This window comes from Manis pentadactyla, chromosome X (assembly GCF_030020395.1).
Source record: "Manis pentadactyla isolate mManPen7 chromosome X, mManPen7.hap1, whole genome shotgun sequence".
In the NCBI taxonomy this organism is placed as follows: domain Eukaryota; kingdom Metazoa; phylum Chordata; class Mammalia; order Pholidota; family Manidae; genus Manis; species Manis pentadactyla.
The window spans coordinates 130424373-130555950 of NC_080038.1; the positions used below are offsets into that span (position 1 = coordinate 130424373).

The 131578-nt window shown below is 41.6% G+C and overlaps 2 protein-coding genes across 11 annotated transcripts; one reads left to right on the forward strand and one right to left on the reverse strand.

Moving 5' to 3' along the window:
• Positions 1 to 21774: 21774 nt before the first annotated feature.
• Positions 21775 to 79600, forward strand: FHL1 (four and a half LIM domains 1). Of its 6 annotated transcripts, none has more exons than XM_036919151.2 (8): positions 21775 to 21792; positions 43459 to 43529; positions 74640 to 74821; positions 75328 to 75502; positions 76119 to 76288; positions 76755 to 76941; positions 77497 to 77696; positions 78074 to 79600. In XM_036919151.2, the coding sequence occupies exons 3-8, from the start codon at positions 74666 to 74668 to the stop codon at positions 78155 to 78157; spliced, it is 972 nt and encodes a 323-aa protein (XP_036775046.1). In that variant the 5' UTR covers positions 21775 to 21792; positions 43459 to 43529; positions 74640 to 74665; the 3' UTR covers positions 78158 to 79600. The 6 variants fall into 6 exon arrangements, with proteins under 6 accessions (XP_036775046.1, XP_036775045.1, XP_036775044.1 ...); XM_036919150.2 differs by lacking the exon at positions 21775 to 21792 and adding an exon at positions 22223 to 22356; XM_036919149.2 differs by lacking the exons at positions 21775 to 21792; positions 43459 to 43529 and adding an exon at positions 67400 to 67554.
• A 5144-nt stretch (positions 79601 to 84744) lies between these two features.
• Positions 84745 to 114440, reverse strand: MAP7D3 (MAP7 domain containing 3). Of its 5 annotated transcripts, none has more exons than XM_057495901.1 (20): positions 114305 to 114440; positions 107941 to 108039; positions 107760 to 107843; positions 106513 to 106676; positions 103781 to 103895; positions 103118 to 103222; positions 100187 to 100279; positions 98986 to 99111; positions 96348 to 96475; positions 95772 to 96275; positions 95093 to 95223; positions 94613 to 94821; positions 93298 to 93427; positions 91977 to 92115; positions 90653 to 90757; positions 89596 to 89649; positions 88215 to 88317; positions 86904 to 87099; positions 85706 to 85980; positions 84745 to 84984 (listed from the first exon to the last, which is right to left on the reverse strand). In XM_057495901.1, exons 1-20 carry the CDS (start codon positions 114363 to 114365, stop codon positions 84977 to 84979), a joined length of 2829 nt encoding a protein of 942 aa, XP_057351884.1. In that variant the 5' UTR covers positions 114366 to 114440; the 3' UTR covers positions 84745 to 84976. The 5 variants fall into 5 exon arrangements, with proteins under 5 accessions (XP_057351884.1, XP_057351885.1, XP_057351883.1 ...); XM_057495902.1 differs by having other exon boundaries at positions 95772 to 96239; positions 96312 to 96475; XM_057495900.1 differs by having other exon boundaries at positions 94613 to 94818; positions 95772 to 96475.
• Positions 114441 to 131578: the final 17138 nt, after the last annotated feature.

Genomic DNA, 131578 nt, shown 5'->3' on the forward strand with positions numbered 1-131578 from the left:
GCCTATCCTCCAGTAGTTTCTAGGAAAACTGCATGAGAGATACAGTTTCTGGCTTCTTGCACTGAATTCTCACTTGAACGTTATTCTCCTCACATTTTTTATGGCAATGGCTCAATGATCTTCGAGCACCTAGTGTTTCTCCTGAGAAGCCTGATACTGTTCTGAGTCTCCTTTGTGTCATATGTGACTGATTTTCTGAAAGGTTAAGATCTTTTTGTCATCGCTGTTGTTCTGACATGTCATCCTCTTCTGCACTGTGCCTGGTGCCTTGAAGCCATGAGCCTCTCCAGTTCATTTTGTCCACATCTCTCACTTGAGGTCACGATGTGTAGTTGGCACCGTGTGATTCACGGTAAGGGTGAGGGTGGGGGTGGAGGTAGGGTGGGGGCCAGGCTGTCTGTCCAACACAGTCTGACCATGTACCTCCCCTGCTCAAATGCCTTCATGTTTCTCTCTTGCCTGGTGCGGCAAGTTCAAACTCTTCAGCATGGCATTCGATGCCCTCCAGGTTCTGGCCTGACTTACCTGTCCTGGTTCACAGGGCCATTAACACCCCAGTTTTTACCTCCAGGCTCACTGGGTTAATTGATGTTTCCTAAACTTCCATTGCTTCTGCCTTGTCTTGCTACCCAGTCTCACCCCCACACAGCTGGAAAGCCTTTCTCACTGAACTCTACCTGTCCAGATTCCACCACTCCTCAGTGCTCCAAAGGGTACCTCCTGCCTTAAGAAGTGATGTTCCCCTCATCACAGTGTTTGGTGCTTCTTCAGATTCAGTGTTCACTTCCGGCCACGTTTGACGCTCACTGAGCACAGGCACCGTACTGCAAGCTCTTGGAGACAGTACTGCTGTAATATTTCGTTTTTTGGCTCCAGAGGCACCTCGTGCAGTGCATGGCATATAGGAGGTGCTTTAGCAATGTCTGTGAAGTAAATAAACCTGTGATGTCTGTAAATGTGGAAGAATGCTATCACATGTTAACAGCTTCATTAATGTATAATTCACATACAACTCACCCATTTAAACTGTACAGTTCAATGGTTTTTAGTATATTGGTAGAAGTGTGCACCATCACCACGAAGGAAACCTTGTAGCCATTAGCAGATACTCCCCATTTCCCCCCAAATCCCCAGCTGTAGGCAAGCATTTATCTATTTTCTGTCACTATAGATCAGCCTATTCTGGACAGTTCAAATGAATGGAACCACAAATATGTGGGTTTTTCAACTTGTTTCTTTCCCTTAGCATGTTTTCAAGGTTCATCTATATTGTAGCATGCATCAGTAGATCATTCCTTTTTATTAACAAATACTGTCTATTGTATGGATTATCACATTTTTTAAATTTATTCATCAGTTGAATGACATTTAGTTTGTTTCCACTTTTTGGCTATTCTGAATAACGTTGCTGTGAATATTTTTTTTGGTAGATGTAGGGGTGAAATAGTAGGGACGTAGGATAAAATTCCATGTTTAACTTTTTGAGGAACCACCAAACTGTTTTCCAAAGTGCCTGCACCATATTACAATTCCACTAGTAATACACCAAGGTTCCAATTCCTCCATATCCTTGCAAATACTAGCTACTGTCTTTTTTATTATAGCCATCCTAGTAGGTGTGAAGTGGTATTTCAATGTGGTTTTGATCTTCATTTCCATAGTGGCTAACGATGTCAACCATCTTTTCACATGCTTATTGGCCTTATTGGCCATTTTTGTATTTTCCTTGGGAAAATATCTATTCAGACCCTTTGCCAATTAAAAAGAAATATTTCCGGGTGAAATACACATAAAAAGACCACCTCAACCATTTTTAAGTATACAGTTCAGTGGCATTAAATTCACTCACATGTTGTGCAACTATCATCCCTAACCCCAAACTCTTTTCATCTTGCAAAGCTAAAACTCTGTATTCATTAAACAATAACTCCCCATTCTTCCCTTCCCCCAACCCCTAGCAACCACCATTCTACTTTCTGTCTCTGCAAATTTAACTACTCCAGGTACTTCATAAAAGTGGGATCATACAGTATTTGTTTTCTGGGTCTGGCTTATCTCCCTTAGCATAATGTCCTAAAGGTTCATCTATGTAGTAGCATGTATCAGAATTTCTTTTTTAAGGCCAAAAGATATTCCACTGTATGGATATACTACATTTTGTTCATACATTCATCTATTGATGGACACTGGATTGCTTCCACCTCTTAGCTATTGTGAATAACACTGCTATGAACATGTGTATACAAATATCTCTTTGAGACCCTGTTTTTAATTCTTTTGAGTATCTACCCAGAAGTGGAATTGCTGGATCATATGATAATTCTGTGTTTAACGTTTTGAGAAACTGCCATATTGTTTTCCATAGTGGCTATAACATTTTACATTCCCACCAACAGTGTACAAGGGCCCCAATTTCTCAACATCCTTTTCTAACATCTGTGAATTTCTTTTTTAAGTGGTTTTTCATTTTATTTTTTCCAGTTTTATTGGGATATATTTGACATATAGCATTGTATTAGTTTAATGATTTGATATGTGTGTGTACACATTTAAAAATGATTAGCACAATAAGTTTACTTGACATCCATTACCTCACAGAGTCACAGTTTGTTTTTCCTTGTGGTTTTGATTTGCATTTCCCTAATAATTAGTGATTTTGAGCATCTTTTTATGTGCTTATTGCCCATTTGTACATCTTCTTTGGAGAAATGTCTATTCAAGTCCTTTGTCCATTTTTTAATTGGGTTGTCTTTTTGTTACTGAGTTGTAAGTGCTCTTTATATATTCTGTATACAAGGACCTTCCTGAATAAATGTTTTGCAAATGTTTTCTCACATAATGTGGGGTGTTTTTTCACTTCGTTCATGGTGCCCTTTCAAAGCACCAAAGTCGTTAATTTTGAAGAAGTCCAATGTATCTATTTTTTTCCTCTTTCATCACTTGTGTCTTTGGTGTCATATCTAAAAAGGTTTTGCCTAATCTAAAGTCACCAGTTTATTCCTATATTTTCTTCCAAGAGTGTTGTAGTTTGGCTCTTACACTTAGGTCTTCGATCCTTTGAGTTAGTATTTGTATGTGGTGTGACGTGGGGTCCAACTTTATTTTTCTGCATGTGGATATCCAGTTTTCTCAGCACCATTTGTTGCAGAGACTTTTCTTTCCCCATTGAATGGTCTTGGCACCTTTGTTGAAAAATTAATTGATCATAGACGTATGGATTAATTTATTGACTCTCAATTCCATTCTGTTGTTCTAAATATCTACCCCTACACCAGTTCCACACTGTTTTGATTGCTGTAGCTTCATACTAAGTTTTCATATTGTGAAGTGTGAGTCTTCCAACTTTATTCTTTCTCAGTATTGTTTTGGCTATTGGGTACCGCTTGTGATTCCATACAAATCTGAGGATGAGCTTTGCCATTTCTGCAAAATATGTTGTTGGAATTTTGATAGGGATTGCAATAAATTTGTAGAATAATTTACTATTGCTATTGCTAAGGAGTTGCTATCTTAGTATTAAATCTTCTGCTCCAAGAATGTGGAATGTCTTTTCATGTATTTAGGTCTTCTTTAATTTCTTTGTACAGTGTTTTGTACTTTCCAGAGTATAAATTTACATGCCTTTTGTTAAGTTAATTCCTAAGTATTAATTGTTTTTGATGTTATAGTAAATGGAATTTTTCTTAATTTTTTTTGCAGACTGTTACTGTAACATTTTGAATAAGAGGTAAAAAATAATCACCACAATCAACCTTTAAGTTTAAAATCAAAGTTTATTAACATGTTTATGTTGTTGTTTTCAGGGATCCCAATGTTTTACAATAGTCTACACAGTAATAAAGCCTTAAAAATCATCCCATTAGTATGTTTTGGTAATGTGGAGACAATTGACTTCACTGATGGATTTAGTCTTGTCAGGATTCAAAGCCACCCCATCATGTCTGAGCAAAGTCAAGGTGAAGCTGCTGACTTTTGCTCTTCCAGAAACTTGTCTGCTAATAGTTAAAGCATTTCATACACTTCTTGGATGAGTGAGCCTTTCTATATAGTCCTTTTTCTAGAGTACATGGAAAATTCTTGGGTGTCAGTATTAATCTCCTCCTTTCTTTAAGGAACTGAGAATCTGATCCACTGAGATGACAATTTTTCAAAGATCAAGACCAGGACTCTGCCATTAAATTTCGGTATGAATTTTGATATTACACTAGACAGAAGTTCACACCACCCCCTCATCTACAGAGCTTAATCTCTCCATCTCTTCTCCATCCTGGCCTTCAGACATGACAGCTAGCACACTCTCTTCTTCACTTGGTGGCTCCCCTTGCTCTATGCCTAATTAAATAGTGAACGACTTTATCAAAACATCTGGCATACTGGTCAGAACGCGGTGAATATGAATTTATTTACTTGAAACCATGTCTTCTTTTGATAAAGAAAGGTTTCTATGCAAATCAGGGTTTTAAAATGTTTACCCAGATTTTGTGTCCACTTTTAAAAAGCAATTTCATAGACTGAAGGCATTTGAGAAGTTGGAAGGAACCTTAGAAAGTCAGGGCAGGGGTCCGTGAGCCAAGTTCAGCCTGTAGACATGTTTTATTTGGCCCCTGTGGCATTTTAAAACTATTTAGATTGGTTGCCAACATTGAAAAATCAAGCAGTTTCACATAAAAACCTGTATTTCTGGCTTTTCTTGAAAAAAAAATGGGTAAAGCTGGCCGTGTCAGGCTCACACTGTCACATGGCACATATGTGTCCCAAGTTCATCAAGGCCCCCTCTGCACAATCTGCCTGTCCCCTTTAAGTCTGTGACTCCTGAGCTAGTTCTACCCCTTCCTGAGGTTTGGAGAAATCATTACTGCTCAACATTAGTCAGCAGCTAATTAGTTATCAATTGCTGAAGTTGTTTTGACTCAAATGCCAAGAGTATTATTTATAAAACAGATAAAATTAGGGAAGGGCCAACTACTTTAAATTTTTGAAGGATTTTCTTTCTTCAATGGTATTATCCCAACTAATGTTTTTAGGCTTTTAAATATAATTAACTGACAGAGGGGCTAAAGGAACCACGGCTAATCAAAGATGGATCATATCTAAAAACAACATGATGTGCTCAGAATCATCATTTTGAAAATTCATCTCCCAGTTGAAAACCCTGACGTCCTCTTTAAAATTTGCTTTCATTTCTCTCCTCTTCTTTTGAACCCCTCTGATTTACTTGCATTTCCGAATAAGAAGTTGGTACTCAATCATTCATTCATTCAAGAAATATTTATTTGAGCACTTGCTAGATGGTAGGTGCTGTTCTAGGATACCACAGAGAAGAAGAGAGACAAGAATCCCTCGTGCAGCTTACATTCTAGCAGGAGACAGAGACAACAAGTAACCAAGACCAGTTCTGATAGTTGAAGGCACCGGGAAGGTATGAACACAGGATAATGTGACAGTGACGTGGGGGTGGGCACTTCTTGGATAGGGTGGGTAGAGGAGACTGGATGACAAGGAAGCAGCCATAGGAGGGAGTGGGGAAGATTGATTGGGAGCAAAGTAAGCACAAAGGCTGGAGGGTAGAAGAAAGCTTAGTGTGTTCACTGAGGGGAAGCTCAAGGAAAGATGGGGAGACGGGAGGAGCTGAGACGGCGCAGGGAGGCAAGGATCAGGCAGGCCCGCACTTGGAGATCACGCCAAGAGGTTTAGATTTTATTCTGCTTTAGAAGCCGCTGGAGGGGTTTCCATTACATTGGCCATACCTTGTATTTCTTGAGTTTTCCACAGCAGACTCTACAGTGCTAGGCGCATAGTAGTAGGTGAATAGACGCTGACTTATCGAACAATGGATTGTTGAGTCAGGGATCCCCATCTTCCAAAAGCAAGCTCTCACTGGGAGGACCTGGCATGGCAGGACTTAGGAACATCCCATCTGCAAGGAGATGATTTCCATAGGGTACAAAGTGTGTGGCACTAAGTGTGAGGGGTTCTTTAGTCTTTCCATCTTGTATGGTGCCTGAGAACTCTGTAATGCCTCTGTGGAGAAGGGAGCAAGCCCTCAACTCGGTGCCTCAAATGAGACAGGAGAAGTTGCAATTGGATGTCATCAGTGTCCATCCTTTTGTGTTAGAAACCATAGAAACATACTGCCTCAAAGACGAGGAGCAGGGATCAGTTGGGGCTCCAGGGTTTGGCTGTGGACGAGCCTCTGTTGTCTGACTCTTGAAGGACTGAAAGTAGCAGTAAGAGTGTGAGTGTGTGTGTGTGTGTGTGTGTGTGTGAGAGAGAGAGAGAGAGAGAGAGAGAGAGAGAGAGAAAGACAAAGAGAAAGAGAAAGAGAGAGAGAGACAGAAGAAGGTCAGCTTCTGGAATCTGCTCAGATCTTTGAAATAGTTCAGAAGTTAAGACAGAAACCTCCCAATAGAGGTCAGAGAAACCAGTGCTGGTCATATCTGATTATTAAACAGTATCTTGAGTAAAAATGAAAGGGGTTCCACTGAGAGCTCTTTCTGGCTGCAGTCTCAGAGCTGTGAACCTTCCATTCCCCAATTTATTAAAAGTGACAGGGAGAAGGGAATCATGCTGATCTATGATCAAAAATTCCCCTCCAAACTACTATCTAAGTCAATAGCAAATCATGATCCAACATCTCTAAAAAAAAATACATGCAGTGGTGAGGAACACACGTATGAAAAGAAGTCTATCTACACAAGAATATGGAGGCAGAGTGCCTCTGCTTGGATACTGGTAACCCCTAGTAGTAACTGTGTGGCCTTTGGCAAGATGCTTAATCTCTCTGAACCTTCAGTTTCCTCATCTATAAAATAGGATAACAGACTACCTCTTTCATAGGGTTACCGTAAGGATTCAACAAAACTATACACGAAAGGCTCTTAAAACAATGCCAGGCATGGAGTGGTCAACAAACATTAACTATTTTTATGTACTTATTCACTCCTGACTTGTTTTTAAAGACACAGAATTAAGGCAGTTTACATTGGTTTGAATTTGCAGAAATTAACAACATGCTTCTGAGTTAAGAAGTTTTGGAAGGGGACAGAGAAGGAACGGGGGCTCCTTCAACTCCTTAACACAGTTTCTGTCTTCTGCTTTGTGGCTGTCTTCATAGTGAGCTTGAGAGAGAAGCATCTCTTACCCAATTTCCAAATATAGGCCTAATCCTGACTGAGAGTGGCTCTCACTCCTAAATCACTCCCGTCCAGAAAACAAGTCAAGAATTCATTTGCCTCCATTTGTGTTCAATTTTGCCAAAACCATTAATCAATAACCTACATAAATTATCTAGCTCTTCAGAATTCAGCTGTTGTTCATATTCAGCTGACTCCAAGCTCGATTTAAATCCAAGAGGAGTGGAGCTGTGCATATGAGTACCATAAGCATATATGGTAGAATCCTGCATGTGGCCGTCCGGACTATGAAAACAATCACATTCACATGATTTAACCCCAAACAGAACCAACCTCCCATGCCTAATCTGGCTCTTCCTCAGTGTGTCTGTCTGGCTTCACTCAGCTCTCATAACTCTAAAAGGGGAATATCAGCCTGTGATGTGTATGACCACATTTCAAAACCTTTCTGTACTTACGGGTGGCTTATAGTTCTAAAGCAACAGAAGAATGGTTGAATATTACATTTAACTATTCTGAATATGCATGTACTTTTGCTTGGAATTGCTTTTTCTACAGTGATATTGTTTGTGCTTAAACAGTGAAGAACTGAAATATTAATAGGTGAAAAGTAATGTTTAATTAACTTGCTTTTATCAGGTACCCTGTCCACTGCTATATTTAGCCACTGAACTAATAGAGAAAGCTGCTGCCGAATTAGTCAACACATCAGCCTGTTAAATATCAAAGAGCAGAGGAGGCCTTTTGTCTGAGCACTGAACCAGAGACCGAAAATGCATCCAATTTTAGCATTTCCAGAGGAGGATGAAAAGATGTGAAACACAATAATCAAGAAAAATGTCACGCACAGCCTAAGCACACATTCGTCAGAGGAGAAATGCTGGGAGGGCGGCAGCATAAGTAAGAGGTCTGCCCAGCAGCCAGAATTCATCATCACAAGTGAATTCTTTAAAATAATTTACCGTTAAAAAGCAAAGAATCCCATCCACACAAGAGGTCATAGGGAATAATGCAGAGTATTGAGTAGGTGGCAGGGTCTTTTGCTAGAACAGTTTCATGTGGTCTGCTTTAGCATGTTAGGGCTCCAGGGTATCATCAGTGCAATTGAAGGGAAGGCTTAAAGGAGTAAAGGAAAAGCTTCTTTTCAGGGTGACTTTTTATTTTCTACAGAAAAGCTTTTATTTTGAGTGTGTTTATCAGGTATAGGCAGAGGGAGGAGGAAATGAGGGAGATGGACCTCCTTCAAGACAGCCTAGCAATCCTAATATATTTGAAAGGTTTTATTGCATCATGTAGGCAGAGTGCATATTTTTAATAAAGCATAAGAAAGAAATGTTAGCCTTGATTACCTATGATAATTTATTTCTCTATCCCAAGACTCTGGACCAGTGCTTAATGCATAGTAGGTCTCAATAAATGTTTATTGAATAAGTGAATGAATGGTTTCATGTCAAGTTGGTGAAGTGAGCATATGCACAATTCTCCCCACTATTTCAAACACATAGGAATGATCTATAAGGTCTTTAAAGATATATTTAAAAGTACATAATAATCTAACGTGAGAGGAAAATCATCAGACAGAGAAACTGGAGTGGTAAGCCATGAGCAGTTTAGGGCAGCTTGTGCTCTATGTGGTATGGGACTTGAGCCAAGATCCCTGTGTGAAGCCGAGGCCTACGACCATGCTGTCTCTCTGGAAGCAGAGGCTGAAAAAGCTCTGCCTACCCACCAGGACTAGGCCATGATCTCCTGCTTGCCTTAGGCAGCTGCTGAAGCAGAAAGCTCTACCTATCTGGATTTGTGCCATGTGGGTATGGGCATTAGAACTGCTAAATCTTGCAGGAAGAAGACGTGAGCTGAGCTGTTGGTAACGTGAGGAGCCAGACTTGAGGCAACTGAGAAACCACCCCCACAGGAGTGGGCAAGCAGAAGAAAATCACCATAGAAGATTAGCTCCTAAACAAAACTGTAAAACTTACGGAAGTTGGGCACCATGAAAAGTGGTCAACAGACCCAATCAAAATCTGAGGAAATGGAGATAATAGAATGTTCTAGAAAGGACTTTCAAGCAAGCTTGTATGAAGTCTTCATAGACTATACTGTATTTGCAAGATGTGAAATACTATATATAGTATGCTACCTTTTGTACAAGAAAGAAAGGGAATTATGTATGTATCTGCTAATATCTACAAAATATATTTTGCAGGAAGGATAAACCAGAAATTAAGGAAATTGATTACCTAAAGGGAGTGGATATGAAAGAAATGCAAGGAAAGGCAATGGGACTTCTCTGGGCGTATTTTTGTATATTTTGTCTGTTGATTACATTAATACTTTACATACCTAAAAATGAAATTTAACTAATATGAAAAAAACTAAAATTCAAAATAAACAAATAACTTAACCTAACTGTATATCACATTAAAAGTATAACTACACAGCAGAATAAAAAAAAGGATTAGTCCAATAACTTTTCATATAGTACTCTCACTGTACACCCTTAGTGGAATATGTTATACAGTTTTTTTAAAATAGCTACAAAGCTATCATGAACATTTTTAGTAGGTTTATTATTGGTAATATATTGCTGTAGAAATTCTGAAGCTATTTTTTATTGATAGGTGATAGGACTATAAGTTTTTATTTCTGGTATTTTTTCAATTGAAGTAAGTTGATATACAGTCTTGTATTAATTTCAAGTACACAATATAGTGGTTCACCAGTTACCCACATTATTAAATTCACACCCCCACTAGTGCAGTTACTATCTGTCAACATAGGAAGATGTTACAGAATCATGGGATATATTCTCCATGTTGTACTACCATCCCTGTGACCAGCTTGCATTATGATTGAGAATTTCTGTGCCCTTTCATACCCCTCACCACCCCCTATGGTAACCACCTGTCAGTTCTCAGTGTCTATGAGTCTACTGCTATTTTGTTCATTTTGTTTTGTTTTGTTTTTAGATTCCACAAATAAGTGAAATCATATGGTATTTGTCTTTCTCCGTCTGGCTTATTTAAATTAGCATAATACCCTCTAGGTTCATCCATATTGTCACAAATGGCAGGATTTCTTTTCTTGTTATGGCTGAATAATATTCCATTGTGTATATGTACCACATCTTCTTTATCCATTCATCTATTGATGGACATTTTGATTGCTTCCATATCTTGGCTGTTGTAAATAATACAGAGATAAACATAGGGGTGCATATATCTTTTTGAATCAGGGATCTTGTTTTCTTCGGGTAAGTTCCTAGAAGTAGAATTGCTGGGTCACATGATATTTCTATTTTTGATTTTTTGAGGAACCTCCATACTGCTTCCCACAGTGGCTGCACCAATTTACATTCCCACCAACAGTGTAGCAGAGTTTCCTTTCCTCCACATCCTCATCAACCCTTGCTATTTCTTGTCTTTTGGATGGTGTCCATTCTAACTGATGTGAGGTGATATTTTGTTGTGGTTTTAATTTGCATTTCCCTGATCAGCGATGTGGAGCATTTTTTCATGTGCCTGTTGGCCATCTTTGGAGAAAGGTCTGTTCAGGTCCTCTGCCTAGTTTTTAATTGGATTATTTGCTTTTTGTTTGGTATTGAGATGTATGAGTTCTTTATATATTTTTGATGTTAACCCCTTCTCAGATAAATAATTTACAAATACATTCTCCAATACTTAAGGAGGACTTTTTGTTCTGTTGGTGATGTCTTTTGCTGCACAGAAGCTTTTTATTTTGATGTAGTCCCATGTGTTCACTTTTTATTTTGTTTCCCTTGCCTGTGAAGATGTGTCCAGAAAAATTGCTCATGCTTATGTTCAAGAGATTTTTGTCTATGTTTTCTTCTAAGAGTTTTATAGTTTGATAGGCTCATAGACATTCAGAAGGGACTAGTGGTTACCAAGGGTTGGGGCGGGTTGTGAGGAGGGCGAAGGGGATCAAGGGACACAATAATTTGTAATCACAATATAAGTTGGTCATGGGGACGGTAGTACAGCATGGAAAATACAGTCAATTATTCTGTAACATCTTACTATGCTGATAAATAGTAACTGCACTGGAGGGGGTGAGGATTTAATAATATGGTAACTGTTGAACCACTGTGGTGTATATCTGAAACCAACATGATTGTATATGAATGATACTTTAATTTTAAAAAGTGAAAGGAGAAGAGGAAGCTCTTATTTACAGGAGAATTCCAACAAATAAATGTAGACTAAATGACAGAAATAGAAAATCACTATTTTACATCACCATTGTAATAACTGATTCAGGTAAAAATTATCAATGGACACTAAAACTATCAGGTTAGAGCATGTTGAGGAATAGGATATTCCAGTCTCAAAATACCACTTCACAGATCCTAACTGCAAGTGGAAAAGGAACCCTTACAATGGAGAAGTCTGGTGAAAACCACCTAAACCAAGTGATCAAACCTCACATTACAATAATGTGACAAACTGACATCGTGTGCCTTCTGACGGGATGCACAAAGACTCATCGTTTATGTTGTATTCCTGCCAAAATACAAACCGTCAGACAAATCCAAATTGAAGGACATACTAGAAGAAAAACTGCTCTAGACTCTTCAAAACGTCTATCATGAAAGCAAGAAGAGACTAGGAAATTATTCTGGATCAAATCAGACTTAAAAAACATGAGGCAATGCTTGATTCCTGATTGGATTCTGGATTAAAAACAGCTACAAAGGGTATTATTTGATCATGGATGAAAATTCAATGATAAATCAGTGTTAATTTCTCAAGTGTGATAATTGTATTATGGTTATGTGAGCATGTGCCCTATTTTTTAGGAAATGCATGTTGAAGTATTTCAGGGTATCATGTCATGAAATTTCATGTCATTGGCAACTACAACTATCAAATAGCTAAATAGAGACATCCACATCCAGAAAAAGCAAATGAGGAAAAATATTAACAATAGATGAATCTAGGTATAGGGTATATGAGTTTTCATTATACTGTCCCTTCAACTTTTCTAAAGGTTTGAAATATTTCAAAATAAAAGTTGAGAAAAAAAACTCACAAAATTTCCAAAGATTAAAAAAGTGAAATTAGCATACATAAAATTGAAATAATAGATTATAAAATAGGAGCATACAATAAGAAATCAACAGAAAAAAAAGAAGAAACCAACTGGATAAAGAATAGAAAAGTAAAACATTAAAACAAACAGTTGTTTCTTTGAAAATATCAACAAAATTGACAAGCCTTTAGTTAGACTGACCAAGGGAAAAACAAAGAAGACTCAAATTACTAAAATCTGAATAATTACAAGTTACTAAAATCACTAATAATGACAGAAGGTACATTATTACTTACCTGACAGAAATTAAAAGAAATATAAGTGAATACTGTGAACAAATACATGCCAACAAATTAGATAACCTAGGTCAAATAGAAAAATTCCTAGGAAGACACAAACTGAAAGTGACTGAAGAAAAAATAAGAAAGTTGAATGCAGTTATCATAAGCAAGGAGACTGAAGTAGTAATTTTTAAATTTCTCACAAAGAAAAACCCAGAACCAGATGGCTTTCTTGGATAATTTGATCAATTATTTAAAGAAGAATTAATATCAGTTTTTCAAAAACGCTTACAAAAAAAATAAAAGAGGCAAAACCCTTCTTAACTCATTCTATTAGGCTAATATTACCCTGATACCAAAGCAAATGAAGACATCACAAGAAAAGAAAACTATAGCCAATTTCTCTTATTAATATAGATGCAAAAATCCTCAACAAAGTGCTAGTAAACTTAATCCAGCAACATATAAACATATAAAATGTATTATACACCTGACCAGGAATTTATCCCCAGAATGCAAGGGTAATTTAACATCAGAATACCAATTAATGTAATACAGCATATTAATAGAATCAATAGAATTGATATAGAATATTTACATCAATAAGATAAAGGATAGAGGGCACTTTATATCATCTCAATACACTCAGAAGAAGCATTTGACAAAATCCAACACCCCTTCATGACAAACACATTCAACAAACTGGGAATAGAGAGACCCGCTGCAAATCCACAGCTAACAATATACTTAATGGTAAAATCCTGAAAGCTTTACCTCTGAGGGCAGGTATAGGACAAAGATGTACATTCTTACCACTTTTATAAACATTCTACTGTAGGTTCTAGTCACTGTAATCAGACAAGAAAAAGAAATAAAAGGCATCCAGATCAGAAAGAAAGAAGTAAAAATATCTCTGCATTCAGATTACATGATCTCGTATGTAAAAGATCCTACAGAACTCACAAACAAACCTATTGGAACAAATAAATGAGTTCAACAAAGTTGCAGGGTACAAGATCAATATGTAAAAAATCTATTGTAATTCTACACACTAACAATGAACAATCCAAGAGTGAAATTAAGAAAACATTTCAATTCATAACAGCATCAAAATAAAAAAATACTTAGGAATAAGTCTAAGAACAAAAAAGTATAAAACCTGTACTCTGTAAACATTGTTTAAAGAAGGCCTAAATAGATCAAAAGACATCCCATGTTTCTGGATTAGATTTCATTTGTGAAGATGGTAAACTTCCCAGGTTGATCTACAAATTCAAAGCAATCCCTGTCAAAATCCCAGCTGGCTTTTTTGCAGAAATTGACAGACATCACTAGTCATCAGGGAAAAGCAATTCAAAACAAGGAAGTGCCACTTCATACATACTAACATGGCTATACTAAAAAACAGACAAGAACAAGTGCTGACAAGAATGTGGCAAAATCAGAATCGTCCTCCAGTTATATTGGTAGTGCAGCCACTTTGGAAAACAGTTTGGAATTCCCAAAAAGCTTAAACATAAAATTACCAATTCCACTCCTAGGTATACATCCAAGAGAGCTGAAAAAATACATCCATACAAAAACTTGCACACAAATATTCATAGCACCATTATTGATAATAGCCAAGAAGTGGAAACAACTCAAATGTCCTTCAACTGATGAATTGGTAAACAAAATGGAATGGACAAAATATCCATGCAGTGACTTATATTCAGCAATATAAAAGATGAACCTTGAAAACATTATGCCAGACACAAAAGGCCCCAGATGGTATAATTTCATTCTTTTGAAAGATCCAGAATAGGCAAATAGATTAGTGGCTGCTGGAGCCGGGGAGAAGGGGGAGTTGGAAATGACTGAGGGAGGAACTTCTAGTGGGTTTTCTGGGGGTGATGAAAATATTCTGGAATTAGTGGTGATGGTTTCACAACTCTGGGTAAGCTAAAAACCAATGAATTACACACTTTAAAAAGGTGAATTTCATGCTGGTGAATTATATTTCAATTTAAAAACAGATGTTAGCCAAGCTACAATGGCAATCATATTGCAATATATCAACGTATCACATCAAAATGTTGTGTAAGAACAAAACAAAAACCTGGAGCTAAAAATCCCAAACAGCAAAAGCACCAGAGTTGGGAGTGGGGCTAGGAAAAAAATAAAGGATAGAGGTACTCTTTACATTGGACTAAATGATATAAATAGAATGTATAACTTCTAAAATGATGGTGGTGCAGAGAGGAGGGGAATAAATAAAGCCATGATGTTGAGTCAAACAGATAAAGAAAAGTTGAGTCACACAATGATAATATACTAATGATACTACTAATGTGCATTAAACATAAAATCATAAAACAAAAATCAATAGTAGCAGACAAGAGGGAGAAGGGGGCAGTGGCTAATATTAAATATTTATCTGTAATATTTAGTTCTTTCTTTTCCCAAAAAAAGAGACTTAAAGTAAATATGAATTGTTAAAGGCTGTTAATTTTGGGTGGTCAGAACATGAGTGTTTGTTATGGTTTGTACTTTTTTTATAATGTCTGAAAATTAAAAATAATACACAGGGAAATTGGACATTTTTATTGGTTTCATGTTTAACCTTGTCCAAGTCACATAACCTTTTGTAAACATGCTTTTAAGATAAAAAAAAGATTATCAATCATATTCTTATAGAAATGGGCATGTGGAGATAGAAACTTGGGGAAGAAACCTAATATTTGCTGAATACCATATGTCTGACACTGTGCTATGAACTTTTTTTATGGTATGTAATTTAATTCCATTCTTGTATCAATCCTGTGATTTAGATAATGCCAGTCCCAAACTGCTGATGTGGAAACTGGGATGAGGTAAATTAAGTCAAACTAGGCTACGTATATCATTGGAGATACATAAAGAATTACCAGGAATCCATGGGCACATTCAGTTGTAAAGAAATCAATTTCTAGACTCCTAACTTCCTAAAATAGATCTCCTGAGATCACTGAGTCTCTGGCAGGTGGGTTCTCCTTTCCCACCTCCTCTTTCTCAACAGACCTTCTCTCGTTTTACAAAAGAAAAACAATCCTCTTCCCCCACCAGCCTCTGTCACTAATCTGACTTCTGTGCGTTACCCTGGGGCAGGGGCAGAAACCTCCAGCTGCAAAACAAAGGGACCAGCCAAATAAGGGTGTTGGTGTGGAAAAAAGAATGACCCTAATTACTGCTTAACAAGACCTTTTGCAACACAGGTGGTTTCTAATTCTTTGCTTTCAACAAAATCGTTGAAGAATCTAACGGAATTGTCAGCTAGTAAATCATTAACATTAATTTTTGATGATAGATCACCATGTGATTTTTGGTACATGACTCAGAAGAAATACAAAGAATTGTGTGATGGTGCTGTGAGAAAAAAAATTTCATTTCCTTCTACCTATTTCTGTGAACAAAGCTTCTTAGCATTTACATTTTTAAATGGTAAAATATATATACATAAAATCAATATCAAACCTCATCTCAGGTAGCAATAAGTAATATTTATCCATAAACGCCTGAACTAATTGAAAACATCACATCCATCTCTAAGAGATGTATTTGCAAAACAATTTTTACATTGTATACTTAAATTATTTTTAAAATTTTATAAATTATTTAAGGTCTCTTGATCAATTGTGTACTGATAACTCTATTCAAAACACTTTTTTTAAAAACACATAAAGCCTTATGGTGATAGGAAATTGAAAAAATTAATTTTAATTGCCCTGGCTCTTGGTGGTAATGTAAATTGGAGCAGCCACTATGGAAAATAGTACGGCAGTTCCTCAGTCATAGATACCATATGATCCTGCAATTCCACCGCTAGGTATTTATTCAAAAAAATGAAAACACTAACTCAAATATATATCTGCACCACCATGTTCATTGCAACATTATTTACAATAGCCAAGACATGAAAGTAACCTAAATGTCCATTGACAAATAAATGTATAAAGAAGATGTGGTATATAATGGAATATTACTCAGCCATAAAAAAGAATGAAATTTTGCTATTTAGGACATGGATAGACCTTGAGGGCATTATGCTAAGTGAAATGAATCAGAGAATGACAAATATTGTATGATCTCTCCTATATGTAGAATCTAAAACAAGAAAAAAAAAACCAAGCTCATAGACCCAGAGAACATATCGGTGGTTAGGTTGGGGGGGGGGAGGGGAGAGAAATGCATGCAGGGGACCAAAAGGTTAAAAAATAATAATTTTAATTTATGTTGATATTTTTGTTGCAGAGAAGTAAAGAGTGACCAAAAACAGACTTACAAGCATCAAATATGTTACATTAGGACAAAATTCTGTGGGAGAGGCGGAATGGAGGTAAGAGTTTAAGAAGTAAAAAGGAGTGATATAAAATTTCCTTCTGATAAAGAGATTAATCACATATTTTTTCAATAACTAGTTGTGAGTATGAAATGGCTATTATATTCAGATTCAATTAGACAGACTCAAAAAGTGATGTAAGCATTTTATTTTAGAATGTCCATATTACTGTACATTAAATATAACTTCCCTTAGATAACTAAACATGAGATGCAAATGTTTAGATATCAATTTAAAATATGTGAGGGGGTGAACAGGTTTTCAAACTTATTTTAGAGAGCATGTGAGCAAAAAATGTTTTTAGTTTTTTTGTTGTTTTTAATCTTCTTTTTTCCTTTTTCCTTTAGTCACCAGCAAAAATGTTTGAGGACAACTAAGTTATAACTTGCCCTGGGCCACACAATCAACAGGTGGCCGAGCTCAGACTTGAACTGGTCTTCAAGATTCCAAAGCTCATGGCCCTTTAACTACACCCTAGAGAGACAAAGGAGTGTATAAATAGGGATCTTCATTAAATTTCATTCAGTTTGGAAATTATTCATTTGAGTGTCTAATATGAACAAGGCAGCACTGTGCTTGGTGCCACTAGATACCCTATAGTGATGAAGTCATCTTACTTCAAGGAGCTGAAAACTTTATAGGAGAGAAAAGCTGTCTTCACAGAATCTTTAATGTAGGACTAAATGCAAAAAGACACATTTGTGAAGTGCTATGAGACAAGCGAGAGATAACTTTTAGGTGGGGTATCAGAGAGGAGTTCAAGCAGGTCATAGCATCAGATAGATGGGTCTTTGTAAAATGGGTAGCATTTAGACTGGGGGAGATGTGGGTGAGAGAAGGTAGGCATGATTCATCCATTCAACCATCCAACCACCCATCCATCCATCCAAGAACGCTTAACTGAAGATATGAATCAAATATAATAAACAAGACTTTTAAAATATCCTGGTTGGAATAAACAAACCATAAAAAAACATTTTGGAGACATCTGGGGAATTCTGAATCCTTATTGGTTATTTGTTGATATTAAAGATTTTTAGTTAATTGCTTAGAGGTGTGATAATGATATTGCACTTATTTTTTAAAAAAAGAAAAGAAAAGAAGAAAGTCTTTATATTTTATCTTTTACACTGAACTATTTCTGGATGAATGATCCGACATGTTGCATTTGTTTTAAAATAGTCCAGTGTGTGTGTGCAGTGGACGGAATGGTGGAGGAATGTAATTGAAACAAAATATCATGTGCTGAAAACTGTTGAAGCTGAGTGTCGGGTACATGAAAGTTCATTATATTATTTTCTCTATTTTGAATGTTTATATTTCATCATAATGAAATAGGGGGGAAATTGAACCCTGAAATCATCAGGTTTGTAAACGATTATGTACTGTACTAATGGTACAAACCAAGTGCCATGGGAGCAACTAACTGTGCCTGAGCTGGTCAGAGATGACCTGGAAGAAATGAGGTTTGACTATTTCACAAGTAGAATTTACAGGACTTGACATCCTATCGGAGGTGAAGGAGTTGAAGGTAATGGCAGCTTTCACTTGGACACCTGGATGGTGGCGTGCCATTAATGCCATTACTGGACACAGGGAATTCAGGAAGAGAAACAGGTCAGCAGTGAGATGCCAGTGAATTGCAGAGATGTCCAGGAAGTCACTGAAACTGTGTTCTATGCAGAAGGAACTGTAGTATCAAAGGTTTCCAGAGGGGAATGCTCAGGATGTATTACGAGATCCTCCTAGATGCCAGGCTGATAGCCCATAGGAGCTGAAAGGGAAGAGAGGGGAGGTAAGGCTAACCAGGGAGGTGGATGCTTTCACTGGGAGTTGCACCATTGCCACCATGTGTGATGATCATAAAATGGAGCAACCTCTGTAGGCTTGAGGGCCCTTGCGGAAAGAGATACTTGAACTCCGTGGGTTCCATTGATAGGGAAAAGTCATCGAGGTGAAGGACTCAGCACCACTTTGGAAAAAAAACTCACTCACCAGAAAGAAGCAACCCCTTTGAATAACCACAGTAAAAGTGATGAACTCTTTTTCAGTTCGTTTTGGAAGTAAGTAGATTATGAGCTCTGGAGACACACTGCTTGATTTTAAATCCTGGCTCCAAAGTTGCTTAAGCTCTGCGAGTCTCAGTTTTCTTGTCAGTACAGTAGGGATAATAGTATCTAACATGAAGAGTAAATAAAATGATGCATGTAAAGTGTCTGGTATGAAATTCACTTTTAATAACTTAGAATCATTAGTCATAACGGTACCTTTTGCAGTTATTTTGCATGCCGACAAAAGCTTTATATTTCCTTCCAAGGGTGCTTTAAATTCTGTTGACATCTAAGACCCTTCTCTTATGCCTATTTCCTTGTTCGAACAGAAGTGAAAAAGATCAGATCTGAGATCATACCATGTGATTTTAGTCTGGTTATTTCATTTATTTTATTTATTTATTTTGCTTTTTCATGCTGAAAACATGACCAAAATGTAGCACGCAAGTTGACAGTTTGGGCAGCCTTTTGTCTTTTATCCGTTCTGCTTATTCTGCAACACAGTCCCCCACATATTTTAAGTGGAACAATGTGTTCCCTTCACCCACAAAAATTGAGTTCAAATCCAAAGGAGATGAAGCGTTAAGAGGCTGACAGGACTGGCCTTAAGGGGCTGCAGACCCAAGTGGGGTCAGCGTAGGAGATGCGTGCCTTGTGCCCAGTAGGTGAATATTTGCAGACAGGAGGAATGGAGGGGAAAAGTGGGGGAGGGAGAAAGAAGAGGCAAGGGAAAAAGGGGAGGTAGAGAAGGAAAGTGGGGCGGAATAAGGCCATTGTGGGAGGAATGAGCCACAACTAAGGCTGACCAAGTGCCAAAGGACAGCCCGAAGGTTCCCTGGGAGAGGGCCCTTCATCCAGAGCTCTCTTATCCTGGGTGTCTCTTGGCTATTTGGGGGCTGCGACCTGGGCTGGTACTCTATTCGGGTAGTTGCCTGCGGTGCAGCTGATTTTTCAGAGCCTTCTCAGGAGCGGGGTGAGGCAGATCAGCTTACTTTCCTAGCAGTGTGAAGCCAGAGTCTCTCTCACCATCCAGAAAGACCAAACTTCAGTGCTTCTGAGGGCTTGGAATGGGAAAAGGGAAGGTCCAGGCCCCTGGTGCCAGGGAGACAGAAAACATTGCAAGAGCCTATGCTCTCTCCTAAGGGAGGCCAGAGCCCTGTTTGTTCACCACAGGGAAAGTTGGAGTCATCAGACTGGATCCGCATCATCAATACATGTGGCCAGCTGCCCCCACCCACCCCCTCCCCCATCAGCTTAAATCTTCATGGTCTTTACGCAGAGAATACCTTTCAGTAGGTGGAGCACCCGTACTCTGCGTGGGACCCAGCTGTCATTCCATCTAGCCTCGGCAGGGACATGCCTCCTCTAGTAAGTCCTTCTCTCTCATCAGCAATCCTCCCTACTGATTATTCCTAAACATGCCCTCATCACTCAGATTAAAAAGAGAGAGAGGAACCTTCTCTTGTCCTTACTTGTCCCTCCTGTTCCACTCCACTTCTGTTCCCCTTTACAGTGAAATGTCTCAAAACAATTGTCTACACTATCCTGTTTCTACTTCAACTCCACTCTCTCTTCAAACCCATTCCATCAAATCCAAGACCAAGGTGGTCTCTTAAAGATATAATTCAGATCTGGAATACTACTCAGCAATATAAAAGAATGGACTATGGCTATACGCAACACCTTGCGTGAATCAAGGGAATTAGGCAGAGTGAAAAAAGCCAGTCTCAAAAGGTTACAGGCTGTATGATTCATTTACATAACATTCTTAAAATGACAAAATTATGGAAATGGAGGGCCTTCCCCCCAATGACAAGGGACTAGGGGGTCAGGGGAGGTGGCAGTGGCTATAAAAGCAACAGGACGGATGCTTGTAATGATGGAACAACTTTGTATCTTGACTGTGGTGGTGGATACATGAGCCTATATATGCAATAAAATTGTACAGAATTAAATACACACACATACACACACATGAGAACATGTGAAACCAGGGAAATCTGAGTAAGACTGGTAGATTGTACTAATGTCAATATTGTGGTCATGATCTTGTACTATAGTTTTGCATTGGGGAAACTGGGTAAGAGGGGCACAGGATCTCTCTGTATTATTTTTTTAAAATGCATGTGAATTTATAATTATCCCAAAAGAGAAAGGAATATAAATCAGACCATGTCATGCCCCAGAGGAAAGCCATTCATTCAATGGCCTCCCATTGATTTTGGAGTAAAACGGTCTGCCTGCTGACTAGGATGCAGTCCACAATCTGGTCCCTGTCAACCTGTCCCGCCTTATATTATGCTGCTCCCCCCTGCTCTCTTGGTACTAGTCACAATCACTGCCTCCTAGCTCCAAGGCATCAAGATTTGCCCCCTCCTTCTGGCTTTCATACATCTGCTTCCTCTTTCTGGAAGGCTTTTTCCCTGGCTCTTTCTCTGATTGCTTCTTTCCTTACATTCAGGGCTCAGCTTAAATGCCACCTCCTCCTTTCTTAACCACGCAATTTGCACCTTCTTCTTTTCCTGCACAGGACTTAGCCCACATTTCACTATTTACTCAGTTTTTTGTCTCTCTCCCCCACTAGATCCCAAGCTCCTGGGGCAGGTTGCATAGTGTCCTGCATGACTCTACGCTCTATTCCCAGCGCCCAGAACAGGGCTTGCATAAGTAAACTGAACGTTGAGGCAAGGAAGGAGTAGCCACGTGCCGTTTTGCCATCAATGCTTTTCTGAGCCATGTAAAGCCCTCTGGATGGTGGCATTGCGCTCATGGAAGGGGCTCCTTTCGCTGCCTCCAGCTTGTTACTAAGGGGAATGGTGGCCGGTGGGTCCCTGACCGCCGCTCCGAACCATGGCCTTCCGCTGTCGGGGGCCGAACCAGGTGCGCTACGGACCCGGGGCCGCCGTGCAGGGAGTGCACAGGTAAGCTGAGGGCCCTGGTGAGGCCACCTTCGCTCGACCCTCTTTGTTGCTCCCACCTTCCCTGCTCTGGCCGCGGCGGCCTGCAGTGGCTCGTGACTCCCCGCCCGCCTCGAAGGCTGCGGCGCAAGGGAGGCCGCCCTGCGCGCCCCCGGCTCGCTGTCCTCTCGGCCTCCAGGCCCCAGCCGTCCCTCCGGGGCAGCGCTCGTCACCGCGGCGCGCAGCCACCTTCCCGCGCGCCGCACAGTGCGGGCCGCCGGGCCGCTCCCGAGGCGGGGCACGTGGCCGCGCGGGGTGCTTGGCGCCCCCTCCCCGGCCGGCTCCCGCGCGCGCACCGCGTCCCGCAGCCCCGCGGGCAGAGCCCCGGCAGGCGCGCGCACCGCCCCGCCCCCGCGCGCGCGCCCTCCACCCCGCCTCCCCTCGCGCCCCTCCCCTGCGCTCCTCCCGCGCCCTACATCCATCGCCCGTCCCGGGGGGCTCAGTCCACCGCCGCCGCCGCCGCGCCTCGGCTTCCGTGCAGGCAGCGGCCGCCGCCGGGACAGCTGCGCGGGCGAGCATCCCCAGGCAGTAAGCCCGCTTTGGGTCCGCGGGTGCGTGCGTGTGCCTCTCCCGCCCGGCCGGCCCGCGTCCCGGGGTAGCGACCGCGGCCGCTCCGGGCGGGCCCGTGGCCCCGGGTTCCCGGCCGGGGACCTGCGGCCTCGGCCTCGGCCTCCCGGGCGGGGATGGGGGCGGAGGGGCGCACCGGGCTGCGGGCTGCGGGGTCCCCTCTGGTGCGTGCCGATGCCGCCCCTGGGCTTCCGTCACTAGGGTGGCGGGGATGGGGGCGACTGGCGAGGGCGTGGGGGCGGTGGGGAGAGCGGGTGTGGAAAGGGGGCTCTTCACGTTCGCCTCGGCAGAGTGGTGGGGAGTGGGGAGGGAGCTAAGGGGGCCCCTTAGATTTCTCTCCGGGGATGGCGGGCAGCGGGGGTGGGGCGAGGTGGGAGCACCTCTGGGTTTTCTCAACTAGGCTGGCTGGTAAGAATTGTGGGGGGCGGGTAAGGATGAGGTGGGGGGCTCCCCTCGGTTTTCTCATCAAGGATGGTGGGGATTGGGGAGGAGGGAGGGAGGGAGGGAGGACCCACCTCCGTTCGCACAACGGGGATGGCGGGGCTGGGGAAGGAGAGGGAGTGGAGGTGAGGGGGCTCGCCGCGGTTTTCTCGACGGGGTTGTTGAGGAGGCTTGGTTACAGCAGTTGGTGGGGTGCAGAGAGAATGAGGGAGGGCCCCCTGTGGTTCTCTCTAGGGGATGGAGGGCGGTTGGCGAATGGGGGTGGGGACAGTGGGCGATTTCAGCTCCAGCGTGGAACCTAGAGAAGCAAGAGGAAGGTTTTATCACGTGGATTGAGCCTTAGAAGGTGGATTTTCAAAACTGCAGGGTGTGACCTTTCCGTCTCAAAGAGCGTGAAATCCTTATAAGGTGCTATCTTGTTCTAGGCTCTGGGATAGAGCTTTCTGCTTTCGAAGTTTCTCTTTCTCTTCCATTCCTCGCGGCCTCTTCTCAGTCGTCCAGGATTAGGTAGAGGTTTGAAAATCAGTAAGGGAAACTGCGTGTGGTTTGTGTTCCGTGCTCTATCATTTTCTGCATTTGGGATTACGCGAGTTTCTCACGTTTGTTTGGATGGCCCTTTACAATAAAAATCCTGTGCCAGAGAGACCCCTTGGGAAAAGACGAGAACAAGGTTTATTAACGGGACTCCAGGTTTGGTTTTTGAATTTCCTGAAGGGCAAGAGATGCGTCGTCGTAGCCCTTTGCTTGGCTTTCAGAAGAGGTAGAAATGGAATTAACGTATGTCTTTGCTGGAAGTCCCCTATATTCATTTAAATTATTCCATCGGGATGATCTGAGCCCCCTTTGATTTGAATTTGGAATAGATCCAGTTTTCCTAATTGGAGCCATCATTTTGTAATTGCATGTAATTCTTCCCTGGGTTATCAAGTCTATGGCAAGCTTATAGAGCAGCAGGAATAATTTTTTTTCGTTATCTTGATTAAGACAGTTTTAATGTAAATTTTATGTTGTTCCTTGGAAATGTGAACATTTGCAGAATAGCATAAGTTTAAATTATGGGCCCCTTGGAATTTGCAAAGCCTCTCCCTCCCCAGCTCCTTTTCCTCAGGAACAGAACCCTCCCCATTCTTTACACTGAAGAAGCAATGGCTTCTGGGATGGGAGCTTTGCCTTTGGAAACATGCTCATATTTGCTTAAGAAGAATACGTATGAAAAAGGCATAGCCTTTAATGTGGTGAGGCTATACAGTGCTTTCCCATTTTGGTTACATAAGGTTCCAATCGAGTCTTTACCTTCCGCCTTTTAAAAAGCTTATTGAACATTTTTAAGAGCAAATATAATCTTTATGTAACAGGAAATTGGTCAGATAGGCCATGATTTGTGCAAACCACCTCCCTGTAAGTAGAGTCTAAGTCTAAGACTACGTGTAGGTTCTGTAACCATATATGGGTTTTGAAATTCTGAGTTACCATTCCCATATTGAATTTTTGGAGGAGGAAAGCATGTTTTTTTTTCAACCAAGTCTAGAGAGTGAGTGAAGCTTTAAGAAAATTTGAATAAGATTTAAATTGGTAAAATTCCTCTTGTAGGATATACCGGCGCAGTGGAGCTAATTTTATATGTATTAAACTAATAGACCACTTAAATAAGATAATTATTTGTTTACTGGAAATCCTAAACTGGAAATGTTTTAAGTGGAAATAGACTTATTAAAATAAATATTTAGCTGCCAAAACAAAACATATCCCCCATGTGGAAAACACTAGTATGAATTTAATGAAGTTTATTTTAAAAACAACTTCCATAGCAAAAACAAGTGTTTAAATTGTGTAAAAAGAAGACGAAATGCATTTAAATAACCACTATTATATGTACCATTTCTAATGTTAATGTGATACACATTCTGTACATGGGCAGCAATCTAAAAACAGTACAGTTAAACATACAATTTAAATCTGATTGTTTCTTCTCTTATGAACAGAATTTATAAAAGGTAAAATCTTTTATAGGGAGAAGCATGTTGAGGGGTGATGGGCTCTAAGTTTCAAAATTGACCCCCACCCCTGAAGTTTTGACACTTGAAAAAATAAGTTTTTCGAAGGAATGGAAGCCAGCCTCTGAGACTGATCTCTGTTTTCTTGCTCTCCGCCTCTGGGTTCCCTTCATCCCACACCCCTCCCTCTTTTCCCCCTCTGGTGCCGGCAACATTGGCTTTTATAACCTCCTGGGGGGTGAACCAATGTTTGTGCTTGCCTTAACTCTAGGCCTTATCTATGGGCTGCTTTCCCCAACTTTTGCCTACAAATTTTTTCTTGGTTAATTGAAGTTTCCAGTTGTTTGGATTTGAGGTAAAAGGGAGTGGACTGTAATTATTTTCTCTTAAAAGATCTTTTCGTTCAGCTCCTGTTGGATGAGAGCAAAGAAAGGTTCTTTTTTTGTCAGTGGAGTACTTAATTAAGCAGAATATATGACCATTCATTTATTCGACAAACGTCTACTGAGTTAGTGCCTCTGTTGGAGGCTCTGTTCTCGGTGCAGGGATAAGAAATGGCTCCTGCTTTCTGGTGCCATTATTAAAATGAAAAATAGACAATGAATTTGTTGAGAATAATCAAGAGTTGTCCAGAGTCTTTTGGCACTAGCATAACACTTTATATACATTAAACATGCTTCAATCATGCAAGCATTGAGGTCATTTCTTTCCAGGGAATTACTGCTTAAATTCTGTCTTCCCTTCCCAACTAATAGAACCTTTTTCATTTGTGATAAATAATATGGTTTATAAGTCATCTTAAGGTCTGTGGCCTTTTTTAAAAAGGTAAGTTTTGTGTAAATAGGACATAGCAGATGTCTTGATATTTAATTTCAGAGTTTGTTTCACTATATAAAATAGTCAGAAGAAGATGGCAAGGTCAGCATCCTTTCCTGTAACTTAAGCATCTTCTGACAGCAAATTAAGTCCCCCAAAATTGTTTTTTTTTCTGTGGTTAGCGTTGAATTATGGATAATAATGAATATTGAGCCCAGAAGAGTGGATAGTATTAAGTAGTCGCTTGAGTAAAACTTTGCCCTCCTGCAGGGTTGCCTCCTGAGATCTTTGAGAATTCCCCTGTTTATGGATAATGCTAGATCAGTAGTTTTTAACTGGGGCAGTTTTGCCCCCCAGGGGACACTGAACAATGCCTGGAGACCTTTTTTGGCTGTCACAACTTGGGTGGCATGGTACCAGTGTCTAGTAGGTAGAGGCCAGGGATGCTACTTAAATATTCAATGGCCTAATGGGGCAGGACCCTGCAACAAAAAATTATCTGACCTGAAATATCAGTAGTGCTGAGGTTAATGTAATATCCTCTACAAAATACAGTTTAAAAAAAGTAACTTCAGGAGAGTAGAGAATAATAACAGTGTCTTGGTGTGACTGACTAGTTGGCCAAGCTCACTTTACTAGTCTTAAAAGTGATTAGTTCCCGTACAGCCACCTGAATATTTATAAGACCAGTAATAGCTACCATTTATGGTACTTACTCTGTACCAGGCACTTGTATTCAGTAGATATTCTGTCTCCTCATTTTATAAGTGGGGAACCCAATTCAGAGGTAAAGTAACTTGCCATAGGTCTCATAGCTGGTCAAGGTTGGAAGTACACATCAAAATTAAGATGGTCTTAGTGCCTCAGAAGTTCATGGCTTTAAGCACAATGTCATACATCCTGTGGCATGGTCCATTCAAAATATTAGCAAAATTAAAGTCACTTATGCTATATACCATTGAACTTTCTTGAGCATAATTAAAACCATGAATGTTAAATTTGATCACACTTGAAGTGGCCAGAAGTAGAGGGAGAAAGGGAATGGATACCACTTGAAGGCCTATTACAGTTCTAGAAAATACGCTAGTTGAATTTACACCCATTATGTAATTTGATCCTCACAGCAACTCTGCAAAATAGTTATGATGCACATTTCACCAATGAGGTTAGCTAAGTAACTCGTCTAAGATTGCACAACTAAGCAGAAGGCAGAGTTAGGATTTGAACTTAAGTCCCACGAGTAACCCTCTGTCCTTTGCTGCTTGCTCTAAAGCTGGGGGTTAATTGGTAAATGAAGGGTGTGGGTTGAGGAGCATGCTACAGAGAGGTGAGTAACTGGTTCTGGATAAAAAGTTATTTTAGAGGTAACATCTAGACAATGGGTTATATTCTGGTAGTGAATGGTGAGGTCAATTTCTTTACCTTCTCTCACTGATGAGAATTGAGTTTAAGATGGAATTTGGTCTGGAGATCTACCCAAACTAAGCCTGTAATTGTAATGTTGGAAAACTTCGTTTCCTGTCTTACTTGAATTTTTCAGTTTTGATAACTGTGAAACTAGAAACTACCTAATTGTGTTAATATCCTTTCAGCCCACCTTCTACCTTTCCTAGGACTGTTGTATAGACCTTAGTAATGACAACATTTGGTTCTGTCATCTTTTTACACAATTTAAACACTTGTTTTAGCCATGGAAGTTGTTTTCATAATAAACATCATCGAATTCATACTAGTGTTTTCCATATGGGGGTGTGTTTTGTTTTGACAGCTAAATACTTATTTTAACTTTTGATGTGTTGCATTTTAGAGCAAAACCAGAGGAAGAATGAAAGAACAGCCCAATAGCAATCATATTTTGTCTGGCAAGCATTTTTTTGTGGGTAGAAGGACCTCCTGTTTCATTTCATTTACTTTAAACTGGGAAGGAATTTTAACCATGATTCTCAAGCACCGGGATGCTGAGGGAAAAAAAGAAATGTTATTTAGATAAAATGCCTGTTTTGATTTCCACATAGGACTGTGAGCCATAGATTCTGATTATAATAATCATGTCCTAATTCTGACTACAGCAATCAGCCACTTGGGTAATCAGCCACTGTGTATGGACATGCATTGTGATACTGCCTGATTTTGTACCCTGCCTTTGAAGATTTTAGAGTGGGCTTGAGAGATCTGATAAAACTTGCAAGAACGCACTAGTCTCTTAGAAAATCTAACTTTTTAATGGTAAGAGTAGTACCTTTCCTTTTTTTTATTTACAGGCTTTATTTAATACAGATGTGTACTTCGTGCAGCTGTGGGTTTACATTTATATGTCAAGAGACCTGACAGTGACTAGTTTTTGAATCATAGGAGCAAGTTCCAAAGAGATGCTGGCCACCGCAAACTTGGAAGAGTCCACAGCCCTAAGCTGAGATCCCATCCTACCCTTTAAGTCAATTTCACCTGTGGGAGCTTCGGTTGGTTATCTGTGCATAATAAATGACCAACAAATATTAGTTCCCCACCTCCTCCTTGGAAACAGAGCTGAAAGAGACTGAATCAAGACAAAAGTAACAGTCTTCTATAATCACACGTGAGCACAGACACAAACATCTGAACACAGTCCAAACCACAGAAAATGACCAAACAACCCCCTCTCCCAGCTGATACGTGTGACCACTGCTGCTTTACCTCCACCCCAGCTTTAGCCCTGCTTCCTTCTGCCCACCTTGTAGACAAGAATTACTATGATGCCCACTGTAGAATTACCCCACTTCCTGAGAGCAAACCCCCACTTCCTAGGACCCTCCCCCAAAGCACCCAAAACAAGGCCAAATCTTGGAAGTCCTCCCTTACACCCTTCAATTGAGCAGCCTTGCCAGTCCCCACAGCACGGTGCCTCCATAGTTGCAATGACTAAGTAAATGCAACTTTGTTCAGGTCCAGGTGCGCCCAGGGTGTAGCAGCCTTGGCTACAGGGCATCCACACAACTCATCGGCTCCCTGCTGGGGGAGTACCTTCTTCTAGTAGCCTCTATACTCAAAGTATATTCAGTTGACCAGCATTATTTAGCTCACCCCTGATTCTTCCAAATCTGCTGAATTGGTCTGCAGAGCAATAAGGTCCCCAGGTGATTCACATGCCTGTTAAAGTGTGAGAAACCTTGCTGGGCTGCTGAATCTCAACCTTGCCATAGAAGTTTGAAAGAAATGTTGATGCTTGAGTCCTACCTCCAGAAATTCTGATTTAATTAGCCAGGGTGTAGCCTGGGCCTTGGGAGCTTATATGAAGCTCCTAGTTCTTTGTAATGGGTTTTATTTTTATTTTTATTATTTTTTACTAGGCTCCCCACTTCACCAAGTCCCCCCAACAAACCCCATTACAGTCACTGTCCATCACTGTAGTAAGATGCTGTAGAATCACTACTTGTCTTCTCTGTGCTGCACAGCCCTCCCTATGCCCCCCCCGCCCACATTATACATGCTAATTGTAATGCCCCCTTTCTTTCTCCCCCCCCCGCCCTTATCCCTCCCTTCCCACCCATCCTCCCCAGTCCCTTTCCCTTTGGTAACTGTTAGTCCATTCTTGGGTTCTGTGATTCTGCTGCTGTTTTGTTCCTTCAGTTTTTCTTTGTTCTTTTTTTTTTTAATTTTATTTTGGTATCATTAATCTACAATTACATGAAGGACATTATGTTCACTAGGCTTCCCCCCTCACCAAGTCCCCCCCACATACCCATTCACAGTCACTGTCCATCAATGTAGTAAGATGCTGTAAAATCACTACTTGTCTTCTCTGTGTTGCACAGCCCTCCCCATGGCCCCCCCCAACACTATACATGTTAATCATAATGCCCCCTTTCTTTTTTCCCACCCTTATCCCTCCCTTCCCACCCGTCCTCCCCAGTCCCTTTCCCTTTGGTAACTGTTAGTCCATTCTTGGGTTCTGTGCTTCTGCTGCTGTTTTGTTCCTTCAGTTTTCTTTGTTCTTATACTCCACAGATGAGTGAAATCATTTGGTACTTCTCTTTCTCTGACTGGCTTATTTCACTGAGCATAATACCCTCTAGCTCCATCCATGTTGTTGCAAATGGTAGGATTTGTTTTCTTCTTATGGCTGAGTATTATTCCATTGTGTATATGTACCACATCTTCTTTATCCATTCATCTACTGATGGACACTTAGGTTGCTTCCAGTTCTTGGCTATTGTAAATAGTGCTGCGATGAACATAGGGGTGCATCTGTCTTTTTCAAACTGGGCTGCTGTATTCTTAGGGTAAATTCCTAGGAGTGGAATTCCTGGGTCAAAGAGTAGTACCTTTTTGTTGTAGGGAAATTGAGAAAATACAGAAAAGCCTAAAGAGGAAAATAAAAATCAGTTATAATCCACTGCCCGAAAATTAATGACAGTGTTTTGTATTTCTTTTTAAAATGCAGTGATTTTTTTAAATTGGTAGACCCAAGTCCATTGTAAAAATCTCCAATTTATAAGTAATAGTCTTTTTTTTTTACTTTATCAAGAGATTTTCTGAATAATTGTTGCATCTCTAAGATAGAAGTCATCACCATAAAGAGTGAAATGGAAACAGTGCCAGGGAGTTAGCAGACTAACTCCTATAGCTTCCTCATGTGTGTAAGCTCCTTAAAATTTCTCCTCCTTCAACGTGAGTAATAGAATTTCAGTGCTAGAAGGGGTGGCAGTACCCATCCCCCTTCATTTTTCAGTTGAGGAAACTGAGGCTCCGAGAGGTCAAGCACCTGATTCAAGGTCATAATGTGTTGATGTCAGAGTTTCAGTTAGAAGCTGTAAGTCCTACATACATAGGTAAGTTCTTGTTTTGTACTTAAAAACTCTTGACAGTCAAGAACTTTTTGCTGGCCTGTCCCTCAAAAGAACAAGCTTTTATGGTGGAAGTATGTACTAAAGGATATCAAAAAAGCCAAGTATTTCCTAATTTCAGAAAATGATCAAAACAGTTGTGAGCAGTACCGGAATTTTTCATCTTACTTGCTTTGTTGAAATTGAACATCAGTGTTTGGGGACCTCTTTCATGCATCTGGCGCTCAGTTTGATTTCCCCTGGGCTATGGAGCAAGTCCCAGGGACCAGGGCGTATGGAATGTGCCTGTAGTCACAGAAATGAAAAACCGCTTTACGAGTCTTTACACATGATAGCCTGCAAGACCACAGTTAGAGCTGTTGCTGTGTGAAAGTGTTTTTCCATTATAAGGTGAGATACCTGTTAAAATTGTGGAAAAGAAATTTCAAAGGTTGCATCTGCTTCCAAATTTAGGTAGGAAGTTAACAAATTGTAGTAAATGCTGGCAGTATCATGGTGTCAACACACACACACACACACACACACACACACACACACACACACACACACCTGTTTGAATCAGGCACTATTAAAAGCTGAGTTCATAAGCTTTCCTCCCTGTCTTTCCCTGCCCCTTGTTTCTTTGTATGGCTGTGTGGGTCACTCTCTCTTTGGGTCTCCTTTGCCTGTGTGTCTATTTCCCTTTCAGGGTGACTCTTTGCGGCCCAGCTGGCTCTGCCCACTTTGCTTTTTCGGGGCTCTCGGTGTATCCATGTGGTCATGTCCATCTGCCCCCACAGCCCCCCTCACCCCACTTGCTGGTTATTATAGTTTCCCCAACCTGCACTGGGCCAGAGCAGTTGTGGGGTGAGAATAGCTTAGTATTGAAAAGCAAATATAAAACCTTGCAGATAGTACAAATTCTTGGGATTAGAATGTCTATGGAACATTTTATGTCGTGGCATATATATAAGATCCAGAGTGTTTTTATGTGGGTAAATAGAACATAAATTCTACAAGCAGTGAAGTGCTGACAACAAAGACTTACTTTAGTCATTCTTTTCTTTTTCCAGGTTTCACTGCATTTAAAAAAAGCAGTACACATTGTATCTTCTATGTATTTTAGACCTATAGCAGTTCAAAAATGAAGTATAAGCAAATCTCATTGGTTTCAATACAGAGACAAACCACTTTTCAGAAGAGAAATCCAGTGTACTGCAGGAAGCTGGGACGAGCTGGTCGCTCAGTGACAGTGCACACAGTCATTAGCAGGCAATAATGAAGAACAGGAGCAAAAACTGCTTAAGAACACACCTCCAGGCAGGGTTACAATTTTCTCACTTGTTCATATAGTAAGCCCTTGGCACTGAGTATCCATCTTCACTGTTGCACGTAGCTTTAGCATTTTCTGAGGCCCTGGCTGCAGAGAAGAGTCTGTGTTCAGAGGTTTACGTGTATATGCAGCCTGTACGTATTTTGGTTCGTTCTATTCTGCCACTAACATTTCTGCATCAGGTGACACCAGCTGGGAACACAGAGTTTTTGTCATCAAGGTGCTTTGATGAGGATGGTACGAAACTAAATTTTTATCCTCAATTAATTCAGAAGTCTTGTCATTCAGTTCCAGTTTTAGAGTATGGAGTGAGGCGTCTTGACTCCTGTCAAATTTAAAATGTGTGATTAGGAAAACATAAAAGACTGGTTTCTCAGCGAATCGCTGCCAGCTTTAGTTTTACACACCATTCTTGTTTGTGAAGCTGGTTACTTGTCTGCCTGTATACATAGTCAGTTATCTGCACTTTCACGTGGCCAGGTGAACTGGAGTAATAGGTGTCTCCCCAGGCTTCCTAGAAACACACACACACACACACACACACACACACGCATACACACAAATTATAAAGTCCAAAAATATTTCTATCAGTAAGCCATAGTAGTAGATTTAGACATTTATATTAACAAAATTTTGTTTGCCAACACTTTTTAAGAAACACCCTGTAAATAATTGTAGTTTCAGATGTTTTCAATGATAAAGTCCTCATCCAGATAGCTTCTGGAAGCTAAGGAGACACTTTATGTTCCTTGTTAAGATTCTGCATCTCCAAATGCCAGGGTCAATTCAAATTTTCAAATCCTAGACCCTTCCCTTCTAGGCCATAAGAAACTCTGCCTGTTTTAAGGAAAGAACTGAGAAGGGACTTTCCAATATAGTGAGTACATCTACCCAAGCTGAGGAGACACCTCACAGCCAGATGAAGGAGGTGAGAGTTTACACTTGCATACACAGGTAAAGCAGTCAGCCTGGCTGAGAGCCATTGTTGAATGTCAACTCTCCCCCCACGTTATGAAGAAATAACTAACAAATATAATTGTATATATTTAAAGAGTCCAACACGATATACATTATGGAATGATTGTCAATAAAATAGAATATCCACTTTATTGAGTATCGTTTACATACAGCCAACCGCATCCGCTTACGATATTCAATTTGATGAGTTTCGGCAGATGTGTACAGCACAGCTGTGCAACCACTGCAACAGTCAGGAAGTAGAATATTATTGTCGCTCTCCCAAAGTTGCGTCATACTCCTTTTTGCAGTACATTCTTACTCTGCCCCCGTCCCCAGGCAACCACTGATCTGCCTTTATGCAAGAACCACTTTGTAAGCTTAGATTTGAGAATTTGTGGTTCCTTCTCTATATCCCAAGACCAGATTTGTATCCAAAACACAATTTTCTTCTCTATGTTCAAGTGTTCAAGATAAAATAGTATTACAGGGAGGTTCCAGGCTTGATTTCCTAGACCATTTTCCTGATTGCCTAAAGATAACTACTTAAGAATTTTCCCTGCAAGTGAACTACAACATCCTTATTTCATAGTCATACTACATGTTTGGACCAAAGGAAAGTGACAGCCAACAGAGAAACAATTCTGATAAAATGAAAAAGCAGGTGTATGTTCTTCTGAAGTGGTTACAGTGACACGTCAAATCCCCCAAGAATAGGACAAATAAAATAATTTGAATTTTGCTTCACTTATTCACAAAGAAAAAAGGAGAATAGATATTTACATCTCTATACACCTATATGTCTAGCTAGTATACAGTGTATGCATATAATTATTCTACAGGAAAAACCCTATCCCTTGAGCCTTCCAAAAGATTTCTCATGGGTTTCAGAGGGAGTTTTCTGTGGATGGAAGGTGTACCATCTTTGCATATGTACGTGCAAAGCAAGCTTTTAATGTGCTGTTACTTTCCTGATGATAGGTTCAATTGAATGAATGTTTCAGCAGTTTAAGGCTGTCACTCTGTGCTGCATCTGGTCTCCATCTGCCACTGCCGATTTCAACTGTTTCTGTCCTCGTGTCTCCTTTCCCAATTTTCTGCTTCCCCATCTTTTCTGTCTCCTGATGCTCCTCTTCTGCTGCTCCACTTTCCCATGACAAAGCTGTTTTTATAAACATCTCCAGACCAAGGTGTCAGCAGAAGGACTCATTCCAACATGTCAGATATCATCTTGGAGGCTGTTTTTCTTACTTTTTTTTTTTGGTGTGGTCCAATTTCTTGAGGCTCCTTTCAAGTTTGGAACCGTGCTAGAAGTTTGCGAGTTGTGAACAGTTGGTTTTCAGGAAATCAAAGTTGACTGTGTTTTCAGGGTTATGTTGAAGTGAGGGATCTGTGTTACAAAATTCCTATGAAGCTTCCTTTTACAAAACTAAAGCCACTAAAATTATCTGCAGGTAAGGAGATTTATTGCTTCTCAAAATGTACAGTAAAGGAAAAAAACCTTTCAACATTTGTCAAAATCCATAGAGTGAATGCACAGCACAGAGTGAGCCCTAATGGAAACTATGGACTTTAGTAACTAATAATACTGGTTCATCAATGGTAACGCATGTACAGCAGCAAGGCAAGACGTTCATAGAGGAAGCTGGGAGAAGGTATTGAGGTTCATAGAAACTGTACTTTCCACTCAATTTTTCTGTAAACCTAAAACTGCTAAAAAGAAATCTACTCATTAAAAAAAAAACCTTCATACCTTTGGAATTCAGAAAGCCAAAGAATCTGTCAGGTGCTTTTTATTATCCACTTGTAGGTGAACGTAGTGTTTGTTTTTAAGTACTAGTATAGTGAAAGAAGTGCCTCTGCTTGAGTGACGTAACTTCTGTCATGGGCCCCTGAAAATTTGAAGTGTGTGCTTCCAAGCGAGTGGCTAATCTTGCTAACCACCATCTGGCTGCACAATAGTTACTGGACAGGTCGATGTGGGCATTGTGGTGAGACTGCCTTTCTCTGCCACCACTGGAGCCTCATGCCATCTTTGCAGTGGAGTGGAGCCCCAGACTTGATGAATTCCCTGCCCTATAACCCACTGAGCTTTTTTTTTTACCCTTGCATTTGTGGTGTTCTTAGCAACAGTGGCAGTTCATGAGCTCATGCCAGATCTTAAAGCCAATATCCAGGTCAGAGTTTGACTGCTTTGGGCCAAAGGCTATTGTGGCTTGTAGTAGCCTAGACCTAACACCGGAACCTCCGTGTGAAATCCTTGTGAGATTAGGTTTTTTAAGGTCGTATTGTAATTGGTTTCTATATATTGGAACTGCGTGATCATTATGAGTATCTGCAAGTATGTGTTACTTCCTTGAATTGGCTGTGTAAACAGAACATTCTCTGGTAGCTGGTAGTAAGCAGAGAGGGGGGCATGGGGTCTGAGGGACACTGAGGGGGACAAGCAAATGTTGCAGTGGTGTTAAAATCACTAGAAGAGAAAAACCCTGACAAGTCATCAAGGATTAGAACATAAATGAGGGCGCTCACTCAGGGAAATGGGTATCTTGGGGATGTGGGGATGTGGTGGTTCATGGACGGTGTCCATCAGGTCTGTGATTAGTCCCAGAGTGAGAAACTTCATGCAGTGCCCTGAAAAAGTACTAATAAAGGGGGAGCTAGTTAGAAGTTTTACTTTGTATATCAGAAGAAATTTTTATGTGTGGATTCTGTTATATACTTGCTGTTACTCATTTTTTCTGGATATCACTGCTTGCCTAACTGACTGTACATGTGGTCCTACCTTTGTTAGAAGCAGCAGATTTTAATGAGGAAGGGGAAAAAGGGGACGGAAGTAACCTCTCCCTTGAGTCACCATCCATATGGAGGCTGGGGATTCCTGTTCAGTTGCCAAGATCACAGGTTAATCTGTGCCAGTAGTGAGCCAAATGGTGGCACAGATTCCTTCATACTTGATACCAGGTTCTGCAGCTGACTTGATTATACAGCAATTCCTGTCCATTGTGGAGATGGCAAAAGTAACAGTCTGACCAAATTCCTAAGGTATTATTAGCATCACAGGTATAGACAGGCTTAATCAGGCTGGAAATAGCTGGAGGGCCTGGGGAGGTGTAGTGGCAGCAGCATGCAGAACAGGTATGTGACAACATCCTCTGTCCCTGCTGCTCACCCAACAGCTTCTCGCCGCCCTTTGGTTCCTCTTCGTCTCCCTTCCCCTCAATCTCCTCTCTACCCTTAATTCAGTTATTTGTGAATTTTCTGTTAAGGAACAAGGAAGGCCTCAGCACAAAAGAGTTGGGGGACCGTCGGCCTAAGTTTCTAAACTAGCAGAGCAGTGGGCTTGAGACATCCCCAACTGCCAGGTCTTTACTGCCACGCTGCTTTGTTAGGTATACAGTGGAACTTAGGGTACTTTGTAAACAGTTTATGACACACAACTTGGAAGCTGAATTGTGTCACCTTATAAACTTATCATCCCTTCCTCTTTTAAAACCCCTGTAATTTTTCTTGATGTGTTTATTCTTGTCCCTGTGGCAGATACCGGCAGCATGCATGCTAACGTGACGGATTTACTCTATGGCTAATTGACTAGAGCAGGGCTGCCCAATTGCCAGGGCACAAGGAAACAGTTCATGGAGTGCCAAACCCAGCTTGTAAACTGTGAGTCTGAGTACTCCATAAAATGAAATCAGCAAATGTTTATTGAGTGCTTACTCTATGTGTAAGGCACTCTGCTAGGCCCCCTGGATGCTGTGGGGAATACTAAAAACAAAAGTGACTTCTTCAAGCAAGGAATGCCCATTCTAATTGGAGAAGCTCTTAGAGACACATGAAGTATGTAGCGGAAAGAGTATTGAGCTGAGGGGGAGGAGGAGAGAAACAGGAGTTTTGAAGCCCAGCCCAAATTCTGCCAATAACCATCTGATCCCTTGGGCAAATCACTTCCCCTCTCGGGGTCTCGGTTTATGAAAAGGGAATTGGACTAGATAACCTCTTAAGACATTCTGCAGGTTGGTCCATGTGTTAAAAAGTTAAACAACAGTACAAGGCAGTACTAGAAGAGATTCCAGAAGATGATGCATTCAAGATCTTTCGCCAAAAGAAGTATACATGTAATAAATGCTATTATATATATATATATATACACACACACACACACACACATACATACACACACACACACAGATTCATACTGTATAATTATTCTAGACAACTATATACCAGTATTTCTCAAAGTGGGGTCTTTGGACCAACAGCATCAGCCATCACCTGGGAGCTTGTTCGAAATGCAAATTTCTGGGTCCACCCTAGACCTACTGAATCAGAAACACTGGGAATGGGGCCCAGCACTTTGTGTTTTAACACCCCTCTGCCCCACCCAGGAGATTTTGATGTCCACTAAACTTTGACAACTATATAGGGCTATAGGAATTTGGGGCAGTGGTTCTCAAACTTGGCTGCATATTAGATTCATCTAGGGGAACTTGGTGGGCGGGGCACCTGCTCCCAGATGCAGCCACTTTGAGAATCATGGTTTAGGGGAGGATGGTGTAGCCAAAGCACCTGTTATTTTCCAGTGGTGATAAACCTCAGAAGCACCGGAGTCAGCCAAACTCAGAGTTCAGCATGAGGGAAGGTAAAAAGTCGGTCCTAGTCTGATTGGAAGGCCTTGAATTTCATGCTAGAAATTTGGCCTTTGGATAACAATGGAGGAAAGCTTGGGGGAAAGGGAGTGAGTGGTACATTCAAGGTGGTAGGTTTTAGGAAGTCTGATAAAGTAGTCTAGATGTGAAGTTATAATGGGCCAAATTAGAATTGTAGAAATGAGATTGTAAGGAAAGAATGCAAGCTCTTTGGCAGGACCAGTAGACAGGGTTTGGTGATGGTTGTGGGAGCAAGGGCAATGGTAGAATGTCCTTGGCTCAGGATTTCCTTTCAGACTTCTGGGACAGCCAGTGCTCTCTAGATGCATCTACCAGAATTGTCACATTTTATGGATCTGTACTCATCCTCTCTGCCTCATTGCTTTCATTTAGGAGTTCTAATCTGGGGAGTGTGTATTCCCCAGTGAGTTTATATAAAAATACAGAATTGTAGTCACCCAGAAAGCTACCCATGGTCATCATGGCAGGGGAAAAAAGTCCTGTTTCTCTTACCAAAAGAATGCTTGGAGTTGTGGGAAAGTTGTAAACTTGGCAATGACTAATTCAAGCCTATCAGTCAATTAAGTGAGTTTTTATTTTATCATTTGTTTTATTTGGGAGCTGTTGTAATAGTCACTGAAAGGACATCAGTCTCCATATTTTTAAAACAAAACAAAAATACCATTGAACATTAGGGCAAAGGACAACAATTTCAAGGTTTTACCTTTTGACTTCAGCAAATATTTGCCATTCCATTTTTCTTGCTGGATTTCACCATTTGATGTGTGTGTGTGTGTGTGTGTGTGTGTGTGTGTGTGTGTGTGTGTGTTCCCATTTATTCCTAATGCCGGATGATTTTTTTAGTTTCTTCTATTCTGTTGACAGCTCTTTTATTCTTAAGTATTCTTAATCTTTTATTTTTTTCATCTTCTACTTTTCTTTATTGTCATAAAGCTCATTAGCCAGCAATTAGGCAATGGTATACAGAGAAAAATAGCTATAGTCTTTGTTTTTTGTTCTTGTTTTTTAACCTTTTGACCCCCTTCACCCACTTCTTCCACTCCTTAGCCCCTCCTCTGACAACCACCAATCTGTTCTCTTTATCTATGAGCTTGTTTTCTTTTTCTTAGACGCCACATGTGAGAACATATGGTATTTGTTTTTCTGTGTCTGACTTATTTCACTTAGAATAATGTCCTCAAGGTCCATCCGTGTTGTTGCAAATAGCAAGATTTCATTCTTTTTGTAGCTTAATAATATCCCATTGTATATATGTGTCACATCTCCTTTATCCATTCATCTGTTGATGGACACTTAGGTTGCTTCCATATCTTGGCTATTGTAAATAATGCTGAAGTGAACATGGAAGTGCATATCTTTTTGGGTTAGTGTTTTCATTTTCTTTGGATATATACCCAGAAATGGGATTGCTGGATACTATGGTATTTGTATTTTTCATTTTTTGAGGAGCTCCAGACTGTTTTCCATAATAGCTACACCAATTTAAATTCCCATCAACAGTGTGCAAGGATTCCCTTTTCCCCACATCCTCACCAACATTTGCTTTTTCTTGTCTTCTGGATGGTGACCATTCTAACAGGTGTGAGGTAATACCTTATTGTGGTTTTGATTTGGCATTTTCATGATGGTTAGTGATGTTGACCATTTTTTCATGTACCTGTTGGCCATCTGTAGGTCTCCTTTGGAAAATTGTCTGTTCAGATCCTCAACTCATTTTTTAATTCGATTCCTTGTGGGGTTTTTACCACCATTGAGTTGTGTTAGTTCTTTATATATTTTAGCTATTAGCCCCATATCATATATATGATATGCAACTATTTCCTCCAGTTTATTAGGTTGCCTTTTCGTCTTGATGGATCCTTTGCTGTGCAGAAGCTTTTTAGTTTAATGTGGTCCCACTTGTTTATTTTTGCTTTTGTTGCAGAAGTATCCTTAATGCTTTAAATACTCCAGTCAAAAAATAAACAAATATATTTTTGTTTCTTATCTCCCTCACCTTTATGACCAAAACATTCTTTAAATTTGCATCCAGAAATGGCCCATGGAAAGAGCTTCTAGGTGTTTATTTGGGACTTGGTGGGGGCATTTCTCACCTTCCCACCTTTTGTTAGTTTATAGGTCATGCCGCATCCAAAGGAAAGACATCTTGGACTTACTAGTTTAGAACTCAAAAAGCAACTTCAGTATTTTAAAGGGTTACATATATTCCAATGCAAGGTTTGAAAATGGCTCATCACTCTAACTTTGGTAAAGTTGTGCACTTTTTAGTTTTCTGAAGGAACTGTAAAACTCTAGGGAAAAATCTAGACTGCTCACAACTTTAAATGTGTAGTATATCTAAGTAGATACCTTTTAAAAATATAACCTATCTTTTTGGAAACTGGTTAAAGGTAAAACCTTTCTCTTTCCAAATTGTGAAGAATATTATGATTATATCATATAAAATAAGTGTAGAAACGTGTGGAATCAATAAAGGATCTTCCAGAGCATATCTGGCGATATGCTCTATACTAAATCATACATACATACATATATAGACATAAATTTAAATTTTATTATATTTCTATAATGCAATATCCTTTCAGTTTTTGTTGATTTGTTAGGTTAATATATTATTAAAGATGTCATTATGTTGCAGATCTTGATTATGTTGAAATTATAAAAAATGAGACGTCTTTCATCTGAACAGTTTATGTATATATGTAAACAATAAGTCATTTTGCTGAATGAGAGCCAGTTTTATCAGTTCTTCTGTTAAAGGAAGTGAGCCACTGGCCATCTCATCTGTATTACTGTGTTTTATGGTAACATTTAAAATGTGTTTTGAGTGGTGCCTATGCCAATGTTTCTGCCTACCATAGTTACATCAGCATTTGAATAAAAGTAGGAAAAATGAGAAGTCTAAGCCGCCTGTTACCCTCACAAGTGTGCCTAATTAGGAAGATATGTGGGTTTCACTGCTCTGGTTTCTTAGGTGGGAGAGAATATTCTGAAGGACATGATTAAGGAATGGTTACCATGACAATCATATTCAAAGAATTTAGAGAAGATCATGAATCTATGGGGCTCATCCATGTTTATTGATTCAACTGGTCTTTTAGATTCTTTCAAACAGCTGCTGTCTCTGGATTTTATTTTTACACATAATTTGCCCAATTGGTGATTTGGAGATCATTTAAGCTTGGCTGTCAGTAGTGATAGGGTTACCAGTGTCTGTGACCATAATACTATTGTTAAACCTGAAGGAGAAGGCTCATGTATATTAAATGTGTTCAGAACATAGCTACTGGCTTCTTCTGGAATAATATAAATGGCTTGTCTAATTTCACTTATTTATTCTGTCAGGGTGGGATAAGAGTAACATGATTTATTTTAAAGCACAACTGACCCTAAAGTGTGTGGGTTTTATTTTGGATTACTTTGCTGTCATCACATTTTACCCAGTGTTTGGCTGCTGTTCTGTTTTTATTCTTTAACTTGCGCAATATTGTCAACACAGTTTGTATTATGTCTGGTCGCAGCCAGTTACACACTGCACATTGAAAAGCGTATACAACTCTACCTGCCGTGAGTGTCTTCAGCCCCCCAACCCCAACTAAATGTGAAGTGGGACACACTAGCACAGACAGTAAAGTGAAACACAGACACCACTGCTGTTAAAAATCTCGCTGCACATTTTCATCATTCTTGGTGGGCCTGTGCTTGATGATGAAACCATAAACGTGGAACCACAGTCCTCTGGCAGGGGCCCAAGGCGGACCCCAGTGCAGGAGTTTGGCCTGCTCAGCCCTTGGGCCCTCCTCCCTGCCTTCTGGAGGGTGCCAGGGAACATGGCCAGCAAGGTCTGCCTCTGAAAGGGAGAGCCAAGGCCCTTGGTGTGGTTACTAGAAGACAGGTTCTCTGCCCTCCCTCCCTCCGCCTGGGGCCCCTCAAAGCCTGAACGTGTAGAGGTGGGGAGCAGACAGAAGGCAGGGCTGGTACCGGCAAGTTCGGGGTCTTAAGGAGGAAGCTATTCTGGTCCTTTGAAGGGGAGAACAGGACTTTTTCAAGTAGAGTCCAGCGGGTATCAAATCCGTGTCCAGGAAAAACCAATTCTGGAAGAGCGAGTAAAACAAAATAGTATATTAAGGCTACATACGGTGTGATGGATGAAGGTTTGAAGTTTAAGTTGGATTGGATCTAAAGGAGGGGTATATTTGGTGCCTAGCGTTTGTGGCAATATATGAAATCGTTATCCAAGTTCGGTAACATTTTGTCTGCACCTATTATATGGTAGTGATTATCTAGTATTCAGTGAGTACCTTTTATATGTGAGCCACTGCTGCTTTAAATGCACTACCCTCTTGTCACCTTATGACCTCTTTGTGAGGTAGGTTACCATTGTGAGGTAGGGCTGATATGAGGCAGGGCCAGTATTAGAACCCAAGGCAGTCAGACTCAGGCACCCATGCTGTGAACAGGTGTGGGTGGTACATTCTCCCTGCAGCTGCGTGGAAGGGTGTGGCACCTTCTAGAAACAGTGAGTTCCATATGAGTGGGGAGTGGGTGGTGGGAGATGTGTCTGAGTAAAGCCTTTTATATATACATGCCATGCTAAGTACTGGAGATAGAAAAGAAGGGAGGAATTTCTGTTCCTGCCACCAAGAAACTAAAGTCCTGTAGTCCAAATGAGACATATAACATGAAATAAATAATACATACTCATATGATAGAATAAAAAAATGTGATGTCTTCTTCAGTGTAAGTGGGAAGAGGACTAGGTGTTCTGTTGGTCAGCTACTGTCAGACATTCTCTTTGGAAAGTTAAACTCTTCACTGTGGGCACAGTTTCCCCTTCCTCTGGGCTTTTGACCTGGCTGACAGAACCCTGCTTCTAGAGTTGGCAGACTCGCCCGTTTGGAATTCGTAAGAATTGTCTTCAACTATGACAGTTGTCATTAAGATCTCTAAATAAATGAACCCCTCAGCCTGTTGAACTAACGGACCAGCTATTTATTTTTCAGGATGTTAACATTTTAACAAATCTCTAACCGCTGCTTGTGTGCCGGTCAGCCTGGAAACGATCAGCTGTCTGGTGGGGGCGGGCAGGGGTGGGGAGCTAGATCCTGGCAACAATCCTTGGTTTCTGTTTGCCCTGTTTTGTGCGACAGGCCCTCCTTGGGAGCCTCCTGTGTGCCAGGCTCTGTTCTGGGCATGGTATTAGAACAGTGAATGGAACAGACGGGGCACCTCCTCTCAGGGAGCTGTCTTGCTCAGATTTCCTTTGCTTGCGTACGTTTCAGTTGATAGAAGAGTGCTTTTGGTTTGAGTTGCAGGGTTTCACACGGTGCTGCCAGTACTCAGCCCTTTCTGAATAATAGGAGGCGGGGAGGGCGGGGACGGGGGCGGGGCGCGCTGCTTTGTGTCGGCGGCGACGGGAACGCCCGGGGCACACCTCACACCTGTTTCCTAGTGAGGCCGGCCACACCCGCACCCCCGCGCCCGGCCTGCCCACCCGCCCGCATCCCAGCGCGCTGTTGATCGGAGATAACTTAGCGGTCACACGGCCCCCGTTTCCATGGCAACACCTCTAAATATTCCTCTGGTGACTTGTGCTCCACATTTTGTCTGGATCTGAGCCCTCCTGTGGCAAAATACTCTAAAGATGTTAAATGAGAGGAAAAAAGGCTCAACTAATAAATCTATTCTAAACGACTGAGTCATTTGTTTTGATTACCCGGATGATTGCCAAACGTTAATTTAAAACTGAAATAGGCCATGAGCTCACCCCGCTAACAATGCTGAGTGTTTGAGCTAATACAGCTTGATAATGAGGGGGCCAGACCCACTGCCTGTGCGAATATGTTGTATGATAAACAGACATTTGGGGAACTCTGTGGAACATCTTGGCAGTTTTCCTTAAACTTTAAGGGTTGTAAATACAAAGTAGAATGTGTTACCATGAGCCATTTCAAAGGAAGTTGACTTTGGGGGTTTCTTTTTTTCTAGAATTTCTAGCTTTTTTTCTGAAAAGGGTAACTTTGCCTCTTGATTCTCCTTTTTTCCTAATTTAGGCACGCTGGAAGTTGTCAGCTGTACCCAGCCCTTGCCGAATACATCCCATTCTCCACATACCCAGAGTGAGGTAAGTTTTACTAATTGCCACACATTCTTACACTGATCTCCAGCCTTCCAGTCTGTGGCGTTTGGGTTGACATTGTTTGAAGAGCATACTAAATATTAGCTCTCTGGGGAATGCCTTTTCAAGCAAAAAAAAAAAAATCTCTCATTTGCTTTTAATTTGGGGGCATGAAAAGTGAATGTGCCAAGACAACAGAACTGTTAAAAGTCTGCTTGAAAATAAAGAGCTGCTCATGTCACAGCACGAACAGTAGGGAGCAGGATAGGGAGCGGGAAAGCTGTGTGGAGCAAATACGGGGATGGAGGGAGGAGGCTCCGCTGACAGCCGTGAGAAGGCTGGGCCGACCCAATCAACTGTCAGGAGTCTTTATGCCTCAGGGTGAAGGGAGCCAAGATGTGGGGCTGCCACTGCGAAATCTGGAGATAGGGACGCTGAAGAGCGCCTCCAGTAACAGGGCCAGCACGTTTTTTTATGATTAGCACTGAAGCTCAGGGCATCGCTGCATGGGTGTGAGCGGCCAGATTGACCTTTTGTCTGGCATACACAGCGCAGACATCCTCTGTCGTCTTCTCCTAGCCACGGAGACTTACGTAGAGTCCATGATGATCCAGGGTTGGTCATTCCTCTCTTTGGGAGACGGGACATTCACCTTTGAAAATAACGAAAGGAGGGAATCTCAAAGACGGTTTGTCCAGGCACAGGGTAATGGGCCCCGGGCTTGCTTTCTGTGCCCCTGTCTCTATGCACCAACAAGAGAGGTTATCCCAGACCAGTCAGGATTTTCAGTTGCATCCATCAAAAGGTTGCTGCTTTTTTGCCTTCCCCTCCACCCTGCCTTGACCTCCACAGTCCGCCCCCCCCCCCCGTTCGACCTAGGTCCTTTTACTTCAGTTAGGGTAGATGCTCACTAGGGGGCGATAGTTGCCTTTGCTACATCTGCTTGCGGCAGAATTCTTCACAGATTTTAGAAAATACATTCTCAAATACCTAAATATATTAAACTTAGAAAAAAAAGTCGGACAGATGTTTAGAAGTGTTTAATCTGAACGTTGTCAGTTTCATCAGTTATGATAGTGTGGTCAGGTCCTTCCCAGGGCCTAGGGCATTCAACGGGCCCTACGGCAAACGCTTCAGTGGTTTTTCTCAGCTGCCAGAGGTGGGCAACCCCATCTTCGGGTCTAAGCCTTGGCATAGCCACCATCCACAGCCTTTAACTAAAATGGTTGCTTTCAAAGTTTGTCTCCAGTGATAGAAACCTGTCTTCCAATAAAAACTTACATCTGCCCCCAGCAGAGAACACCGAGGCCAACCTGCTCTTCGACTCAAGTGGGAGGCTGTGACTCTGTCACCCTCTGAGGAAAAGCAGTCTCTCTTTGTAGGAAAGGACAGTCTCCGTCCAAATAGCAGATAAGTTAGCTCTGTGCTCTTTCCCAGTTCTTTTATTTTCCCAAAGGAACAGAGACTAGATTGTTCAAGGAGATGCACAGAAGGGTAAACCAATCTCCCCCATCAACTCAGTGGGAAGTACAGGCTAGGTGAAACTTGCACTGGCTCTTAGTGATCCCACAGCAACCTGCAACTCTGATGAACTCCATCAGTAGACACCTGTGATGGAAACTGTGGACACAACTGTATTTTTTAAATGGAACATTTCACTTGAAGTTTTTTGGATACATATTTGTAGAAGTTTTGTGATATTAAAATGACCCTAATGACATCTTTAATTTGACCAAAACTTAGCATCTTTGGGTTTTCTTTCACAGCACTGAGTTTCTTGGGTGAGTTAATTAAATAGAATCTGTTAAATTCTGGCTCATGGTGACAGAAATGTATAGGACTGACGTTGAACAGTTCAACAGTCACAATGCGATTGTGTCTTGTGACCTTTCTTCCTTTCTTTTATTCACTCATTCATTCATTTGGGCCTACTGTGTGCTATGCCAAAGATGTAGGAGTGAACAAAACAAAAAGAATAATACCTTTGGTCTGATATTCTTCAAGTGTAGGACATCTCTAGATCCTTTTCCCCTATGCAGATGAGGAAACTGAAAGTTGATTTTCCTTTTTTATTTTAATTGCCCAATATTGAGTAGACCAGTACGGATGGGTTCGGGAGTGCAATTCATAGTCACTGTCTTCAGTCTCCTCTTTGAGCCTGTGATTTATGCCACCTTGCTATAAGCATGTGCAAATAATAAAGTGTGTGATAATCACTGGGGATGCAGCTACACCTGGTACCCAAATGCCCCCAAAATGAAAACAAACGTAAACTGGGTATGTCACACTCTGTTTTTTAAAAGTTTGCTTAGAATAATTGAACAGTTTAGGAAAATGGACTTTGCAGTTTCCACATGAGGATATTTTGTGTTTTTTAATGATAATGTGTTCCACTTTATGTTTCATAGAGTACTGAGCACAGGTAAACTTTATAATTCAATAACTTGAAATTAGTCCATTTGGCCACCTTCTAGTTATGGAATTATTTGGAACCAAAAGTAGAACACAATGTAATTCTTGATGCATACATGAGCTGGGGGTGGTCTATGTATTTGTTTCTGTAGTAGTGACAATTTTGTTAATTAACGAAATGTATTTCAGATCTAGGAAATATTTTTATCATTGACATATGGTCACTTTCATTATTGATTTGGCGATTTTTAGTATTCACGAAACACAACATTTTTAAATACAGTAGTCATAGTGATTTGATTTGTACCATTTATATTGATGTGACCTCTCAGTGTACTACCAGTAAGCATGAAAATCAGCACAGATGGGTTACAGAAGCTTAAAGAGTTTGGAAATCATTGGTGTAGAGCCAAGGTCTCAGACTGGTGGGCTGGATCTGGCACACAGAGGTGTTCTTTTAAAATTTCAAGTGAGTTGCCAGCCTTTACGAATTAGGAGATTTCACATTTTTTAAAAAACATCCATATTTTCAGCTTCTCTTGAAATATCAGATCTGGCAACATTGAGCCTGCCTGCATTCCTGTCAGGGCACCACCAGGCTGGAGCCAAATAGCTGCTGTATCCTTTAGATAGAACATGAACTCTGAAATTTGCCAGTCTCTACCACTCTCTTTCTCCTTGACATTAGCTAAAGACAAGGATCGGTTGCCATTATCTGAATGTTTTATTAGTCATTTATAAAACCCACTTGGCTCTTACAGGCATGTGAGTTTGCAGCCCCAGATCTAAATGAAATGGAGTCTGCAAACTTAGAGCCATCCTTTCTCTTAAAGCATCAGCTTGTTCATTTTCAGATGCGGGATGTTAGTTGGTGTTCATTATAAGGTGTGTGTCGGGAGATGTTCAAGGGGTTGAGGGTCCCTGTGAGGAGAGGGATACCTTCTGATGGTGCCTGATTAAGAGAAGGAGCATCAGCAGAGTTTGGGGGATTCCTGTGGTCTACTCCAGTGTGTCTCAAACTTGAACATGTAGATTCTGATGCAGCAGGTCTGGGTTGGGGCCTGAGATTCTGCAATTCCAACAAGCACCAGGTTATACCACTGCTGGTCTGAGGACTCAGCTCTCTTTGAGTAGCAAGGAGTCTCTGTCCTAAAACAATTCCAAATAAAAAGCAGTCATGCAGTGATGGTTCCAAATATCTTTTCCTTTGGCCTAAAAAAGAGATCTTAGGCTATTTTGGATTGAATCTTCATAAATAAATCTGAGTTCACTTCTGGTTGCAACAGGGTAAATTAAAAAAGATCAATTGTTTTTATGTATTCATTTTTATTGAAGTATAGTTGATAAAAATCAATTATTTTCTATGCCACATAGCCCATGTAAAAGATTTAACTTTTATTTTAAAACTTGTTTTAAATTAAGTGCTTCTAGTAAAAAAGCTAGATATGTTAAAGTTCAAGTATCATGAAGTAGGGATTAGAGTTTTTAATCTTATAATTAAAGGAGAATATATTTATGAGACTCTTAGAAAACATTTTAAAAACACCCACACAGAGAATAAGATCATTACCAATCCCTGGATATGTGATAAACTTGTAAGCTATAAAATGATAGAAGATATCAGGAAGGAAGAGATCAGCAGATTCAAACATACAAAGATTTGCTAAGAAAGTAGACCTTAAGTGTTCTCACCACACTTACGAAAAATGGAAACCTTGAGATGATGGATGTGTTAATTGACTTCTTATGCTAATCATTTCACGGTGTGTGCATAAAATCATCACATTGCATACCTGAAAGGTATGCAATTTTTGTTAGTTATACCTCAGTAAAGCTGGATAAAATAGTGAAAAGGAAAACACTCCAGGAAACGTTTGTGGTGAATTTTACAAGGTAATTCATTTCCATACAGTCACAGAGTTCATATAAATTGTAAGGCCTGGCACAGGCCCGTCATATGGTAGTTGCTCCATAACTGTTAGCTGAATGCATTCTCCAGTAGTTAGACAGGCAAAAGATGTTCATGTTATATCACAGAGTAAATAAAGGCATAGGAAAGTGTTCAGTTCCCTCTGGAGTGCAAAGACAAGCATATTCAAATAGCCACAAGTACATTTTGCATTTATTAAATCAACAAAAACAAAAGGGAAACCTGATGCTAATATGGCTACCTTAAAACTGATAAACTCTTACTTATTGCTGGTAGCACTGTAAGTTGGTAAAAAGTCTTTTGGAATATTATTTGGCAATATCTGGCAAAAGTCACAAAGATTCATAATACCCCTTGATCCAGCAATCCCATTTTGGGAAACGTGTTCTAAGAAACAAATTGTTCTGCAAGAAGAAGAAAAAGGCTCTATGTTACAGGTATTCCTCACAGTGTTTTTTGTAAGGACACGAACTAGAAAGAATTTAAATGTCCAACATTAGAGAAATTGTTCATTTATTCAAAAAATATTTCTGGTTAAATATGATACATCTATGCAGTGGAATTCCATGAATCTGTTCAAAATTAAAATTTTGATGCTTGCAGAGCAATATGAGAGACTTTGTGTAATACAGCCTTACTAAAAAATGCAGGATGCAAAATTGTGTATGTGCTGTGGGTATAGCCTTGTAAAGTGATATGTACGTATGGACAAGAACTAGAAGGCACAAGGACACATGTAAGTAACACTTTGAGGTTTTATTCATGTTATTGTCCTATCATTTGTACATTTTGCCATAAGTATGTGCTCACTTAGCAGCTGAGAATCTTCAGCTTTTACCTTCTTAAATTAACTCCCTTTGCAAGCAGAGATATTCCCACTGATCACACAGTAGGTGTTTAATAAGTAACTAAACACGTGAGGACTCGTGCCCAGAGCCTGAACATGGAGTTCCAATGATAGAATTCCTACTTGCTGCTTTGCTCCATCATCCTGAGCTCCCGTTTTCTTTCTTTTTCTGTTTTCTGTGGTTGGCAGAGAGGCATCCTGGTGTCCCACATGACAAAGTATAAATATTTGTCTCAGAGGTTATCATTAATGTGCAGCAGTGCAAGGGAATGAATCTTCATGTCTAAATGTCCAGTATACACTTCAGTGGAGCTTTAATGGAGCTGTAATTCCAGTGCAATGCCAAATTCATCTTCTGGTTTCATTTAGATAAGCAACCAAAAGTCACTTTACTGTCATAAGCCTTCTTACCCTGTCCCCTCTCCTCCAGTTGTTTTCCCTGTTTGAGATAGACTTGTTTTCCTGTCGTCAGTATACTTTTGGCCTTTAATTAGGTCAGTCACTTCATGTCTGTTTGTCTTTTTTGACATGGTTTCCTCTGGCTTTAGCACCGCATATTTTCCCCATATGTCATTGCCTCTGGAGCTTCATGTTGCAATCATTTTTCAAGGGGAACAGAGAGCACATTGCTCAGAGGGGTAGTTCTTGACTCTCTGCCTGCCCTTTGCCTGCATGAGCATTCCTATTTCTTTTGGGCCTCGTTCTGTTTGGTTTTATGGTCTTCTTCGTCAGTTATGTTTGGACTGAAAGATACTTAAGTAAAAATAATGGTAAGTCAGAGATATGTCTGGCAAAGGTGCAGCACATTTGTTAAGGTTACTGGTTTATTTATCTCCCCTGTCTCTATGGTGACTAAATCTGGGGCTGGGATTTAACGGACTTAATTTTGACCTCATGTACATCTCCTAACTTTCCCAGCCTCTGATACAGAAGGAATTCATTTTCACTTTAGGAGAGAATACTGCCTCGCTTAGAGAAAGGGTCCTAACTGGACTCTTGAAAAGTGAAATCTTCAGAGCCTTCGGTTCACAAGCCATCTTCGATCAGAGTTCATACAGCACTTGCAGGGAAAGCTGAAACTCTTAGATACACACACACAACATTACTAGTAACCCCAGGAGATGATTTTCTTTTCAGTAACATGTTGTTTAGTTAATGTGAATGAACTGTCAGTAAGAACTTAGAGACCTTTTGTAAGAATATTAAATCAATGGGAACATTGATTGGATATCATAAGTTTTTAAAAAGTATTTCTCTTACCTATTATAGGATAATAAATTTGCATGCCTGTAAATGTTCAAAAATTAAGAGTTCAAATGCATTAAACTGTGCCAATTGGGTTGGATTTGACTAGGATTCTCATGGATGAAGTCAGATTTGGACATTGGAATTCAGATCTAGTGTTCTGTCTATACCCAGTTGATGTGAAGTGAAGGCATGGGTATCTGACCTCTAAGGTAGCTAGAGTCAAACCATTTTGGACTTCACCTGGTTCAAATGGCCTTTTAAAAGTTTTAATTCTCTATTCTATGATGCTTTGAGACTTACCAGGGTACTCCTGGTTTTGGGAAATTTAATAACTTACATAAAATCGAATCAGAATGCTTTATTTAAGTCTAATGTACACCACGTTAGTTTACTCATGGATAATTTCTCTATTTGCAAGTCCTTTCATCTTCTGTAGGAACAAACTCATGTATGTGAATTTTCTTTAAAACCAAAACAAAGGAGTCAGTAAATGATTAATAAGGATTGCACTAAGCAACATAAGTGCCCTTATATTCTTATTACCCAATACAATATTAGGGTTCAGATCTATCATCAAGTTCAGTTCAAGTGCACCAGGAACTTGTGAATACTTAAGTTTTTATTAACATTTTTTAGCATCATAAAACTCAGTGGATATGGAAATTGTTTTAAGATTTTCTCCATCATCAACTCTTCTATTAATAGGGCAAAGACTTGAGTAGCCAACAACAGATGCTTACTTGTAAATAAAAGAGATCCATGCTTGTGAGATGAGTGTTGCATACTCATTAAGTTCCTGGTTTGGAGCCTTAATTCCTGCATCTTATAACCATGAACTTAGGAAATTTATTAGATTAAGGTCATAGCTAACTCATACAAATTTTATTATGGTCAGTATAGTAAGCATAGCTGAAGTCAAAGCTTTTACAGAAATCAGAACATTAAGGCCTGAAGCCCTTAATAATGCTTGAGGAAGAATAACACTTTGATTATCATATTTATCATTGCATCACCATGATCATATCCACCTTATGTGTTGAAAGCTTAGTGTGGAGAACTGTGCTAATAATAGTTATGCGTTATTTCATTGTTTCTTTAATCGTTACTATTTCAGTTTTGTTTAAACACCTCTAGTGATCAAGTCAATTTAAATAAAAAGGGACAAAATATATAAAAATGTATTTAGAATTGTAGCCACCTTTCCTTTCCTATAAGCCACATAAACTTCACACTTTGTATAGCATCTCTCACCAAAGGCTGTCCATTTATTGGATGAGCAGTTTCTGTAACAGTTGCTCACCTGAGTAGTAAAGCAATGGTCCTTAGGTAGTTTGGTGAGAATTGTGGTCTTTCTGAGTCTGTGGACATCTCTTAAACTATGTGATATGTGTATGTGATATGACCATCTTTATATGTTCTTCAGGGCTCTGAACAAATAATTTACTTAAAGTACTCCAAGTGTTTCTTTCCCAGAACCAGTGGAGCTTTTTCTGTGAATTCTGGTGAGGGGTTTTGCATTTGTAGTTGTCTGAGCATGGACCAGGGAATTCATGATCCATAGTGCCTTTCGCTCACTAAAGTGGTTCAAATGCTGACTCACTGGAGAGGATGAGTTCCACCCTTGGCATTGGGCTCACGCGTGACAGAATTGAACCTGGAAACAATACATCTCCAGTATTTTTAGCCCATCCTTTATGTTCCCAGCTATGTCCTCTGTGTTGTTGATCCTCATAGACTTTACACAAGATCTTGACCCAACGCCTTTGGTCCTCTCCAAAGGTTTGTGGTTTGGGCATTTTCCATTTTTATTACTGGGACGGTCTAAGGCACAAAAAGAGTCAAGGATTTGTTTGGAGTTACCATCTAAAATTGAACAGTAGTCCCCACTTATCAAGGGTTTCACTTTCCACAGTTTTAGTTACCTCTGGTCAACCACAGTCCGGAAGCAGATGCTCCTCCTTCTAAAGTGTCAGTAGTAGCCTAACGCTGTGTCCCCATGCCTACGTCATTCACCTCTCTTCCTCTCATCACATAGGCATTTTATCCTCTTACATCATCCCAAGAAGAAGGGTGAGGACAGTTTAATAAGATATCTTGAGAGAGAGAGAGGGAACACATTCACATAACTTGTATTGCAGTTTATTGTTTTAATTGTTCTATTTTATCATTAGTTATTGCTGTTCATCCCTTACTGTGCCTACTATATAAATTAAACTTTATCATGGGTATGTATGTAAAGGAAAAAACAATATATGTAGGACTTAGTACTATCCAAGATTTCAGGCATCCACTGGGATGTATCCCTCACGGATAAGGGGGAGCTGCTGTACTCTGCTTTCCCCAGGAATCCGGAAGCTCTTTGGGAGCAAGAATGCTGGTGTTTTCTCTGGTGTCCTCCATATCATTTAGCATTTAGTGCCAGAGGTTTAGTAGGCATTTACTAGAGATACAATTAATTGAATGAAAGGCATCTTACCAGTTACAAACCATTGCCTATGGTGGTATTATTACACAAGATAAATAAGCTCAGGATCTTTGACTCCCTATTCCTTTAATATCAGTATTCCTGATGTTACTGGTGCATATTCTCAAAGAGAACAGTGACTCCTACCTCATCATAGCATCACATCATTTTTTCCAACACTTCATTATGAAGTGTTTCAATCAGATAGAAAAGTTGAAGTTATATGCTGAACACTCATATTCTGCCACTCAGATTCTACAGTTAAACATTTTACCCTATTTGTGCTATCACACATCTACCCATCCATTTCATTGGTTTCTAACCAGCAAGTATACAAACATACATATCACTGCCCCACCCCCACCCAGTCACATTATTTGTGTTGTTGAAACTTGGAAGACCAGCCTAGGAAATAGAATTGAGAGTCATGTTTATGTGAATAAACTGGAGAATTAGGGTTGAGGACAGTGGTGCAAAAGGTTAGCGTTAGATACCATAAGGGATTAGGAAAGAGGTCAGGATCAGGAAGTTTCCAGCATGCTACCACTTAGACAAAGTCCTGAGAGGGTTTAGTTACATTGCCTAAGGGTCATAGATTTCATAAACACTAGCAGAACAAAAAGAGGGTCCTGCTTAGTCTAGTGATTTTCACAGTATATTCCCTGGAACTCTAGGATTCACAGAAACATTTCAGAGCTTTCACCAATGTTTGAGTTGGATTTTTCAAAGTGTATTGAACTGTTTTTAAAAACTAAAAAAACAAAACAAAACAAAAAAAAAACCTAATAAAAAAAGCAGGAGACATACTCAACTGTGTTGTAATAAATTTTACCATGCTGGAGAACACCTACTGATTGACTTGAAAATAAGTAAAGGTTATTAATGTCAACTTAAAATAAAGTTTTGAATAACACCTATCTGTCATCCATCAAAGGCAGGGTAATATTTCTGTTGTGGGAATAAAGACAAAGGTCTTCTGCGAGACCATTTCACTAAAGCCCTGGTGTTAAGGCACTGCTCTGCGAAGGCTGAAGTTACATTCTGGTTTCCAGTTACCATGAGCACTTACCACCTGTTATATTTAGCTTTTTTTTTTCTCCTCGTACCTTTAGGAATCTGGAAACAGATGAGTCTATGATTTCAACTTGAAGCGACCATAAAAGGGGAAAGGTAGTGACGAGGCTGGAGGCTGGCTCCAGTGTCATCCCTCAGATGGGGCTGAGTGAGTGGATTAGGGACCCTTTGAAAAAGGTCTCTCTCTCTCTCTCGGCCAATAGCTCAGACTGCTCAACTGAAGTCTGCAAATGTATGTGCAGTATTGCAGCTCGTTGTGCGATCGCCAGGGCTCCTTTGGTTTTGCTTGAAAAGCTTCCCAACGCCTTTGGCAGATTTCTTTCTCTGGGAGGCTGTGGTTACTCACTTTGGTGCCTTCGCTCTGGATTGTACCACATCCTGGGCCCGTAGTCTCTGATGCCTTTTGGAAACGGTATCTGTGTATAGCTGCAGTCGATTTTTTAAAAATGTTTGCTTATCTAAATTTTATTTCCCCCAAACATTGTATTATGAAGACTTTCAAATTTGAAATGATCTTGCAGTGACCACCTGTCTACCCATCAGCTAGAGTCTGCCATTTATGTTGCACCAGGTTGATCCTGTAGCTGTCAGTCCCTCTGTCCACCAACCCATATTGTTTTCAGATGGATTTCCAAGTAAATGTAGTCGATTTCACCAGTCATATGACTTCACTGATTTTCTCACAAGTGGAATCTGGCTTTTGGAGCACTACACAAATGTACCTAAGTTGGCATAGAGTCCTGTGAAGAAAGATGTAAAATAAATGCCCAGTTCTACTGGGAAAAAATTAGGAGCTTTGTTTTAAGAGTAACTGGTTTTCTGGAGTTCTGGCATGGAGTTGGAAAAGAATACTGGTTTATTTTAAAATCTGAACTTTTTCATGACTCAGACGTTGCTGCCCCCTAATAAAGATGAGGATACACTTGTAAATTTTGTTTTATCATTGAGACAGGAGCCAAATAACTTCCAATTCTTATAGAGAGGCAGGATTATCTTTAAAAGTTTTGTAAATATCAAGTGTTGGTCATTCCAACAAAAGCTATTTTATTTGGAAAGCAGGGGAGCAGTTAACTGAGGACTAAATTGGTCTCTGCTAGATCTGATCCCAAACCCTGGTGTCAAGGTGTTAAGTGCAAATTATTAAAAAACACCCTTGTTACAATTGGAACAGTGAGACCAGGATGGAGATGAACGATGTTAGGCATACGGCTTTTGCCCCTCTTTATATGGAAAGCACTCCCTGCATTCTTGCAAAACTGTGTTGTTTGTTCCCTTTATTCTCAATCCCCAGAATTGTGTCCAAACACTCTCCCTTGACCCAGGGGGTTGGCTGGGTATGTTTTCTTCTGGAACTCTTCACTTGCACTCTTGAATTAACTGGCAGGAGGTCCCTTAAAAGCATTTCCAAGCAGCTTTTCCCACACTCCCTTTCGGGGCTAATCCTGTAGTTTCCACTTCAGTTCTAGCTGCTTTGCTTGGGTAGAAACAGATCTTTGGTATGTTCCCAATCTCTGGACCTTCTAAGAAAATTTAGTGTGTAAGAACAAAAAGTTAGGATAGACCATCTTTTGGGCAGGATTTAGGTCAGGAATGTGGGTGGGAAACTGGGTAATTAGATATATTTTTAATGTGTCAGTGGAACATGAATTTTTAAAACCATTATATATAGGGAGTTGTAAAAAAGCTACCAACTCCCAACTCCCTCAGACAGACACAATACCCTTTAAATCCACAAAAACTGCAGCTTGGCACCGAGGAATATGTATTGTGGTCTTGGTTGCAAGGAATATGTATTGGTGGCTCTTAGGTTGCAAAGGTTTTGATTTTCCTCTACCATTGACTTGCTTTTTGGTCGCAGAATGCGACTGACTTGTTCTGTGATGGTTTAATAAGCACCAATAATGAAACTGGTGCTTATTAGAAATAATAAAACAATATCTAATTTCTATTATAGTTCAAGGTTTTGAATTGTCTTATTAGAATTTAGATATTAACATTAATCAGGTTTAATTTTATTTGAAAAAGTTTTGTGTATGAATACTTTATCTGTAGTTCATATGTACAGTCTCACTATTAATTAAATGATATTTCCACAAATCAGTTTAGAAGATCCATGTTCTTACTGCAAAATGTTTGGTTAAAACACGTAGAAATTGATTAGACTTTGTACTTAAACTGCTAGCGGGAAGGTGGAAAGTTTTCTAGATTTATGATTAGGACAGGTGACAGTACTTGAGCTTCTATTCTTAGTTTGACCTCGCCCCCCTCTCTTAAGGCAAGACACTTAATCTTTCTAATGTCTCAGTTTATCCATGTATAACACCTTGTAGTCTTATTTCATGAAAACAGTACCTGGTTTATATTTGATAGCATTTAAGTACTTGATACAGAAGGTGGCATGGAGGTTCAAATTACTGTGTAAAAATTATTTGTATGTTGAATGATAATCTTGACAAATTACTAATTACTGCATTTAGAAACTAACAACTCTGGAGGGAATTGACATTTGATATTGTTGTCCTGTGTGTTCTAAGTTACCATCATAACAGTAGGAAAATAAACCCTGGCTTGGCTGTGTTACAAAGGGATTAACTCACTTCTTCAAGTTGTTACTAAATCTCCGGCCCATTCTGCAACAAAAATAAAAAATGCTCCTCATTTTATTTAATTTTTCTGGAATAAAAATCTTCAAACTAACTTTGGCTTAATTATTCCTTTTGTTAAGAGCTTTCCAAGTAATTCTCTTTGTAAAGAATGATGGGTAAACCACGTCAGTTACTTAAAACCACTAAAATTATCTTCTACAAATATGTAGAGGGAATATGCTTTTGATTTTTAGATCAAAGCAAAGAGTCAAGCTCATGTGGAGCTTGCTCACTATACATTTGTTCCCAGCTACTCATGTCTTTGCAGAGAATTGAATATTAACTAAATATCCAGAGGATTACATAGCTAGACCCTAAGTAAAACTGAGATACCCATGTGATTATTTCCTAGATTCTCTATCCTTGCAAATTTGGACTAACATGAGAGAATCCCTATCATGGAGATTGTCAGTCTTTTCACAATGATATGTTAACTGGATTTTGTGGTGCATGACGAATGTGTGTGTGTTTATTGGGAAAATTGTGTGAGTCATGTGAAAAATTAAATCCCTTGAAAGATTCAAAGACATTACCTAGTTAGGTACAAAGCCTGGTAATGATTTTTTTTCTTTCACAAACATATTATTTTGATATTACTTTTCAGTTCATACAATACTTGGACACATAAGATTTAATTTGGTTCCTAAAACAGTTCTATAGGAAGAGCAGAACAGGTATTAATGTCCCTTAATGTCCCCATTTTACTGATAAGGAAGAAAAATTAACGTGGCTAGTGAGCAGCTCAGCAACCAGGGACTCTCTCTGGACTTTTTCATTCCACACCTATTGCTCATTCCTGAGTTAGAAAATGGTAAAGTCAACAAAACCCTCATTGTTCTTTTCATTAAATGAAAGCTTAAACTTCATTTAACTTCTATACCATTGTCCCAACCTGTTTTTACAAAGTTAACTTGTAATTCGTTTTGAACTTGCTAAAACTGTTTTAAAATTAAATGTCCTGTTTCACAGTCCTGAAATGAAGCACCTCTCTGTGCACTTTCTTGTCCATATGAGCATTTTTACAGGCTTTAGCATTTTTGACATTACATGAGTAGACAGCTTGAGGAGATTAAAATTGTTCCTTTTTGTGATTTTTATAATGTTCCTGGTTCACCATACTGAGCTGCCACAACACCATAACTGTGGATCCCTCATTTAATATCTAACAAAAATAGGTGGTAGAGACATATTTCTAAAATGACTTGCATGTGTTACACTAACGTATAAACATCAACTCCTTTTCCTGAAATTTTAAATGTTTGCTGTGAGATTAGAGTGGGCTATTGGTGACATCTCTTTCTCTTGTTTGTCCATGGAAACAGGGAGGTCAGTGACAGATAGGACAGTCACTTGGCTTCAGTTAGTTATGTGACCTTTAAAAGCACAAGCGCCCATTTCAGAAAAGACTGACTTTTGAGACGACAGACCTTGAGCTCCTTTTCTGCTTTAAAGAAGAAGGAACACTTACCGGGTTAATTTAAAACTCTGATACAGATAGAGTTGGAAAGTCCCTAAGAGGTTTTTCTAACGAACGAGTATGGTCTTTCGTTTTCCCAGCATGCAGTTTTAATGTCAGACCTGTGACTCAGAGCCGTGTACTTTGCTGGCAGTATGCATCAATGACAGGATGCCAGTCTAATCGTCCAGAAGGGCTTGTCCCCAGCTCAGGTTGATCTATTATAATCCCCAGCTGAGAAGCCACCTTTAATTTTTCAAAATCAATAAAGAAGAGAACATGAACATTTGAAAATCAAATACCATATATACTTTACAACTTTTCAGTCTAAAGACTTGATGAACACAAAGTGCCTCCTTAATTTTGAAAAGTCAATCCTCCATTGCCGCTAATCTCTCGTGGTGCAGCACCACAGGGAGCATATGTGTGTGCCGTCAGGATAAGTGTGTTACTCAGTTTATTGTTTTGTAATTCATTGGCAAGGCATTGTGGTTTGGTGCAAAGAGCACTAGACTTGGAATCAAAAGCCACTCCTCCTGTCTAGGTGGCTTATTAACTGAGAGTAACCTTAGCCCAGTTGGCGTGGGATTCCCAGACAGCATCTTTGCTGCGTAAACAAAAGTAACCTGCCATTTCAGGAAGCTCTGGTGGGCACTGCATGACCCACTTGAGATCCTTTCACCGTTTTCCTTTCTCTCTCTCCTTTCCCTTGTAAATCACAACTCTCCTTGTTTTAGTGCAGTTGACTCCTGTGTTACAGGAAGGCAATCTGATCAAAAACTAACTTACTACTTTTTTAGTTGGCTCGTTCCATCATATTAAGCTTTGTATATCTCTGACAGGATTGTTTGTAAGAACATTCTGGAAACAACTTGAATGTCTGTCAATAAAGGACTGATTAAGTAGGCTGTTGTGTATCTACACAATTGAATACTGTGTTCATGTTCCGAAGTGGAAGCTCTTTACTAACATGGAAAATTCTCTAAAATATATTTAGTAGAAAAGGCAAGTTATAGTATATCACTATTATGTTTTTTCAAAAGGAAAAAGGAAAAGAATATAGCTACCTATTTTTCCTTTGTCCAGTATCTCTGGGAACATAAGAAGACCGTGGCATCATTGGTTACTGATGAAGAGGGAGAAGTGGGCATCTGGGGGACAGGCAGGGGAGAAGACTTCACTGTTATACCTTTTCAACAGTACATATTTTAAAAATAAATCTGCACACAAAAAAGAATGTTCACAGCAGCATTATTCAAATAGGTAAAAAGTAGAAACAACTCACATCCATCAGCTGATAGATGAATTACCAGGGTGTGGTGTATCCGTAAGATGGAATATTATTCAGCAGCAAAGCAGAATGTAGTGTTGATACATACTACATTTTGAAGCTTGCAAACATCAGGCTTAATGAAAGGAGCCAGGCACAAAAGATCACACTGTATGATCCCGTTTATGTGAAGTGTCCAGAATGGGCAAATCCACGGAGACAGAAAGTAGATCAATGGCTGCCAGGGGTTGAGGGGAAGAGGGAATAGGGAGTGACTGTTAATGGCTGGAGGGATTTTTGTTCTTTTTCTTTTTCTTTTTTGTTGGTGGTGAAAATGTGCTGAAATTAGATCAGGGTAATTGTTTATAAGTACACTAAAAATCACTGAAGTGTACACTTGAAAAGGCTGAATTTTATGCTGTGTCAATTACATCCCAATAAATAAGGTAAAATAGAAAACAACTTGCTGAAGTCATGGACGTGGAAACTTTAAGAATCACTGTGAGCATATAAAACAATGAACAACCCTATCAAGTTTCCACCTGAGAAATACTTGCATCGTAGCACAGTTCGCAGGGCACTGCTATAATGCCAGACGATTTCAGATCCTTTAGGTGCTTTCGCTAACACTCAGCACTCTTTTCATTTTATTGGGAAAAAATGTTTACCCAAATGACACCCTGGTGGATAGAACTTAGGCAAAATAACCAAATAAAGGATCTTCAATTATATGGGACTGAGTATTGTGGCTGCAGGCCTGCCCCAGGCCTTGCCACTAGGACCAGCCCGCCCTTCCTCCCCTCACAGCTGATCCCACAGCTATCTGTGCCCTTCCTTGGGTTCTCGCGGGGCGAGCTGTGTCACAGGGCTTAAGGAGCCCTTCCTAAGAGAAGCGGATTTGCTTCAGGACTCTGGGGTGAGGTGGGTGGATCTAAGAATATAGCTTCTCACTGTTCATAGGTGCTGCGTCACTGGGGATTGTTGTCCAGCAGGACAGCTGCCATCACAGCATCTGGCCTGTCCATGGGTTGGTCAGATAATGGTCTGTCAGTCTTCCCAACTCCAGGTGCTTTAACACATTCATTTTGGGGTTTGGGTGGCTGCAATGTATCTTTGGTCAGGAGTAGAGCAGACAATGCATATTTCAGTTATGCCACCCCCGAGACCTCAGGTACTGCTGTGCACGCTCCAGGCAAGTTTTCCTGCAAGCAGCCTTACTTCAGCTGAGCTGCTGAGCCCTTCCTGTAAGTGGCCTAATAAGTTAGGGTCTTTCAGATCCATGTCCTTGGCATTCACTCAGAATTAACTCTGTATTCTGTAGAAACCTACCCTATGTTGCGGCCGGAGCTGCAGTTCCTGACGGTACAGGTGTCCTCTCTTTGTTGTTGATCTTCATAGGGCAGCTTAAGATCAGAGACGTGAACCATGGGTAGCCTGCTATCATTAATTAGTCTCATCAGAGTGAGCCCGTGTGCATCACGTTGGAAAGTCTGATCATCCATTGGGCTCACTGGACCCTTACTTGGTAGGAGGGATATAGGGAAGATCCTTCCCCACCTGAAGATTGAACTGGTGACCCAGACCTAATGGGGCTTTTATTTTCAGTAGAGGATCAAGGGGGCAGAATTTCGTTCTCTCTAGGTCTCCATCATCTCTTCATAAACCCTCCTCGTCCATGTGGGATATACAGTTCTCTCCTCTGGGCTGCCCTGCTGCCAGAGGCTGATTCCTCTGAGGTCCTAGGACTTTTAGAATTGTTCTCTTGGTGCCCCAGTCTCAGGCTCATAATCCTTAGAGCTGGGCTCTTGCCCAAGATCCTGTGCTCTTATCTCTCTTCCGCATATTCCATGTGAACTGGTAAACTTGGAAGATAAACTCCTCTTTTGCAGGAACCTCCTGCTTGGGGCTTCCTCATTTTTAGAGCCCATTGAATAAATAATATAGTGTCCTTACTGTGTGCTAGCCACTGTTCTAAATAGTGCAAATATATACTACTTTATTTCTCACAAGCCTTGTTAACAAAGGTAGTCTTGTTATCCCCATTGTACAGATAAGCAAATTAAGTCACAGAAAACTTAAGTAAACCTTGCTTGTACACAACCAGTATGCTGGAGGCAGGATTCGATTTTAGACATTCTGGTTCCAGAATCCATGCCCTTAGCCACTACACTTGTTCCCTTGAAACTTTATAAAATAGATATGCCCATATTAAACTCAGGGCAAATTCCAGTATTATTTGCCTTACAACCATATTAGTTGTTCAAACAGTCTCATATAAAGTTAAGACTTCCATTTTTTTCATGGAAGCCTTCGAAACCATGATGGTCCAGTCTAACGCATTCTATCTGCATTCCATTGAATGCAACAGGATAATCACCATCACTCTTTGTTTACTTTTCCATGCCTTAGACAGTCTATTCTTATGTGTACAAGGTACATATTCACCTATTTGTTCTCTCTGATTATCACACTATTTGAAAATGAACAGGAAGGGTTGGGATTTGAGGTAAATGTGATGTAACCTTTCCGAGGGCATGACCTTTGGTGCTTTCTGCCACTCTAGCTGCATACTCCTTCTCGTGTTCTATTTGCTGGACTTCATGTTCCTGTCATTCTATTCATGTCCTCGCAGCCTGGCACGGTCAACTTATTGCTTGACTTCAAGAGCTTTGACACTACTCACTCGTGCTCCTTGAGTGTCAGCTGTTCCAGGTGGACCCTCTTCTCCTCCATCGCCCTGCTCCTCAGGTCTCCTGGCCCTATGTCAACTGCCCCCTCCCAGTTATCTCAGCTGAAGTTTATAGTCCCTTTGATTAGACTATCAAAAGTCAAGGGCCCGTGAACCCCCTTTACCATAAACTGAATTCCTACATTTTACACTATTACAAGTAAAGCCTCTCACGGGCAACAGCGTGGTACTGTGCGAGGAGGACTGCCCCTGTTGTCTGGGCACTCAGGTCCTAGACCTGGAGCTGCTGTTAACGCAGTGAAGCAAGTCATCTCCCATCTCTAGTCCTTAGTTTTCCCATCTGTCAAGTGAGGTTGTTGGACTAGGTGGTGTCGAAGATCATTTCCAACTCTGTCATGATGCAGTCTTTATGAAGGTGGAATACCCAGAGGCCCTACCCTTTGTACTCTGTGCTCACCACGCACAGACTGACAGACAAAACCAGCTGCCTTTTGGGATAGTAACTTCACAGCAGTGCCCATCCTTGCAAACAATAGCTCCTTCCACAGAAAGGTATTCACGTTCGCTCTCTCAGAGATGAATCACCATGGACTGCCAGCCTCCTGAGTCTTCCTGTGAATACCTGCTTCAAATCTGGACAGAGGTACTACTCAGGCAGACAAATAATGGCCCTCGGGGAAACTTGGCAGATGGGAACCAAGTAAGGTTTTCACCCTAGGTACGTTCAGTCGTCCAGGAATCTGGATTGCCCCTGCTATCAGTCAACTCTGTCGCCTAACAAAATCTAGACTTGCTGAGTGGCACACTGATCACTGCTTGAGGCCTCTCCTCCTCTGGTGTCCCCACTCACACTTCTGTGCACTGTGACCAGAGTGCACAGAACCACTCATGAGTGTTACCAGCCTTTACACTGAATTCTAGGGCTATCCATGATTGGGAATCGAAAACACTGCATAATTAAGACAGATTGCATGATACTGGTTGAGATCTCACAACAGGAAAAAGGTAATCAATCTCAGTTAGCAGCATTGAAAATAAAGAGATGGAAGCTTATTTGATTTGCTGTTCTTTCCTGTTATGGATCAGCTGGGTACATTACAGATGAGGGTCATGGATTGTTTAGCCCTCAAGCATCTATCAGAGTCTTGAAATGTCCATAACAGGTGGGCTTGGTGAATGCCAGGACTTAGCATGATTGAAAGGGTGTTTTGAGTCATGGCACATGGCAACATAGAAATAAAACAGATATATCACAAGTGGGTAGTAGAAATAGACTGGAAGAGAATTTTAACACCTAAAATATGACAATGATTTATCCCCGTGGGCATCTCAGTTTCATGCAACACTCATTTTCCTCTGATCTAAGACTGTGTTTGCATTATATATTTCCTTTTAAAACTATTTCTGGTTTTGTTTCTTTGCTTCTATCATTTTTCTTTTTATTTTCTCTTTTAAGTACCACCTCTATTTGTTTGTTTCTTTTTAATCTAAATCAGCATGGTGGCTTACTTGGAAAGCCATTTGTTCAGTGTCGTCCTGATGGTGATTTCTGGTGAGAGGCCCACACAAACATCTAGAGAATGTGGTTGGGATGGCTCCTACACCTTGGTGAGAGTCTCCTAGCAGTATAGAAAGGGGAAGACTTTGGAGACAGGGGACATTTAAAACTGTTACTAATCATGGAATAACATTTTCAAACTCAAATGGCATGGCTCTTGTTTAAATTCTTAATCTCTGAGTGAGTGTTACAAGGAAACCTTCTCAGCCCTCATTAATTGTGAACTGAAAAGGTCTTCACTGTTCAGTTGAACAGCATTTTCAAAATGCTTTGCTACTTAGAGGGTCTTCTGTTTCATGTATCTTAACTCATTTGTAACAGTTCCTCCTCTTTCTTAGCCATTCTTTCCTTTGCTCTGAAATCCAGAGACCCTTCGGGGAGCAAGAATTCCAGGCTTGCTTTCTTTGGGGTCTGACGTGATGAAATTGCCCTTCATGTGGTTCTGGGAGGTGCTCCTTCGTTCTACTCTTTGACAGGTATGCCCTGAATTGTGACATTTAAGCAGTGACTTTGCAAAATTTGACTTGTCCATAAGAAAATGTACCCTTCCCACCCCAAAGATTGACAGGAACATGAGATGGCTGAAGCCGGGCTGGGCTTTTCTGGCAAAAGCACCTGGGACAAGGAATACTCCGGAGAGCTCAGCATTGAATCACATCGTATCATAGGGCATGACTAGATGCCTCAATCTCGCAGTTGGAATCAGTCAGTAAAACTGTTGGCGAAGGGACAAAGTTATGTTGGGAAAAAAAAAACTTGCTGTGTATAAATTTATTAGTAGTGGACATGAGGAGAAGAAGAAATGTGAAAAAACATTAACATGAAACCACTGACAAATCTACAGACTCCCTTTCCAGGTTGTTACCAGCCTCTTGCCTCTGGCCATGACTAACGGCCAGTAATTGTCTGAATAAGTTTTCAACCATTTGGAAATTTCTTTGGTCAGAGAAAAATAAACCAAAGGGGGAAGGGTGACCGCAGCCGAGCTGTGAGCGGGGAACTCCCGAATTTGCCGCGTTTGACCCTTAGGTTGCGCCACTTTGAGCTTCAGAAGTTTGATCCTCCCAGTGGTGGTTCTGAGGTGGCGAGTCTGGGATTAGGTTACAGTGTGAGAATCCCCACAAACATGATTCTACTGTAACCTCACAGTAGCCCTTATTTCTCTCTTGACAACTGGGATCATCCCATTAAATGGGGTTAGCATCTCAGGAGAACCTCACAATGAAGCCCCAAATAAAGTACCCTTTTGCCCCACACCCATCCTGCCGCCCAAGTCTCTCATTAGTTACTTGATCACCCAGAATCACAACCCTAGAGGGATGGCCAGCTCCTTGCCCTCCAATATATTCCCCAGTCCTTTGTGTCCTGCCCCATGGTGTCCTCTGTGTGTCGTCTTGGTTGTCTACACTGAGTGTCCCCTCTGGACACTGCAGTCCCCTTGCAGACTTACTCCTGGCCTTCGGACTCCCTTCCTCTGATCCACCCTCCTCAGCACTGCCAGCCTTGGATCCCACCCTTCCCTTGCACCAAGTGCAGAAAGGCCCTTGGGCTCTGGCTTTCTGTCTCTTGCCCACTTTCTGCACTGCTGTTCCCTTGTCCTGGGCTCCTGCCCGCACTGGACTGCCTCTGGAGCAGGCCCTGTGTTTTTCCCATGCCTTTGTTCACACCACACCTTTGCTTGGAATGCCCCCTTCTCTGTGTGCTGAAGTCATACCCATTCTCCAGGGACCAGGTGAGTCACCATCACATCCATCAAGTCTTGTCTGATCCCCCAAACCTGATGTAATCTCTGCCTGTGATAAATCTCAGTGCCACGTGCTCCATCTTGCACGGTAATCGTTTGTGTATTGATCTTGGTACACTTGGGAGGAAGGACTCTATCTTATTTGTGACCACTAGGATATCTTGCACCTCATAGTAGGATATCTGTTCAATAAGTGCTCGTCTTATGAAATAAATAAGTAGATGGCTGGGTGGTATGTACAGGAGGAGCTCAAAGGCAGGTTAAAATGCAAGTGCAGAGTAGTTGGAAAACAGGAATGTGTAGAGAAGCTCAAAAATAAATAGTTCTTAGAGGATCACATGCCGGGGGGACTAGGGGTTTTGATGCCTCACACTCCCTGAAAACTCATCCCACTGGCCACTAGAGAAGCTTGAGAGACTGGGAGGCCTGACACGTGGCAGACACCGCAGAGAGGTGCTCCTCAGACACCACCCAGCTCCACCACTAATTGGATGTAAAGGTGCTGTGAGAACAGTATGGTGATTATTAAGGATATTATTAAGCATCATACTGCTAATGTGTCATGAAGTTGGCTCAGAAGCCAACGAAACCAGTAATGGTCCCCATGTCTGCTACCTAACTGTTAAGGGTCCTGAACCACTGATCCAAGACTGCAGACTTACCAGCTCTTCCCATGAGAAGCTGGTTTTCACCTTGCAAAGGGCCTTTCCTGGTCTGGTTTTGTGAAAGTTTTGTGACTTGAGCACAGGGGCAATAGGGACAAATGTCAGAGCAGGCAGTGGTCACACTTCATGAAGTTTTTAGGAAGGCAGAGGGAATCTGGTTGATGCAAGCTGCAGATGGAATACATGCTGTTGTCGTACGGCCAGGCTCCCAGCTCACAGTGGCTTTTCATATAGTTGACTAATTAATAAAAAGTAACACTCTTGTTTTTGTATTTTCTCCCATGTTTCAGGCAAAATAGGTTTATGTTTATTTGCACATTTTGTGAGGCTATGAGCCTGTCCATATTCTGTTTTCACTTTGACCAGACGACTAAATGGACTATGATACTTGCTAAAGGAATACACCTCCTGGCGCGTGGCTGGAACCCAGGCCTGACTTCCTAGAGGAAAGCATTTGGCACACTGAGCAATTGTTCACAGCACTAAGAGAGGCATTTAAAAATACCTTAGCTCTACCTAAAAATATACCTTACCAAAACCTAAAATTTAGGGTTCATAAAGGTTAATCATCTCATAAAATAAGCACATTTCCTCTAGGTGAAAAGTTTAAGTTTATTTTAGGGGTGTGATACTGTTCAAACGGGCCAATCTCCCTGCCATAATTTAATCAGGCTGGATAAGAAACAGGTAGAGAGGCGTGGGTGAGAGCTCAATGTCACTTCCCTTCTTTTCCCAGGCTGATTTTTTTTACCTGAACATGTGACAAATTTGCCTGTAACGTCCTGGCTTTTATTGTTCTATCATTTTCGAGCTAACTAGGAGTAACTGACCATGTCAGCTATCTTTTCGAGTAACTTTTTTCATTAAACGTTTGAAGAGCATAAGAATTGTAAAAAATCATGCGTTTATTTATCCACAAAGCATTTATTGATTTCCTGCTATAGACGTGGCATGGAAAGACAAGTAAAGCATGCCCCTGGCCCCCAGTTCAATGGCCAAAGCCACTTTTGGGGTTCCAGGTGGGACTATGTTTTAGTTTTATATGAGGCTTGATTAACACTTTTTTTGTTAGTCCATTTTTTTCAACAAAATAATTATTGTGGGGAACAAATTGTGGAAGCAGACAGGGAGAGCTGGGGCAGGGAGCCCGGCTGCATTTTTAATTTCAAAGATAATGTCACTGAAGAGGTGACTTGCAAAAAAGCAATGGGGAGAAGCTCTGTGCTGAGGGGAATCAGCGCTGGAAGCCTGAGGCAGGGGTGTGTCGAGGGTGAGGAGGTCAGGAGGCCTGCTGTGAGGCTGGAGCAAAGGGAGAGAGGGCAGCAGGGATGAGGTCGGGAACGAATGGGGCAGGGGGTCTTGGAGGGCCTTGTCAGCCAGCCGCAGGACCTCGGCTTCTCCTGTCCTGCTCCGTTTGACCCTGGAGAGATATGTGGCTAGAATTGCTCTTTTCAGTGTTCTGCAGAACTCTGATGCATACCAAAGAGGACATCGATAATGTCCTCGGTGTCAAATCCTTTTTAATTTCACTGCTAACATACATCTCTCTCTTATAGTTACTTTTATCATGAACAGCACAAAAACAAATTCTTCATAGAGCCAAATGCAAGCTCTTTAGGCACATAAAGTAGATTAATAAGGGTGGCTCAGCGTTCAGCTATGCCAGAGCCGAGTCCAAATTTTATTCCAGTACAGGGATGACTTTCTATGTGGCCTCTCTGGCTCTGGAGCTAATTTGGATGCTGAGTAGCCCCACAGGTATTTATATGTAGTGTTTGGTATTTTTACTGGGTCCTATTCTTCTCCCTTGGATCACCTAAAATGGTTAAGAATTTTCTAGTGGGATTAAGGTTGTGATCTCTGGGGAGGGGTGGGCCATCTGCTCTCGGTTATTTTTGTGTTAGCCGCTTCCCCTTAAATGTATGTTCACAAATGAGCCACAGCCTTATCAGCTGCGATTGAGGGAAGACTCGTCTAGGTACTGCTCCTGAACTTGGTCTCTGAGCCATGGCTTCCCACAGACACTCAGGTAAAAGCTTCACATTCTTTATCGTCTGTTAAGCACAGTTTTGTTACTTAACTAAAGGTACTTCTCGAAATGATTTTAGTCTTATCTGAATAGTAAATAAGTCATAGCTCATCTCTGTTCTGTCCTTGCCTTCCTCAAGTGCTGAGTCTAAGAGAAAAGCTGATTCTTATTCAAGTAAAACTAGCAGTTTGAGCGGCTTATTTTTAAAAATATAAATGTATTGCTGTATTTCACATTTTATGAAACTCTTAAGAGATTGTGGAAGGAAAGAATTGTTTTTGATTAGGAATTTTTTGTTATTTATAAGATAGGCATCTTCTTCTTGACTGCTTTAAATCAAATTTAAGGTGTTGAGAAAAGGTCAAATGAATATGGAGCTGCAAGGAGGCGTATTTATAACTCAGAAGTCCATAATGACTTACCACATCTTCCCTTTGTCTGAACAATGTCTTTAGTCTTCCTGAAGAAACAGAAAGGGACAAAGTTGTGGAACCCCTAGACCATCATTGCCATGAGAGTCTTCCTCTTGTTTGGTAACCTGACATTGAGGAAGCCCTTGGCCACAGACAGACGTCCGTGGAATAGGGGCCGAAGGATGGAAGGAAGGACACTTTCCCCAGAAAGCCCAGTTCTCTGAAGTCAGCCTGCTGCCTGTCTCTCCTCTGAAGCCAGGAATGTCGCTGTGGCTCGTTTGCCCTCTGCCTAATCAACCACCCCCTTTCTTAGAATCCAGGCACTTTGTCCTGTCTCCCAGCTGTCAGATTAGGGGACAAAGGAATTATCAGTGGAAGTCTTTCAGAAAAATTATTTTTGAAAACTTGTCATTGCCTGTCAATATTGAAATAATGGGAATACCCTCGGAAACTTCTCTTTTTAAAACAAATACACTGCAATGAAGTTCCCTGCTTCAAGGAATTAACATGCAATGTCTTCCTTGTCCCCAAGTGTTCAAGCGCTATATCTGTTTTCCCCCCACACCCATTTTACAAACACCACACCACATGCCCGAGATTGTGCTAACCAGCCAACACACACATTCTGTGGGTGAAAGCAAACTATTCGGCTGTACCACTTGTTCCAGTGGACGTTGAACACGTTACCTAGTAGAGTAACTCCCCATTTTATTTACCAGTTAAGTGACACAATAGCGAAGTAGACTTAAAAGGTGGCATATTTACCGTACACCCAACCTTGAGTTTTAAATTGCACCAAATTCTGACATTATTCTTACTTTCATAAATCTGGAGGCTGTAACTGTGATTCAGTTAGACAAACTGGTGACACCTTTTAGGTGATTGTAAAACCAGGAACGATCATTTTGTATTTGGCCTAGGTCCATGAAAGGTGATGAAAGAGAAGTCCCCACCGAAAGGAGATCCACATTGCCCTGAAATGGGCTTTTGTGTGGATGAAACAGAGGCCCTGATAATTGGGTCGGAGTCCATTTTGCATGAGCACCCACATACCAAGAGGACTGTTCAGGGACAAGAATGTATACTTTTGTCACTGAACCCTTTCCGTCTGCAAAATTATGTAGATTCATTTCCTTTCCCCTTGGCCTTTCAAATAAGGCCAGGATGGAAAATGAAACGGTGGGGTGAGAGGGAGTAATCAAACTGGCCTGGCTTCTTAAAATAACTGAAAAATGGTAGTCAGAAGACTTGGTCAAGGGTGAAACGGAATGTTTTGTACTTTTAATGGCCACCAAACGACCACCTACTGCTTTACCACAGCTAGAGAAGCTAAAACACATGTACTGGTGCTGCCAGCCCAAGAGCACTTTTTTTCCATGTGAAAGATGGAGCGTGCTGCGCGTCACATGTGCAACAGTGAGAAAAGCTTCCTGTATGGGCAAAATAGTGCTGGAACAGAATCTGGTCTGGTGGAAGTTCAGTGGCACATAGTTTTTTATTCAGTAGTCTCTATCCAACCCCCTGATGCCAGATACAAGCTAAAACTGTGTTACCTTTATACCAGTGACCCAAAAAGAGATTTATGGGTTTTTTTTCCAAAATGCAGCATACAAGTGAAGTTACTAATAGCATTGAATCATTCTGTACATGTTCTGCTTTTACGGGAAAAAACACTTTCTGATTTTCTATGAAATTCTATGAAAGACTAAGTTTCAGCCATGACTCAAGAGCTCCGTCTCATTGCAGCTATTTAGGTATTTATTCCCAAATGTCTGACGACACCTTCAGGTGCCTTAGCATGTCTGCTACACAAGTCCTATTCATCAGCTGAGGCTTCGTTCTATTTGTTGAATGTTCTCAGGAAAGCAATATAACCTTTCTTTAGAAGCCAACATTTATACATGGAGTGACTAACATACTGGTATGTTGGACTTAGCAATTAACAGACTAGAAATAACCTGAATTTGTTTTTTCTATTTGGTTGCTGGTCATTGTTTATGCTGTGTATTATATCACTCAGGGAAAGCACATAGTTACAAAAATGCTACCCAGCTATAATCACTTTTTCCTTAAATATTCTTATTTTGAGCCACTTGGGCATGAGGGGAAAAAATGAACATTAGCAAGAAATAGGTGAGAAAATACATATAAAAATACAAGCAAGATTATGTAATACAAGGTGAATCTTTGCCAGTGAGAGGTTTATAGTAAAAAACAAATGTTGCAATGTTACATTTTTCATATATGTACATGATTAAATAGGAAGCCAAAAGTTTTTATTAAGATACTAAAGTTTATGTAGGCGCTTCTTAGCATGTTGCCTGTAGTTCAGGAATTTTCTGGAAGAGGAAGCTTATTTATTAAGTGAAGAATGATGTGTCTTTTGAAGCAGGCATAGCAAGAAAGTCAAACTAACATCTTGGAATGAATATCTAAAATTTGATCACCCAATCACATTTCCAACTGCATTCTAACCTACTAGGTCTATAAGGGACTGTCAGTTGGACATCAGCTCCTTGGGTCACAGGAGCTGCCCCCTGATTTTCTAGAACAGAAATCTTTGTTATAAAATGCTTTTAATAAAAAGAGGTTAGAGAAGAAGCTTAATGGTAGGGACTTACCTCCATCTGTCAGTCAGTAGGCGTGAACTGTGTGTCTAGTGAACACAACGCCCTGGATTTAAGTCCCTGAGGCTCTTAGTGTATTTGCAAACTTTCCTGTGATAGAGAAGCCTTGTTACTAGGACCGCTGAGGGCCACACTATCAGGTTAGCATTCAGCAAAGAGCTACCCTAGGGCACACATGTCCTGGACAGAGACAGGCGGAAAGGGAAATAGAATTATAATTACATGTATCCAGTGTCTCATGTAATGGTCAATGACATGCCCTTTCCCAGATAACAGAAATAGGGCAAAGCAAACAGATCTGGAAGTTTTAGACGGTTAAGTCTTCATCTTTCATGTACTTAGAAATTGCGAAGGGGATAACAAATGATAAATGCCTAAATATACATAATTTAGCAAGATTAAAGAGAACCCCACAGAAGAGGTAAAGTTCCATCTTCATTTTTCTCTATTTTTCTTATTTCTAACAAAGGGAAAGAAAGGACAGCACAAAGCTTTTCCCTCCTTGTGAAGCCAGAGCTTAACTGTGGCTCGTACCAGTGGGGCCTACAGATCAGGGTATTTGCTGCCTTATAAGAATGTCTGTCTCTCGCAGCATTGTCATTTATAAACTGTTTTCTTAGTCATTAACCTCTTGGAAGATCAGTCTTAACAAAATATTTTGTTCTTGTATGCATCGTCCATATTTTATGCGAAGGTTTGACATGGTACCTATCTCCTCAGCAGGAATACTTTGCTCCCTCCAACTTCCTCCTAGGCATACTTTGTGAAGGTCTGAGATACTTTTGGACCAAATAATCCTAAACTTAAGAAAACACGAGGTAAGCTAATTCAGGTTGCCCAAAGTTCCACTTAATTGGATTTATTGCAAAAAGTACTAAAGTTCATGGATTTGACATCAACATTGTTAACATGCTTGAAGTATTTCCAGCCTGTTTACTTATTAGGCAAAAAGGCAACATTCCTAGAAGTGCCTATTTTATCTTGACAAATAAGTGTTTCCACACATGAGAAAGTCTTGAGTCAACTGCGGAAATCGGTTCTGAAAGGATGTGCCCTTTGAAATCTGTCTCTCCATCTGGAAACAGATTCTTTGGGTTTAAGTGTATAGTGGTGGGGAATATAAAATGACCTGGGATTTTTCTTACTACAGAAAGGAAGAATAATGCCTAAAACTAGTTCTCACAAACACCAAGGGGCAGGACTCTCCTGAGTGGTACCATGAACTTGGGGTTGATTCACTGCATTTTCCTTTTGCTTGGTTAAAAACCCTGTACTATAGGGATGCTAAAGTGTTGAGCAACTCCATGACTGACTCCATTTTCAACACACTCTGGTACTTCATGTTCATTGGTGAGCCATGGATTATTTCATCATCTGGATGCCTAGAAACTTTGAGTGAGTTGTGTTCTAGAACTATGAGAGTAACCAGTGAAGAACTTGGCATTGGTAAAATAACAGTTTGAAAGTATGTGGTTTTAAAGTGGGAAAGACCTGGCAGGTAAGAGCTCTCTGGTATGGTGGACCGCAGTGGTTTTCTTTCTCTCTAAAACCTCTGAATACCTCCAGGTAGAATTCACTGTGTTTTCTAGTGGTTTGTTTTATGTATGACACTAATACCTATATTTTTACCATAAAACGAAGACTCACAAGATGGGCTCCCCTTAGGTGGGACTCTATATGGTACTTTAATGGAGAAATATTCAGGTGCTATTTCTTCTTTGAAAGACATCAAAAAAGAGTGTTATGAAAGTGAATAGGGTTCAATTTTGAAGTTTTATTCTAAATAGAGACTTTGGTAAGGGAGAAGGAGGGATTTTCAAATATGGTCCAAGAAGAGAGTCTCTGAAGATCTAAACCAGCCATAGTTACTGGCCATGCAGGAAGCCAGTGCTGTCTAATCTAACAAATTCTGATTTCCTGCCAAATGGCAATTAGAAGTCACTGATAATTTAATTTCCTGGCATGTACTGTTACTGGAGATTTATTTGGTTTCTCTACTCAGCTCTTAACGAGAAAGTAAATCTTTGTTGAGTGTACAATTTTGGTGTGGAAAAGCTAGTAAGCTAGGAAGACCAGGGTTCTATGTGATATGTGAAAGGCCATCAAGAATGAATTAAGGGGAGTGATTTTCACCGTGCTATCCCTGTAACAGGCACTTTTTCTATACACACAGAGACTAAAAGCAGTTTAAAAGCTGTTTTACTTAAACCATGTGTGTAGTTCAAGGAGATAGGCCCTGGTTTCATTGTATCTCTACTTTTCGCTTCTAACCCAATTATATAAGGGAACATCCCAGTTTTTCTTTCCAGGGAAAAGTGCCTGTAAGAACCATTCTCTCATCTCAGTAAATCTCTGAACTCTGACACAACTGTCCCAAACAACTGCCTTTGCCCAGGAATGTGTCACTCACTCACTTCAACTGTCAGTTCTCTGGCGATGAAGGGGTCTGTCTGTCTGGAGACTGGCTTCAGAGGCTGACCCAGTTCTGAGTTGAGAGTTCACCCGCCTTCGCGGAGGCAGGGTTGAGACACAGGGTGTGGTTTCCTGAGCTCACTCTCTGGTGTTTGGTTGCCTATGGCAACAGTACCCAAACAACTTGGACATGTGTTCGTATAAAAAAAAAAAAACTGGTAACAGGACCCAGAGTGGGAGTTTGGGGCCATTCAGTTACTGGAAGAGCAGCGGTGAGTACTGGGCAACTGCTCATTCCTTTTCCTTCACTCTGTCTCTTTAAGTGATGCGGGGGGGATGGCCAGAGCACAACAATCATATTTGTGGGCACTTAGAGAAAATAGTCTCCATTTTTGCATTTCCTGTACTTAGTAAATAATTGCTATTTGCCCATGGAAGTGTCTTTTTCAGGGAGAGGAATGAATTAGCATACGCTTAAAGAAGTTGAGAGCTCATAGAAATCCACTTGCGGTGCCATTGTGGTGGCAGGGTGGACAGTGCCTCAGCAATGCTTGTGACTGTAGGCGCGGGGGCACGGGGCAAGCGGGAGTTGTTCGTAGGAAGGCAGTGGGAGGGCTTCTTGCAATAATCAGCTTCACACTTTTTAGAAGTCATTTTTTTCCCAAATGATACTTTAAAATTGCGGTTTTTTAAAAACAGCAAGTGTCCGTAAATAGTAGGCTTCATTGTCTCTACCAATCCTCTCTTGCTTGAACGAATAACGCAGTTGCAAAACTTGCCGGCACCCAGGGAGAATGCCATTTTTATCTTGCTTGATTGCTCAGGCCTCAAAAGTCAGTAAACTGTCTTGGACAAAACTCTTTAGGATCCATTCAGGAATTTTAAAGCGTTCTGTCAGATTTAAAGTACATGCAGACATCTTAAATCAGTAAGGACTGCATATGCGCTAAGCGCAGGCTAGAATCAGCAGGAAGTTTTGTTGAAATGAACTGAATTTCACTGATAGGAGGCAAGTGAGGCCTCCGGAGGATGCCGGCCCCCCTAAGAAGTTACGGAGGAAGAGCCAGAAGCCGGCAGGGAGGTTTCTGGCTCACAGTCTAGAAAGCAGCCCTTACAGCAGAGCGTCTGGGCCTCGCCTTCCTCCCAGAGGCCTCCCGCAGCAGCCCACCTGTCACCAGGCTGAGGAGCTTTCCTCCAAGGACCTGCCCTGTGCACACTGTGCTCAGAGCTGTGTGCCTTGGGGTGACATAACTTCTTCTCTCCTGGCTACACTTGCTCACCCCACTGCTCAAAGCCACGGTGCCTCCCAGAACCCTGTCTCACCAACAAGCTCTGATCCGCTTGTCTCCCTGTGTGTTCTCTGAAGCAGCATGGTGCGATTTCTCTCATGACTCCAGGGACTTACTGGCCATTGGCCTAATGGCCCTCTGGAAGCTATACTCCAGGGCTCTGTCTTCCCCGCCGTCATGGTGAAATGTCTGTTGCCTTGGCACCTGTGCCAGCCAGGCTCAGGTGGCAGCGGGGCGCTGGCCCCAAGGCCCCGCATGGCATCGCGCAGCTGCCCCCGTGAGCCACCGCGGCAGAGTGCTCTGGCCTTCCCTTTGGTCATTTGTTCTGCCTGCTTGCCTCACAGGTCCTTCCAGCTACAAGGTGGGCACCATGACTGAGAAGTTTGACTGCCACTACTGCAGGGACAACCTGCAGGGAAAGAAGTATGTGCAGAAGGACGGCCACCACTGCTGCCTGAAATGCTTTGACAAGTTCTGTGCCAACACCTGTGTGGAATGCCGCAAGCCCATCAGCGCGGACTCCAAGGTCACGGTGGTCCCCGCGCGGGGACGGGCAGGCTGGCCTCGGGGGTGTGCTTTCCCTGTGGCCCAGACAACAACAGCCCGCCCTCCCCTTCTCTGTCCTCACTGCGGCCTCTGGCAGGCAGGGGCCACACAGAGGTGAGGGAGCAGAGGCCCTGGCCCAGGAGCAGGGTGCCCTGGCTTCTAGCATCAGTTTCCTTAGCACGGCCCAAGTCAGTGTCCCCAGGTGTCCAATGTGGGACTTGGCCTGGGTGGGCGCTGAGGCCCTTGCCAGCCGTGTCAGTTGTACTCCTCCTGTTGTTTCAGGAATTGTGAGTCTTTCATGCTCACTTCAGTGCCCCTCATGTTAATCCTAAGAACATTCACCTTGGGGCATCTGCAGGTGTAAGGGGCTGTGCTGTGGCAGCAGTCTGCCCCAGGGAAGTCAACCTTGATGGGAGAGGCACTGGCCCCACGCCCCGGGCCCCCAGCCGCACTGACAGCAGCCGTGCCCTTCTGCTTGCTTCCCAGGAGGTGCACTATAAGAACCGTTACTGGCATGACACCTGCTTCCGCTGTGCCAAGTGCTTCCACCCCTTGGCCAATGAGACCTTTGTGGCCAAGGACAACAAGATCCTGTGCAACAAGTGCACCACTCGGGAGGATTCCCCCAAGTGCAAGGGGTGCCTGAAGCCAATTGTGGCAGGTATTGCCCATGCTCCCCCTGCCCTGGGCAGCCAGAGAGGGGACCCCGAGGGAAGAGACGAGGTGGGCGGGCTTGCTGGTGATGGATGATGGGGCTAATGTTGCTGTGGGCTGCTTTTAGATTTGAGCATATATTTGCACGCATATATATACACGTATATATGCGTACACATCTATGCTCGCACACACGCACACACTCGGAAACTAAAGAACACTGGCGAGAACTGTCTGTGGCAAGAGAAAGAAGTGAAAAGTATGTAGCGCTTTCTCATTTGGGTATAGTAAGTGATCAAAGCATGCTTCTTCCTTAGGGTATATAATTTGGGGTCAGGTAGCCCCCTGTTGACCCTCTAAGTCCATGAAGGGTACAGGGGTGGGGATTCAGGCATCCAGTCCTCAGGCACTATGGCTGGGGTCCCCTCCCCAGCAGAATCTGGGTTGGCACAAGTACAGCAGAGCCATTAGAGAGAGCCTCCCCGGGTAGCTGAATGGGAAGCGTGAGGCCAGTAACTGCAGGGCCTGCATCCCCTCACCTCTGGAGAGCTCAGGGTGGGAGCTGAGAGGATGCAGCCCCTGCAGAGCGTTGTCAGTGGGGCCATCCGATCGCTTCCCCGCAGGAGATCAAAATGTGGAGTACAAGAAGACCGTCTGGCACAAAGACTGCTTCACCTGCAGCAACTGCAAGCAAGTCATCGGGACCGGAAGCTTCTTCCCTAAAGGGGAGGACTTCTACTGCGTGACTTGCCACGAGACCAAATTTGCCAAGCATTGTGTGAAGTGCAACAAGGTACGTAGTCAACGGAGTTCTGCACTGACTTGTTTCTAGGAGCGAATGACAGTTTGCAGAGCACTTGCACACACACTATCCCATTCCATCCTCACGACAGCCCTGTGACATAGGAATTATTATTCTCACTTTACAGATGAGGAGACTGTGGGAGTAGAAAGCCGTGCCCAGGCCAAGTCAGGCTGTCTGTGGGTGCGCTCACTCTGGAGGCATGGGCAGCCTTGGTTCTAGAGGCCTGCCTCCATCACCTAGTTGCTGTGTAACCTCAAACAGGGGCTCGCATTCTCTGAGCCTCGGTGTCTTCATCTGTAACTCGGGGATAATAATGGCACCTGCCTCCCATGGCTGTTGTGGCGATTAAATGAGATATTGTATACCAAAGCGCCCAGCACAGTGCCTGGCATGTAGTAGGCATTCAACAAAATGGTTGTTGAATCTGAATCCGGTGCTACACTCCCTGGTCTAGGCCATCACATCTGGAGGAATCACTTACCAGGATCAGCCCTGGCATGCCGAGTGCTTTGTGTGTGTTACCTGCTCTAAGAAGCTGGCTGGGCAGCGTTTCACCGCTGTGGAGGACCAGTATTACTGCGTGGATTGCTACAAGAACTTTGTGGCCAAGAAGTGTGCTGGATGCAAGAACCCCATCACTGGTAGGCTAAAGAGTCCTTGCTAAGTCTGCCAGGCTAGGTTTTGCGCATGGTAACCATCTCTCATTTTCCTACGTCGTCGGTTTCATCCACAAAGGCCCCACAGAATGCCCTCTCCCCCTGCCACTGTGGTCCCAAAGGCCCCCAAATAGTTTGGATTCTCCCTCAGGTCAGGTTAGCCTTTGCACTACAGAACACTTCCTGACTACTGCTGATTAACTAACGAATGCTGCCGGAGTTCAAGAGCCCAAGAGCCACTGCCACGGCCATGGCAGGCACTGCGCGGGAAGCGGGGCTCTGGGAATAGGGCGGAGGGCGGGGAGGAGGGAGGGGGAGGGGGGCTGAGAGCGACGAGCTGGGATCAGAACACCCCATAGCAGAAGGCTAGCTCAGAGGTGCCTGTGGGCCGGTGTTTGCGATCAGAAGCGAAGCGATCACTTCATTCCTCATCTTGCGGCCGCGATCCACGTGCCCTGGGCCCTCCCCTCACCTCCAATTTTCCCATCTCCCCCGGGGAGCCTTGAAATGTACATTTGAGAAGACTTTTGCCATCCTCAGGGAAAAGGACTGTGTCAAGAGTGAGCCACCCAGTCTCTAAAGCTAGGAAGCCCCCAGTGTGCCACGGGAAACGCTTGCCTCTCACCCTGTTTCCCAGCGCCAACCTCCGGGGCAGGCATCCGGGTGGAGAGAGGACTTGTCCCTCGTGGGTGGTGGTTCTTTATAGAAAAAATCGAAGCTTAGCCGCTCCTCGAGGCCCGGTAAGTGCACACCCCACCAACAGCCCAAGTTTGCCTCCTGGTGGCCACTTTGATGCCATGGCCCTGACCCAAATGAAAGAAACTGGTTATGCTGGGAGGTCGGTGCGCGGCACAGAGCGATAGCAGTGGCATGGGAATGTGGGTTCTGTAAATGAGGGCAGCCCTCGGCTGAGTTCTGGCATCTTCTCAGGTCCTTGAGAGCTGTAGCAGGGTCGCAGCAGCACGGGGGCCAGTGCGCGGTGGAGAGGGGCGGCGCGGGGAGCCAGGCAAACGCTGCCCCGCGTGCTTGTCGGCGCCGTGACCGGGCGTGGCGGTGGCCTGTCTCTCACCTGTATTCACTCAGCTGTCTCTCTTGTTTTCTTTTGTTGTTTCCTCAGGGTTTGGTAAAGGCTCCAGTGTGGTGGCCTATGAAGGACAATCCTGGCACGACTACTGCTTCCACTGCAAAAAATGCTCCGTGAATCTGGCCAACAAGCGCTTTGTTTTCCATGCGGAGCAAGTATATTGCCCCGACTGTGCCAAAAAGCTGTAAAGTGACAGGGGCTCCTGTCCTGTAAAATGGAATTGAGTCTTGTTCTTTGTGTCCTCGCCCTCTGCCCTGCACCACCCATAGGGAAAGAGTGGCCTTTCACCTCTTTACAGTTGCTCCTTCTCTCTTTCTCCCATTTTACAGTATTACTCAAATAAGGGCACACAGTGATCATATTAGGATTTAGCAAAAAACAACTTGCGGCAAAGTTGATTTCTTGATAGCTGCCGTTAAAAATTTACTCGTAGATAGATTGACTCTTCTGCATGTTTATCATAGAGCAGAAAAGTGCTAACCATTTAGCCGCTTAGTGATGTAAGCAAGAAGCATAAGTGATAAAGCCCCCACTGAGATGCCTCCCGTGGCTCAGCTGGGACCCACTGTGTCTGTCATCAGGACACACAAGAGTTGCAGCGGCTGCTCCAACTCGGCTGCTCACCCTGTTTCGTGAGCAGAGAAAACTTACCGAAATGCATGGTTTAACTTCCTCATCCAAGCCTGCCTTCTGTTCTGTTGTGCTTTCAAACAACTAATAAGAATTTCCAGAAAATTTACATTTGAACGTAGCTGTAATTCTAAACTGACCTTTCCCTTGTACTAACATTTGATTTCCCTGTGTGGCATGTTTTCTGAGCGTTCCTACTTTCAAGCATGGAACATGCAGGTGATTTGGAAAAGTCTAGGCAGATCTGTGAAAACAAGCCTGTTTCAGAGGAACATGGTCACAGCGAATCCTTCTGGAGACTTAAAATAACTAACCCAGCTGTCCTTTCTCTTTTTTTTTAATTAATAGTTTTGTTTTAATTAATAGCAACATGGTTTATGGGTTTGGAGACTTGCATGAAAATATTTTAGCCCCCTCAAACGTTCCTGCAGTTTTGAAAGTCATCCTACAGAAGTAACCATAAAACTCTAGAGGGGTAGCTAGCTGAGCAGACGCCGGGACTGTCATTTACTCTGATACGGCATTTCCCCACAGTGACAAGTTGGATCCCTTGTAACACAGTAGTTGTCTGCTCTTTGTCCCTGTGCTAAAGAGGCCTGCCAAGTCCCTTCTCTTGTGATTCTTAGGACTGTCCCTCAAGAGCTTAGCTAGATCTCTGGGGGAGTGGCCACTGTCCTCACAGGCAGAACCAGATTTCCATGTAGTGCTCACCTGAGATGCAGGATCACCTACTTACTGTACTCTACTGACTTTGTTCTATGACATAGTATAACAAGACACTATCAAAAGTAAATATGTAATGACAGTACATACTAACATTCTCGTAGGAGTGGTTAGAGAAGCTAATGCCTCATTTCTGCATTTTGTCATTATCTATGATCATCTAACGTCTCAGTGTATCCTTATCGAAATAAAGCGGCATATAAATAACTGGCCTCCTGTCTTTTAGTTCTGCTGTGGGGAATTGCTATAATGTGAAACTGAGCCAGAGACCTAAATGACACTTTTCCTTCCTTCAAGGATGTGCACATAACAGAGGAATTATGAACAAGATAGCACAAGCCTGTAACAACACTTAGATTCCAGTTAAAAGCAACAGAAACCCGCTCTGACCCAAAGCAGCATTTCCCAGATGTTCATATCCCTTTAAAAGGGCAAATTGATTTTCTTTGCCCAGCAGGAAGGGGGTGGGGGGCGTGGGAAGCGAGTGACACTGAAGCGTGTCTTCCGGAAATCATGGTTCCCCTTTGTTGGCTGCCCTGGATCCAGGTCAGACACTGTTACATCCTCAAGGGCTGTTCCCTCCACCATTGGGCCTTCAGGAGAACCTTGCTCCCCCTTGTGGACAGTGCCTATATGGGAGGCTGCGCATTTGGGCCCAAGTACTTCCATCAAATGAGTGGGGGGCACAGGGATAGTGAGGGCACAGGTAGAGGTTGAAGCTTCTAGGTCACCACACACCTCCGAGGCTCATGCTGTTGGGCCACCCACCGGCCCACACCACATGGTGGTTTCAGGACAGCCCTGGAGGGCCTGTGACATCAGCGCCTGCAGCACTCTGCCCCGTGGAATTGTCACCAGGCCATGAAGCCACCTAGTCAAACTACATTACAGCTAAAGGCAGAGCGGGAAGGAGAGGGTGTTAGCCCTTCGTGAGTAAAGGGCACAACCCCTTCAGTGCTAATGTTCACTGTACTAGAAGGGAATCAAACCCTGTCAGCAAGAGACCATAAACATTTTTATGAATGGGGAACAGCCCCTCGTGTATGTTTCCCTAGTGGAATTAGCAGTTAAAACCATTAAAGCCATGAAGAGTCTATCTAGTGAACTTCTGGAGCCCCAGGGAAGCAGGAGTTGGGGAAGGATCAGGATGGCCCCCTCTTCCTGCTTCCCCAGGGAGCAGGCAGGTTGAGTCACTGAGACTGCCACAAGCGACCCAGCTCAGGGGGGGCCACCCTGCCTTCACTCAGGACTCCTCCCTGGGGAGAGACCACAGCATAGCTCCAGCATCCTCCACCTCTGCTTGTGTGGCTTCAGCAAACCCTGCACCTTTTCAGCATCCTGACTCACCTCTCCTCTATCTGCCACTCCCTTCCCTCCTGGTCCTCCTCCTCCTCACGGAGCTAGTTCTGTGCCGCCCAGTCCGCTGACTGCTTCAGCTTCCCTCCAGCCCCTTCTCAGCTCCACCCTGCCCTAACTTTCCTCATCGCCTGCCCTAGAGTCTGTGCCCTGTCTCATCAACCATTCATGTGCCCCATCAATCCTTTTACCCTTTTGCCTTCCTATCCCACTTGGCCTGCAGAACCCCAGCCCAAGCCAGGGCCGAAGAGCTCTGCTAAGAAGAAGCCACACAACCACAGACTTCAGCCACCAGCATGGCAGGAACTCCTATGGGCCCTCAACTCTGCCTGATGTTCCTTGTCCCACCACTCCGCCACTTCCTCCATATTCCCAGCAGATTGCCTCCACCACCTTCCTCACTCAGAAACAACCCTTGCTTGCCATGCAATGCCCATCCTTAGCACTGAAGCATACTGAGAAGTGCCTTATACACGTTATATCCAATCCTCACAGTGAATACTGTGATCACCCCCATTTTCCAGATGAGAAAACTCAACTTCAGAGAGGTTAAGAGGCTTGCCTAAGGTCACACAGCTAAACAGGGTCAAAACACCACCCTGGGCACACCTCTAGCCCATCAGTTATGCCACTGCTTTGCCATAGAAATGGTGAGCCCCCTTGAGGGCAGGGACACTGTGACACATCACAATGAGAAAACCATCATGCACACTGCTCAGTACTTACTTTTGAGATAACAATTGTAAGACTCAGAGGACAGGAGGGGAAATTTCTAGTTATCATGTTTTCAGCAGAGAATGCTTTCTCCCTCATAATTAAGGGGATCAGAATGTCAAGAGCATATCCAGTTGTGGTTAACAGGGTGGGCTCTGGAGCCTGCCTGGGCTCAAATCCTGGCTACTCTGTCACTTTCTAGTTATGAGACCTTGGGCAAGTTACCGAATCTCTCTCAGCTTGTTTCCTTGCCCGTAAAACAAGACAGAATTCCTACCTTGCAGAATCACATGCAGATTACATGCTAATACAAGTGCTTATTAGGGCAACTGACACCCATTAAAAGTGCTCAGCAAACATCAGCAATTATTTTTAGCTCCAGCACCAAAGACACTATATTACCTACAATGCAAGCCACAGGACACTGTTCCCATTCCCAAATCAGTGTGGGGTGCTGGCTTTAAAATCAGACAGACTTGAATTTTGAATTCTGCCTCTTTCTAGTTGTACAACCTTGAACAAATGCCAATCTCCACAAATCTGTGTCCCCCTAGGTAAAAACGAATACCCACACCTCACACAGTCGTTGGGAAGTTTTAAATGATGCCTATAAAGTACCTGGCATATAGTGTGTGTAACAGTAACTAGTTATTACAACATAGTTGGGGAAATTATTACACACACCCATGTAGAAGTGCTGGAACTGGATTGGTGGGAGAGGGCAAGGGCAAGGCAGCCTTTCTGGGACCTGCTTCCATAAACCGGGCCATGGGGTGCAGGATGCACTGTGTGTGATGCAGGGAATGGGCCTGTACATTGTGGCACAGTCTGCCCCCAGGCTTTTGCTTCTTGGCACTAGCTGCTGCTGCTGTTCTGCCTCGCCTCCTGGTCCTCTGGCTCTTGCCACAATGAGTTTGTGATTCCTCAGAACTGAAAGGGCCCTGGGATTGTAGCGTGGACCCCTTGCCGACCAGATGAGGGCTCAGAGGGGCAGTAGTGTATGCAGTCACGTGGCAAGCTCACAGCTGCCTCAGCTATGATTCAGGTTTTCAGATCCCTGTCTAGCACCCTTCACAGTATTCCATACTGTGCTTTTGTGGCTGGTGGGGACTGGAGTTGTTAAAAGGTGTCAATCCACACGCGATCGGCAAGTCATGACACAGGTGTAGGAAATGTGCTGATCTACAGAATCCGCTGGTAAAGGCCAGGGACCTGTTCTCAAGGAAGAGGACACCAAGAGGCTATCCAGAGAGGAAGGGAAACTTGAGGCGACCAATGTGTACCCTATCAGGTTCAAGGGCACCAGCCCAGGACAAGACAGAGAAGCTAGGCCAGTGTCCCTCACCTTGGAGCTGTAAACAGGGTGGGCTGACTGCATTTCAGGTTGTGTGCATGCCAAGGAGGCAATATCCTGGCTCAAGAGCAACAAGGAGACCAAAGAGTACAGAATGTTGGGTGGGGAATGGCTGCCACTGTTCTCAGGAGCACCCGACCCCAAAGACGGGATAACAAAACCTAGTGGACTAGAACGTGTTTTCAGATTGAAAACTAACCATTTATAAGCAGGTGAGAACATTTGTTTGGCCACACACACAGTGTTAACAGTGATGCCATGACGACGTGTATGTAACAGCACAATTACTGCCTGAGCACACGCTCAGACTTTAAAAAACCAAGTACTTCCCTCATCCACGGCAAGCACCAAACATGAGGTTTGAAAGGGCTGGAGGAGAATGGGCAGTAACTGCTTAAAGGGCATGGGGTATATTTAAGGTGACGAAAATGGCTGCAAACCCTGTGAATGCGCTCAGTGCCATGGAATGCGAACAATGTGAATTTTACCACAGCGAAAAGATACTTTAATCACTGGCCTCAAGTATATAGTCAGAGCCATCAGGGGGGAAGAGTTCAAGCATCGAAATAGGTACAGGAAGAGCACAGAGTCTGACACTTCACATCTTAAATGACCCCCAAGTGAACTCTGCCAAATCACCAAACCAGCTAAGAGGCATCAGAGGATTTGATTACTATTTATTGAGCTCACTGGCTGCCTGTGTTCATAGCTTGGTAACAGTTGGTGTCACCTTTATACCACACCACCAGCACATTTTTTTGGTATACAAAAAGAAAGCTTGCTTTACCTGCAAAGTTTATTTCATAGAACACACATTTATACAGAGGTGTAAGAGAGTTGCAACATGTGACATTTGTGCAGAATATCAGACACCCACTTGCTAGGATGATTGTCTCTGCCTTCTATAGAAAAAAACTAGTATATAAACATATTTGTGAAGTCTAAGGCACCGAGTTCTCTACAATAAAGGTACGTTACTCTGAATAGGAAAGAACCAGGGAATCAGAAAGAATCACCACTTCCTCATACTAATCCAAGGCTGGCGAGCAGAAAGGAACCTGGGCCTACTCCAAAATGTTGATTCACTAGAAAACTCTAGCATTAGGACAACTAATATGCATTCAAGTTTTTGTCAACAGTTTAAAGCAGGATTTGCTGGATTTCAGGAAACCGTGTGTGTGTGCATACATGTGTGGATGTGTGTACATCTATGTGCCTATCATAGGGAGCAAAGATAACACTGCTCCTATACTCACTTGCTGCCAACGGCTAGGAGGAAAGGCAAGCAAATTTTGGTTCCACATCCCAAGGCTGAGTGTATACGGAAGGGCGGAGCTAGAGAACACAGCAGAAGATTACACACAGTAAACGCTTAGAGGAACTAAACATACCCCGCCAGACAACAGCCAAGCGCTGCTATATGTATACAATAAAAATCATACGTTTCTGTAGATAAACCCTAATACGTACTTCATCAGGGAACACTGACAAGAGCACAAAAGATGCTAACTGCTCCCAGATCACACGTCTGGGACTCTCAACATTGGGGGGTAGCAGCACCTGTGCATGTGGCTGGCAGATTGCTAAGGCAGAGTTCAAAATGTACGTACATAATGGTAAAATGTGGTTTACTGTATTTTGCAACCTTTTGTATTTGTGTAATTGGAAATGATACAACAAAGCTCTTGTGAGCAATCCGGAATCCCTCTATGTTCTCTACAAAATTGAATGTGAGTTTTAATTGCTAAATTAATGTAATTATTAAAGAGAACAAACACCATTTTAAGATTTTAAATAGGTACTGAGAGACAATTATTCCTTGGGTAGAGGTTTTTTTAGAAACCAAGGGTTACCATTTTATAAAGGCAGCCCTGACGCACAATCACACACGTGTGGCAGGGACACACAAGAATGAGAGACAATGGCGTTCTTTACAGGAAAACAAAAATGACTCTTTACTAAGGACTCTTGCTTGTGGGCAAGATTCAGGATGATAAGAGCATCTTCTGAGATGCATTAAGGTGACTTTTGATGTTTTCCCATTTTTTGATGGTCATTTTGTTTGCCGGGTTCAAGTTGGAGGCAGAGAAATTTTGGGAGATGGACCTGGACGTTGAACTCCAGAGTGGAGAACGAATTCTCTTCCAGGCTGCACGAGGTTATATATCTGACCAGAGGGAAAAAGAAAAGCGGGAATATTAGTAGAAAAGTGGCTGACTTCACCAGCATCTGTGCCCTGACCTCCCTTCAGGGCAGGCCTGGGAGCCCCCCTGGAGTTGCTGACATACTGCTGCTCTTATTAAATGTTCTGCACATCCCCAATTCCCAAATAGGCCTAGGTTGTCTCAATTTCAAAGAATTTCTCAAGGAAAGAAAAACAAAGGCCTTTTGGTTTTGGACACTCAGGTTGAGAGGAGAATTCCAAAGGCCTCACTAACCATCTGCCCTCAATGATTATCTGCACACTGTAAAGCAGCTGGTGGATCAGGAACTCAGAAGGATCTGAGGGATCTGGGGTTTGAAAAGAACCTACTTTGGTAGGAAATAGAGGACATAAAAATTAGCATCAAGTAGCATCTTACTACGTTGATAGACAGTGACTGCAGCATACAGGTGAATGTTCAAACACAATGTTGTTCATGTGAAACCTTCGTAAGTTGTGTATCAATGATACTTTGATAAGAAAAAAATTAGCATCAAGTCATTTACTCTCTGAAAGCAAACTTAATGAAGACTCTTCAGCATCAACCTAGTCTTTAGATGCACCACTGTCTTCTCCCCAGCCTCCAAAGTTACACGGCGCCAAGGCGGCCCTGGAACAGTCAAAAGCAGAGGAGGCTCAGGGTCAACTGCCTTTCAAGAGAAGTAAAGATAGGATGAGGTCTTACCTGATGCAGCAGGAACACATTTGTCTTCTTCCTTGTCATCTAAAGGTATCTGGGGACTTGGGTGGAATGTTATAGACTCTTCCAAATGGTGTTCTGGGCTATCAGGAAGGACACTGGACATAAGTGACTCTGTCTCACTTGCGATGCCAATAATCCTGTCACAGAGCCACTCCTCTGCCTCTGAGGATAAACTCCTGGAAGGTCCCACAGAGTTGCTGGCTTCATCTGCCTCTCTGGTTTTTGCTGCTTGGCTGGCTGATCTCTTGGTGGAGGGTCTGAAAGGAGAGGTTTTCATTGGACTCCTAATTATCCCCAAACTAAGGATTTGTCTTGAAAGAAGCTTTATCCTTTAACAAACTTCTAAGAAATACTTTGTTAGTAAAGGAACTTTCATAATCACAGAACGAGAAGGCTTTGGAAGGGACCCTGGAGATCACAGGACACACTGCTTTCTGTAAATTGTGTCCTACAAAGCCCTAGGGTCCCCGGGAAACACCAAGGGAGCTATGAGCAGCTAAGCCTGCAGGACTCCAGGAAGCCTGTCCCTCCGTCAAGCTGACCCAGGACACAGTCAGGAAGGCAGAGTGAGGACTAATGGGGTTTTCTAGCTCCACTGCTCTTTCCACACCATCACTGCGCCTCCTAGAGGATTCCTGTTTCCATGGGCCTTGTAGGTCAATGTCCTTTCAGGCAACTGCCTGAGGAGCCTTCCTTTCCAAGAATCTGTTCCTGCTCTTCCAACCTAACCTCTGTCCCTCAGTTCCCCCCATGTAAAATGAGAACATTAATACTGAACTCAGAGTTGCAGTGTTAATTAAAATAGGTCATGCAGAGTGCCTGGTATACAGCAGTCATTCAATGTCCTCTTCCTGATTTTAGAAGACATTAACCAGTGTGAACAAAAGCACAGTTTGCATTCAGATGTATTTGGCTTTGAATCTGGGCTCTGCCCTTTAACAGAGGAATGTTGGGCAAATAAAGCCCATGATCTCTCTGGGCCTCAGGTTCCTTACCTGTAAAAATGGGGATGCTAATCTTTACCTAGCAAGGTTGTTACAAGGGAATGAGTTTATTTCTGCAAGTGGTTGATGGTGTTTGGTAGAAACTAAGAGCTCAGTTAATAACCTTGTGTATCATTCTAAGAATGTAGATTATAATCCCACGAAGTTTATTCTGATAAGCTTGCTGAGTGACTCACCTGGTACACTTTGCCTGAGTCAAAGGGTCTTTCACACTTCTCTGTCTGAATGTTTTCATGTCACCATTAAAAAATGTTTTTGTCTCTTTATGGTCTTGGCCAGAAGTGGCATCTAAAAACATCAGGTTAGGGGTGTTCTTCACATTTTTAAAATGTGTTTTGAGTTTTATGGATGAATCCACACCATTGTTTAAGGCTAGGAAAAAAAGAGGAACAAAATTAAAACTGGAGTTTCAACAACAAAGGTAAGAAAAAGTGAAGGCTGTGATCCCCAAGGGACATCTGTATAAAGGTAGGAGAGTCCGATGGCAGCACTCTAGCTGGGTGACAGGCTCAGCAGCCCCTATGCTCTTCCCTTCCAGGAGCCACGGCCAAGGCTGCTGTCCTCAAAGCACAGAAGGACCACCTATAAGGAATATGCCCTCTTTCCTTTGACAGGAAAGAATGGCCAGAGGGCAGACCTTCACACCATGCTGTCCCCCTTTCTCCTGACTGCCCACCGAACCAATTCTTCCTCCTAATTTAGTCTCACTTCCAATGCTACCTCTGACCTTAATCTTTCCTCAATGCACTAAGGCAGATCCTACACCTATCCTGCCCCTACTGCCATGTTCTCATTGCATTTTGGCCAAGCTTCTTTTAATGCAACTAGCTGTGGCAGTATCACTGTTCATCTGTCTGTCTTCCTGCTGGCTATAGTTCCATGAGGCTAAGGACCATATCTCTTCATCTCTGTGTCCTCAGGACCTAGCAGAGCACCTGACTTGCATGCTCAATAGCTGTTTGTGAGATAAAGACTGACGAATTGTGTTTTGTCAAATTCCATAATTATTGCTAAATGACTACTGCCATAACGTAGTTTCTGCTCACAGGGGATCAACAGTACATCTTAGAGGGCACACATATCATGACATGACTTGACTTCTGCTCAATGAGCTGGAAAGTGGCATTCCACCTGTGTGGGTCAAGATGCCTTATGAGGCCTTGGGCTATGATGCTAGTAACCTTCACATCCAGCTGGGAAAGAGCTGCCATCTATCATCAGCCTATAAATCTGTAGCAGCTACTGCAGCATTTATTGAGCATTTAATGTATCAGGCACTATTCTTAGTGTTACACAGATTATCTCATTGAACTCTCATGACGCCCCTGGGAAGATAGTAGCTTCTCCTTTTTCAGGCAGGAAAACTGAGCAGAGAGGTTAAGTAACTCGCCCAAAGCTACAAAACTCAGAAACAGAGGCCGCCCTGGGTGAACCTAGGCAGTCTAGCTCCTAAATGGTGGCTAACAGGACTCTAAACCCAGGCAAACCGGATGGATGCTTGGACTCGAAGGACTCCTCATCACTTTCTGACTCGTCCTCATCATCTGCCTCGTCCTCCTCGTATGTATTGTTAACAGATGTTTCTACAGCCTATGATGAAAAAGAAAGCCATGATTACGTACAATATTCAATCATCCGGACTTGGTTATTTCAAAGAAGACAGATTTCATGGCTGGGTTGGTGGCTAATTTTTGTCATCAATTAAAAGGTAAAAAAGTCTGACCTCTCTGGCCCCAAGAATCTACTGGGGACAGGCCACGCAGTCCTAGCTGTGCCTTTCAGCTAGGGAAATACACTTAAGAATGAAGACTTCCCTGAATGAGAGTCAAAGGACAGCAGCTCTGGGTTGGCATGTGGTCTCTGCCCACTTGGAGTCCTAAGCCAATGTGGGGCCAACTGGTGAATAGCTAAAAAAAAAAATTCTTGGCTGCTACATGAGGTAAAATTTCTCAGGCCAATGCACTTTATAAATGGTCTTTGAGATGGTGACTCCCAGAACTTTTCAAAAATAACATTTCTATTCCAAATTCTCATGGCATGAATGACCATAGTTGCAAACAGGCAAACTATCAGTTGTGTAGCACAGAGGGTGAAGAGCACAGATCTAGAGAAAAAAGTCCTTGGATGCATGCAATCCATCAAAACATAGGACACTAGGGTAAACAAATTATTTATGAGACAGACCCAAAGAGCACTAACCATAAAGGGAAAAAACCCACTGAATTTGAGTTCATTAAAATGAACTTCTGTTCCTCAAAAGACATTAGGAGAGTTTGAGGCAAACTCCAGTACGGGGCTAATACCTGCAATACATCTCTCCAAAGGGCTCATAACCTGAGCAGGTGAGAACTCCTACAGATCGGTAAGAAAAAGGCCAGCAACCACATGGAAACATGGGCAAAAGGTACTCCACCAAATCCTCTCTAAATGGCCAATAATCATAAGAAAAGGTCCCTGACTCCATTAGTCACCACAAAACACCGGTAAATTCAACAATGTGAAAATTAAGAACTTTCTATCCAGCAGAAGACAGCATTAAGAAAAGAGAAGCCATAAACTGGGGGAAGATATCTGACACATATAGCCAAGAAGGTAGTAGTATCCAGAACATTTTAAGAGCTACAAATAAGAAAAAGACAAATCAGTGCAAAAGTTGAGGGCTAAAAACCTAAACAAGCAGTTCACACAAGAAAAAACATGAAAGCTAGCTGAAGATAAGAACACATGCTCGACACTTTTTAAGAAGCAGGAAAATGCAGACGTCATACTTTATTTCATTACCACCAGACTGGCAAAAATTAATAAGTCAGCAAGAATGTGAAGCAACAGCAATTCTTATATGCTGCTGGTCAACAGCATGCAGACTACCTTTGAAGCAATCGAATCTGTCTTTCTTGTCCGCTTCATAATTTCCTCAATTCTCTATTTAAAGGAAAATAAAAATTCAAACATGAAAATAAATTAAAAACAAAACGGTGGTACTGAAGAAGTGGATTATTTCCAATTTCCAGAAGTGGACACTATCAGTGACTGCTCCCAAGTCACAGACTTAACCAACATGAGACCCTGGGGCAGTTAGGGTCCTTCCAATCCCAGTTTCACAGTCATCTAGCAAATTGCCTTGAGTTTGACAGTTGTATTCATAACACAGAAATTGAAATGACCTCTCCTAATTTTGCAGACTTGGAAATTCATTACTTAGACTAAGTACATATTATTGTAAACCAATTAGGACTTTTAAATGTAATTTTAGTCTGAACAGACCATGGCTAAAGCTAATATTAATGAAAAGAATGCACCCCAATGATAGGGCACCATCAGAGCTTTTACTAGAAAAAGCACACACCCAGGAAGGAAAGAACTCTCCCCAGTGGACACTTCTTTCCCTGAAGGTGAGGACAGCTACAGCTCTCTGGCCTCCTCAGGCTGACCGATCTCCTGACAGAGGCCCTGCAGCACCTTGGCCTGGTCCAGGGTCTTTCTTGCTCCCACGAGCCATGTGAGTTGCATAAAGTGAGGTCCTACCTTACAAACAGCCTGCACCTCAGCCTCTCAGAGAAGCCTGCACCTTCTGCTTCCTCCCATTCAGCTGCTGCAACGACCAGCCCAGTTTAGACAAAGAAACTTCCAACCCCTACCATGGCCTGAGTAATTCTACTCAAAGGAACTCTGTTCCCACAGATTTGCTATTTGAGGCATCACTCTAACAGCCACCAGTGGTCCATGAGGGAGAGGGATGGTAGTAATAGGGGACCCTTCAAGGTAGCAGAGGTCAGATCCTTGGATAATGAAGAAGACAGCATAATGGGAAAACAACCAGGAGCCAGCATATCACTTGCGTGTGATTTTCAAAAACATGTTTTGATATGTGCCCTATACAGTTTTAAACAAAGAATCAAATCCCCCCCAAAAATAGAGAAAGTACCTTTTTTCTTTCTAATCTCTCCTTCAAGTTCTGTAACATAATTCTCTCATGTTCCTTCTTGCGTTTGTCGGCCTCCTCCTGAGCTTTTAAGCTGGTGTCCTCTTTCTAGGAAATTTGTATAAAAACATCATTTAATCTCAATGTATCTGAGTGACATCTGAGAACACTAGTTAAAAAAATTAAACAGTGAAATGCTATACAGCATAAAAGAATTTGACCTTTTCAGGGAAGGCAGTACAGCACAGAGAAGACAAGTAATGTCTCTATAGCATCCTACTAACGCTGAGAGTGACTGCAGTGGGGTTGTGGGGGGAGGGACTTAATAATATGGGTGAATGTTGAAACCACAATGTTGCTCATGTGAAACCTTCATAAGATTGTAAATCAATGATACCTTAATTAAAAATGAATAAATAAATAAAAAGAATGTGACTTTTTGATTGACACTACCTGTATATACAACATTCACGGATTATGTCTTCAAAGCATTACTAAAATGTACAAAACTAGGTTAATTATTAGCTTGAGGATTTAGAAGGCCTGTTAGTCCCCTCCTAGACCTCAGGGTTATTATTACAGTGGCCACCATACCACTCTAGCTTCAATCTATGTGATTGTGTAGCTATCCATTAACATAGCAACAGGGGCAAAGTCTTAACACTTCTCAAAAACACCGGAGAAGATTCTTAAAGGTACCTTCTCAAGGAATACAAATGCATACAGTCACTTATGTAACATATAACTGAATTTGATGAGTGATACACTAAAACTGGTATATAAATTAGGCTATGTTAACTATTTCAAACTGAATATTTGAATTAGCTCAAGTCAGAGATCAGTTTGGGGATTTGTGTGTTAATTGAATTTACATGAGTGAGACATTCTTATTGGTGAATTTGATGACTAAACTTTCTGAGATGCTCAAAATTTTTATCTTATCTGTAGGAGGGGAAGTGTTGGGTACAGTTGTGAGTGTCCCCATAGAATGCAGGACTAGAAAACTCATGGGATGTTTATGCGCAAGCAACTTGAATTTCCTGGAACTAAGCTGCAATAACGCTTATGTAGACAAACTAAAGGTCTGCTTATCTATAATTTGCTTTCTGCTCTTGTTTTATGTGGAAAACATACTAGGATTGTGCCGGAGTGGCTGAGAATGACTTGCAGTGATACTGGGTAATAGCTAGATGGTAATATAAAAATGCAGCCAGAGAATGCTGCAGCTGCTCATCTTCTTTCTTAGAGAAACAGACTTCTGCTTTGGGTTTCAACTGCATTTTATAATCTGATTCTCATCCCCTGATAAAGTGTATGGCCAGCAAACCTGTAGTAGCACTTTCTGGTCTTCCTGATCCTGACATTCTTTCTTCGGTTTTACCTCCTTTTGTCCTTGCCCATCTTCAGATTTCAAGAACTCTTCTTCTTGGCCTTCAACTGCTTTCTTTGCCATATCTTTCACTTCCCTAATGACACAGAATATTTAAGTAACTAAGTATTTGTCTTGGTGTCTTCCATAAACAGCTTGCAGTAGGTAGTGTGACCATTTTCATAGTGATACTGCTTCTATTTACTATACAGAATTTGTACAGTTGTACCCTTATAAGTGGGGGAAACTAGCCCTTGGGAGTAGAAAAGGATTTATATCAGAGTGGGATACTTTGCATCTTAAAACATATGCAAGAGAGAAATACAATCACTCCTTAACTGCTTTAGACAGATGGGACTCTCCAAAAGGCCACATTAACACATGCTCATACCCAATCTCACATGGGGGTGTGATCTGGGTAATTTAGAAGAGGGGCAGGTAGTATCCAGAGGAGGAAAGCCCAGTCCATAATGACCAGTATTTAGGGCTTTTAAAATGCTAAATTAGCTCTGTTTCCATAAAAGCAATGAATAGTATTCTTCAAGTTATAGTTTTTTGCTATTTACAATATCCCCTTCTCCTCTTTTCTCTCAAACCCATATAAAGTATATGGAAAGCATGTGATTGTATCACAAAAACACTTTAATACTTAAAAACAAAGCCAGGACTACAGTTATTCTTTGCAGACAGTAGAGAGAGGTTTACATTACAGGGTCCCAAATCAAACAGGCCTCAAGACTGAGGATCAAGAAACCCTTGGACAGACTTACAATACACACAACTGTACATGAGATTTGCTGCTCACAGGAAATCCTTCCAGCAATGACTGTTAAGAGTCAAGTGTCACAAAGGTCACTGGAAAACACCCCTAGTAAAACACCAGGAAGTACACTTCCCCGGTTTACAAATTCTAAGGTTACAAAAGGTTTTGAAAATAAAGACAGGGGTTAATACCAATGAATGTATTCAGGTGCTGCTGTGAAGATACGGGACCCTGCGATGAGTCTGCATCACTTCTATGCATTTTTACAGCACACAGCAGCCCTCGATGCTTGCAGACTCAAAGAGGAGCACACCATTCATCTACCTCTCACCAGTGTCCTCACACACTGATGCTTCCCAACTTGTTTAGAAGGCAATGAGTCATTTGATTCATGCTGAAGAAAGTCAGTTGCTTTTTGAGAATTTATAATACACCTAACCTGAGGGTAAATTGTGACTTTCAAAATTTGAGCCCCTGCCAAGATTTATAGTACAGGAAGGATGATTTTGTACTGACCCTTGTTCTGTTTCTTTTCGTAGTCTTTCTTCTTTTTCCCTTTGTTCACGAGCAAGGCGTCGTTTTTCTGCCAAAATTTTTGTTGCCTCCTCAGCATTCATAGACCCTGGTGTGCTTTTATTACCAGACCCTAGTTTAAATTAACATGCAAAATAATTAGTTTAGGAAATTTACTGCCTCTGAAGTACAACAGAGGTGCATGACAACCAACAATATTAAAAAACTAAACAGTATGTACATGGTCTAAAATTTATAAACAACAAGCAACCTATCAGTGATTACATAACAGATTTTGTTCAAAACCCCAACTTCCCCATAACAACTACTTCTTCCAAAATAAAATAACGTACCCCTACTTTGGTTTTGAGAGATACCTGACTACAGGGACCCTACAGGAAAATAGATTTAGATAGAAAATAGAGGAAGATGAGCTTATGATGGTCCAAAGTGTACAAATCTTAAATACTCAACTAAACAATTTATCCAGCATATATTTTGAAATTTGTGCACTTTTACTAAATATTGCTTAGCTGAATGTTGATAATAGTATATATTACTATTTATGATTGATCATAACGTGGCTAATTGCATATAACCAAAGAAACCAAGACTTTCAATTAAAAAAAGGTGGGGACCACATGGAATATTCTAATATTTTAGTCCATCTGAGTAGTTTATTTTTAAAAAACCACATATGAAAATGAGGATTTTAAAGATACCAGGAATGAGCAGTTTGTAATGAAAAGGTTGTTTACAAAGAATTCACTATGGAATTCCTTAAAAAAGCAAACATTACTTAAATTAAGTAATGTCCATGGATATTAAGATACACATCTGACAAGCAAAAATACCAACATGGTACTTTCAGGGGCCCACATACTGCCCAGGCACATGTTTTGGCCTATGTACGGAAACTGACCTACAGTCCCTTAATAGAAACCTGCTCAGCCACAAACAGCGAGATGTGCTCTAAGGATGGAAAACACTTTAGGGCCATTCACAGAACCAGCCACTACCAGAGCTGGAAGGTACCGTAGGGATCATCACTTAGACAACATGTGACCCAACCAGTACTTTTAACATCAGTTCCAGAAAGGGATTTTCCAAAACAAGGAGTGCTGGTGAGTAAGAACTCTGGCAAGAAGTAAGCAGTGTGCCAGTGATTGGTTAAATTCTCTTTATCTAAAAACTTGCTCTCAAATTCTTTTTACATTCAAACTTCTCTGAATTGGGAAATAAAGTGAAGTTGACCATTCTCAAACTACCTTATGAGTTTCTGTGTTGCCAAAATAAACCTCTTAGTGAAGGAACTTACCTTCAGAGATCATGTGCTTTTGGCTTCCGGCCACAGAGCTATTAGTGGTTTTAGGAACTGCTTCTCTTTTCTTTCCGATACTACCTAATGCATTTTGTGCAAATACAGTACGCTGAACAGGAATTATTTTATAGGAGAGAGAAGACTGTGCTGACTGTTTTGACATGACAGGTGAAGGTGATGGGGGACGATTCTTTTGGGTTTGCCTGCTGGGAAAAAGTAATAGTTAGTGGGGAAAGTCTGATAGGGTTTTGTAATAAGTATGTCCTAATTAAGTTATAGTGTACCATTTCATAATATATAGTGTCTTGATATTATGAGATAACATTTTGTAATAGACAAAGGGAAATCCATTTTTAAAGGTTTTTTTCTTTATATTTACATTACCATGCATATTACATTAATTCATTTATGAAACACTGACGTGAAATCTACCCTGGTAAAATACCTATCAGGAACAGTTGCAAACAAGCTACTTACTTATTAGCACTGATGGGAGAGGGCGGACGCCACCCACTTGCAGGAGGAGATGGCCATTTGTAACATGGTATGTGTGACGATGGACGCTTCTTGCTAACAGGGTTTGAGGCCTGTTTGTCCATTTCTGATTTCTGAATAGATCAATACAATAAGTAGTTACTAGCATTTACCCTACTGCAATTGGCTTCTCTTTTTAAGAGAAAAATATTCTGAATATGATTATAGTTCTATAAACTCCCAATTTTCCTTTCATGTATGAGAATTAGGTATAGAGATACATTCTTCCAGACTAACAATTCACATTACACAATTCAAGCAGGTCATAGAAAGAATAAATTTTAAAGAGATCTTTTACTTCAAAACCTAATTGTGTTTGTAAAATCCTAACTAAGGGTTTGCATATTTCTCAAAAAAATTTTCTTCAGAAAATTTCTTCAAAAACTGCTACATTTTCTCCCTTTTACTAAAAAGCTAATATTCCAGCTCTGGGGGAAACTCCAGTACAACGAATATCAGAGAATTTTAAATCATTAATGTGAGTTTTCCTCTTTCATTAATTTTTTAGCAGAATGCTACAGATAATAAGTTGCTATGCTGTAAAACCTGACCTATCATAATCTACACAACTAAATATATAGATTTTAATAGAAAATTTGTCAGTAAAAGGCACTTGACAAACCTGTGGAGAGTCTCTCATTTTCACCTTGGAAGACGTGTCCACGCTCACCTCAGGGGATGCCTCAGACGTGCTCGTTTTAGGGGACACTTCCAACCTCTCCTTGGGGAGAGCTTCCATGCTAGCCTTGGGGTACACTTCCACACTAGCCTCTGGGGACGCTTCCATGCTTGCCTCAGATGACATTTCCGTGCTTATCTCGAGGGACGAGTCCACGCTCACCTCACGGGACATGTCCATGCTCACTTCAGGGGATGGATCTGTGCTCACCTCCGGTGATGTTTCCATGCTCTTGGTGAGCACTGCCACATTTGTCTTGGGGGGGGTGTCTGTACTCACTTTGGGGCACTCTTCCACGCTCGTCTCAGGGAGCGCTTCCACATTCTCCTCAGGGGGTGCTTCCACACTCGCCTTGGGGGGTGCTTCCATGATTGCCTCAGGGGGCACTTCCATGTTCTCCTCAGGGGGCGCCTCCATGTTCTCCTTGGGGGGTGCTTCCACACTCTCCTCAGAGGGTGCTTCCACATTCTCCCTGGGGGGCACTTCCACATTCTCCTTGGGGGGTGCTTCCAAGCTCACCTTGGGGGGTGTTTCTATTTTCTCCTGGGGAAGCACTACTGACTTGCGAAGTACTGTGGTTTTCTTCAGTTCATCACCGCTATGGCTACACAAGGGCATGTTTGTACACTGGATTAAAGTATTAATGCCTGCGGATGAATGAAGACAGAGTGAAATTTCATAGTCACAAATTTGACAAAAAAGAAATATACCATGTAACAGTATAAATAAAAACAGAGAGAAAAGAGACTACCTAATTAGGAAATCACAGGGATTACACACAACACGGAAGTGTTTGTTTAGTGAATTGGATCACAAACACAGGAGAGAAGCCTCGCAAAGTTGGTACTATAGAAGCACCACCACCAACAGAGGTGCTGTGAAGCAAGAGTCCACTACAGAGGAAAATAAAATGTTTCTCCAAGGTTGATGTTTGCAATAAACCATTCCTATTTTAATCACATGATAGTTCAGAATGATTTTCATAGGAAATTACAAGATCTTCAAGTAATCTAAACAACTTCACCAAGGCCAGAAATCTTACCATTACAGGTGATTATGTAGGACACTCTATATATGATTGTTTTAGAATAGAAATAAAAAAGAGCGTTTTCTCACCAATACTAAAAATTGTAATGAGATATTAATCAGAATGGGCTAGATCTCGAAGTTCTCTTCCAGCTTTAACAATCTAAGTATTTTTTGCCTAATAAATGAACAAAAATGATAATACTCAGTACCACTTAAGATGAGGAAAGTGATAATACCAATGTTGGGAACCAGGCAACTTCATACACTGCTGGTGGGAATGTGAATTTATTATATAGGCTTCCTGGGAGGTATTTTGTCAATAATGTATCAAAAGCCACTTAAGAAAGTACATACTCTTTGTCCTATCAATTTCACTTCTAGGTTTATCCCTAGGGAAAAAATCAGGCAAACAAATGAAATGTATGTAACAAGGATACTTACTACAGCATTGTTTATAACATTGAAACAATTGAAAATATAATCCAAATATTCAACAGGAAATTTGGGCTATACTAAGGCAGTCATTAAGAGTATTAATATGCAATATTTGGACATAGAAAATGGTATACATGGAGCTTAAACAAAAGCAGGTTATGATCCCATTTTGTGAAAAAAAGCCACATAAATGCAAAGAAAAATATTCAGTTGTCAGTGGATATTGGGATAATAGGGAATTAATGTATTTTTTATTAAAACATAATTTGATATATAATATTATATTGGTTTCAGGTGTACAACATAGTGATTTGACAATTATATATATTACTAAATGCTCATCATGATAAATGTAGTTATCTGTCATTATACAAAGATATTACAATATTATTGACTATTTTCCCTAGGCTGTACTTTCATTCCTATGATTATTTTATAACCAGAAGTCTGCACCTCTTTATCCATTAGATAATTATATTTAAAAGTTTTTCTGTACTAAATATTTATTGCTGTCTAATAAAGAAAAAGTAAATGTTCTTAAAAAGGTATTTGGTGGTGGCTTTCCTGAGACGTGTTAAATTAGTCACCTCATCTTTAAATATGGGTGGCAAATTTTTACATAATCTCATCAAATAATTAAAATAGAACAAATCATCAAAGATTGAGTTCTATGGATAAAAAATTTGACTATTAAATATTATGTTTTATTCCCTCTCTTTTGGTGGAGAGAGCATTTTATTTACATATCTGAATGTGCCTAAACAGTCACATTATTTAGCATTGAGAGTTTATGCTACAGAAAACATAGTAAGTTTAATAATCAGATTTCTATTAGCTATAGAAATTTAAGACAAAATATTGAGTTTTTTGATGGGAATGATATATTTGACAAAAATGAAAGTGATCTGAAATATTATACAATAGATTGGAGGAGACTGGTAAAAAATAATCTGACCGACATAAAACTGGCATAAACAAAGTCAGGAATTCAAACCAAAAGAAGTAAAGGTGCATTACCAGCAAGTCTGTGATGGTATTTTCATTTATTCTACTAACCATATGACTATTGGCAGAATAAAAACAAAGGGGGGTGGGATATATTCTGGAAAAAAAAAGTAAAGAAAGAAAAAAAATGACAGGAACAATGCATCAGTCCTCCCCATCCTTGAGGACTTCTCACTGCCCACGGGCATGTCTACACTACATAAACTGTAACTGAGAAAATGCACATAACTTTGAAGGCTTTATTTTATTAACAATCTTTATATTCTTAATTAACAATCTTAATGTTCTTAAGTTCATTCTTACTCTTCCATATTTTAGGAAAAAAAGGATGGAGTGGGAAACCTTCTCCCTTTGGCATTATTTTATATAGTTTTATTTAGAGTCCAGTACTTTTTTTCAGTACTGTGCCACATTTAAGGACAAGTACAGAAACCCACAGAGCTTTAAAATTTAACACCCACCACCAATATTACCTGTCTCAGCCTATAAATCACCTATTACCCAGATAAGTATTTTACTGTGCTAGAAGTCATAAAATGAATATGCATCATAAAATGTTAGGTAAACTCACTCATTTGGAAACTGATGCACATTATTTTTATGCCTCACTACAACAAATTAAGTGATACAACCTACTTTCTAAGTGCAAATACTAACACTTTCAGGATTTCTACCCTATGCCTGTTACCTGAAGTATCTTTTCCAGGGACTGATAATGAAGCAGCACTTTTGCTCCTCGCTATTGAAGCTTTTGTGGGGACGAGCAGGCGAGTGATTAAATTATTCTCCCGAAGACTGGTATGCGGGTAACGAGCTGCATGAGGAGAAATGGAGAGGATTCAATTTAAGGTCTCACAAATACAAAGCAAGAAAGAGCAATGGGAATGGCTACAAATGGACTTTCCCAGCTTTAAAAGTAGGGGCAATGAGAGCAACACGTCCCTAACAGGCCTGAGTGCTGCCACCGTGTTGGGGAAGCCCCTGAGCAAAGGCGCAAAGGCCCCAGCATGCCCTAATACTCCCAAGTGAAGGAATCTAGGAAATTCATCCAACAGAACTATGCCCAGGGTACAGTGTCTCTCTGCAGAAACTCACAAATGGAGAAAAAAGTTGGATATGACAAAAGAGCTCTGGCATCGTTTCCTACAGCTACTTGCCACTGACAGTCATACTGGTCAAGTTCATTGCCAAAAGCTCCAAGGGCTGCCAGAATTCTGCTGTTAAAAGTGAATCTTGTTAAATATCTTGGCCCAATAAATTTTTATGTTCATAAAGATCTCTATGACAATGGCACGTTACAATAGGATTTGACCTGAGTCAATTAAGTGGAGAGTATTCTGTAAGTGGATGGTTATGAAACAAAAAGCAACACTCATGTTTGACAGGGAAAAGTTACAGGGGAAGGTGTTTGAAAGAAGCTATTATAAATAAAGTACTTCATCAATAATTATGAAATTTTGTGTGCAGTGATCAGCAGTACAAACATGCACAAGGGGTAGATGTGGGTGACGCTATATATAAAGTAACAGAGCAGATCTTAAGTTCAAAATGTGGCCAGTAATTCAGAACTTCTAAATGCAAACTAATGAAATATTTGAAGGGAATCATGTCCTCCAGTACAAATCTATCTACACCAACATTCTGTGACCTAGTTCTTCAGCTTCGTTAAAGACCTCTTGTTCAGATGATAGCAGAATTTTATGTTTCATTTAAAGACAGACTCTTTTGGCTTCAGCCAAATAAGCATGGTACCAAAGTGGCACCATTTTTTAGCTAAAGGTGAGATATTTTCACTCCCAATTTTAGGAATGATTTTTCAAGCAACTGAATATTGACATAAATATATCTCTTAAACCACTATTTAAGATTGGTACTTAGAAATAACTAACCAGCTGGTTTTTCTTCTATTTGTTCTGTTTCTGTAGATGAATGCAGTTTGCTACACCTTCTATTCAAAGATGAGCTTCTCCTTTCGGTTTTTTCTGGAAATCAAGGGCAAAGGAATATTATCTTTTACAATTGCTTAAATATATAGTTCAGGAATGAGCCACTCCTTATTTCAAATGCTTTTAATCTTCTCTACTCTTGCTTATAAGAATTTAGATTTCAAGTATTATCCAGTTTCTACATCCCCAAACTTAAAATTAGTTTACTCTTTATCTGAAATAAAATTTAGAAAACATTTAAGAATTAGGAGGAACATGTCTGATACTACATAACAGCATCAAAGTTCCCAAATTAGAAACAAATAACCTTTCATTTTGGATGAAATCCATTACATCTATTACTAAAGTAGTTTATACTTTAGGTATAACTAGTATTTTTTTGAGACAAAAATGATCATTAACATTTGGTATGGATGTCACAATTTTAGCAACCTAAACAATTTATAAAGGAAAAGTCTGTTGTGTGGACACTTTTACATTTTACTGAAATACTCTGGAGCTCAGAATACTGAGGAGTGTCTGTTTAAAGAGTAACTGCTCTTTTGGGGACCTATAATGTATAATACAGTACCATTTGAAAATTTTTGAATTATAATGTAATTGAGCAACATGAACCACAGAGGTATAATCAAGTCAATCACGATTAAGTCACACATCCTTTATTATCACACTGCAAGAAATGACAAGACAGCCTGAATAGTTTCATGAGTTAGCAGTGAGCAGAAGAAAAACAGACTATTTGAATCAGCCAGAATTTAAAATGGGGCTATTTAAAATATTACAGGTTAGATTATGAACTTCATTTGAGTTTGAAATGTTCATCTGTCTGGATTGAACAGGTTTCATTTCAATTTGAAGGGATTTTACAAAGGTAATCCACTGCCAATATTGATTTTATTTTCCTTGGAATCATTAATTACAACATTCATCATTTCAGAGAGTACAACATACTATACCTTTAAGCAAGTCATTTCCCCAAGTTTCTCCCACACATACCTCCTTGTATTAAAAACTAGTAAAGAAATCATTTAAAAAGTTACTTGGAATTGTTCCTTCAGTGTGATTTAACTAATCACCTGGAAGTCATCACCTGGCCCTTCTCTTTACGTCTCATTAATTAGGGCAAGTAGATACATTAATGAAAGCACAGTAGTAGTGTTTGCTCATTATATTAAAAAGATAATGTCTGTGGAAGAATTCTTTGCTAATTCCTCAAAGCAATTAGTTAGTAATACATAGTCAATGCTTGTGAAATAAGATATATTAAAATGGAAGTATATAAACATGACTTTGCAATGAATATTACCTAATTTTTCTAAAGGATTGAGTTGGTAAATAATTTATTTTATGACAGACAAGGTGCTAGAGAAAATCTTCCCACATTAATCTATGAATGAACCGCGGCTATCCATGAAAGTGCTTTGGGGAAGCATATTGAGGGCAGAATGGCAAGTGATCAACTTCTGTTAGCCCATTACAAGAGAAAACGTGATGCACCCAGACTGACTATGAAAGGCCTCTCAAGCTCATCTTTGGAAATTATAAGCCCTGAAAGTACAGATAACATAACTTAAGTATGAACAAAACCAAAACCCTTTTCAACATATTAAAACCATAATATACAGACAAAAATGGAACTCTTTCGCAAGTTAACCACTGCTACAATTAATTATAGTTTACGTGAGATCCACAATCTTTTGCTGTACTGGAACTTCACAGCAATCGGCATTGTTCAAAACAATGTCAAAGCACCCAGTAACACAAAAGAAACATTTTTTAAATTCAAACTGTAATTATGCTTTTCAATTCACAAGGCATTAAAGGGGTATTTCTTCTTTCCTAATGGCTGAGTTTGAGGGAATGATGTGGACTATCTTGCCATGTCTTTTCCCTGCCAAGTTCACTTCTATTTCCTCCTCTGGAAAGAAATAGGATTTTTTTTGATTGATGGGTATATGGTTGTCTAATCCGTTTCAATTATCAGTGAGAAGCATCATGTGCTACAAGGCAGAAATGGTCATTGACACATGTGCAGGTAAATATCTTTTTTATAAAGGACTCTAATTAGAAGGGTAAACACTAGGAGCAAAAGCTTTCTGAAGTATCTATACTCGAAGCAGATAACTTCATATATTTTAAAGAACACTGCACTATCACTATGGAGAGCTATAAAGTGGAGCTTGACGGTATTTCTCTCATAAACACTGTTATCACTATTTGCTTTGGGGGATAACACGGACTTGTTGGTGAAATGTACAATATAAATATCATGATCCATCTATCAAATGACCAAAATGTAAACCATAAAAAAGCACAGTAGAGTAGAAATCACTGAATTTCTTGAGGTCTTAACCATAAAACTAGGAAGGTAATTATACTTGCTTGTAAACTTTACAAGGTTGTTCTATATAACAAATATATGTTGAGCAGATCAACCTGTTCCCTGCTATATATACACTATTATTTTTCTTAAATGAGGTAATATTCATGAAAACAATGGAAACTGAATGACTAATCTAACTAGTTCATAGAAAAAAGTGTCATTTATAGGTTAGAGAGAATATGAATTAATTTTAAAGTAAGTTACTGTGCCACTTAATGGCAATATCTTTTGGTCAAAGTATGTTTCAGTTTGGGCTATCAGTCCAACAAACCATCTGATATGATTAATACACAAATCACAAAAAAAAGGATTTATGTTGATGAAAACAGAAAACAGTAATGATCATTTTTATCTACTATAGTTATGTGGTGCTCTTTTAAAATATATCTAAATGTTCCACAATCTAAAGAAATAAGTGGTACTGTAAAAATACATACAAAGATTTTTTCATTAGTGTGAAATTCAGTAGAATCCATAAAATAACTACTTACTGTTGGCAATGGAATTTTGGAGACCTGTAGATGACACAGACATATGTTTGTGTCTGCCAGAAGTCTCTTGTTCAAGTTTTTCAGTAGATATAGAACGCTTATTGGCTGAGAAAAAATACAATATTTACTGTACTTACATTTAAAGAAAGCTTCATTAGCTGAAATGAAATGGGTTAGTGATATAGTTCTATGCAGCATAAACATGCATTGATTAGGTACACAATGTTTACTGACAGTCATTCCTTGCAAACTATATAAATTTACGAATGTTTTATGCAATTGTATAGAATTATGTCCATATAGAGGAAAATGTATAGTACATCAATAATAGACAGGGAAGACTTATTTTTTAAATATGCATTGGATTAAGCTGTGTAAAGCTTATTAATTAATTATTAATCATTTTAATACTGACAACAAGTTTAAATGGTAAGATTTTGGATATACTGAATAAAATAAAATAATATTAACATTTCATCTGTTTCTTTTGTAATCTCACATGACATAAATATAAATTTATTGTGCAAGCTAAACAGTACAGGGGCAATGTTTTCATTTAGAATACAGAGCTCAAATTCTCGTTTTAGGTGCAATCTTATAGCAATAGCCAATATTTAAGTATGAACATGAATGAATTTAAAGTATAACAGTTGTATTAATTACCAGTTTTACTCTCCAAATTTACTGTCGTTGAGCCTTCCCATGACCATCTTTTTTGACGATGATCAACACGGTTGCTCCGTTCCAATGAACGGTAAAGAACAGCTGTGAATCTCTCCTATTTAAAATAAATGTCAACAAAGGTTTACATACTCACTACATTGATTAGTATAATTTTGATCTGTGGGTTATAAAACAGCTTCATCACCAAATTTTTGCATACCAGATAAAAGTTAAAGATAATGAGAGACATGTCTCAGGTACTGATCAGTACTAGTGCTTCTCCTGAATAAACAGGCCTTAATCTCATGGATCTGAATCTAGGAACTGACTCTGCTTCCTACTTTGCTTATATCATCAGGGAATTTAGAACCAAATTTGTTAGCCTATTTCTAGCAACTGTACAAAAACTGAGCGGTACACTTTTTTGTATGCTCATCAGACCTTATGCTTTATTGTTTTCCTACTTTCATGTTCCCCTCTGGCTTGATTCTCTCAACCATTTATTTTATCATCTGGTTGTAGTATGTATTTTTTAAAATATACCTTCAATTCTTTGTAGACTGAGGCAGGAAGAAAACCAACTAATATGCACAAAGTGCCATCTATGCCAAAAGCATCTCTCATACCCACATTTGTAACATCTTAAATTCTGCTGTTAACTAAGAAACTTTTAAAGAAGATAATCTATGTGTTTGTCTTGACCTCAACTTCAGTTTAATCTGCTCAGGAGAACAGTGATACAAATGTAAATGCACAGTGTGGCAGAACAACTCTACTGCCAGAAGTGAAGGGCACAGTTTTCTCTTCCCAGAGATTTCTTCCCGCTGTGCTGTAAAAGACCATGGGCTATACTCAGGCAAGCATATCAACTTCAGAGCCAAAAGGTTTTCCTCTCCCTCCCCGACAACAATTGTTTCAGAGCAACATCACCCTTATAATGCCCCCACCATTTGTCTAAGGGCAATGATAACCCTCAAGGAAAATGGAGAGTTGCCTATCCTCTGAAACTGTAATTTCTCAAATAAAGTGTTATCTCATGGCAATATTTTAAAATTATATTTTCTAACAGAAAGTAAGCTGTTCTAAATCAGAAACCCAGGAAGTACAATAAAGACTAAAAACAGATTAATGCTGTATTATTATGAAAACATTTGTGATTCACAGGAATTTTCTCTCCTGCATCATGGCTCGCGTGTATCTCCCACCCACACTCGCCCCTCCTCAGCACCACCAAGACTGGGTTTCTTCCCATGGCCCACACTCGGGCACCCACTCTAGCTCTCCTGGGCTGATTCTCTCTTGCCCTTGCTCCTTATCTTTCTGCCTCTTCTCCCGCTATGTCTCTGGCCTCCTTTCTGTCTCACTGTTACTTTGTTATATTTCTCTTTGTGTTCTCTCCCTCAGCTCCCTCTTTCTCTAATATGGTGGTTTTTTCTCAGTCCCTGGGACTGCCTCCCTCCTCCAGGGACTCTCCCCTGCTCTGCACACAGCTTTCCATTTTATTTTCTTTGGTTCTCTTAATTTATTCTCAATCTCCCTCTCTCTCTCTGGCCTTCATTCTCTCTACCACAGACAAGTAAATGAAGATGTCTCACAGAGGAAGACAGAGAGGGGCAGAAATTCTGAATGGAAGTCCATCAAACACTGGAATGTGGAAAAAGAACATAAACAACCACAGAAAGAGAAAAAGGTTCAGAAAGACAGAGAGACAAAGGGGTAGTGGACCACGGATGGGGAAGAAATGGCAGGAGAACAGTCCTAGAATAAGGAAGCTCCCCAGATGGGGGAGGGGCAGGGGTGCGGCCTGTGCAAGGGCAGCAGCAAATACAGGTAAGGGGGAAGTGAGCACCGCAGCAGGGGAGGGCTCACGGGAGAGGCGGAACCAAAGAGAAATGGAAAGAAAAACACGTGTAAAAATTAGAGCAACACAAAAACAGAAGGAGCTACAAACACAAATACTGACAACAGGCAGAAAGTTTAAAGATGGGGAGAGAAACACAGAAGCTAAGACAGAGAAAGCAGAAAGGAAAGTGAAGCACCTCAGGTAGAAATAGAAGGCCAGAGTCACTCAGAGAACCTGAAGGCCAGCTTACTTAGGGGCACCGGGGTCACTGGAACAAAGAAAAAGAGACCGACGGCAAGAGAGAGAACAGTGTCAAAGAGAACTTGCTAGATTCACAAGGAGTCAAGGATACTCCGAGTGAAGTAGTGAAATGACCTACAGGAGAAAAACCTGGTGTCAGAGAGAATCGGACAGAATGAGACAGGTAGCCAGGTGCCCAAGTATAAACAATAAAAGACAGATTGACTCAAGAGGTACAGAAGGGGAAAAGAGAGAGCCTAACAAAGGCAGTGGCTCCTACCGACAAAGTGCCAAACATACCAAAAGAGAGTCCAGAGAGGAAAAGAGCAGTAGGGCCACAAAACAGGAAGAAGAGGCATATGAGGAACAAGAGGGAGACCGTGAGTGCACACAAGAGGGAGCCAGGGGCACAGGAAGGGCACGTGAGCGCTCTGTGCAAAGAGTGGGCGGGGAGAAGCCAGGCGGCCAGGTGGACCTATCCCGGAGGCCCGGGCAGGGGGTCTGTGAGCACAGGGTCTGTGAGCACTAGGCAACGGGGCGAAACCAAATGCTATTTGGTGTGAGGCAGAGAAGGACTAAGAACCAAGTATTCCAGCCCCAGGCAACACAGTGTATCTATCATCACACAGCAGGCTAGAAAATGACGTACCCTTTCTTCCCGTAATTTCTGTTTTCTTTTCTCTTCTGCAGATATTCTCCGCTGTTCATCCTTTTCTTTTTGTTCTTTAAGCTTTCGTTGTTTTTCTTCCATCTGTTTTTCAAACTGGATCTTGGACTTTCTTTCTTTTTCAAGTAGTTGTATTTCTTTATTAGCTGAAATATCCCAAATACATTTTCAAAGTGTAAGAGCCAAGAAAATATGTATGTTTTCCACATTATACACAGAGAAGGATATAGTTAATATTATCTCTTTCATTTTCTTAAAAAGAACACTTGTTCTAATAACTAAAGACTGGGTCAGCGGACAGCAAGGGCCACTAAAGAATCACCGTCACTGGGGCTCACGTAACTTGAGAACTGAATTGGCGTAGGTGACTCTCACCCTGTCTAAACTAAAATTCCAAATTAAGAAATATTTTCTTTCATGTGATATTTCTGCTGATTTGAGCTGAACTCAAACCTCACCAGATTAACATGCTGTATGTTAAAATAAGAATTTTTAAAAAACACATGGCCAGAATATGGGGTTTTTTTTCTCCCTTCCACTAGGAAACTTCCTTCAAAGGCCTAGTCTATGAAGACCATATTAAGCCTGCTAGTTTGATGTTCACAGATTTAATCACATACCACATTATTGAACAGCATTAAGTTATCCTACATTCAAATTTCTCCTCTGTGCAGTTGTAAAATACGCTCCTAAAGTGTTACAGGAATAAACAGCTCCTCCCCAAAACAAAGATGACTGATAGACATTTGAATGAAGTCCAGCACTAGTTTTGTTGTTAGATTTGGAAGACCAGAGGAGAAAAATTACACAGTTGAAAAAGCATTCTCTCAAGGTGTAGAAAGAGCATTCTTTTAGATCCCGATACAAAATCACACTTGAGAAGCATAGCCATCAGTGAAAACTACATCTATGCTAGGAGTAGTAGCAACTTCTTCATTTTTAGAATCATTCTCACTGAAATCCCATTCTGCTTGCTTCTACAAACGTTGATATTTTCAGAAAGTTAAAGCTAACAGAAACTAGTACTTTAAAAAGTAAACAGTAAATATTTTTCATAGGCTTTCTTTGTCTGATTTAGCAAAAACATTTAATCCAGTATAATACATACCATAAAAAGTGTAATCTATCACATGAACAGATTAGTAAAAATAAGTAAAACCAGTTTGGAAATTATATAACATTAACATAAAATTAATTCGTTTTGATTTTTTTAAATGTTTAAAATATACCATCTTGTTGTCTCTTTCTCTCTTCTCTGCGCTCCTTGGCTAATCTTTGTTTTACATCACTTTTAAGCATAGATCCATCTATTACTAAAAAAAAAAAAAAAGAATATAGTTAGACATTAATAGGATATCAAAGTGTCATGATATAACTCTGAGATCTACCAAAGCATTTTAAAAATTGTACCTGGTTTAAATGCTGATCTTATATTTGAGGACTGGGGTGGAAGAGAGCGACTGCTACTCTGATTGCGTCTTTCTTCAGCAATGGCATGAGCAGCAGCAACTAGAATAAAGAGAGAGAAAAGAAAGGGATTAGACATTAAGAATACAAACAGCTAGTGGGGAGAAGCAGCAAAGCAAGCCAATAATATTTTATGATAAAGGAGAGCATGTCCTATAAGGCAAAATCATGACAGATTAACCTGCATCAACAACAAAGACATACTGAATACCTATGATGTCCAACAATAATTTAACAAAGAATTTTAAGTGTTTTCTGTGGATGTGCCAGTGTATCTGTGGACATAAGAGAGAACTCTTAGTGGCAGTAACAGCACAAGCTTGTGGATAAGCAGGAGCTAATGATTAATAACTTGCAAAAAAAGCCTCAGACGTGACATTACACCAAGTACTAGAAAAACTGAGCTGGCAAGGAATTGGAAAAACTGTTTCACCATAAATTGGGAATTTAGAAAATATTTGGAGTTTATGGATCTGAATTTAGAAGTGAAAGTGTCAACAGTGAGACCCTCAGAGATTGGGCCCAGTATTAAGAGTTCATTTGTAAGCCACCTAGGTCGGGAGCTTACTACCCAGCACTCAAACCAGGGCCACCTAAATTGCTTTAAAAAAATTAGCAATGCCTGCCCCTACCCACCCCCACCCTCTGGGGTTTGGGCCAAGGCCTTTGCAGTTGTTAAAAGCTCTATTTTGATGCACAGTGAAGGAGAATCACCCAAGGAACTTCCAAGGAAATAGTATTATTCTAGGTAGAAAAATGTCAGGCAAACAAATATAAATTTACACATCTTGTGTAAACAGGCAGAAAAGTGGTAAATACCCTTCAATAGGGTAAAATATAAGATTGGGGGACACAATTTGTGGGAAAGGAAGAAAAACTAAAATTCCAGGATGATACAGAAACAAGTCATTATAGATTATTATAGTTTATTATAGTTATTATGGATTCCCTGAACCCTTTACTGCTATGTATGGCTGTATCTAAAATGTCCCACAGTACTGGGCATCTTCAGGAAAGCTCTGAATATTAACACTGAAAACTCCCTTGCATTGTGTAAAGGCACAGGAAATATGACCCTGAGATCCAGCGTACTGTATGTGGGCCAAGGGCCGGCTGCCCCCAAATGTGCCACTTTGCCATGCAGATTATTTCGAGGGGAAAACAAACAAGGCCCCAAAGACTCAGGAAGAAACTCTGACCTTCCCCCTAAGGGCCTAAAATAACTTAGAGGACCTGCTCCAGGAAGAGAGCGATCACCCGAGATAACTATAGTATAATATGAACTAGGGGAGGTAGACAGGGAGGAACATTGAAAAATCTTTAAAAATCCCTCTCAGCGTCCCATTGTTTCTGCAAGGCCCAAAACATTTGTTTGCCAAATACTGACTCTCTTCATCTTCCTGTGAATCTCTTTCCTTCCCTTTGCCTTATTTCAGGACGCCAGACAAACCTCATTTTCCCTGACTGCTTTCGGATTCTCATGTCTGTGTCAATGCCCCATACCTAGGAAATTCAATCTGATTTTTCTCCTGTTAAGCTGTCTCATCGCAACCTAATTCTTAGACCAGCTGCAAGAACCTTTATGGGTAGAGGAAAAATTTTCCTCAACAATACAATTTTGGTCTCTATATATCAAGAAAATCGTAAGAGTTGAAGGTGGGCAGTTAAAAGAATTAAGGGAACAGAGTGGCTGTCACTGCCCTTATAGAATGAATGGACTCCAAGATGACAAGTTCCCACTGAGGAAAGATACCTACCTGGGTGCCATGACACAGAGTAACCTAGAAAGTGAAGTCACAATTGCTGCCATAGGGATCACTATTTCAAATGGGGAGAAGGATTTTTTGTTTTAACCCAAGAGCTAACAGCTCAGATAATCCATGACCTAGCTAAATCTGAAGGTTAGACTCTATTCAGCTTCCTTAATTCAATGACTGGCAATTTTGTGAACCAGTTATCCTCGGAATTTCAGTACTACTGTATTAAGAAAAATTCTTAAATAGAGTCTGTAAATTCATTAAGCCCTCCTACATCACACACCCCACCCCGCCACTCACAACAGTTCTGTGAGCAGAGAAAAACAGTTGTTTTTGCATATTCCGTTTTCCTGCATAGAAGTCCTCTAAGTCCATAATTTTGGCACAGTTTAACTGACCATAAGGACAGTTTCTCTCAAAATGTGTAATTTTACCAGATTTAAAGATCTTATTAAACAAAAATAACTTTAACAGTAGCTGGGGTGGCAATAATGAACCAAATAGTAGTAAAAAGGTTAATGTGGTAATAATATCAAATCAGACTTTTAGACCTTTATATCGAAATTCCTACTGGCAAGAAAATCATTCACGAAAAGGACCAGCTCTAAAAATTATTTAGAATGCCCAGACAATGGGAGAAAGCCTTTGTCTGGACTTAACAGAATGAATATTCATTCAACTCCTCTGAATGAGGGAAATTACTTACCACTCATTTTAAACTAACAGTAAGATGCAGTAAGTATATTATAGTAAAGTTAAAAGTTACCTTTTGCCTGGAAAGTAAATAAGAAAATGCGTAGAGTTTATGAATCAATCTTTATTTATGGTACTATCCTAAAAATTGCCATAGCAAATAATGTCTGTCACTTAACCACTTACAAAGTTCTTTTCATTTGTATGACTTCATTTAATTCTCATAACAATCCCACAAAGTGCATATTACTACTCCCCTACCAGCGCCCCCACCCTTTTTTAACAGATGAGAAAACTTAAGCTAAAGATAACCTTCCCAGATCACACAGGTAGAAAGTGGTAAAGCCAGAACTTGATTCAAATGTAGGTTAAGAAGCAACTTTACTTTGAAATATTATATAATTATTGAGGACCAGACTGTACAAAACCCACATTAACCTTTCTGTAACTTAGATCAGTATTCCCACTTCAGCTTTTTCTAAGGTCACTTCTGTTTAAAATATCACAAAGAATGAATTAAGATCTAAATGTCAATTCAATAAATGAAATACATGGGTTGTGCTTTTAAATGCACTTTGAAAATACAGCAGTGTAAAGATTTTAAAATAATTTACCATTAATTTTTAAAGAAAGCACTTTATGCTGTGGCTAAAGGCCTAAATTTAGAGAAAACTTGTTTAAGACATTACAGGAAGAAAGCCACTCTCCTCCTATGAAGGATAACGTACAAACTCCATCACCCTGACAATCTGGCCTAATGAAAGCCTCAACGACATGAACAAAAAAAACGCCGCTTGGATGCCAAAGTAGAAAAATGCTTTACACTTACGAGATTTTTAAAGGATGTCACTGAAATGTTGTGATCCCCTTTGGACATAAAGCACTGCAGCTCATTACTGACTTCAATATTAGTGGAAGATTCCTGCTCCTCTCCAGGGCCCACACCCCCCTTCCTCAACACATACACACTCTGTGTCACTAGACTGCTGTTCTACTAGGGCAAGCTAAACTAGAGAAAGGAAGAACACTTCTCCATGACAACTAGGTCAAGAATGGTAATAAGATGCCAATGATAAATACTCATCCCAATACTTCTTCAGCAAGTCTATATTGTCTGCCACAGCTGTTGCTCTTGAAGTCACTCAGAATTCAACATAAAATCTGTAGCCTCACCTCTCCATGACCTTTTCTTCCCAAAGATCCTTTCTTCCATAGTCATGAGAAATATTAAATCACGTAACGTAGTTATTTCTATTAGGTAGCAAAGGGCACAGAATGCAAAAAATGATTGGAAGGGTTTTCTTACCATTATTATAGAAAGGACTATCTATGGTTGTGGCAGAGAACCACCATACTGAGAAACTACTTGTTACAGATAAACAAATTCCTTTGCTACTCAACTGTTATTTGGGTAACAACAAAAAGAAGGAATTGTCAAAGTCCTATCTTGAGCTCCTGCTGGATGTAGTTTGCAAAGTGCCCGCTGGGGGGTCTAGCAGCAGATTCTTCCAGGAGCCTGACCCTTCGCACAGCTGTGGGCTGGTCTACCCTCATTCAAAGCTGAGCAATTGGGAGCACTGCGATCCCCAGCAGATCCAGTCCACCCATACGAGGCATCTCTCTTCATGGTCCAAGACAGCTTTGCACATCATCAGGCCAGGGCAAAGGTGAGAAAGTATTAAGAAAAAAATAAGAAACCAAAGAAATCTTCTAAAATAAGGCAGATTCAAAGAGTTTTGCCTAAAATAGCAACAAAGTCACAGATAGGGCTGAGAGAGATTTCTAGAAGACCTCTAATTCCAATCCAAAAACAGCATGTCTTGAAGACTATTAGAGACAGTTTCCTACCATTCAGAGCTGTCTACAATAGTATGGCTGCCTGGAAAAATATTAAGCTCTCCATTAGCATACACATTCAAGTTGGAGAAGCTGCCCAGGGTTTTTATAGCAGGGACTCTGGATGCTGGACTTGATAACCTTAAGGTTTCTGCAGTCCAAAATTCTGTGACGATCTGATTCGCACTTAGTAGCTTTTTCTGCATTTGTAGAAAGCATTCTTTGAATAATTTATTCTAAACTGAGAAATCATGTGCAAATTTAAAACAATAACATGGCAAAGTTTCTTATGCTCATCTGGTTGAAATGTTCATACAAATTTTTACTTTAAAGCAATTGTGTATAAAAAATAGAACACGCGCTTTGTTGAAGTAAGTGTATTTTTTGGAATGCTATACTCTTAGCACAGTGCTATGCACAGAAAACAACTCAATACAGGTACACGATAAACATACACAGACTGCACAATGTGCCTAAAGTTGTTTGTTTAGGAGCATGTTTTAACTCTTGCAGCCAGGCTCCCAGAAGGCAATGAAAATGACCAGATTAACAGATTTAGTGCTACCCGCTGTTTTTTGGAAAACATAATAAAAAGAAGCAAATGCCACAAAGTGGCAAAACATTTGACTCCTTGTCCCCTTCAGGAAAATGCTGAGACCATGAGAGCAGTTTTAGTCAAGATGGTGCTCTGTGACAGTCTAAAGTGATGTTTCCAATACTGTGAATTCAAGTAACTGCTATACACAATTTTAAACTACTTTCCCACATTGAATATACAAATGCTTGGGGGAGGGGGGTCATCCAGATACTGGTTAATTTAAATTACTTAAACCATTGTCACAGAGCCTTAGGTGTTGAAAAGCAACAAAACAATCTGAATTTACTGCCAACTCTTTCTCTGGGTGAACCAAAATAGAGACAGAAGGAAAAGAGGTTTTCTCCCCATGGGGCAATAAAGTGTATTTGCTTCTGACACGTTCTTTAGGGAGATGATTCAAAGTGCTCTTAAACCTTTCGATCGCAGGAGATCCTAAATTAATTCTTCAGCTGCAAAGGGAAAAATCCCTAAGGATTTTAGTAAAATCTGTATGGTTTTATTTAAGCTCACACAGGAGGATGCTAGCCTGAGAACTGGCTAAAAGCAACCTACAAGCAAGAAATACTATCTCCCTCGGCTAGTGGAGCAGTCTCCTGGGCTAAGCAACGCGCTGCCAAATTTTATAAAATAAACGATTTTAGGGGGAAAAAACCTTTTTGACGATGGGACGTCGGAGAAAACACTCTGAAAGTGCTGATTCCCTTTCAGTTCAGCCTAGGGTCTGCAAGATGTGCCACGGAAGGTGACATCTTGGCGAAGTCATGTGCCACACTAGGCAAATCAGGAGGAGCGGAGAGGCAAGTTGCATCCGAACTCTCAAAGCAACAGACCCCCAGGGCTTCGTCCTCACGGGACCTAGGCTAGGAGGGTGCGGAGGTATGCCCTCGGGACAGGCAAATACTGCTATCGTGGGAGAGGTTAAAGGGCGAGCGCCCCGTGCAGAAGGAAAACTCCCAACTATCGGTGTCTGGAAGGGCCCAAGAAAAGGGCCCCAGCGTGCGGGGTCTGGGCCGGCGCCCGCACAGCCTCGGCAGCGGCGCGTCGGTTCCGGCGGTTGCGCGAGCGTCCGCCAACCACCAACTGCAGGCGGGGCTCGGGACGGTCCGCGGGATGCCCGGTTCCAGCCTCCTCCGCCCCGGCAGCGCCCGTTAGCTCCCTCGTGCCCCGCCCGCGCGGTCGGCCGATGGCAGTTGGGCGGTTGGCGGCGCTGGACGGCCGTTTCCCCTCCTGTCCCCGTCCGCCAGCGGCTCCCCGTTCCAGCCCCGGGGGTTCCAGCGCGGGTGAGGGGACGACCGGACGGCGCGGGGCAACTGCCAGGGAAAGTTTCTGCCGCGCGGTGCGCCGCTCCAACCGACCCCGGGGTCGCCGGAACCCCGCCTCCCGCGCGGGCCCGAATCCCCCCGGGAGCCGCCGGCCCGCTCACCCATCTGTTCCCGCAGCCCTCTCAGAGATGTGCTACCGCCGGCGCCGGGACGGTCCGCCATCTTCCGAGTAGCAGAGCCGGGAGCCGGGGCTGCCGCTGGAGCCCCAGTGCGCACGCTCCGGCGGGGCGGCCGCTTAGGGCGTGGCCGCAGCTCCGGGGGGGCGGGGCGCGACGAGGCGGAGCCCGAAAGCCCCTGTCCGTCGGGACGCTGCACACTGGGCAGTGCTCTCTACGCAGCACGTCGTGACCCGCTGGGCAGGGAACGCCTTGTCTAGAGAAACTCTCCTAAGTTCTGTGCTGCCCTGGCACCCTCACTCGGGGGTTCAGCCAGCCATCACCTGGCTTGGCCTTCCAGCATCCCTTGTCACCTTTCATCACTTCTACCTAGCAATGCAATATTCCTTCCTTCCTTCATTCGTTCACTTAGGAAGCATTTACCGAATGCCTCCTGGATGCGCTTCTATCATGAGTTTGCTGATTTTTGAAACACTACAGAAAGACTCAAGTTGGGGAAAGAGTCCCGGGGAGAGGTTGAGAGAGAGCTTTCTTGGGGCGCGATCATGAATAGAGACTTAAATTGTTACAGAATAATGAATCATGACAGTTAGGTCTCAAAGTTGCATGAATTATCTTTAGGGTGTTTGTGGATCTTTAAAGTGAAGGAGAGAGGACAGATTTGCATTTATCTGCAGATTTTGGAGGAGGTGCTTCGAGGTTGCAGAACTTTTTCCATTCACAAGGAACAGCTTCATTGGCCTGATGCACCTTGAGGGGCAGACATCACTTCATGCGTGCTTGCCTATACAAGGCAGAGTCAACCCCCGTTATTAGCGTCGTGTGGCACATGGTTGTAGGTAAGTGTTTTATGGGTGGGGCATTACCTCTGGTGCAGGAGACCCACAAATGGGGCAAGAGACCACTTAGTCAATGAACTTTGATGAGCTTACTGTGTTTCAAAATTACATGGGAGCTGTAAAATGGAAGAAGCCAAACAACAGCGAACACTTACTCTTACTATGTTCCAGGCACTGTTCTAGCTGCACCACATGTACTCATTTAATCCCCTTACTACCCAGAGAGGTAGGGTACCATTATCACCCCATTTTATAGATGAAACTAAAGCAGGTAGAGGTTAAATAATTTAGAGTCACACAGTTAGTAACAACTGGAATTTGAACCCAAAACGTACCTGACTTAAGTATCCATGGGCTTAGCCTTATTCCATACTGTTTCATGAGAGTAGATATATATACATATTAGTATCCAGAATGTAAAAAGATCTAAAAATACACAAGAAAAAAACCTCCAAAAAGTGAGCAAAAGGCCTGTCTTGCCAATGGGTTTCAGCCCCAGACAAGTTCACTATGGATTCAGTGAGACCTAGGAATTACAATGGAATTCTCCTGGGGTGAAAGGGTTTATACCCAACTTTATTCCTACGGTGGCAGGTCAATCACTAGAGCAAGCCTGCATGCAGCAAGCCGATCTCTGCCTCTGGGCCTGTCCATCCCCACAGCCGTCTCAGTCTCCATCTTCGGTGCTGCCACCGCTCCAGTATCTGCTCTCCCGCAGCCCTGCAGCCGTACCACCATGTCATCCAGACCCTTGGGTGGAGCTCTTTATATAGAGTCAATAGCAACCTATTGCCTATACGTGTGTAGTGAGCTAGCCAACCAGGGCCAGGTGAGAATCCTGGCCACAGGAACCTTCACTTTATCCACATCTGGGCTTGAGGACTAAAAAGAGCAATCACTCCTTAATTCCAGCCTGTCGTAGCTGAGTGAGGAGATGGACACATCTGTGGCCAGATCTTCCTATTTTTCAAAATAAGTTAGAAATCTGGATTTTAATGTAAAACCTCTTACTTTTAAAATTATAATTAAAAGTTTGCAAAAACACAGTGCAGGGCAAATAAGATGATCAAATATCTAATTACAGTGTTCAAGTTTTCCAATTGCCTCATGGTTTGTATTTGAGTAAAAATCCAAACAAGGTCCACACATGGCATTAATTGATATGCTTTTTAAGTCCCTTTGAATCTCTAGACAACCCTTCTTTCTCTCTAACATCTTTGACAAATCACTGTGAAGTTTAGTACCCATTCATTCATTCAGTGGGTAAGTCATCAAGTGAAACTTCCTGACCACTGCTGTGTACCTGGCAGGTTGGGGAGGAAGAGACAGGCAAGGAGCCTCCTTCCCACTGCCATTGATTCTAAGCTAATGATTAGCCATCAGGGACCTCTGAGATGTTTCCTTGGGGCTAGTCTGTACATTTCTCAGAAAAATATTGAAACTAAAGGCTGCCGGCCTAGGCAGAGTAAGTCTGTTCTGGAGCCAACCCAGACTCAGAGCTGGGAAAGAACCCAGGCGGGTCCTCTCCTCTCCTCCTGTATTTGGAAAGTGCATGTTCCCCAGTGAGCAAAAAAGAACCGGAATCCTGCTCACTTTTTTTTCCTACTTGCCAATTTTTTCCCCTTAAACCTAACACCAGCAGGACAAATGTTCAGAAACCATAATCACAATAGGTCTAGGAATTGTCACATTTTTTTCCTGTTGAACAATGAAATTTAAAAAAATTGAATTCACGTGTAATAAACAGCAGATTTAATCAAGTCTAACAAATTTGCACCTAAACTGCCATCACCACAGCACTATACTGTGAGTTTTAAGCTTCAAGCCATCAGATGGCTCTTCCTCCCCACCCTGGGCTACCCGTCAGACTCATCTGTTCATCACGCAGTCAGGGCAGACAGGGCTCTGGTTTTGTATTCTTCCTCTCACTTCTGACTCTTGCCTCGCATCTGTTGCAGCTTGGCTATGAGGCAGAGGGAAGAATGAGGCTTCCTTCTGGACTCATCGCCTGCCAAATCTACTCACATTTTCCTTTCTTTTCCCAAATCTGCACTTTAATTACCTCCTACTTTAGACTTACCTCAAGCTCTGGTCATTCCTTTCTCACTTGGTTGATGGCCATGGCAGCACCCCCCCCATGACCCTATGACCCTTCAGCACCCCTCTCCCTCTCCTTCCCTTTGCACAGAGGACCACAGTGACCTTCTTTGGTCTGTATCTTCTTTTAGAGAGGAGTCCCTGGCCTTTCCTGGGGTGCGGTGGGGTGGGGTGGGGGGCTGATTCTCATGGCCTGAGCTCAGCAGGCTGGGAGCCGTGAGCTTCTGAGGAGAGGAAGAAGAGGCCACCACCACCATATGCCCTCCAAATGAAACTCAGATAAACCTCAGAGGGGAAGGGTGTGGGGGCAGCAGCAGTAATCTGCTTGCAGCAGTGGGTGAGTCTTGGGTACTTATGGGTGAAGAGCTGTCATTTGTCCAGTGACTACTTAATAGCAGGCACAGTGCTAAAGGTTTTACATGGATTGTTTCACATAATCCGGACCACAACGTTATGTGATAACTTCTATTATCTTCATCCTTTTATAGATGAGGAAACAGGCAGGCACAGGTACGTTAATGAATCTGCCCAAGGTTAGCACAGCTGGGAAGTGGCGGAGCCAGGGTTCAAGCCTGCCTATGTCTAGTACTTCCTTACCAGGTGAGGAGCCCTAGACCACTCTTAATTCCTAACCCGTGTCTTCCACTCTTCATTGATCCAGTCCCCACACTCAAGCTACTGAGCCTTCTCAAAGTTACACTTCCTGTAACTGTTAAGCTCTTCCTATAGCTGCAACCCCCAACCCAAGTGTCAGTATCACTGTCTCGGAAGGTTTTTTATAATTGACTCAAACTAGTCAGTAAGAAATGATTGAAAATGGGTGTTTAGCATATGTCTTGCCCTGGAGATAAATATGACTCCTCTTAAGCAGTCTTCCTTCTAGAAAGATTCAGCCGGGTCAATGAATGTCAAGGACTAGGGTGGGACTAACTTCAAAATTCATGTATAAAGGAAAACGTGCCACATCTATTGCACTGTTTATCCTGCAGTGAATATTTGTTGAATGACTGAAAGAGCGTATGAAAAGCCTCTGCAGTACTGAAGGAGGAAGAAATGAAAATATTTTGGATGGCCACAAGGATATTGAAAAGGTCTAGACTTAAAATTATTAAAGGGCAAGAAAATGCCCTTATTTTTTCCCCTTGACTTCAAATAAAGGAGAGCAAACATGGGCCGTGCCTTCTCATTCTAAATACAGTCCTGTAATCTAAAGGAAGTTTCAGAGGGTTCCAAAAAGCATAAAATATCAACGAATGCCCTTTAAAGACACTCTGAAATTTCTAATAGAGCTAAAAATTGGCAAAATCCAGATGGGAGAAAATGAGAAGAAAAAGTAGAGATGCTTTGTTAAAACACAGATTGCTGGGCCACCTTCCCAGAGTTTCTGATTCTGTGTTATTAGTTGTATAACATATACCTCTAAGGAAATGTACTGAAAAATGTCTAGTGTGATGTCAGTTACATCTGAGTACTTAACATCATCCACTCTGATGATGATAAATATTAAAAATTCTAATAGAGATCTAATGTCATGTACATCCTAATACTGGACATTTTTTTATTAAGAGCAGGCAGATGCTTGGCCATGGAGTACACTGGCCGGGAGCATCACACACAGGGGGTGGCCTCACAATGGAGGGAGGGGCACCGCATGCAGGGAGGATGCCTGAGGGCGATTTGTACCACACTGTCCTGTGACAGAGTTTGATACAACACACTGTGCACCGATTTCCTTCTGCCTCCCCCTCCCCCCAAGACAGTGCACACATAGGAGCATGCTCATCTTAAAAGGAGCTAGTTAGATGAATGAGGGGAAAGTAAAGCCAGCCAGATCACACATAGGATATAAAGTGCTGAAGAAACTGCTTTCCTCACGACCTGAGAGACTTTTTCTGGGCACTCTGGTCAGATTTAGGGTAGATTCCGTCCTTTCACCCACTACACTCAGCCCCTCTTTTGCCGTGCTGCAAACTCATGCCTCTGCGGCAGAGAGAATGGTCTGCTGCTTTGGGTATTGATCTAGATGTTTGAAAGGTGTGTGGATGGAGGGATCTCAGTCATATTTACCTATTGCACTTCACTAATTGTCAGGTTCTATCTGGGACTACATGTTGTGCTAAAAAGTCTTAGGTCTTTAAGATGCTGAGACTCAAGCCAAAACCATTTCAATGATTAAAAGGTTCTGTCCTTAACTCACTCTTCTTGAGAATTTGCCCTTGCAAAACTCAATTATCTGTCAATGGGCTGATACAGTTGTATAGTCACAAGCCTGTACTGTAAGCCTCATTGTCTCTTCAGGGCCAGCTCAGAGATCTAATTAGAGAATGTGTGCTTTGGGAAGAAAAATGAGCCCAAGAGTACAAAGGGACCTGTGTGCACACGTTTCAGGGCATGTGGGTCTATCAGAATGCACACATGGGCCGCCAAGAGCCAAAGCAGGTTTTGCCAACGGGTTCTCATGTCTGCGTGCAGCTTGGGTGAAGGACTGAGCAACTGAGAGCAAAATGACTAAGGGCCAGGCTAGCCCAACAGCCACCCCTCCAGACCCCCAAGGAGTGTTTGCAGAGAAGACTCTTGGGGCGGATGAGGAGGAAAAGAAGAGAAGTGTAGGTTATTCCTGAGGCCGATGGGTAAATAGACCACATTTCTCTGCTCTCATGAAAGGCACATACCCTTGACTTTGTTTTTCTTTAGTTTCCAGAGATTACTGTAGAGGACAGACAGTGGAGTGTGAGAATAAGAAAGGACTGTCAAGGCCACTTAGTTTAGTCCTCTCATTTTGACTCAAGTTCCCCAGCTGGAACCCAGGTCTCCTGACACCCTATCTGGTGCTCTTCCCTCTACACACATGTGAAAGGCAGTCCAAACAGTCTTTGGAAGAAAAAAGAGTGAGATTGCTGATCCAGTGCTGGGAATCATTATGTAATACAGCTGGAATTTGACCTATATCCTCCCAATGAAGCTGAACCAGAGAGGGGAGGGAATAGATGGAGGAACTGCTAGGTCGTGAACAGTTGTGAACGGTGCACTTAAAGGATATTTAACAAACTCATTTCTCGCTGCTTCCTCCCAGGAACCCAAACCCTTTCCTGGCAAACACCTTGGTTCACACGTGCCTCTTGTTCTTAACTCTTCCCCCACCTCACGGAGGCATGATTCAAATTCAGGATGACCTGACAACAGAGCTCTTGAACTTTCCAGAGATAGGTGGAGCCCGAGTAAGAGAGCCCCTATAAACAGTGCCTGGCAGCCTATGCCAAGGGCCAAAAGAGTGGCCAAATCGAATTGCTACTTGAATCTGGGAGTGGGAGTGGGAATGGGGGAGATGGCCAAGCACTAGCATAGCCTGAGAGACTTCATGGAAGAAATGGCTCTGAAGAGCAGGCTTTATAAATGGTTGCTGTTTGTGGGATGGTAAATTCTTACATGTGTTCTCTTCAGAACTCTGCATAGCCCTCTTTAGAGAGAGAGAGTTTGTATTGACTACATTTTGTTGTTTTTGGTGACATTATCATATGCCTGGGAAGAATTAATTCAATTGAACATACCCAGGAGGAAGTGTTCAGTCTGGTGGAACTAACCAGTTCTTTTCTCTTACTGGGAGGAGGAGTGCGTATGCCAAATGTGTGCACTGCGATGCTGCAGATGAGGCTGACTTCAGAAGGGAAGTGTGAGAAATAAAGCACTGATTTCAATTTTAGTTCTGGGGAAATATTTGGGAAGCCTGCTTGGTGGTGTTTTCATGATTAAAAATGACCCAGTGCAGGCGCTTGACAGGAACATGGGCCACAGCAGGCCTCACATATGCTTTTTCCCTTCTCCATATGGTGCTTTTATAGCTTAATCCACAGCGTACTGGGAAATAGCTGGGGAAGATAGCACTTGGGGACTGCTGTCAGTTGGGCTCCTGCTATTTTCTTAGCCTATGGTATTCACACATCCTCCACTCTGAGCTGAAATTTGGCCCTGGGCCTGTGGAATTACCATAGGGCTGACTGCAGGGGAAAGAAAATTCAAAATGTGAAATGACTTCGTTCAAATGTGAGTCAGGGATGTATTCGGTGTGTTTACAGAAGGAGGAAATGACATTTGAAGAAAATTGGTTCAGGGAGAAATGCTGTCATTATATAAGCATTTGAAATGTAGTAACTTGACTGGCTAGGAGAGTAACAGACTGGCCGATGTGAGAAGGCCCCAAACATGCCCTTGCCCCGCGGTGGTGTGATAAAAAGGGCTTGGGCTTTGGAGCTCAATACCTCTGGGCCTGGGTCCCAGGCCTGTTACTTCAAGACTATTTGACTCTGAGCCTCAGTTTCCTCATCTGTAAAATGAGGATAACAGTTGCTTAAAACTGTTTCACTGATCTTAAAATTAGGTCAGGTACAGTGCTTGATATACAGTATGAGCTCAATGTAAAACAGTAGTCAGTACAATAGCTGATACTTGGGAGACATGTGCTATGTGCCAGGCACTGAGTTATACACTTCTTTCACATTGTCTCTCTTTTTCTTAACAATGCTATGAGGTCAGCAGAAGAATTATCCCTTAAAATGCCTAATATTATTAATAAAGATAATAAACCACACAGATCAGATTGGAATAGCTAATTCCAGGCTTTCTAATTCTGCCTTTTCTCCCTCATCTCACCCCCACACCTTCCCCCATTGAGTTTTTCATTTGTGGCTAGAGGGCTGGAGGTGCCCCACCAGCTGATAGGAGAATAAAGACGTGAGGCCTAACCCCATACACAAAAGTAAATTCGAAATGGATCAAAGACTTGAATGTAAGTCATGAAACCATAAAACTCTTAGAAAAAAACATAGGCAAAAATCTCTTAGACATAAACATGAGTGACCTCTTCTTGAACATATCTCCCCAGGCAAGGGAAACAACAGCAAAAATGAACAAGTGGAACTATATCAAGCTGAAAAGCTTCTGTACAGCAAAGGACACCATCAATAGAACAAAAAGGTATCCTACAGTATGGGAGAATATATCAATAAATGACAGATCCAATAAAGGGTTGACATCCAAAATATATAAAGAGCTCACACACCTCAACAAACAAAAAGCAAACAATCCAATTAAAAAATGGGCAGAGTAGCTGAATAGACAGTTCTCTAAAGAAGAAATCCAGATGGCCAACAGACACATGAAAAGATGCTCCAAATCGCTTGTCATCAGAGAAATGCAAATTAAAACCACAATGCGATATCACCTCACACCAGTAAGGATCGCTACCATCCAAAAGACAAACAACAAATGTTGGCGAGGTTGTGGAGAAAGGGGAACCATCCTACACTGCTGGTGGGAATGTAAATTAGTTCAACCATTGTGGAAAGCAGTATGGAGGTTCCTCAAAATGCTCAAAATAGAAATACCATTTGACCCAGGAATTCCACTTCTAGGAATTTACCCTAAGAATGTAGCAGCCCAGTTTGAAAAAGACAGATGCACCCCTATGTTTATGGCAGCACTATTTACAATAGCCAAGAAATGGAAGCAACCTAAGTGTCCATCAGTAGATGAATGGATAAAGAAGAGGTGGTACATATACACAATGGAATATTATTCAGCCGTAAGAAGAAAACAAATCCTACCATTTGCAACAACATGGATGGAGCTAGCGGGTATCATGCTCAGTGAAATAAGCGAGGTGGAAAAAGACAAGTATCAAATGACTTCACTCATCTGTGGAGTATAAGAACAAAGTAAAAAAACTGAAGAAACAAAACAGCAGCAGACTCACAGAACCCAAGAATGGACTAACAGTTACCAAAGGGAAAGGGACTGGGGAGGATGGGTGGGAAGGGAGGCACAAGGGTGGGGAAAAAGAAAGGGGGCATTACGATTAGCATGTATAGTGTTGTGGGGGGATACAGGGAGGGCTGTGCAACACAGGGAAGACAGGTGGTGATTATACAGCATCTTGCTATGCTGATGGACAGTGACTGTAGTGGGGTGTGTGTGGCGGACTTGGTGAGGCGGGGAGCCTGGTAAACATAATGTTCTTCATGTAATTGTAGATTAATGATACCAAAACTAAAAATAATAATAATAATAATAAATAAAAAATTGCAAAGCAAACATTCACAGGCTTAGAAAGAGAAATTAGACTTAAAGGTCATCACATTTACATTGAAAAGAACAGTTCATACATATGAAGCTTCAGATAAACCAAGTATTAACAAGCAAGACAATTTCAAAATTAATTTTTTCTTGTAATTGAAGGTAGAATGCATAAACAAATGTTTTAAATTATATACAAAAGACGAATACACTTTCAGTTTCTTGTATGACCTTCACAGTTTAGGAAAAGTTGGGAGGAAACATTAAAAGGCCATTGTGTCAACTTACATTTAAAATAAAATTCAGACTTGTATGAAAAAAAAAAAGACATGAGGCCAAGAGAACACGCATTTTGCCACCCAAATGCTGTATGTGCAGTTTGCAGTCAGAGACAAGAGATGGCATTTTCATGCAAAGCATAAGAATTGTGTGTAACTGTGTAACAAAGAGGCTTGTTTCAGTAGGGAAACAAACACAGGAGTCATTCATATACTTGAAATCTTTTTAAACCAGAATACTGGAGTGTCACAGGGTGGCAGTACCCTTTGTTCCTGCTCTGCCCCTCCTCTTCTTCCTTCAGCTGCTGGGGAGGAGAAGACCCATTTCTGAACGGGTCAAGGTAAGGTCTATTCCCTTAAGGTCCAGCAGCTACAGACCCACCCACCCCTGCCCCCAGGCACACCTCCTCCCGGGGAAGGCTAGGGTAGGAGCAGATTTAATCCAAAGAGATGGTAGTGGCTAGGATGCTTATACTTCCCTCATTTCTTACAACTGAAACTGGCCTTAATGGAAGTTAGATCTTTCAAGAAAAGAACATCTCTCTTAAAGTAAGGCAAAAGCCGATGCAGCATCAAATGTGAATCCGAATCAAAATACCACAGCCAGCCTGCGCAGGTCAGAGAGAAGCACGCGGGCCGTGAAGAACCCCAGGTCTGTTAAGAGTTAACCCAGGTCACGTGGGCAACACAGTCCACCCCACAACCTCAGGAGGATGTCCTTCACTTGGGGGAAACAGTGCCTCCTCTCGACAAGGTTATTTTAGCACTAACTGAAAACAAAGCTGATTCAAATTTCCCTCTGGCCTCGGGGAATTTGAACCTTCTGCTCTCTCTCCATGGTTCCCAATTCTGAGTACATTTATACCTCTCCGTCACCTCTGCCAATTCTCTAGGTGTGGTAGAAAGGAAGCACTTTCAGTCTGGAAATATGAATGGCAGTTAATATAATATTCTGAATCGTGTATTGTTTTAAAATAGGAAAGTCAGTTCTATTTTTCTCCAGTGGCATTTTGCACCATACTTTTCAAAACACCTTGTTCAGGGACACTTTGGGGTAGGCATTCTGAACAAAGACAGAAAAACTCAAATTCTGATTTATTTCATAGCTTAAAGACACTCAATTTTGAGAGCTCATGATGTAAAATTTTGTTAGCTTCCTCTTTATTTTACAAAGGAAGCAACTTAGAGGGAGTGACTTGTCCAAGGTCTCACAGCTAATAAGTGGCACCAGGCAAACGTTTTTAAAGTCCCCTTTTCAAAATGCTGTTAATTCAGTGCAAATTATAATTCTAGCAGGGGGCTGGGATTAGTTGTTTTAAGGATTAAATGATACCATCTTAAAGTAGCAGACACAGTAGCTAAACAAGGATAACTTAAAATGTTTCACCCACTACCCATTTTCTCTCCTTTATATTCATGTACACACATATTTTAGGTTTACATAGCTGTAATGTTTGTGTCTTTTTTCACCTGATGCAGCTTGCATACTTACCATTTTAAGGCCTAAAGAACATTCCATCTGTTCGGTAGACTCTCTCTTTAGACACTGTACCATTGTTAAACATTTGAGTTGTTTCCAGCTTTTCACTATTATAAGTAGTGGGGCTTAGCACACCTTTACATAGCTGACCACCCTCTCACCCCCTGTGCTCCTTTTGGGGTTGTTTCTTTGGAATGTGTCCTCAAAAAAGGAATGAGACATAGAGCTTTCAAACCATAGAGCTTTTAAACGCTCTTTAGAGAAATACCCTGGTTTACTGTGCTTGTGTGGCACCAGTGATGGGAGACTCTATCATTGGAGAAAAAGTGGTTCAACTGTAGTCTCTGGTGTAGAAAAGGAACTTAGGGATTCTGGGCTGAAACTTCCTCCCCACACCACCACCCGCTCACCCCACCCCTCTACCCTTGGCAGTGTTAGTGCTTTCCTGGCCTTTTCGAACTTCCTCTTTCTGCTCAGTCTTGGAGCAGAAGTGGCCATGCTCATACAGAACAGGATGAACAGTTTCTGTATCAACAGAGGGCAAAATTGAATAAAAGCCTGGCACAGAACTGTGACTAACCCTAGTGCTTTACTGAGTAGAACGTCGGGGGAGATTCATTTGTGAACTGCTGTCATGGACAAAAAGGTGATTTGGATTTCAAACATCAGCTCGTGAGAAAGGCCTGCCATTTCAGAAAGAAAAGTCTTATTGCATTTATGTATCTATATGCTTGAATTTGAACATTTGGCCCATTGGACTTGGGGTGTCTGCTCTGACTTGTCACAGATGGTCCATATGTCATAATAATGTTTCATTTTTGAGTGTTGAAGTCCTTTGCTCCCATGCATCATCTCATGTAACCCTCACAACCCTTAGAGTGGACACCATTATCACCCTGATTTTACAGAGGAGGAAACTGAGGCCTAGAAATATTTATTTTTTATTTTTTTAAATTAAATTATAATTGATATACAGTCATATGAAGGTTTCACATGAACAACACTGTGGTTTCAACATTCACCCATACTATCAGGTCCTCGTCCCCTCATTTCAGTCCCTGTCTGTCAGTGTAGTAAGATGCTATAGAGTCATTACTTGTTTTCTCCTTGCTATACTGAGGCCTAGAAATATTATTTAACTTGCCCAGAGTCACATGGCTAGGAAGTGACAGAGCTGTGCTGTGAATTCAGGTCTGTTTAATTTAAAGGCCTTTGTGCTTGATCGTATCCTACCTCCCATACTCTCTTCATTTGTGAGATGGTGATTTATCTGCCATATTGACTCCAGTGTTTCAAGGACCAAATGAGACAAAAATCCCAAAGTGCTTTGTAAAAAGTAAACAAAACATCGTATACATGTGTAAGTATTTTATAAAAGTGAGGCATTTTTCGCAATCACAATATAGGTAGGTCATGGGGAAGGCAGTACAGCATGGAGAAGACAAGTAGTGACTCTATGGCATTTTACTACGCTGATGGACAGTGACTGCAATGGGGGTGGGTGAGGACTTCATAATATGAGTGAATGTTGAAACTACCATGTTGTTCATGTGAAACCTTCATAAGATTGTATATCAATGATACTTCAATAAAAAAATAAGTGAGGCATTGTTATCATTGGAGCTCATTTAACTACAGTGATTCTATAGGTCTCTACCAAGCCACATAACCTGGCCCAGCCCTAGGTATTCTGGAGACACTCAGTCGTTTCTATCCCAAGGGCAATTTCTGAGAAGTGGGTCCCCAGTTACAGTTACACTATGCCATTTGCAGATGCACTGCTCCCCACAATAGAGCTGTAAGAGCAAGATGAGACTCACTTGTGTTGATGTAATTGCTTCTGATGGTCTTCGGCATGTTTCAAAAGGAGTCAGATGAACTGGATGGGGAGTGGTACTCAGTCTTGCCTTGGAGAAAGCCCCGCCTCTTCTACCTCAGGCCTTAAGGTAGTGGGTGAGCAGCGAAGCTGGGGATAGTACCTGAAGGAGCCACTGCTTCTCAGCTCCTCTTCTGAGAGAGAAACCTGGAGTGAGACACAGTCCCTGTTAAGACCCGAATCAGAGACTGTGGGAGACTGTGAGCACTGAAAGAGGGCTTAAATGGCCCCTCATTGGACACCAACCCCTCCCATTTCTTATTTTCTGAACGTACCTTTATTGCTTTTGTTGAAAATGCTGGCCCTGTCCCGTGTGAGGAAAAGAGAAGGAGAACCATGATGTAGTGTGTTGTATCAGATTCTGTCATGGGAAACTGGGACAAGAGGCCTTCGGACATACCCATCTGTGATGCTCCTGTGTCACACGTCTCTGAGTGCGATGTGCCTCCCTGTCCCTTAAATGCACGGTCTCTAATTCTAGGCACTATTATTATGCCCGTGTGACAGATGAGGAACTTGAGGCCCAGAGATGTTAATTAATTCTCCCCAGGGCACACAGCTACCAAATGAAACTATTGGGCATGTTCACATCCCAAAAGAAGGAAAGGGGAAGAGATTAGGATTGAGAGTTTAGAAACTTGACTTCTAGTTCCCACTCTGCCACTATCTACCTGTGTGACCTGGGGCAAGTCACTTCAGTCACTTCAGTCCCCTATAAATTAAAGGGTCCTACTCAGTTATGGCTTTGGTTCTTTCCTGGCTTTACCTTCTTTTATACCTCTTTTCAGAACTGTGCTATAATTTAGATTACTTGTAATTGGAATGACACCTGTTTAGTTGTCCAAGGAAATAGGAAAATACAAAGTATCCAGGGGTCCCCAAATCATTTAGGTGATAGAAATCAAAGAAATGACTTTTTTCTACTTGGCAAAGCTAAGTGCTGCTGCCACCTAGTGAGGAAAAGGGGTATGGCTTCCCTGCAAGGTCTGGTCCTGTGGTGGCCAAGGGAAAAACTACTGGAAATCGTCCAGCTGACCGGATAATTCATGGGATTTCACGGATATATTAGATCTTACGATGTTTCAGCAAGCCAATCTCTTTTCCTTTGATTAAAATGGGGTTGGGAGAAGAGCTTCTCTGGGCAGTATCATTAAGTGGATGTGACCTATCTTCGGCCTCGCCCAAATGCATATATACTGTGTCCCTTCCCATGGTCCCCTCCCCCCCCCAGCTGGAATCCCAGAGCCCCAGCAGGTCTGAGCAGGAAGAATCCATCCTCACAGAATCTGAAGGGAAATCCATTTCATAGTAGAGAGGTAAAGTGTTTTAACAAAGGTCCCATAGGTAGTTAATGTAGGCAGGGGTGACAGTAGTCTGGTCACAGAATTCTGAAAGCTGGTCTGACAAAGTCCACTAAAAATGGGTGCAGTTAGATATTTGCAAAATCACCTTCAGAAGAGAATATAGCTCTAGGGCTTGGAGCAAGTTTAGGAGATGTAATCAATGATATTTACATATTCAGAGGAAGTCTGAGTAGTTCTGGTGGGAAGGAATTGGGGGCCTGGCCCAAACCTGGAGGAGCCAAAGCTGAGCAGAGCTTTAAGCACTAGGAGTGGAGGAAGAGATCACATACTGGCACTCCCAGAGGTCTCTAGCCAGGGCCTCTCAATCCTGAGAGACATTCTCACCCATGGAGGGGAGTGCCCAGGGTTCCCAGTGCATGAGGTGTAATCTTACAGTTTCCTCTGCTAGCTGGAAAGAATATCAGAAGTGAGAGTGCAAGCAAAGATTATTGCAGGATAACTTGAATCTGCTAGAATGTATTTTTAATAATCAAAAGATTTACTACTATTATAATAAATCACTTGCAACAAACTCACAGCCCCTATTTGAGGTGATCCACTTATTCTTGTAATAATTCTTTGGACAGTCAACAACTTTTAATTTTAAAAAATGACTGACCAAAGTCATTCATTGAGTCGGGCTTTGCGTTCATTAGCTCATTTACATCTGACAAAAGCCCACTGAGGTAATAAGTATCATGATCCTCATTTTACAGCTGAGTATGCCGAGGCTCAGAGAGCAGTTTACCCAAAGTGCCACTGCAACCCCTAATCACCACGCTGTACCACCTCCTCCCTGAGAGTTTGGCCTCCCATGCTAATACCGGGAAGCAGGAGGTGCACATGTACCTCTGGCTAGGGAACGTGTACATTTCTGCCTCTGGGAAACGATTCTCTCCTCGCCATCCCCGGACCTCCAGTGTAAATGAGTGCAGAGGCATTCTACTAGTACAGCTCCTTGGGAAACTGATCCATCAGCTTGGTAGGCTAGTTGCCTGTAGGGGGAGAGATTACCTCGGGAAAACATTTTCCCTAATTTACAACAAATTGTTTGCTTGGCTGGAGGGGAGGAGGAGGAGACAGACTGTAAAGAGGACAGGTGACTAAGGGGAAGAATTTTTTATTATTTGTTGTTTCAGCTTATCAGAGCAATTGCTTCTCTTTATTAACATGGATAATTAAGAATTGACTCTGTAGGTAAGTGAGTCAAACCTTCCTCTAATCAAAAACCCTTCCTCTAATCTCTTTAGTAATAAGCAAGCATGCACAGAATTATTCACTGAAAGGGATGGACTTCCTTCCACAGTGTTTGTTGTCAAATACGGTCCTCCCATGAAATGATCAATTAAGGTGAAGAGATTCCTTAAACAAGAATCTGCCATCCATCATCTATTACATATATGTCTGTGTAACATGAACAGAATGTGCACAACTGCAATTTCACTCTTCCCCACCCCTCCCCACCATACTTTATGGTTCCTTAGGCTAAGAATACATGCTGTTATATGCCATATTGTGTTGTCTCTAGTTCTTTTTTAAGGCAGAGAATAATAAACAAGGGTATTTAGAACATTTGAACAGGAAATAGTTGAACACAGGCTGAAAATGCTGTTAGAAAGAGGAAATGAGTCCCCGACTAAAGGAAACTGTTCAGCAGGTCATCAAAAAGAAAAGGCTTGTTTAAACAACAAAAGATGCCTTACCTCTTGCTTCCATTCCCTGTTCCAAGGCTGGACTGCTAACCAGATTTTCAGCTCTTGACTGAAATAAGCCCAAGGTGTAAGTAGACCACAAGTTTCCTTCCAGGGGTTGTTGCAGTCGGGGACTGTGAAAATGAGAAACCGAGTCAGAATGACGTTTTAAGCAGAGGGCTTAGACTTTCTCGGGAGACTAAGCACAAAGTCAGCGCTCCCCTGTGCTTTTATTAAGTTACAGCAAGCAAAAAGAGAGGCATCAATTAGTGATTATAGGATGAATTTTTTGATCAAGCTAAACAATTGCAAGCTAATTATTTCTTAAAGTTTCTCTTATGTCTCGTCAAGTCATCCGGCCACGTGAGTCTCACGGTGTGTTCCTTATCTGGGTTTGCCTTGGAAAGGATCATGAGAACTGTTTGCAGTCCTTGTCACACTGCTCATGACCCGCACCAGATTCCAAGATGCAGCACCTATTGTTCTTTTCTCTTGGATTAGTTTCGGCTGTAGATTAAGCTTAAGCAGGAACTAAATCACAGCAAGGTTAACTGCTGGGGTATCTACAAGGGATTGAGAGTTTGTCTTGTCTATCATTAAATTCCCCTAGGTTGTCTAGCTGAGTTTTAGGGTGTTTCAGATACTCAGTAAATATGCAGTGAATCAGAACGGAGCTGTAACCAGCTTTCAGGCTCCAGGAATTAAGTTGCTTTTTTCTGTTAAATGGCCGAAGAAAGGTGAAACTATGGAGACTGCATGTCTGAGTGTGAAGGGGGGACTGGGAAGATAGTAAATGTTCTTGGTTTATATGAACTGTACCTGTAACAATGCGGTCAGCAGCCCATATGGGCAGTTCTTCAGCGACATGGGACGTAGAGCCACCTTCCAATCAAGCTACTTTTTCTGTGTAAATCACAGAAACAATTTTTAATTTAAAAAAAAAAAGAAAACTGCCTGTGTGTGTGTATGTGTGTATGTATGTGTGTGTGTGTAAACCAGAGAGGCTTACTACCAGAAGTCTGTGGTCACTTACATGGTGTGGTGTGCGAGAAGTCCCCAAAGGCACCTCTTTTTCTCCCTATCTTCCCTAAGCTTTGCTCCGCCAGCATGTGACTGCCACTTAAAATCCTGAGGGGGGAGTTGAGGTCTTGTCTCTGGAAGGCCTCGTTAAAATCATACATTTGCCAAGAAGGGAGTAGAAACAACCTGGAATCTTGAAAGAGGATCGATTATGTGCCAGGCATAATGCTGGCAAACCCTCACGGGAAAAGATGCTCGACCTCCTTAGTCATTAGGGAAACACGAATTGAAGCCACAGTCTGATACCACTGCATGCAGACCAGGATGGCCAAGCCAACTACAAAGCTAGCCCAAACTGATGCCATCATGTGCTGCCAAGGACAGAGTATTTGGACCTCTTACATGTTGCTGGTGATACGGGAACTTCAAGGAAAGCAGAATGAAAATGGGTAACAACAAACATAAATGGTCAACTAATATTCGATAAAGGGGCCATGGACATACAATGGGGAAATGACAGTCTCTTCAACAGATGGTGCTGGCAAAACTGGACAGCTACATGTAAG

Excerpts from the sequence above, each read along its gene's own strand:
- FHL1 (XM_036919152.2), top strand. The coding sequence starts at position 73,197 with ATGTGTTCGTATAAAAAAAAAAAAACTGGTAACAGGACCCAGAGTGGG. Across the intron at positions 74,822-75,327 it reads CCATCAGCGCGGACTCCAAG|GAGGTGCACTATAAGAACCG; the intron begins GTCACGGTGGTC and ends CTTGCTTCCCAG. Across the intron at positions 76,289-76,754 it reads ATTGTGTGAAGTGCAACAAG|GCCATCACATCTGGAGGAAT; the intron begins GTACGTAGTCAA and ends TCCCTGGTCTAG.
- MAP7D3 (XM_057495899.1), bottom strand. The coding sequence starts at position 114,365 with ATGGCGGACCGTCCCGGCGCCGGCGGTAGCACATCTCTGAGAGGGCTG. Across the intron at positions 99,112-100,186 it reads AATAGAAGAAAAACCAGCTG|CTCGTTACCCGCATACCAGT; the intron begins GTTAGTTATTTC and ends CTCCTCATGCAG. Across the intron at positions 92,116-93,297 it reads CGAAAAGAAACAGAACAAGG|GGAAGTGAAAGATATGGCAA; the intron begins GTCAGTACAAAA and ends CTGTGTCATTAG.